Genomic DNA, 121,709 nt, shown 5'->3' with positions numbered 1-121,709 from the left:
CCAAGAGGCCATCAGAATCAGCTCTGGACAAAACGGTGGGCCTGTAAAAGCCCATGCCTGGGGACAAAGCACTGACAGATTTCATGGATCTTAAGAGAAGCAGAAGTCAGACATGATAGCCCATCCCAGCACAAGGAGATGGTGACCTGGAGGACCAGGGAAAGCATAGTCATCAATACCTCTCCTCATGATGGGGCACTTTGTAAATTAATCCCAGAGAAAAAGGAAGTAGGATCCAGTTGTTAGTAACCCAAGAGGGGCTGAGTATGAAAAGAAGGGGCTGGGTACCTGGGTGGCTCAGTCAGTTGAGCGATCAACTCTTGGTTTCAGCTCAGGTCATGATCTCAGGGTCCTGAGATCAAGCCCCAAGTCAGGCTGCGTGCTGGGCATGGAGCCTGCCTGGGATTCTCTCCCCCCCCCTCTCTCTCTCTCTCTTTCATAAATAAATAAAATGTTTTTTAAAAAATAAAAATAAAATGTTTTTGAAAAATAAATTAAAAATATAAACAAAAAAGGGCTCACTTTCAAATGGAAGAACTGTATTTGAGGGCTTAAGAGCCAAAATGAGTTCAATTATAAGACAATAGAGATAGCTATTTTCATGTCCCCCTGATTAATGACTGAGATTTAAAATTCACAACACAGGGAATCCCTGGGTGGCTCAGCGGTTTCGCGCCTGCCTTTGGCCCAGGGCATGATCCTGGAGTCCCGGGATCGAGTCCCACATTGGGCTCCCTGCACAGAATCTGCTTCTCTCTCTGTCTTTCATGAATAAATAAATAAAAGCTTTTAAAAAATAAAAAAATAAAATTCACAACACAATCATTATAACTTTTTTTTTTTAAGATTTATTTATGTATTCATTCAGAGAGAGAGAGAGGCAGGCAGAGACACAGGCAGAGGGAGAAGTGGGCTCCACGCAGGGAGCCCGACACAGGACTCGATCCGGTGTCTCCAGGATCACGCCCTGGGCTGCAGGCACCGCTAACCCGCTGTGCCACCGGGGCTGCCCTTTTATAACATTTTATTACAGATAATTCTAAACTTTTTCTGCGCATATACAAAAATAAATATAACGGGGGTTTTTTCTTTACATTCTATTTATCTATTCAAAAGAGAGAGGGGCTAAGGGAGAGAGCAGGCTCCCCTCTGAGCAGGGAGCCTGATGGGGGTGCTCAATCCACGACCCTGGAATCATGACCTGAGCTGAAGGCAGATGCTTGATTGAATCACCCAGGCGCCCTTAGATGTAACAGATTTATAAAAATGGAAACATCCTATACATGCTGCTTTGTAAATTGAACAACTGCTTTGTTCATTTAGAAATAATCTTCCCAAGGGTGCCTGGGTGGCTCAGCTGAGTGGCGGGCTATTGATTTCAACTCAGGTGGTGATCTCATGGGTTCTGGGATCAAGCCCCATCTCTCTGCACTCAGGGAGTCTGCTTCGGATTTCTTCTTTCCCTCTCCCTCTGCCCCTCACCCTGCTTGTCCTGCTTGCTGAAGGCAGATGCTTAACCAACTGAGCCACCCTGGCATCCTGAGAGGTATTATTTTTCTTACCAGTAAAAATACATTAGTTATATTCATTTCTTTACTGTCCTGTATATTGCAAAATTCACCGTCATATGTCTTTTACCTTTAGGTTGTGCTTTCCATGTATCTGTCTTTTCCTTTGTGATTTCTGGCTAAAAAAAAACATTAATTTCACTTCTTTTTCATGTGTGGGTCAGATCAGTCAAAGCCGAGCACTCCAAAAGCAGAAGCATATGCTGAGATCATAGCCATACCGACACATGACCCCAGTTCAGACAGCAGTGGTGGAAGCAAGCCACATGTCACCCACAAAGTTCCTGAAGCTTCTGCACACATGACAGGCAGCTCTGAGCAATGTACCCAACCGTTCAGGCAATAGTGTCTATTGTCAACATCTTGAGCATGTATAAAGAGACAAAATTGGGATGCCTTGGTGGCTCAGTCAGTTAAACATCTGTCTTCAGCTCAGGTCATGAACTAAGGGTCCTGGGATGGAGCCCCATGTCGGGCTCCCCTGCTTCTCCCACTCCCTCTGCTTCTCCCCTGCCCTTGCTCATGTTCTCTCTCTCAAATAAATAAAATCTTAAAAAAAAAAAAAGGGCAGACAAAAATCATGTGTGCAAAAGGACACAGAGAACACAGAGTTAGCACTATATCATTTGCTCAATGAGCATTAGCAACTGACTCTTAAGTGCCAAGCATTTCCCTAAGGTTAGGACCAAAACAAACAGTTTCTATCTGCCCTTTTGAAACTTATAGTTGGGAAGACAAGCATTAATCATAGAATCACAGGGGGGAAAAAAAGAATACCTCAGGTGTGGTACATGCTATCACTCAGAGACACACATGGTACTGAGGTATGAGAGGTCAGAGGGGTGAAAGAAGAGCAAGTTAAAGGGGAGAGAGCATCCCTAGCAGAGGAAGCAGATGGCACAAAGGCCTGCATCTTCGAGCAATGGAACGAAGGACAGTGGGCCTGGGATTGAGGACCAGTAGAAACTTCCCAGAATGTGAGGCTGAGAAGCTAAGGATTTCCATCTAAGAGCCAAGAAAGAGGGGATCCCTGGGTGGCACAGCGGTTTGGCGCCTGCCTTTGGCCCAGGGCGCAATCCTGGAGACCCGGGATCGAATCCCACGTCGGGCTCCCGGTGCATGGAGCCTGCTTCTCCCTCTGCCTATGTCTCTGCCTCTGTCTCTCCCTCTCTCTCTCTCTCTCTCTCTGTAACTATCATAAATAAATTTAAAAAAAAAAAAAATAAGAGCCAAGAAAGTGTCTTTAGTGGGAGACTGGGGTGTGAGGGAGAAATAACTTGGTTAGGTGTGTATTTTAATGGATTGGAGGAAAGAGTCAAGGGACAGGGAGAGGAGACCTGTCAGGAGACCACTAAACAGACCACTAAACTTTATCTGGCAGGGCCACTAAACAGAAATCAGCAACAGCTTAGACTAGAATGACAGTGGCAGAGGGTCTGTGCAGAAATCACATGGATTCTGGAGAACTTCAGACTATCATAAACTCAATCAGATGGTGACTCCAACTGAAGCTGTTGTCCCAGATGTAATGTCTTTACTGATAATAACAGCAAGGCCCTGGTCCTTGGCATGCAGCTTTAGCTTCTTTTTCTCCAAACCAATTGATACAAATCACCAGAAATAGTTTGCTTTTATCTGGCAGGGCCAACAGCACACTGTCACACTGTTGCCTCACGATGACATCAACTCTCCTCTGCCATAATACTGTTCACACATCTTGATCATCTTGACATTCCATTAAACATCACACTAGTCCTCTACACTGATGACATTATGATACTATCCAATGAGCAGGAAGTGACAAGTACTTTTTTTTTTTTTAAGATGTTATTTATTTGAGAGAGAGGAGAGAGTGTGTGAGCAAAGAGAGGAGCAGGAGGAAGGACAGGAACAAGCAGACTCCCTGAAGACCATGGAGCCTGATGTGGGGTTCTACCCCAGGTCCCCAAGATCACAACCCAAGCCCAAAGGTCAGATAGTCAACCGACTGAGCCACCCAGGCACTCTGTCACAAGTACTTTAGATGTCTTAGTAAGACAAACAAGAGGGTAGAATTTAACCCTAAAACAATTCAGGAGCCTGCCACCTTAGAAGTTTCTGGGGGTCTACAGTGTAGTCTACAGTTATGTCAAGATATCTGTGAAAAAACAAGCTGCTGTACCTCATATTACCTACCACCCCACCACCACCACCACCACCACCACCACCCTACCATCTGCCCCACCTGCTTGGGCAGGTCCAAAGAAAAAAGGCACAACATACAATAGGCTTTTTTGGCTTTGGAGACAACATATACCACATTTGAGTGTGCTGCTTTAACCCAACTAGCAACAGCTATAGAGCTACTACTTTCAAAGGGAGGCAAGGACAAGAAGTTTCCACAGATGTTTAAGCAGCAGAATAGATTACTCTTCCACTTGCACCTGATGATCCAGGATGGCCAAGATTTTGAAGTGTCCTTAGCAAATAGGAACACTGCATGGAACCTCTGGCAAGAACCAACAGGAGAATCACAGTGCAGAATTTCAGGATTCTGGAACAAGACGATGCCCTCATCTTCTTTTTTTTTTTTTTTTTTTTTTAATATTTATTTATTTATTCAGCAAGAGAGGGAGAGAGGCAGAGACACAGGCAGAGGGAGAAGCAGGCTCCATGCAGGGAGCCCAACGTGGGACTCGATCCTGAGTCTCCAAGATCACACCCCTGGGCTGTAGGCGGCGCTACACCGCTGCGCCACCGGGGCTGCCCTCATCTTCTGCAGATACCTATTCTTCTGAGAAATAGCTTCTGGTTGGCTAGTGGGCCATAGCAGACTGACCATCTAAACGTAAGCTATCCGGTGACTATGCAAACTGAATCTCCACTCATGAACCTGCTATTGTCTGACTCAACTAGCCATAAAGTTGGCCATGTGCAGCTGCAAGCTATCATTAAATGGGTAGTGTATTGAGCCAATCTCAGGTCTAAAAGGCACAATAAGTTACATGAGCAGGTGGCTCACATTCCTTGACACCAACTCCTGTTGTGTTGCTTCCTAGGGAGTTCCTTCAGACCAGTTGACCATGAAGACAAAACTCAGGCTGAGTTACAGATAGATTTGCATAAAATGTAGGTACACCCTGCAAGTGGACAGCTGTAGCACTTTATCCTCACTCAGAGTGACACTGAAGATAGTAGAAAAGGAAAATCCTCTAGTGGGCCTAACTGCAAACAGTCTATTGGGTTGTTTACTGTATTTGGAGTGTGAGATGGCCAGAAGTACAGATTTCAACTAATTCATGGGCAGTTGCCAATGGTTTGGCTGGATGGTCAGGGATTCAGAATGAATAGGATTGTAAAACTAGTGAAAAGGAAGTCTGGGCACGAGATATAAGGATAAACTCTAGAATGGAATGGAATGGAATGGAATGGAATGGAATGGAATAGAATAGAATAGAATAGAATAGAATAGAATAGAATAGAATAGAATAGAATAGAATAGAATAGAAAAGAAAGAAAGAATAGGAGAATAAATATAAATGTATATAATATACTACACTATATCCTACATATATACTACATATATCATAGAAATAAAATATATATACTATGAAAATAATTATTTTGCATATGAATGCCCCCCAAAAGTCATCTGCTGCAGAGGAGACTCTTAATAAGGTTTACACAAGTGACATGACCTATGGAATGTCAGCCAGTAGCCTCTTTCTCCAGTGCTTACTTAATGAGCTCATGAGCCATGGTGGCAGCAATCGAGGCTATGCATGCGCTCCACAACCCAGGCTTTGCCATCTTGATCTGCGTAGAACTTCTGCCAAATATCTAATTTACTGACAGCAGGAATTAACAGTTAGTCCCCACTACTCCTTGTGGGCAGCAGCCAGCTACCTGGTGCAGGCTGATTATATCTTCTATTACGGAGGCAGAGATCTGTCCTCAGAGGAATAGAAACACATTCTGGATATGCATTTGCCTTCCCTACCCATGTTTCTAGCAGCACCACCAACCATGGATTCTCAGAATGCCTTATCAACTATCATAGCATTCCATGCCACATTGCATCTGGTGAGGCAACACTTTTCACAGCAAAGGAAGTGCAGCAATGAGCTCATGCTCATAGATTTCACTGGTCTTAACACATAGACCATCACCTGGAAGGAGCTAGTCTCACTAAAAGGTAGAAAGGCTTACTGAAAACTCAGTTACAGTACCAGTTGGTGCTCATTTTATAGGCTACAGTATGCTCTGAATCGGAGAACATTATATGTGCTTTCTTTTTTTTTTTTTTTTTTTTGTGCTTTCTCTCCTATTAAAATACATGGGTCTAAAAAAACGAGTGGATATTGATGTGACTTTTATTACACTTAGTAACTTTGCAGAATTTTGACTTCTGTTCTAGCAACCTAAACCTTTGCTCGTTTAGAGGTCTTAGTTCCCAAGGGTGAAGGTTTCCACCCAGGAAACATGGTTCCACTCAATTAGACTACCACATGGACATTTTGGGCTCCTTATGCTACTAAATCAACAGAGGGCGGGAGGGGGGGGTAGTAGGGTATGGAGTGTCATCTACTTGACAGAGTAATGCTGATTATCAGCATTGAAATTGGGTCGCTGTTATAAATAAATGCAGGCAAAATGGACTATATCCAGTAGTAAAGGTTAATGGAAAACTATAGCAACACAAGGAGGGTGGGGAGTAGGATTAAGGAGTTAGGTCTTTAAGGACTGAAGATTAGGGTTACCCTACCAGGTATAGAACTGCAACTAGCTGAAGCTCTAGCTAAGGGCAGACTAAACCCAGAAGTGACAGCAGAAGAAGCACAGACATCAGTTGCAGCCTTTTGCCCTATCACAGAAATATGGATTGTATTCTCTACTTATTATATATAATGATAATTTGTGTATGTTAAGCATTTTTTCTCTCTTCTTCCTACTTTCACTTTATATAGAACTCGTTGGAAGTTCACTTTACAACTTAGTCTTTAGATGATAGAATGTTCAGTGGGACTAAGTGGATTTGAGAAGTAATCGACACAGCCATCAGTGGATACAGGACTCTTGGGACATGTCATTTTGGGAAAGGTTGAAAAGGTGTTCACTTGTAAGAAGAAGGGTAGCAAGCTTCTTGTTAGGCAGAAATACAGAGCTATTTTCTTTGTTGCTGTTGTATAGAATTCAAATGTGCAGAAGAGTGTCTATGGAAGCTGAGTCATCAAGGGATGGTCTGTGCCTCACAACTCCACAAATTATCCTTTCCACCTGCTCTGGGAAAATGGATTTGGGTCCTTTAGATTTTTTCTTGCCAGCTGCCATGGAGACTTTGTCCAAAGAGGGTGCTGGAGACACATTGCAGGAAGACAGGGCTTCTTCGCATCCAGTTCCCTGTGCTCACTTGAAAGAAACGTGCAGCTTTCTCTGGCGCCAGGCTCTTACAGGCCTCACAGATTCCCCGGTGCCTGGTTCCTGCAGAGCTTACAGATGCTCTGGGTGCTCCTCTCCTCCCCAGGCAGTTTGGAAGCAAAGATGAGTCCCCATAAACAGCGTTTCCTGACACATTAGAGACCATGGACGGGTTTCAGGGGTCAGACTTTCAGCGAGGTCTGGATCTCAGCCTTAGACACCATCTCAGCCCTAGGGGTGATAGCTGTTCCTTACACCTGCTGTTCCTACAATTCTTTCGAGTTCTTTTATACCAGTCAATCCCTTGTGACTCCAATCCTGTTATAGTTAATAATTCTTGAAATTAAGTTTTCCCTGATCAAATTACTGTATGGTTTCTCTCTTTTAACTGGACCCGGACTAGGCTGGCACTAGTTTAGCCTAGACAATTAGGCTAAACTAATTAAAGTATGGAGATTCAAGAGACACTTAAAATGTGAAATTGACAGGACTTGGTAATAGATTAGATGAGGGAAGTGGGGGTGGGGAAAGAAGGATTTTGGCATAAATTTCCAAATTATTAACAGGATGAAGGTAGAATCCTACACCTCTATAGAAACCACTGGAAAAGGGCCAAGTTTGAGAAGAAAATTCACAAGCTCAGTTTTGAACAATGTTGGGTTTGAACTGACTTTAAGACACCCAAAATATATTAAATAGGCAGCTGGTTCTAAAGTTCAAGAACGTAGAGAAGTCTAGGATCCAGACAGAAGCCATCTCCCTTAAGGGGACAGGTGAAGCCATGGACATATTTTAAATGGCCCAAGGAGGAAGCACACTGAGGAGAGGGCCTAGCAGTCCTGAGGAATCTCAAGCTTTAACAGCTGGAGAGGAAGAAGGGTCAGCAAAGGACATACTGAAGCTGTCAAAGAGGTAAAGGAAAATAGGGATGCCCCAGGGACAGCACTGACTCCCAGAAGTAAGGGTGGCAGCCACAGACATGCAGGGCTCCTACCTTTAGGAGAACTTGCTGTGGTTGACTGGTTGCCACCAGCCACTGTATCCAGATCTCTCACATTTTCAGCTCTGCCACAGTGCTTGGGCTGAGGTCATACTTTCTCCAGGCCGGTCTTAATATCAAGGACTGAACTTGAAAAAAGCCATTTCTGCTTGACTCTGCTGACTGGCAACCTTTGCTCTGGGCTCCCCGCTGGCCGGGCTGAGACTTTCTCAGAACTGTGCTGCAGTCAGATGTCCCTCCTGCTTATCTTCCCTCCCTTTACCCTCACAGAGTCCTGCACCTAAGGCTGAAATAGCCCATCTTCACACTTCTAGTTAAGCACAGGAATGTATTGCTTTAGTCAGATATTTTGTTACCAATAGAGACAAAATACATCCCAAATGACACACCACCCACATGCTGACAATAGCCTAAGGGAAGGATATAAAACAAGAGGCTGGTTTAAAAACAGGAAAACATTTAATCCATTCCAAAAAACACAGCAGGAAATGAAGAGAGCCACACCAAAAAATATCTATGATGGCAGAAGAATATTACTGGATTCCTAGAATCCTGAGGCTGTGATGTGCAGAAGACATTATCTTGTCCTTTGGATATTTCCAGATGCCCAGAAAAAAATTACACACACATGTAAAAGAGTTCTGGCCTGCTAAAACTAGAGGGGAGCTAGATACGAAGGAGAAGGGGGCATCAGTCTATAATCAACTGATCAAAGAACAGCTGGGGGACAGTGCAGACCCATCCCAGGCAGGTGAGCCCCTCTGATGTCCTGGTGTGAACCCAAATCCACAAAACAGCTGGCTCCAGGAATGTGCCAATCAGCCTATGTTCAGCTACAGCCTTGGTATTATTACATCTTCAGCCAAAGGCACTGGGAGCAAAGCCCTAAACTTTTCCTTCAAGCCCCCTGCTGGTTGGTTTCATCATTATCTCGCCTCTTCCAAATCTGTAAGAAACAAATACAACACGCAGGTAGGAGCTGGCATTCAATCCACACACATTATCAAATACCTCTTCCACCCTAGACCAGGGACAGCCTGTCACTCCACATACATATTTGCATGTCCTCCGAAACTAACTCAATCATCTTTCAGAAAATTCCCTTTTGCTTTTTATTTTTCTACCCATCCCCCTTCTCTTTACTTTCCATGCCAAACTCACTTTCTAAAAAAGAACTCATAGTTAAGCTTATTCTCATAGACAAAGTCACTAAAGAAAAAGCTATCTCGGGATGCCTGGTGGCTCAGCAGCTAAGTGTCTGCCGCTGGCTCAGGGCATGATCCCAGGATCGAGTCCCACACTGAGCTCCCTGCATGGAGCCTGCTTCTCCCTCTGCCTTTGTCTCTGACTCCCTCTCTCTGTGTCTCTCATGAATAAATAAATAAAATCTTAAAAAAAAAAAAGGAGATTTTATTTAATACATTAAGCAGGTGTAAAACAGAACATTTTTAAGAGCTGCTGTCTCTTTGAAAAATGGATCAAACTTAAATTCAACATATTCAGAATGTCTGTAAACAAACTTATTGCATGACAAGACAAAACAAAGCTATAGCTTTTTCTTAGTCTCTGTCTTCCTTCTTTGCCAGGTACCAGACAGTTATAAAAAGTAGAGATACTCTGTTCCATGAGCTCTCGATAGAGAAGATGTTAAAATAATAAGGTTGGTACTCTGGTAAAGACATGCAGAAAATGCTGTGGAGTCATAAAGAGTGCTAACTTGGCCTGGGATGCTGAGGAAAGCTTCAGAGTCGACTTTTAGCTAGGGTCCTGATAAGCCTAGACTCTTCCTCCTTGAAACCAGACCACATACCTCTGCAAAACTAACCTGGCCACACACATAACCTCCTCGCTCATCCACAAATCTTCCACGCTTCCCTGCCCTTCTCTTTTCTAACAATCACTCCTAGGTTCACAGGGCTATATAATCTGGCCTCCTCTTGCCAGATGCACTCCTCAGTGCATCCCAACAGGTACCCAGCCTAACCAAGGCTTTAACTCAATATCACGTCTTGCCTTCACTCACATCATTCCTCTCACTGGCCCCACACCCTATCTGTTCAGCACATAGCAAGTTCGTGGCCAACGCACCTGAATATAAGCCTCCGAGAGCGTGATCATCTGGGGAAGGATGTCAGTCACCTGCAAGTCTTGTAATTCATACCATTTGCCCGTCCCCTGCAAAAAGTATTAAGGGATAGGTTAGTCTCCTCCCTAAAACCAAAAGGTACAGAAGGAAAGGACTGCAGAAAAAAAGTGAGAAAAATCGGAATAGCCACTAGACCATCTCTCAGCAAGAATCATAATTAAGAGGGTGCATGACTTCTGCTTGGCATCATTCAATTTAAAGAGCTTTTGGAGTGCTGATCTTGGCAAACTCAACCCCTGCCGAGGATTCCTTGAAGTATAATGGAGTCTCCCAACACTTTTAAGAATTTAGGTAAGAGGTAGCCCTCTACTCCTCATCTAAGATAACTCCTTGCTGTTCAAAAATGACAGACTAGGGATGCCTGCAACTGCCTTCGGCTCCAGGCGTGATCCTGGGGTCCAGGGATTGAGTCCCACATCAGGCTCCCTGTGAGGAGCCTGCTTCTTTCTCCCTCTGCCTATGTCTCTACCTCTCTCTGTGTCTCTCATGAATAGATAAATGAAATCTTAAAAAAAAAAAAAAAAAAAAAACAGACAGACTACACACACTGAGCAGGTGCAGTGTTAACTACTGGGAAAGCCTAAAAGTAGACATCCCCACACCCCATCCCAGAGAACACAGCAAGAGCCAAGAAAAGTGTCCTTCATGGACACAGTTCAAAATACTAACCTGTTTCCTTTGGTCCATAAAATCAGTGCTGCAAATACAGCAAACCTACCTTACTTCATGCTGCCATACATAAGGGAGAAAAAGAGGCTTCTGGATTATGGCAGAGGCACTGCTGGAAGCTCACCTGCCTCATCCATCCAAACTTCAAAGAAATGCCAAAGACAGATACTACAGACTACAGATATCCCAGATAGTCCAAGAGTTCAGAATATAGGAAACATAAGAAATGCTCAGGATCACACAATCAAGCCCCTATTCCTGTATTGAGGACTGGTTAAGAACCTGGTGAAACCAAGGGCGCCTGGGTGGCTCAATCAGTGAAGTGGCCAACTCTTGATTTTGGCTCAGGTCATGATCTCAGGGTCCTGGGATCAAGCCCCATATTAGGCTCCACACTCATCAGGGAGCCTGCTTGAGGATTCTCTCTCTCCTCCCTCTGCCCTACTCCTGCTCACACATGCACTCTCCCTCTTTCTCTCTCTATAAAATAAATAAATAAATGTTAAAGGAAAAAAAAATAAGTATCAGGGTTCAAATCCCAAATCTACCAACTTCAGGTAAATTACTCAAACTCTGAAGCTAGGTTTCCTTGGTTGATTTAAAAAAAAAAAAAAGGTACTGGGGCCCCTGGGTGGCTCAATCAGTTCAATGTCCAACTCTTGATTTGGCTCAGGTCATGATCTTGTCCTGAGATTAGGTCCTGCATCGGGCTCCCTCTGCAGGGAGTCTGCTGGAGATTCTTTCTCCCTCTCCCTCCATCCCTCCCCTGACTTGTGGTTTTCTCTCCTGCTCTCAATTTTTAAAAAAAGGAAAAAAAAAGGTATTAATGCCTGTCTTAGAGGTTGTGTTAAAGATATAAGTCAGGGGCCCCTGGGTGTCACAGTCAGTTAATTATCCGACTCTTGGTTTCCACTCAGTTCATGTTCTCAGGGCTATGCAATCCAAACACAATCCAGCCCCATATGGGGCTCTGCACTTAGCACAGAGCCTGCTTAAGGGGCTCTGCACTTAGCACAGAGCCTGCTTAAGATTCTCTCTGCACTCCTCTCCCTCTCAAATAATACATTATTAAACACTCATACTTTCTAGCACACAGTAAAATCTTTGATAAACAGAGCTACTTATTTTCCCCCTATTCCCAGAAGGCTAATCAAACTAAAACAATCTATGCTAATCATCCATGTGATACCAAACATATCTTAAGTACATGTTTCATCCATTTTTAGCTTGAGACAAATTCAAAACAGTTTTTTTAGCTGAAAGAAACCTTTAAACCAGTGCTTCATAGACTATAATTACATACCAGAGAGTCTTGTCAAAATGCAGATTCTGACTCCGTAGGTTTGCATGGGGCCTAAGATTCTGCATTTCTAGCAAGTTCTCATATGGTGTCAGTGCTACCAGTTCAAGGATTCCACTTCAGAGGGTAAGGCTCTAGTCTAGGATAGTGGTGCTCAACCTTGGCTGCACAATGGGATCTCATGGATAATTTTAACACCATGACGCCTGGTTCCCACCTCCACATAATCTAATACAGTCTCTTAACTCTGACATTTCGAGCCAGATAATTCTTTGTTATGGGGGCTTCCTGTGCACTACAGCATATTTAGCAACAGCCCTGGCCTCTATTCCAGGTGAAAAAACAATTTGTTCTAATATAACTGGCTTTGAATGTCCCAGGCATCAATCAGGATTTTAAAATCTCCCCAGGTGAGTCCAACATGCAGCCACAACTGAGACCCACTGCCTGGAACTAACCACTGACAGCTCTATTAGTTGCAGAACACCAAGGCCAAGACAGGGCGAGGTAAAGAGAGCAGGCCACTGAAATGCCAAAGGAACAGCCACCATTTTTGCCACTCACGTGATGAAGCACGTGGATCCGGTAGGAGCCCTCCGAGGGCTTGCCGTCGTGTACAATGTTGGCAATGAGGTCATAGGTAGTATTCTTGTGCACTGCTTGTACTTCTTCAGACAAGTATTCTCTCAGATCCACATTTCTAGTGATGATGAAAATAAATCCAAGTATCAGACAAAGGCTATGGAGGTCAGGGAAACTGTCCTCCATCAACGGACTAGAGAGCTACTGACCCCTACTTTAGGGCCCTGGATCTAGGTATACTTGCAGAACCATGAAATCTAGCTTGCTGGAAATTCACATACTTTGCCACAAAAATGAGTCAAACGAGCAAGATGGGCTCTACGGGGAAAGCACACTGTAAAAGCAGGCCTCGCCATCAAAACTGCACAGCCTCGTGTCATTCACATTAGAATTGGAATGAGGGCTCTGCTACTTCAGAGGTATGTAGGCATTTGAGCAGGTTGAGCCTAAAGCTCTTCTCAGATATGAAAAGGAGCGGCCCCATCTCCTCGGAGATGGTGAGGGTTAAGGGAGACCACAGGAGTAACACATCACCCCCCTGCTCTCTCTGGGAATCCCACAGGTGCAGTGTTCCGTTGACAGCCTCTGGCTAGGGAAGGCCTGACCACATGATTCTGCGAGTCACCACTGTAGAGAATCATTTTAACAATTTCACTAAGGCTAACCAGGCAAACCAGTAGCTTCAACACAAAAGGGGAATTTATTCAAGGTAAAGCAGAAATGTTGCCAAAACTAGGACTTAAAGAAGAAGCAAAATCCAAGGGGGCCATTTGCCCTCTTTTCTGCTACTGACATCCGCTTTGTTCTTCTCCCTCCTTTGGCAGCCCGGCTTTCTCTTCTTTTTTTTTTTTTTTTTTTTCCGGCTTTCTCTTCTTTATGTACCCACCCTGGCTACTCCACAGCTTCCGAATTCCTCAGTTTTGGTTGCCAGAAGAAGCTGTCCCTTCAACTGAGACTTGGATATATCTATTTTATTTTGGGTGTCTGAATATTCACTTTCAAGTATAGAGAAGCATTCTTGAGTCTGGAATTAAATCTCCTTTTGCGTTTTATTTGTTGGATTCTAACCATCAGTTGAAGCATAAATGTATACACCAGTTATTGCAGTCAATGTTATGATAATTGTCAACTGTGAAGATGGGACAAAGACAATTGTGAAGAACTTCCCTATAAACAGGGAAACTGTGACCAGTAACATAAATAAGAGAGACTATATCATATTCCTAATCTCTATAGAACTGGCGTGCTGTCTGATGACATACTACCACTCAAAATATGAAATTCAGTAACATCATAAGTGAAGGATTCATGGAAAATGCTAACAGTGGTCATGTCTGTGGTCACTTCCAGATGTGTATCTGCCTCTGAATTATAGACTGTGTATATATTATCTGCCCAAAAATTTTTCTATGTAAACCATGTAGTAATAAACATGCAACTTTGTTCCAATAGCATTCTACATGTTAGTAACAGCTATCCTTTTCTATAGACTAATAGCGTACAGTGTAGATTGCAACATTTATTGTTGAAGATAATTTAGATATGAGTTGAAAGAAATCCATGAAAGCTCTAGAGAGCCAAAATGCCTGCTGGCTGCAAAGAGCTATCTTCTGGTGCTAGTGATCCTCAGCTTTAAAAACAGCTGTCCTGGGCAGCCACGGTGGCTCAGCGATTTAGCGCCGCCTTCAGCCCAGGGCATGATCCTAGAGACCCGGGATCAAGTCTGTGTTGGGCTCCCTGCATGGACCCTGCTTCTCCCTCTGCCTGTGTCTCTGCCTCTCTCTCTCTCTCTCTCTCTGTATCTCTCATGAAAAAATAAAATCTTAAAAAAAAAAAAAAAACATAAAAACAGCTGTCCAGACATGTCTGTCTTAAGAAATCCTAGAGAGGGGATCCCTGGGTGGCGCAGCGGTTTGGCGCCTGCCTTTGGCCCAGGGCGCGATCCTGGAGACCCGGGATCGAGTCCCACGTTGGGCTCCCGGTGCATGGAGCCTGCTTCTCCCTCTGCCTGTGTCTCTGCGCCTCTCTCTCTCTCTCTCTGTGACTATCATAAATAAATAAAAATTAAAAAAAAAAAAATTAAAAAAAAAGAAATCCTAGAGAATCTTCAGAAGTATAAATACTTCAGTTTTCATGACTGAATCAAAACTGTTAAGTGACAAAGGAATGAAAACATGTTAAATCATTTTGATTTGGGATGCCTGGGTGGCTCAGTGGTTGAGCATCTACTTTCAGGGTCCTGGGATCAAGTCTCACATCCAGCTTCCCAGAGGGAGCCTACACCTCCCTCTGCCTATGTCTCTACCTCTCCGTCTCTCTCATGAATAAATAAATAAAATCTTTTTTTTAAATCATTTTGTTTTAGAAAATAGCCAAAGGAGCCCACCACACTCCTCTCCTAATCAAAACAGCTCAATTCAGAGAACACCTAATTAGCTGGAAGTACAGCTTTAATCCTGTGCTCCAAAACCCTATCCCCAAACCAGCAGAGGGCACCTAATCATTGCAAATCCGCTCAATCTCTGGTAAAAAGATGTGTTATGAATAAAACACAGGAGAAAAATTAGGTATGAAAAGAGACTTTTGCAAAAGTAGAGACTTTAGGGGCACCTGGGTGGCTCAGTCAGTTAAATGTCTGACTCTTGGTTTTGGCTCAGCTCATGATCTCATGGATCATGAAACTGAACCCCACATTTAGCTCTTCCCTCAGCATGGAGTCTGCTTGGGATTCTTTCCTCTTCCTCTCCCTTCCCCTCTGCCCTTCCTGCCACTTGCACGAGCTTGCTCTCTTGCTCTTTCTCGGTCTTGTGTGTGTGTACACTCTCTCTCTAAAATAAATAATTCTTTAAAAAGAGTGTAGGCTTTAGCTAATCTAGAACCATATTACATCCTAAGTAATTATAGTGCATAATGCATTTAAAGTGCAGATTTCCAGAATTAGTCTCTGAAAGGCTGACTAGGTAAGAATTTATCTTTTTCTTGGGTGCCTGCACCCAGGCACTTAACTCAGTCAGTTAAGCGCCTGCCTTTGGCTCAGGTCATGATCCCAAGGTCCTGGGATAGAGCCCACATCAGGCTTCCTGCTCAGCGGGAAGTCTGTTTATCCCTCTCCTTCTGCCCCTCCCCTGTTCGTGCTCTCTCTCTCCAATAAATAAATAAAACCTAAAAGAAATAAAGGATTTAACTTTTTCTCAAATTCTCCAAAGTAAGCTTTTCAAGGACAAACTACTGAAGTCAGTTACCAAAAACCTAAATGCAGCTGGTAGCCAAAAAAATATAATCCAAGTGCAATGTAAAAGAAACCAACAGAGTAAGGACATTTCTGTGGTGACTGAGCAGGAACTATTATCAATACACAGTCCTCCTTCCTCTGGAACTGTCCTAGAGTCCAGAGCACTCCCTCCTACCAGGAACACACTGGTGACTGTGACAATTCACAAGAGTACAGTTCTGAAAGAAAACCTCACTACATGGACTTACAGAGAAAGGTTCTCTACTGTCTCACTCAAGATAGCAGAGAGCTGGCTTCCATATCCAATTTCACTCTATCTGTCACACAGACAAGATGCTAGTGAAGAACATGACAAAGAGTGTGGTTTTGAAAAGCGAAGAGATTTTCCTGTAATACTAACTAGGGGTTTTCTCTCCTCATCCCCGCAATTGTTCTCAGATTCCTGGTGATTGTGGAACTGGAAAAATAAAACGTTATTCTTGGAAGGATTCCTAGGGTTCACCTAGTCCAAGCTCTCATTTTATCCATGTATGAATAACTCCAATATATATGCAAATAACCTGCCCAAAGTCACACAGCTAGAATGGCACAGCACTGAAGCCTCTTCACTTTCAGGTACTACCGTCTTAAAAACACTACACAGAAGTAAGACCTAGGACCATTTTCAAAGGAGAAAATTGGCAGTCTTGGTGTAGTTTAGGCAACTGAGAAACTGAGAGGGCTGAGTGAAGTAAGTCAATCAGAGAAGGACAAACATTATATGTTCTCATTCATTTGGGAAATATAAATAATAGTGAAAGGGAATATAAGGGAAGGGAGAAGAAATGTGTGGGAAATACCAGAAAGGGAGACAGAACGTAAAGACTGCTAACTCTGGGAAACGAACTGGGGGTGGTAGAAGGGGAGGAGGGCGGGGGGTGGGAGTGAATGGGTGACGGGCACTGGGGGTTATTCTGTATGTTAGTAAATTGAACACCAATAAAAAATAAATTAAAAAAATAAAAAATTAAAAAAAAAAAAAAACTGAGAGGGATGGAGAGAGAAGGAAAGGAAGGAAGGGATGAGCATTTATAAATCACAGCTCCAAAACTACTCTATGAAGGTTTGGGGGGAAAAAAAAAACACAAAAAACATCCCTACTGAGCTAAACATCAAGTTAATTCTGTCATATATACACCCAAATCCTTTTTGACCAAAAACTACTTTAGGGCTCCATTCTTATCTTTTCTAAATGCCAGCAAAGAGACCCACACTTCCTCCTACCAGTCCTACCACCAGGTTTCTCCATGTTCTCAAAGATATTTTGTTCAGAGTATGAAAAACCACGTCTCCTGAGAATTGGAAACCAACTATCTACCTCCAAAAGGATCTTGCAGGAACTTTCTGAGTTAGAAAGTACAGCAAAATGAAAGCATCTTGTACAACTCCTCCCAATTTGCATTAAAATACTCAAATGGGCAGCCCGGGTGGCTCAGCGGTTTAGCGCCGCCTTCAGTCCAGGATGTGATCCTGGAGACCCGGGATCCAGTCCCATGTCGGGCTCCCTGCATGAAGTCTGCTTCTCCCCCTGCCTGTCTCTGCCTCTCTCTCTCTCTCTCTCTCTCTCTCTCTCTGTCTCTCACGAATAGATAAAATCTTTAAAAATAATAATAATAATAATAATATACTCATAAATGTTAGTAAAAAGACAACTGCATGATAAACTAAAAATAAGACCATATATCAAAATTTATCTTTCTTGCCACTAGGGAGAAATTAAACACAATCTAGATTTTACCTTCTGGGGAAAAAATTAAGACAGAAGGACCCAAAGATGACAAGACAAATGTGGAACCATCACCACTATCCATGCCTACCTACAATATGCAAGAAGATGCAATGACCACCAAGATAGTCAGACTCCAACTTCCCGAGAGCATCTTCATGGCCAGGCAGCATCCTACCTGTCCTGCCCTACTTTCATCAACTATTTTTTCCTACATTGAAAGACTACACACTTCCCAGCAAGCAAGAGGACAAGAGGAGAAAAGGTGAAAGGAAGACCGCCTCGAGGTAAACATCTATCTTTGAAGTCCCTGAAATATTTGTATCTTTCCAAAAAGAACCCTTAACTTACGCAGTGTCTGTAGGCTCTGTTCCCAGCAATCTCTAAGACAGTCCCAAATAAATGGTACAAAAATATGAAAAGAGATTCAGGCTCACTACCCCTAAGAGGAAGTGAAGCAGAATACTCACGTAATAGGGAAGTTGACAATAGTTGGATTCTTCTCCACAAAGAAATTGTTTTTAGTGAATCTCTTAATACAAAAGATGAGATATGGAGGGAGCTTGGTGAGCTGGAAGCGCTTTAGAAAGTTCTCCTTGTAGGTCTTATATTCCTAGACAGAGTAAGAGGGAAATTATCAAATCAGTGCTGGAATACTGGGGCAGGGAGTAAGTTTTGTTTTTGCTTGGCTTGTTAAAATCTTTTTTAAGATTTTCTTTATTTATTTATGAGAAACAGAGAGAGCGAGAGAGGCAGACATAGGTAGTGGGAGAAGCAGGCTCCCTGAGGGGAACCTGATGCAGGACTCAATCCCAGGACCTGAGATCACGACCAGACAGTTAACCACTGAGCCACCCAGGTCCCCTTGTTTGATTTTTAAATATAATCCTACCTTGCGCTTAAGAATTCAGAAGACACCTGATTCCAGAAGCCACATAAAGGGTCTGGGACAGCAATGCAGCTAAGGTTGCCTAAAATACAACTGCGGGCCATGTTTACACCAGCACATGAGCATGCTGCTGAACTCCACCCATGGCAATGTGGGTGTGTGTTTTTACAATGAAAGCAAAAATGTCAGATGAAAAACAAGATTTGTTAAAAGCTGCAGAATTAAAACGACAAAAGTCTCACTGAATTCAAAATAAAGAAGCACCTCCTGACCAGAGAGGCATACACCCACTGAACAAGTACTTTTGAAGCAGTGAAGGGCTGCTTATCATTGAGAGTATCCTAGCAGATCTAAGAACTAAAACCACAAAAGTCTTAGAAGAAAACATATCGGTAAATTTTCCAGGCCTGGGATTTAACAATGGATTCTTACATATGAAACCAAAAGCACACACTTCAAAAGAACACCTAGACAGAATTTCATCGAAACTTAAATCTTCTATGCTTCAAACAATACTATCAAGAGGGTGAAGATGCACTCTACAAAAGAGGAGAAAATGTCTGCAAAATCAGATATCTGATAAAGGACTGGAATCCAGATGATATAAAGCATTCCAACTCAATAATAAACAGATAACCCAATTAAAAAATATACAAAGGATCTAAAGAGACAGTTCTCCAAAGATGATACACAAAGGGCCCAGGACCACATGAAAAGACACTTTAACAGCATTAGTCATCACGGAAATACAACTCAAAACCATAATGAGCTACCACTTCACACCTATTAGGTAGGATGTTTCTAACTCAGAAGATGAACAATAACAACTGTTAGATGAAGGTGAAGATGTAGACAAACTGGAACACTCCTATACTACTGACAGAAATACAACACGGTGTAGCCACTTCAGGAAATAGTCTGGCAGCTCCTCAAATGGCTAAACAAGTTACCAGAAAGCCTAACAATTTCGCTTAATTACCACCCAAGAGAAATGAAAACACGTTCACAGGACAACTTGTAGACTAATATTTATGGCAGCATTATTGACAGTAGCCGAAAGGTAGAAACAATCCCAAATGTCCATTGACCGCTGTACGGATAAACGAGATATGGTATATTCACACAATGAGATATTATTTGGCCACAAAAAGGAATGAAGTAGTGACACATACTACAATATGGATGAACCTTGAAAACATTACACTAAGTGAAAGAAGCAAATCATAGAAGACCACATATTATAGAATTCTACTTACAAGAAATGTCCAGAATAGGCAAATCCAGAGAGAGAAAGTAGATTAGAAGTTGCCATCTGGGTGGCTCTATTGTTAAGCATCTGCCTTTGACTCAGGTCATGATCCCGGGGTCCTGGGATGGAGCCCCACATTGCATCGGGCTCCCTGCTTAGTGGGAAGCCACCCTCCCCCTTTGCCTGCCACTTCCCCTGCTTATCTCTGTCAAATAAATTTTTAAAAATCTTGAAAAAAAAAAAATAAAAAGGCTGCCCATAGCTAGGGGAAAGGAGAAGGTTGAGATGGTAACTGAAGGGTGATGAAAACACAAATGATGAAAATGTTCTAAAACTAACTGTGGTGGTAGCAAATCTGTGGATATAGTAAAAACCATTCAATTATAAACTTCATTTTTTTAAAGATTTTATTCATTTATTCACGTGAGACAGAGGGAGAAGCAGGTTCCCTAAGGAAGAAGGAGCCCAACAAAGGGCTTGATCCTAGGACCTCGAGATCATGAGCTGAGCCAAAGGGTGACACTTGACCAACTGAGCCACCCAGGTGCCCTCAGTTATAAACCTTAAATGGGTTCACTGTATGGTATGTGAATTATATCTCAATAAAGCTGTGTGTTGTTTTTTTTAAATCAAGTTCCCTGTCACATGATGAGTAACCTGAGAACACTGAAAAAATAAGCTTTCCATCTCTGGTACACACACCACAGGCACACTTCTGACAAATTTTTGATCATCTACAGATATAAACACTACTGGAAAAAATATCTTTTTGTTGGTATCAAGTAACTTCTGTGTGGTTGAAATAACATACTGTGTTAAAAGCCAAAAAAAAAAAAAAATTTAAAGTTTGGGGTTTTTTGTTTTTTTTTTTTTTTAATTTACTCATTTGAGAGAGAGACAGAGCACGCGTGCCTGTGTGAGAACAGAGTGAGCGAGAGCACAAGCAGGAGCGGGGGAGGGGAAAAGGTCTGAGGGAGAAGCAGACTCCCCGCTAAGCAGAGAGCCCAATACAGAGCTTAATCCCAAGACCCCAAGATCATGACCTGAGCTGAAGGCAGACACTACACCAACTGAGCCCCCCAGGTGCCCCAAAGGTTTTTAAGTAATGTCTACACCCAATGTGGGGCTTGAATTTACAACCCCAAGATCAAGAGTTACATGCTCCCCCGACTGAGCCAGCCAGGTGCCCCCCACCAAAAAAATTTTTTAATCAGGTAAATGCTAAGAGATTTCACTGTTATATCTAAATCTATGAACAAGTAGACATCAAGAAGCATTCTTTTTAATTATCTCAGACTAGGGAAAGATTTAACACCTAAATGATATCACAGCCTCAAAGTTTTCTCAGGAGTTCCTGAGAAAATGGTGGGGCAGGGGACTTCACCATGGACAGCAAACCACATTCATATAGCAAGGAATAATTTAGCTGTAACTACACATCATATTGTAATGTAATAGCACCATTAATCAATTTTATTAGTTTCAAAGTTTTGTCTGCATAACTTTTTTTTTTTTAAACATTTTACTTATTTATTCATGAGAGATACAGAGACAGAGAGGCAGAGACAAGGTAGGCTCTATGCAGGGGGCCCAATGTGGGACTTGATCCTGGGACTCCACGATCACACCCTGGGCCAAAGGCAGGCGCTAAACTGCTGAGCCACCCAGGGATCCCCCTCTGCATAACTTATAAACATGTTATAATTTCATGCTTGCTTAAAAGCTATAGGTATAATGAGCTTATACCAAAGTTTACATTTATACTAACAAGTATTATTATAGTAAAAATCAATTTAAATCGATACTGAGGGTTCATGGGAATCTCAAAATTACTTAAGTTTGAACAAACAGTGATAACAGGGACCAAGAGTGGCATGGCTGAAAAAGTCAGATGAAAAATCTGAGTTTAGATTCCCAGTTCTGTCACTTAAAATCATGAAATAAAGAAATTGAGCTACACAAACCCTAAAGTGTCTCTTTCACCTCCCCAAAATGAAACGAGTCTAAAACACAGGTTAGACATCTTAGGTATCATTTTTACCAATCTGTGTGTGTGTGTGTATGTGCGTGTATGTGAGAGACATGGGCAGCTGCCACTATACATGACATCAAGAGACTGTTTTGCTTACTAAACTTGCTAACAGTACCTGACAACGGACTTGGGCACTGGACAGAAACAGTGATGGAGGTCAGGGGAGGTATGTTTTGGAGTTCTGGGGTGCCTGTCAAGCTCACAATTCAGCCTTTTCAAGGAAAGGCCCCTAGTCACAGGGTCCTTGAATAGAATGGACATCTGATTCAAACAGGCCTTTCAACTCCGTCCAGGGAACCTGGAGCAGAGGCAGGGCCTTGGAGATAAGGTAATGGCAGCCTGTACAAGGGACAATCAACAGACCGCCACTTCTGACAACACCTGCACTCTCGTTTCATCCTTCCAAGTCCTGCTCAGTTCAAGTCTCCCTAAGATCCTAAAGAGATAGATGCCTTTCAATACAGTTTCTCTTTTAGTGAACTTTTTATGGGTATTTAATATCTGAAAAAAAAAGAACCTTAGCTAATGAAAAGGCAGAAACAGTAGGGAATGAGACATTAAGCTAAAAAAATTCTGGGACGCCTGGGTGGTTCAGTGGTTGAGCGTCTGCCTTCGGCTCAGGGTGTGATCCCGGAGTTCTGGGATCAAGTCCCACATCGGGCTTCCTGCATGGAGCCTGCTTCTCCCTCTGCCTGTGTCTCTGCCCCTCTCTCTGTGTCTCTCATGAATAAATAAATAAAATCTAAAAAAAAAAATTCTTCCAGTAAAGAACCAAAAGGATTAAATCTGTCTAGCATGAAAAAGGGAATTAAACCAAGAAACAGTTAATTCAATAGATAAGATACTTTTAACTTCATAAAAAGTAGTATCATAGAGGTGCCTAGCTGGTCCATCAGTTAAGCATTCAACTCTTGATTTTGACTCAGGTCATGATCTCAGGGCCCTGGGATTGATCCCTGCATTGCATCCGATCCCTGCATTGCATGCGGTCTGCACCCAGCAGGAAGTCTACTTCAGGATTCTCTCTCCCTCTGCTCCTCCCCTCCCCTGCTCATGCACATGTGCGCATGCTCTCTCTCTCAAGTCAATCTTAAAAAAAAAAAAAAAAAAAAAGTAATGTGACAGAATAAGTTATTTCACTTTATTTATATTTTGGCTGTTTTTTTCCACTTTAATATTGACACTACATTTTTTAAAAGATGGGAGTTTTTCCTACTTTTCTGAGCATCTACTGTCCTAAATATCCCCTCCTTTCTCCAACCTACCCAGAGGCAGATGGATTAAAGGAACATATGAGAAGTACAAGAAAGGGCACAGCAAATCAAGTTAAGAGTTGAGGTAATCCGCTAGAAACAGCATGGAGTCTGGGAACCTCAATACAGATAATATGTTTTACGATAAATGCATTCCACACACATGGTGACCTCAAAGTATAAAAAGAAACTGGGGGCAGCCTGGGTGGCTCATCGGTTTAGAGCTGCCTTCAGCCTAGGGCCTGATCCTAGAGACCTGGGATCGTGTCCCACATTGGGCTCCCAGCATGGAGCCTGCTTCTCCCTCTGCCTGTGTCTCTGCCTCTCTCTCTCTCATGAATAAATAAATAAAAATAATTTTTTAAATGTTTAAAAAATAAATAAAAAATAAAAAGAAACTGAAAAAAATCAACCGAGAAAGGGGCATCAGCAGGCAGCTGTGCAAATGGGCTACCTTCTCAGTGATACCGTTGAACTTGGCCAGGATGTTGAAGAGCGGCACCTGAGGGATAATGAGCTGCTCCTTCTCATCCTTGTAGAGGGGAGCAGTAGGGAGATCGAGTGTCAGGTACATGAAGGTGGACTCCACCATTGTCTCCTGGTATTCATCATTATGCAGCAGCTGCTCTTTTTCTTCTGCTGGCTAGAAATGAAGGAGAAGATAAAGGAGGGAAGGAGAATGAGCAGTAGAGACCATCACACGAAAAGAAAATGTTTTTGTTACGTTTACTTCCTTTTGTTTGTAAGTAAATGAAAAGGGTACCCAAGAGACTGCACATTTCATGGGCAGCACCACCTGGTTAGGGTAATGCAAAAACCGATGGATGTCCATCTCCAAAGACATTTAACTTAAATATCGGACTTTTTAAAATATTTCCAAATGGTTTAGAAAGCTCATCTGACCTTTCTGAAAAACCACGCCAGCACCACCCAGTGGCTAACTTCCAAACTTAATGAACACACCGGTGTGACAGGAATCTAAGGAACTGTCTGGGCAGGGTTGTACAGAACCTCATCCTGGGGCAACGGGCCTTGATAGCTCTCTAAGACTCTCTTTGTCAACCCTAAATCCTCTCAGGCAAAATAAATCAGGCCAAGAGTCAGGTTGAGGTTCAACTCACCAGATCAGGATGAGGAAGCTTTTTAGTGAAGATCCTCATAGACCCCTGGAAAACATCAGTCACAATAGCTGTACAAATGGAAATCAAAATGCAAATTCTGTCAGGTTGGAAAGCATTTCAAAAATATAGTCCTAACTTCTAAATTTCTGAAATAAACCAGCATCTTCTAGCATAAGACCTAAAGCTCTCACTAAACACAGAAGTACCTATGTAACATATACCACCATGGTACCTTACATTATTTGTGCAAGTAATTATTTTATGTCTGTCTTCTCCACAAGATGCCCCTTGACCCTCCAGCACAGGGTCTGGCCCATAAGAGAAAAATTAAGTGTGTTTGAAATGAATGAATGATTTATAAGGCCTAGAGACTTATCACAAAAAAATTCATAAGCAAAGTAAGACAGATCCAAAGAATTTCCCATAACCATACGCTGTATGCAAAGGAAGACAGGAATCCACCTTGCACTAGACATAAAAGAAATGCAGAGGGGATCCCTGGGTGGCTTAGCAGTTTAGCAACTGCCTTCGGCCCAGGGCATGGTCCTGGAGTCCCGGGATTGAGTCCCCCATCAGGCTCCCTGTGTGGAGCCTGCTTCTCCCTCTGCCTGTGTCTCTGCCTCTCTCTCTCTCAATGTCTCTCTCCTGAATAAATAAATAAAATCTTTAAAAAATAAATAAATAAAAGAAATGCAGACTAAGGGACAGGACAGAGAAGAGAACCAAAGCAATGAGAAAGAACAACAGGGTTCTAGAATCCTGATAGGACACAAGTTACAGAATTCATCAGAGGATGTGCACAGGCTGAAGACATCCAGCAGAGGTGGCACGGCAACCTAGTAGAAAGAACGCCAGCCCACAATTCCACATCAATATAAACATCAACACCAGCAGAACCGAAAAAAGGACAAGAAAAAAACTGCATTAGGTCTCCAAAATTATTCATCTAGCTCAGCAGTCTCTAAGCTAACGGTTAATTTTGGCATTCATGGAAACCGTCTAGTTGTAATGCCAACATGGATATTAAGGATAGAGGACTTGAAGACTGGGAATCTTTTTGGAAGACAGCCTCATTTCTCCAAGTACAGGCTCAGGGGGAGGAACTAGCTTTTACTCTGCTTCACCAATTTAGAAGCCACGCAAACAGCTCAGTGAGCCCTCCTCACATTAACTCTTGCACTACCAGACTACCAGTTGACAAAATGCTGCCAGCCCCTCAGCACAGAACTGGATCAGGATTTCTAGAGCGCAATTGTAACCATTTCCATGTATTAACTAAGCATGCCATCAGATAATAACCATATCCTAATTTTTTTAAATGGAGAGGAGCCTGTTCAGGAATAAAGCTTAGTTCACGTGTACATAGACACTACCCTGACACAAAAAAATAAACAGTTAAGAAAAGGATGGGAAGTTGCAAAGTGCCGTAAAAACAAGCAAACAGGGATCCCTGGGTGGCTCAGCGTTGAGCGTCTGCCTTTGACTCAGGGCATGATCCTGGGATCAAGTCCCGCATCAGGTTCCCTGCATGAAGACTACTTCTCCCTCTGCCTATGTCTCTGCCTCTCTGTGTTTCTCGTGAATAAATGAATAAAATCTAAAAAAAAAAAAAAAAAAGTAAACAGAAAAGAGCTCTTACAAAAGAAAATGACTTACTCTTCTTTTTCTTCTTTGTACCCCCCAGAGCTGAGTGCAGAGCATTCAGAAACCAGGACAGGAAGTCAACTCCATCCCCTGGAAAAGAAGGAAGGGTGGGACACGTCAAAGCTGGAAATTAGTATAACACAAACCATGCACTGGCTGGCATGATGTCACATTCCTGGTTTTCCTTTCCTTCTAGGCCTCACCATTCCTTCCCCTGGCTGCCTCTTTATTTGGTCAGTAAATGCTGGCACTCCTCAAGGTCAAGCCCTTAGTCTTCCAGTCTTCACTCTCTCCTTGGGCTCTCTGACCCAACTAGTACCTTTGATTATCATCTCTACTTCAAACTTGTATCTCACCAGCCACCAAAAGCCAGTATTAAATTTCCCCTCTAAATCACTCCTCAGCCTGAATCATGTTTTTAAAACTTAAGTCTGATGTCACATCTTGGCCTAAAGGCCTTCACTAACTCCCCACTGTTGTCAGGGTATAACCCAAGCTCCTCTTTGCAGCACCTAAACCGGATGATCTAGTCCCTCCCTCCCACCTCAGCTCTCACACTGTCCCCTGGACTCTAGGCACCTGGCTACTGGCAGCCTTCCATCTGTTCCGGGCATGTCCACGTTGTTGGAAGCATCCTCGCTACCTGGAATGCCCAGCCCTGACCTATCTCCACTGTGCCTAGAACTCAGCTAGCTCTTCCTCCACTCTGACCCTGGCCAACTTCCCAGGTGCCCAGCTGGGGTTCCTTGCTTTATGCCCCCTCCCAAAGCATACTTCACTTCATCTATCATAGCACTTATACCCTTGAGTCAGCTTTTTACACAACTACCTTCCCAACTAGAATAGGAGCTCCTGGAAGAAAAAAACTGTGCAGCTTATCCCTGTTGCTCTAAAACCTACTAGCAGCACGAAAGGATGGTGAATAAACAGACACGAGGCGAGAGGATGTTGTATGAGATCCAGGTGCTAAGAGCTACAGAGTGTCCTCTCTACTCACATGGCAATAACTAGTTGTACTTAGGAGGGATGAAGAGTCAAAATAGGTCATCGGAGTATCTAGTCTGCAGAATGACAAAATGAGAAGCAAACACGGCAAGTGCTTAAGAGCTGGTGCCTTTCTCAAAGCCTCCTCATCTTCCCCTCAGCCATACAGTTTAGTTTACCAAATAAGACAGACTTTCTATCCAGATGAAGTCACAGGATTCTGAGCAGGGCAGACTGATGAAAGGAATGAGGAACGCAATCATGCTATCAACTAGAAGCACACCCAGTTACAACAAGGTTCACTTCAAGTGCAAGTAAATTTGCTCATCAAACTGGTTTTGTTGCCCTACCATTAGAAAAGATGAAGGACTCATTTCTTACCTTGCTTGGTGATCTGAAAAGTCTTCTTGCTGCAAAGGACAACAGCCTGAAGCATCTCATGGGGAGAGACATGCGCCTTGAAATTTCGAGGGTTCCAGAGCTTTCTCATCAGCTCTCCAAAACGCTGGACCAACAAGAACATGATATCCCCCGGAGGACGCTTGATGTTCTTATAATTATCTTCTTCCAAGAAGTAGTTCCGTAGAGGAGGAACATTAGACAAAGCCTAGAAGTAGAACACTCCAATTAATCCAGAACCCCCATGCAGGGCCCCGCACACAACCTCAGAAACAAGCTCTTCTACTAGAATTGGGCCTGTGATGGCCCTCAAGAGGCAGAAGGAAATGCTCAGGTTTAAAGTTCATGTTATAGAAACAACTCTGTACTATTTCACATAAAGTCCAGTTCTGTAGACACTTAACTGACATAGACATAATGAAGAAGTTTTGTTACAATTTTAATTTTTTTTTAAGCAATGTCTATTCCCAAAATGGGGCTTGAACTCACAATCCCAAGTCAAGGGTCACATGCTCCACCAACTAAGCCAGCCAGGTGCCCCAAAGAAATTTAAAAAAAAAAAAAAAAAAAAAAAGTATTTAAGGCCCTATTCACTGACCAACTTTTTTTTTTTTTTAAGATTTTATTCTCAGATGCTTACTGGTTGAGCCACCCAGATGCCCCCACTGACCAGCTTTTTAAAATAATTTCCTTTATTTACTCTAATTAGGCCTGTGACTATCTTTGGATTCATAAGGAATTGAGAGCTAGAAACCTAAATACTCCATTTGGCTAGGGTACAGATTACTACCTGGAGGCCAAAGATCCCACATCTCTTCATTGTACATAAAAATAATATGGGGATGCCCATGTGGCTCAGTGGTTGAGCTGCCTTCAGCTCAGGGCATGATCCTGGAGTCCCAGGATTGAGTCCCACACTGGGCTCCCCAGAGGGAGCCTGCTTCTCCCTCTGCTTATGTCTCTGCCTTTCTCTGTCTCATGAATAAATAAAATCTTTTTAAAAAATAAAATAAAATGAAATAATATGTAAATTATCTTAAAATCCGGTGTTTTTCCCAAATGTGGTATTTACTGAGAGAGTGGTAATAAATATAAACAAAATGAAATAAAAATGAATTCTATGGAAACATGACACAAAATGAACATATACATAAAAGGGACTGATTCTGTTAGGATTGAAATGGTCAGGATCCCTGGGTGGCGCAGCGGTTTGGCGCCTGCCTTTGGCCCAGGGCGCGATACTGGAGACCCAGGATCGAGTCCCACGTCGGGCTCCCGGTGCATGGAGCCTGCTTCTCCCTCTGCCTATGTCTCTGCCTCTCTGTGTGTGTGTGTGACTATCATAAATAAATAAAGAATAAAAAAAAATAGGATTGAAATGGTCAAAAGATTTAGGAAAACAAAAATACATTTTACCTCATGAGGCAGAACGATCAATACTAGCCATGTGGGTTCAGGAAGAAATACATGTTCACTAGTATGAACTACAAAACTGGGAGGGAGACCACAGAAGAGACCTTAAATAGACACAGTCTCCCCACAGTCCCCTCCTAATTGGTTTGTGAATCCTTACCAGTACTGTGCTTACTATGGGCACAACTTTTTTGGCAAGGTAATCCATTTAGAAAGGAGGACAGGTTTCTGCTGGACACAATAAACCCAGGTGTCTTAGTGGAAGACAACTCAGGACAACTCCAGACACAGGGAGTACTGTAACAATAGACATGATCAGGAAAGCCCCTGCAAACTGAGCTCAGCTAAACAAGAACTTCATGCTTAGAGAATAATTACCAAAAAATGAGTTACTATCTAAAGGAAAGCAATCTGGATAAAGTTCGTCCTAGTTCTCAGTTCTCCAAGCTCTGGAGGAAGGCTGCTCAGGGGCTTCAGCAACAATACAAAAAGTAAGTGTCAGAGAGGAAACTATTCAGCCTCCAGATGGAGTATTTCATCATTCAATCCCATTCTAGCAGCAATAATATCACAAAGGGTTTGTTCATCTCCTTATTTTATAAATAAAAACTTCCCATGGGAACTAAAACCCATCACAAAGTCAAGGCTAATGCCAGGCTTCAAATCCTCTGTTCATCTTCCAAGTCTTCACAAAGCCATGAAAGACCATAAGAGAAGCAAAGTCTCTCTCTACCTAAGAATTTGACCTTTCCAGGGTCTAAAGCATGACATCAGTCACACACACCAAAACTAATAAAAACTTCATAATTTTTTACCCAAATTCTTTATGCAAAAATACCATAAGCAAAGTTTAAAGGCCTAAGAACTGGAAGGAAATGTTTATAACATATACAATAGGATGCCTGGGTGGCCCGCCGGTTGAGCATTTGTTTGCCTTCTGCTCAGGGCGTGATCTCAGAGTCCCGGGATCATGTCCCACATCGGGCTCTCTGCATGGAGCCTGCTTCTCCCTCTGCCTGTGTCTGTGTCTCTGCCCCTCTCTCTCTCTCTCTCTCTCTCTCTCTCTCTCGCTATCTCTCATGAATAAATAAAATCTTAAAAAAAATATATATATATATATGCTACCAAAAAAAACTAATATATATCTCTTAAAGCTCAGTGAAATAAACCACCAATAGAAAAATGAGTACATACATCCCAACATCACACTAAAAAATGTAAATAATCAATTTTAGAAGCTAATGAGGAAAGGTACATTAAATGTATCAAAATGGGGAGGAAAGTGTGACAATGCAAGATGAATCCTCTTTTGTGTTGTTGATGGGTATGGGAATTGCTACAAACATCCTATAGCCCAGTCTCCCCACTGTCCCCTCCTATGCCTTAAATACACTAACACAGAGGTGATGATTAAGCTTCAATTCATCCACAAAATGGATTAACATATAATTATTAAAGATGCTGCACAAGAATACGTACAAGCCTATTTCAGAAGTATCACAGGTTCGGTTTCAAACCATCACAATAAATAATACTACAATAAAGAGAGTCAAATGAACTTTTGGGGTTTCCCAATGCATCCTAAAGGTTATGTTTACACTACACTGTAATCTTTAAGTAGGCAATAGCTTCTATCTATAAAAACAACATACAAAAAATTAAAAAATTAAAAAATAAAAACAACATACATACCTTAATTTAAAAATACTTTATTGCTAAAATATGCTAACCATCCAGGCACCTGGGTGGCTCAGTGGGTTAACCATCCTACTCTTGATTTTGGCTCAGGTCATGACCTTATGATTGTGAGACTGAGCCCCATGTCAAGCTCCCCAAGGGGCATGGAGCCTGCTTAGGATTCTGTCTCTTCCCCACCCTCAGTCCCTCCTCTCACCCCACTCATGCTCACACTCTCTCTAACAAAAAAAATTGCTAACCATCACCTGAGCTTTCAGTGAGTCACTCTCTTTTTGCTGGTGGAAGGTCTTGCCTCCATGCTGATGGCTACTGACTGATCAGGTTGCTGAAGGCTAGGGTGACTGTGGCAGTTTATTAAAATAAGGTAACAACTGAATCTTCCTTTCATAAACAATTTCTCTATGGCATGTAATGCTGTTGGATAGCATCCTACCCACAGCACCACTTACAAAATTAGAGTCAATCCTTTACAACCTTGCTACTGCTTCATCAGCTAAGTTTATGTAATACTCCAAATCCTTTGTGGTCATTTCCACAATCCTCACAGCATCTTCACCAGTAGATTCCACCTCAAGAAACCACTTTCTTCACTCATCCGTAAGAAACAACTCCTCATTCACTAAAGTTTTATCATGAGATTGCAGCAATGCAAATATAATAAAAAACCTGAAGTACTGCAAGAATTCTCAAAATGTGAGAGTCAAGAAGCGAGCAAATGCTATTGGAAAATTGGTGTTGAAAGACTTCCTCCGGATGCTTGGGTGGCTCAGCAGCTGAGTGTCTGTCTGCCTTCGGCCCAGGGCATGATCCCGGAGTTCCTTGATCGAGTCCCGCATCAGGCTCCCTGCATGGACCCTGCTTCTCCCTCTGCCTGTGTCTCTGCCTCTCTCTCTGGGTCTCTCATGAACAAATAAAATCTTTAAAAAAAAAAGACTTCCTCAACACAGGGTTGCCACAAACCTTCAATTTGTAAAAAGAACAACCTCTGAGAGGTATAATAAAGCAAAGTGCAATAAAATGAAGTATCCCAGTAATGATTTCATAATATACCTTTTTCTTAATTTTTTCTTTATTTTAGAGGAAGGGAGGGAGGGAGGAAGGGAGGGAGGGAGGGTATGTGAGAGCACATGAGCAGGGGGAGGGACAGAGGAAGAGAGAATCTCAAGCACACTCAGCGCTGAGGAGGGAGCCGAAGGCAGGACTCAATTTCACAACCCTGAGATCATGATCTAAGCCAAAATCAAGAATCAGATGCTCAAACAATTGAACCACCCAGATGCCTCTTTCAAAATTTGCTTTTAAACCAGTCCATAATGGACTACTAGAGAAAGGGAAGAATGAAGACTTCACTTTAAACTTTCTATATCTTCTACCCCCAAAAAGATATTTGTTTTTTTAATTAATTTTGGTCAATTAAGCAAAATTATTAATTTTCTTGTGTTTATCAACATTTTCTAACCATCCTACAATGCATAATATTACTCAGTTTTTTTAAAAAAAACTTTTTTTGAAGAATTTATTTATTTATTTGACAGAGAATGGGAGAGCACAAGCAGCGGGAGTGGCAGGCAGAGGGAAAGGGAGAAACAGGCTCCTCACTGAGCAGGGAGACAGATGCAGGGCTCCATTCCAGGACCCAGGGATCATGACCTGAGCCAAAGGCAGATGTTTAACTTACTGAGCCACCCAGGCGCCTCTACATAAACAAACCTTAATTGCAAATAAGACAACTCTGGTTTTCTGCATTCCTCAGTTCAAGCCGTAAGCTTAAGAGCAGGATCAAGACATCAGACAACTAGCACAGGAACATCTGCACTATTTCACACACACACACACACACACCCCATCTTGCACATATGTTTCTTATTTGGTACTCCCAAGCCATACACACATTCTATCCTTCATTCCTTGAAAACTCCAGAGGCCACTGACTCCAGAGGCTAGAAGAGGCCTCACCATCTGGCAGCAGCCCTTTGAGCTGACACAGAAATGTTCTGTTTGATATAGAACACTCAAGTACAGGGGCGCCTCAGTGGCTCAGCTGGTTAAGCGTGGGCCTTCAGCTAAGGTCATGATCCCAGAGACCTGGGATCCAGTTCTGGTGTTAGGCTCCCTGCTCAGCCGAAAGTCTCCTTCTCCCTCTGCCCCTCCCTTCTCCCACTCATTCTTTCCCTCTCTCTCTCTAATAAATAAATAAAATCTTAAAAAAAAAAAATAGTCAAGTACAGTCCTCAGCAAGACTTGATGTCTTCAAGAACCAATGATCATAACAGAAAGGAGTCATTTCTTGGCTAAACTTCATGGTATTCCCAGGTTACCTCTCTCCCTCCCCCACTGTTCCCATCCTGATCCTACCTGAAGGACAGCGTTGGCGTAGTCGTTGGCCTTTATGTTATTCAGGCCCACAATACCTGGCAGGTAAGTAGTACCATCATATGCCCGGGAGAGTTTGGCTTGCTTGTCCAAGTTTGCAATCTGCTGCTTTGTGAAAGTGGGCTTCAACACATACTGCAAAGCAAAAGAAAATTCCAAGCTGTTGCAGGACTGCTACAGAGTTCACAAGATATATCTGAAATAGCAATTTCTGCCAGAAACAGGAAACACTTTGGTTGTGAATGCCTCACCACACACCCAAAGGGCTCCCAACAATAGGTATAAAGGCTGAGGTAATATGGAACAGGCCCTCTCCACATTATTAATGTAGAAAGGGATCTCTGTGTTTAACCCAAAATCACTGAATCCTAGGTCTTTCCTCAAGCCCCAGGTCTGGCCAACTCCATGATAAATTAAATGACTGTCAGAAGCTGGAGGACACTCAAGTTTCTGCAAGCAGCAGGAGGCAGAATCTCACATGGGACTTCACACAGAGCCAGTATAGGCCCAGCACAGAAGCAGTAATGCAAACCTGAGATCTCATGAATTCTCTGTGGTTAGAGGGGCAGGAACAGAACCTTCCCCAGTCCCAGAGTTACAAGGGTCATTATGTAAAGGGCTGAACAGAGGTCTTCTACTAATTCATTTTAAAACCTTGCATTTATTTGTTTCTCTTTCTCCAAGTATTAGAACTACTTTAACCTCAATTGTTAATAGGCCTATAAAACTTATAAAAGCAGCATAAATAATGTTTCAAAACTCTGAACACCAAGCTTTCCTTAAAAATGAACAGAGCAGTCAACATGTGTATGTAGACACTTGCTTAAAAGGAAAATTATAATCAACAGTTTCAACATTAATCAAACCCAAGAACACTTTCCATGCTCTCCACTTAAGTACAGTGACTCTTGGATGGCTCCATCCAGTGACCTGGATGGCTCAGTGGCTGAGGGTCTGCCTTTGGCCCAGGTTGTGATCCCAGGGTCCTGGGATTGAATCCTGTATCAGGCTCCCCGCAGGGAACCTGCTTCTCCCTCTGCCTAGGTGTCTGGCCCTGTCTCTGTGTCTCTCATGAGTAAGTAAATCTTAAAAATCTTTAAAAAGGAAAAAAAAAAAAAATACAGGGACTCTTGGCACAGATCACACACCAGAGCCCACATATGGGATACACTGGCCATTCTGGCCGCATCATATCAAAAGTAGCCAGGAGCTGGTATGCAACTTGATATCCACTGTCCTACACCAGGCCCAATTCACATCCCTATTCCAAAGTATAAAAGCTTAATATAGTTCACAAAGTAGCCATATTTCTTTAGTCCTAAAGTTAGAAAGTAGCCATATTTCTTTAGTCCTAATTCTCAACATTAAATGCAGAAATAACAGCTAGGCTACAGATCAGACCACATTTATGAATCCTGATCTTCTTACTAGAGTCTCCCTGGTTCCTCCCAAAGAAAAAGAAGCCTCTCCAAGCCCAAGGGATTGAGATTCTTCCGTAACCTCAGGTGGGGCAGATCCCCAGGAGCCCTGGGATGGCTCCCAAGAGAACTAGTTCCAAATCAACCCTCATGGACACATACTGTGATATCCTCCAGGGAAGAATCGATGATCTCATAGTTGTCTGGAAGGCAGTAAAACTTGAGAGTGTGGAGGTTGAGGAAGACATGATGGCTAAACTGGACACTGTGAATATAGGCATGAGACTTCAAACCTCGGCCTGTAAGGAAGGATGAAAGGCTGTAAGAGTAGGACAGATGCCAGAGAGACACAAATCAGATTTGATTTTCCTTTCATAACTTTGTACTGGAACACACTAATACCAGCAAAAACTAAGTACTATACCAATTGGTCAGTGAATCTCTTACATGAACTTGTCCCATCACAAAAAAGAGGAAAAAAGAATAGCACATTAGTACTTTATTCCCTGGATGGCATAAACCATTGGTTAGGGAAACTAATTTCATACACATAAATGTGAAATGTGTGTGTGCATGCAGTTGTGTATGAGCTAGTTCCACTTTATCTAAAAGTAAGACTACCTACGCATAGATTATATATAATACATGCACAGACATACATAGATATGCATATATACATGTAAAACTACAAATATCCATCATCATTCAGTCCTGCATTTCCAAACACCCACATTCAGGACAATCCTGTACCTATGTAACTTTGTTCAGAATGCCACTCTTTTCTAGAGTCTCTCTACCTTAACCCATTCAATCTTCTATGTCCTACCAGTTCAAGTCCCACATTGACCTCCTCCATGAATTAAACACAAATGCTCCAGCTAATATTGATCTCTACATATTTTAACTCCCAGAGTCCTTATCCATACTCACTGCCACACAGTCCAGCAGTAATCCTTATGATCTTATAGTTTGCTTATTGTTTTATGTGTTAACCTTGACTATGAGCTCTTTATAAGAGCAAGGAATGTAGTTTATGTTTCTTTTGAATCCTCCAGCATACTGTACATAGCATGTGCTTGGTCTGAATGAATTGACTAGTTCCAGAAAAGAATAGGATGAAAAAGCCCTCAGAGCAAAAGGATTTAAAAAAAAAAATAAAAAATAAAAAATAAGACATGAGTACAGAAAACATGAGAGATTCAAAAACCCACAGCCTTTAAGACCTCCTACAAAGCCTCAACTAGTTTTTCTTCCCTTTCATACATACACAGGTTCTGACCGAAGAACCTCCTATTGATTTCCTAGGATTATCCCAATTGCCTGGGAATAAAGATAGATATTCTCAGATGTGACTCCTGGTAGCAGCTTACCTTCTTTAAAAGAAAGTAAAAAACCTCTCTGGAGCAGACCTGTAGCTAGCACTGAAAACTTAGAAAGTTTATAATATACAACATTTACTTACCCTGAAAGTACTTGCCACACACCAGACAGGCATATGCATTGATATGTGAGAGGGAGATGGAACATAGTTTCTCAAAGTCAAAGTCCAGCACACTCCTAAAAGAGCCAAACAAAAGAAGAAAAAAAGAAAAAAAAAAAAACAATTAATAGGGAGAGATGTCTAGGAAAGCCCCCAAGTGAAGCAGCATTGGCTCCACATTCCACAACATCACATAGCATCCTTCAGAGATAGTTCAACGACCATATGTAAACTGTGAGGAACATTATTCCTCCCCTAGACATTTAATATAGCACCCCTACACACCAATTCCCAAAGCAATGTCAAGGTATCTCTACCAGACATACAATGCCAATGACCCTCTTTCTTTTTCAAATTTACAACCAGTAGAAAACCTTCTATTGCAGTTACTTTCTCTGGAGGAAAAGCTAAAAAGTAGGACTAAAGCAACAGGGCCCCAACAACATTCCAAATTAAAAGACTAGGGATGGGGCAGTCCCGCTTGCGCAGTGGCTTAGCACCGCCTGCAGCCTGAGGTGTGATCCTGGAGACCCGGGATGGAGTCCCATGTTGAGCTCCCTGCATGGAGCCTGCTTCTCCCTCTGCCTGTGTCTCTGCCTCTCTTTCTGTCTCTCTCATGAATAAATAAAATCTTTTTAAAAAGTAAATAAATACTAAATACATACATACATACATACATACATAAATAAAAGACTAGGGATGGGGGGCACCTGGTTGGCTCAGTCAGTTAAATGTCCCAACTCTTGATTTCACTCAGGTCATAATTCAGGGTTGTGAGATCTAACCCCACATAGGCTCTGTGCTGGGTGTGGAACCTGTTCAAGATTCTCTCCCTCTTCCTCTGCCCACCCCCTTCTCTAGGGAAAAAAAAAAGAGAGAGAGGCAGTGAAAAGACATCAAGAGTGAACAAATCCTTTTATAAAAGAAAAATCGATTTTTGTCCATAAAAATAAATGGGAAGCCTGAATATTAGAATACCTACAAATAGATGTACTTATTTAACTGCAAAGTAATGTTATATGAGTACAGGGCAGGTTAAGGGACAAAAAACATTTTTTTTGGGGGGGGGGGGGACAGAAAACTTTTACTTCCATTAAATCCACAGGTGACAAAGAAATTTCTCCTCAAACATTAACTCTAATTAATTGGTAATGGTCCCAGTAAAGCGGCACTGTCCATTAAAGGAGGCAATAGCCACAAGTTAATATTTACATTTAAATTTAAAATAATTAGGGACACCTGGGTGGCTTAGCGGTTGAGCATCTGCCTTTGGCTTAGGGCGTGATCCCCGATACGGAATTGAGTCCTGTATTGGGCTCCTTGCAGGAAGCCTGCTTCTCCCTCTGCCTATGTCTCTGCCCTTCTCTCTGTGTCTCTCTCACGAAAAAATAAATTTAAAATCTTTAAAAAAATAAATAGGGGACCCCTGGGTGGCTCAGCGGTTTGGTGCCTGCCTTTGGCCCAGGGCGCAATCCTGGAGTCCCAGGATCAAGTCCCGCGTCGGGCTCCCGGCATAGAGCCTGCTTCTCCCTCTGCCTGTGTTTCTGCCTCTGTCTATCATAAATAAATAAATAAATATTTTTTAAATAAATAAATAAATTTAAAATAATTAGAATTTGAAACTCGGTTCCTCAAGTCATGTTTCAAGTCCTCTCTAGCCATAAATGGCTTGCACCTGCCACAATAAATAGCCCTTATAGTCATTTCACTACGGAGAGAAGTTCTTATCTAATCTATATATTAAACAGTACTATCTTAAGGCATGAATTTAAAAACATCTTAAGATGCCATCTGGGATCAGAGAAATGAAACAAGGATAAAGTAACTACTTCTGCTTTAGGACATATTTTTATCTGTTTTCTCTACTAAATTCCAGCCATCTAAAGTAGTACTTAGCATGTAGTAAGTACTCAAAAAAATATTTAAATTTGCCACTGTCATTTTAAGGACACCATATATATTCCATCAAACAGATTCAAAATAAACTAAAAGCTTTTTATGTACATGCACCTCCTAAAAAAAGAAAATGCCCTCCGACACTTTATATTAAAAGGTAAGGATTGGGGACACCTGGGTGGCTCCGTAGTTGAGCATCTGCCTTCGGCTCAGGGCGTGATCCCAAGGTCCTGGGATGGAGTCCCACATCGGGTCGCCCACAGGGAGCCTGCTTCTCTATGTCTCTGCCTCTCTCTGTGTGTCTCTCATGAATAAATAAATAAAATCTTTTTAAATAAATAAATAAAAGGTAACGATTAATAAACATGGCAGGAGGCACAATTTTCTGGGCAGAAAGCTTTAAAAGGGATAAAATTTGTGAATGTGTTTTTGATGTACAGTTCGAAGAATTTTCTGCAGAGATTCCAATGTTTTTTGCTGCTTTCAGCATCCCAGTCCTACCAACCTGTTAATGGTATCCAAGTACGGGCAATGGCGGCTCCTCCGATCCTCAGAATCCACACGGCCATTCTTTGCTGAAAGGGAAATCATCACAGGCTGTGAAAATGGGAAACTCGTACTCAGGGTCAACTACAAGTACAAACCAAAAAATGAGAAAAACTAAACAGGATGAACCCATACACAGGTAACCCAGGAATACACCAAAAAGCCCACTAATGGAACAAGCACCAAACTGGGAGAATATATTTGAAACACATATAACCAACAAAGGACTCATTTGCAGATTACATAAAGAAATCTGGTGAAGCAATAAGAAAACGACAACCCAACAGAAAATGAGGAATATAACCCTTGTTAACAATCAAGAAAATGCCAATTTCCTTGTGCAATGATATACCACTTCACACCTACCAGAAAGGAAAAAATAAAATCAGAAAATTCCCAGTGTTGGCAAATACAGAGAGCAATAGAAATGCTCATGTACTGCTGGTGAAGTATAAACTGTTACAACCTCCTGGAAACAGTACAGCAAGATCAAGCTGAGAACCTTTGACCCAGCAATCTCTACTTATAAACCTGAGAGAAACTTTTGCATATGTACACCGGAAGTGCTTTACTAAAAATATTTATAGCAGCAGTATCTGAAAGGGCCCAAACTGGAAACAAATCAAATATCCACCACAAATAAAACAGATAAACATATTTTGGTATATCATCAATATAACACTATGTAGCCATAAACACCAATTTGGATGAACCTCAAAAATATGGCTAGTAAAAAAAGGCAAATCAGAAGACCACATATAGTATGATTCCATTTATATCAAATACAAAGTAAAACTAGTAGTATTTAGGGATATACAACTAAAAATAGAAATTATTAGAAAAAAATTCAGAACAGTCAATTCCTAAGCAAGTAAAGAAGGTACATACAATTGAGAAGGGGCATATGGGAGCTTCTAAGGTATTGGTTATGTACCACTTCTAATGGTGATAGCATTAGGAGACAATTGTCCATGGGTCTCTCATGTTTCTGTCCATATTGTGACCAGAGGCACTATCTGCCTTCAGACTACCTTGTTAAGGAGATGTGTAGTAAACAGCATTGGAAGACAGACACAGGGATCTCCCCACAGAGCAAATAGGAGGCAAGTTCACAAACCACTATAAAAAAACTCTGTAAGCCCAGAGTTCCACTGTGAGTATAAGTTCCCTTCAAGGGTAGCCCGGGTGGCTCAGCGGTTGAGCGTCTGCCTTCAGCCCAGGGCCTGTTCCTGGAGACACAGGATCGAGTCCCACGTCCGGCTCCCTCCATGGAGCCTGCTTCTCCCTCTGCCTGTGTCTCTGCCTCTCTCTCTCTATGTCTCTTATGAATAAATAAGTAAAATCTTAAAAAAAAAAACAAAAAACTGCACTGTGGAGAATGACACTACAAACTCCACGGCCTTCATTAGCATCCAGAAAACTGTGGCAGGCTACCTAGGCAGCTTGCAAATAAAATCTCAAATCCTTCACAGTTCTTGACAAATGGCAAATTTAAGGATGTATGTTTTCACTCTCCTTTAAACCATACTTGTGCATTATATTCGGTCCATCTTAGTGCCTGTGATCTACTTCATCATAAAAATAAAAAGGGAAAGACAAAACGAAAACAAAAAAGATAAACCAGAAGGACAAATGGGATTCTAGTGTGTCCCAGAAAAAACAATCTTATCACAACTATACAAAATACCTAAGAAACAACGTCTCTTCCAAAGAAAGGGAAACATGAAGCTGACAAGGCACTTCAAAAAAAAAAAAAAAATCAAAGAATATCCTGAAATTAATTATTCAACGAATATTTATCAAGCACTCTCTATGAGCAAGGTGCTATTCCGGACTCTATATGTAATACAAATATAGTTCAAACAGAGGATTTTTTTTTTAAGATTTTATTTATTTATTCATAGAGACACAGAGAGAAAGAGAGAGAGAGAGACAGAAGCAGGCTCCATGCAGGGAGCCCGACGTGGGACTGGATCCCGGGTCTCCAGGATCACGCCCTGGGCTAAAGACGGCGCTAAACCGGGGCGCCACCGGGGCTGCCCCAAAGGATTCTAAGCAAGAAGTTTAAGAGCTACTATTAAAGTATAACCATATACCGATATCCAGGACCGGAAGGCAAAATTACAGTCTTAGACAACTAGTACCGTCCTCCCCACAAGGCAGTCGAGTCCGGTCGCGGACACCAGGGAGTGTGAATTCCCCACTCACCCCCACCCCCAGGGAAGGTTGGAAATGGAAAAAGGAGAGAGCGAGAGTGGAGCCCGCGCCCAGCCGAGCCCCGCGCACCTCGCACCTCCCGCTCAGGCTCAGAGTCCTCGTCCACCTCGCGCTCCCGCTTCACCCGCACAGCCGGGACGACTGGCGTCGGGGCCTCGCGCGCGCTCACCGGCTCGACCTCCCGCTTCACACGCACTGGACTGCCCCGGGAGCTCGGCGCCTCGGCTTCCCGCTCCCGCTCCCGCTCCCGCTTGACGCGACCCGAGCTGCCCCGCGACTCGGACTCGCGCTTGCCGCGGGTAGAACCACGAGATTCACGCTTGGATCGCCCAGACATCTCCTCTACCGGCCCGGTCTCTCTGCGCAGGCTCCAGGCACGCTGTAGCGCGCGGCAGGGAGCCAATCAGAAGCCGCGCTGGTATCGTGCCCAGGGCTCTCTACGAGTCGCGGTGCAGGACACATCCTGCCGCGAGAAATCCTCTGGGAAGTACTGCGCCTCTTGTGGCGTCTGAGCTTCTGCGTGCGCCCCTGAGAAAAGCCTGCGGGCCTACTGCCGCCTTACCCATAATTTTCTGGATTTAAAAAAAAAAAAAAAAAAAAGAGGTCTCATTGGGCTCCGGATTTCTTCGAGCTTCTTTGTGCCCGGGAGGTGGTCTCCAGAGTCGCTGCTCACCAGAGAACTAGGCGACCTCCCTAAATCATCCCCTTCCTGCAGCAACCTAGCTACTCCAACTCCGCACTTGGAGGATTGTTCTCGGCGTCCCAGGAAAATGCAAACCACAGGCAGAGAGAGACGGCCTTGATCAAGCTAAGAAAGCTCAACTTTCAGGGCCTGTGGCCTTCACGATCCCCTCCACGGCCCTGATCGAGTGTGTCCAGCTTTACCGAGATGGAATGGGCATATGCAATCAAATGCATGCTTAAAGTGTGCCGTTTGCTAAATACTGATGGATGGGTGTATACACACTCTGAGACCATCACCACCATTAAGATAAGAAACCTACCCACCAGCTCCAAAATTGTCCTTCCCCAAACACCTGCTTTGTCACCACGGGGAGTAGCTTTATGTAAATGGAAGCCCAGGGCGTGCCCTCTCTTTGGCCGGGCCCTATTAGCTAGGAGAATTTATTTTGAGATTCCTCCACGCCTTTTCCTGTACCAACAGCTTGTTCCTTTTGATTGCTCAGTGGTGTTCTATGTGTGGATGTGCCAGTGTGTCGCTATGCTAATCACAAATTCCCAATTTTGTCCTTTTCTAAGTCATTCATGAGAGACAGAGAAGACAGGCAGAGCCCTAGGAGAGGGAGAAGCAGGCTCCCTGCCGGAAGCTCCAGGTGGGACTCGATGCCCGCACCCCGGGACCACGCCCGGAGCCGAAGGCGGAAGCTCAACCCGAGCCACCAGGTGCCCCCCTCCTTTCTTAGAGAGGGCTCCAAAACTATATGCAAATTTTGAACAGCGCCGGGTCCTCCGGCGGGGACAGTTAAGCCATACCCACCGGTGGACCCGGGCGCTGGGCGGGCTGGAGGGGCTGCGCGGCAGGCGTGCCGCTGGGTGACCCGCCTGAATACCCGCCTCCTCACAACCTCTTTTGGACGTACTTGCGCTGTGTTCTCGTTTACAAAGGAGGAAACCGAGGCTCGGCGGCGTTCAATAGTCAGCCGAGGTCAGGCAACCGGTGATGGGAGTTACACAGCATTTTGTCACCACAAAAAGGAAAGGAAGATTCCACACACCGATCGCTGAGTGGTGTAATGGGTGCTTTGTGTTTTTCTGAATGTTCTGATGTGTCAGCAGTCAGCCTAAGTCCTCTTTCGTATTGCTCATGTCACAAAGAAAATCCCCGAAGAGGAGCGGAAGCCGCGCATGCCCCGAGGCAGCACCCGCGCCGGGAACTCTGCGCGGGGCGACGCTCGGCCGGGCAGGCGCTTTCGGGGCGGGACCTCGGGGCGCGGGGCCGGAAGTCCGGCGAGGGGCGGCGCGGACCTCCCCCGGCGGGACCGCGGCCGTTGGGGCCGTGGAGTCGGCGGCGGCTCCGAGCGCAGGGCTCCAGATGGAAGCAGCTCCAGAGCCCGGACAGGGGGTCTGCTGCAAGCCTGGCGGGCGGCTGGACATGAGCCACGGCTTTGTGCACCACATCCGACGGAACCAGCTGGCCCGGTACCGCCCCGCCCCGCCGCCGCCCCCAGCCTAGCTCTGCCCGGCCGTCCCTGACTCCCGCTCGGCTCCCCGCAGGGACGACTATGACAAGAAGGTGAAGCAGGCGGCCAAGGAGAAGGCGAGGAGGCGGCACACGCCCGCGCCGACGCGGCCCCGCAAACCCGACCTGCAGGTGTACCTGCCGCGACACCGAGGTGAGGCCGCCCGCCCCGCCTGCCTACTCCAGCCCGCGCGCCCTTTCGGCCCCCAGCCCTCTGTCTCTTTGCGCTCTTTTCTCTACATGGAAAAAAACCCGCTTTTGAACCCGCAGGGCTCAGTTCATGTCGTCCCTTCCCGGAACCCTCACCTCGACGCTCCCCTTTCTCCACTCACATTCTCCCTGAGAACAGAGAAGGTTCGTGCCCCGCGCCCCTCCCCCCCCGCCCCGTGAAGCATCACGATTAACGGGAATTATCTGGGAACCAGCAAGTCGTCGTTTACTGGTTTGCCCACCATGCTGTCGTGCTTTAGGCCTGACAGAGTTTGGCACACCTGTAGTTGACCAGGACGTGGGTGTGGAATGAAACTCGAACTAAGTATTCTAAATGGCCTTTTCTCCAGCTTCCCCGGGACCTAGAGATCACAATAGCTAACTATTGTGGCACTGAATTTGTTTAGCGTTACCTAAAAGTGTTTTTACATCTTGGGTACGTTGATTCACTTAGGTTTCCCAAGATCGATTCACTTAGTTTTCCCAAGATCCCCTAGGATGGAAACGACTATCATTTCTGTCTCACAGTCAGGAGACAGGCGCAGAGAGATTAGCTTGCCCAAGGTCTCGCAGCTAATAAATGGCAGAGCCTGAATTTAAACCCACGTAGGACTCTAGCCATCTCTGCACTACCTTCCAACGCTATTCACTAGATGAAGATGCATTGTGATTGTGTACCTACTACGTGATAGAACTGTGCTGGCCCCAGAGCAGGGATACAAAGGTAAATGAAACTATCGATTGGCACCACACTTAACATATAACACACGCACAAAGTCCATAAGAAGATTGGGACTTCCTTTACAGTATGTTTTCATGTGTTATCCATGTGGGCAGGGGCTCCAGCAGCCTTCCCCTCTTCCCTCTCATTGTGATTCATCCTTCCAGATGGCTCTACCCACCCAAGCAACCCAGACTGTGAGGAGTCCGGTGAAAGCAGCAGTAGTGGCAGCTCCGAGCCAGAACCTTCTGGCCATCAGCTCTTCTGTTTAGAATACGAGGCAGACAGCGGAGAGGTCACCTCAGTTATTGTGTATCAGGTATGCCTCATGGAAACAGCTGCAGCCTGAAGGTCCTTGGCCATGCTAGAAATCAATGCCAGAGCCTGAGCCGCTATTTTCCTCGGGGCCAGTGGGAAGTGTCGGCTCCACATGGGAGCATAGACTGTTGGGCGATGCTTTTGAGCACAACTCACGCCTGCCACACAGTGATTCTCAGCAGGAACCAGGGAGGGCTTGTGGCCTCCAGCTGAAAATCACTATTACAGGGGCACCTGGGAAATGACAGGCACTGGCAAGAAGCTGTGAGTCAAATGAAGTTCTGTGAGAATGTTGTCTAGGGACAGGGCAGGTCGCCTTTTCAGAAGAGGCCAGGCCCTGAGCTTCCTGACTCTTCCTCCACGTAGGATGATGATCCAGGAAGGGTGAGTGAAGAGGTGTCAGCACACACGCCTCTGGATCCACCCATGCGAGAGGCCCTCAAGTTGCGCATCCAGGAGGAGATTGCAAAGCGCCAGAGCCGACATTGACCAGGCTGAAGGCTTTCTCACCAGGCTGGATTCACTGCCCAGGGAGCTCACTCCTAGTTTGGGGGTGCCAGGACCAGTCTGAGCTGATCTTGAGACACACACACACACACACACACACACACACACACACCCCTGAGCTCACACATACGCAGGAACAGTGTTGCAGGGACAAGCCTAATCATCTCCTTTGCAGCCATTCTTTCTTGTATGTTGGCCCATTTGACCAGCTTAGTATTCTGGGATTTGAGAATTTTGTTTGGCTAACTTGGTGTTCTAGAAGCAGAGACTCCAGGGACAGCTGAGGTGTATGAAACCTTATGCCAACATGCTGCTTTCTTACTGAAGTCCTATGCAATGGGACATCTAGTCACTGCTGCTCTACCCAGCTCAATGAACTGTGTTTGTTGTTCTATGGTTCCTTTGTTCCTTGCTTCTGCTCACTTCTGTCCATATTTTCTAGACCTTTCTTCCAGCCATTTCCTTGTTCTTTCCATTCCCTCATCTTTGTCTCAGAATCCATCAGTTCCACCCCACCTCCCAATGTGACTTCGCCTCCCAGCTGCTCAGGACTTTGAAGGTGGGGAGTTGGGGGGGGGGGGCTACCTTCCTGATAAGCTCTCCCAGTAATTCCAATACCAATAAAGTGGGAGATCTTCATTTTTGAGACTGACTTGCAAGCATGTATCCCACCCCTTCCATGGCTTTTGCAAGTTTCGCTTATACCGCACTGTTTGGCACTGTCTAGATAAAGAGACCTAGGAGGATGATGCCAGAACTCAACTGCAAGGATTTCTTGCAGCAAAACCTGCCTTGGTTAGAGCTATGGGATTCCAGTTTTCAGCCTCATCCCTGGCTGTGAACAGACCATCCTCTGCTCAGGCTAAGGGGGAATTATCAAAACAAGCTTGAAGCTGACTCTCCAAATGTGATTTAACAGTCCTGAATGTACATACAAAGGGAAATTCAACATGAGCAATAATTGTCTATTTGGACCCCTAGTTGCAAAAAAAAAAAAAAAAGGCCAAACAATGGCAGCGAAATGAGCCTCTCTCATCTGCCCTTCCCTTGCCCCATTCTTTCTCCTTTTGTATTTCCCAAGAGTATATAAACGGAGATCCTTAGGGTAAAGATCCTAGGAATATCACTGCTTTCACCTCAGTGAATGTTTTCCCTAACACAGGGTTAGGCTAAGGTCTGAGAAGTTCATAAGACATCCTATGCACTGCAGTTCCAAGCCACTTCAGATTTCCAGCAATTGACCTAACCTCAGTGACTGGAAGTACGGGGTTTAAGTGAGCCCATGAACACTAAGACTTCTTGAAACCAAAGTCCCCATGCCCCAGGGGTTTCTCTACATCAGGGTCTCAAGATCTGCCTGGCTGTTCCATCTCAGCAGCTTTTCTCTTAAAGGACACCTAAGGGCACTGTTGGTTTGTGCCCTACACCCCTGAAAATCTACCACCTCAGAAACGGGGCAAGGCAACTACTTAAACTAACTGCATCATTAGAATCCAGTAAGCCACAGCTTGCAGTGCCAGAGAAATTCTGGGAAGGTGAGTGAGGTAGATAAGTTAGATGGGCCTGGTTGTGAAGGGAGCCAGGGACCAGAGTGTTCCTGACCCACAGAGCTGGCCCAAGGTTAAATACCTTAAACTTGCCAGTCCTGGGCTCAGTTCTACTTTCAGGGGAGAAAATCTGCCTGCTGCTTATTCAGCCAGGCTAGAAGTGCCTTTTGACTTACAATGTTGACTACCCTCTAGAGCCTCTAAGTCAAGGAGGCCATGCCATACTCTATGCCCAATCTTCCCTGCAGCTCTGAGGACTGGGGATTTTAGTCTTCCAGCTTTTCAACTGATCTTCTGACTTGGAAATAGGATTTCACTGGAACTCTTAGGCTTCCTAGTCTGGAAATACTTCTTGGGTCTGTCTTCTCACAACTGGATGGCCTATTTCACGGATTTATTAAAGAATTTAGAAACAAGACCAGAAGAAGAAGCCAGAGGCATGGTACCTGAAATTCTAGCCTCCATTCCTGTTTGTGAGAAGGGAAGTGTGTACCTAATGTGACCTTTTTATGTGTCTGTCATGTAATCCTCACACTCTCAGGTAAGAGATTGATGAAAACTCCTTGTTTGTGAATTTATTTTCTTAAGGCATTTTGCGTATCAAGTTCATGTAGAATGTTTTCCACCCAAGAAAGCATCCTAATTCTTAATTTAAGCAGTAGGACTATAGAAAGCATTAAGCCTAGTACTTAAATGAGAGGTTGTCCTTTAAGGGAAGCCTGTTGGTAGTGATGCTGCCACTGCTCCAGGTATGCCTAAAGCACTTCTCTGGTGATAAAGCCCTCAGCCAGTTGACAGCTTTACCGCTCAGGCTCATTGCTTATTGCCACCCCTCAGTCTGGGTTCCAGGATGGTACTGGTACTATGCAGTTGATTCACCAGACTGGCCTCCAAATATCTTCTAGCTGTTTTCAAAAATCAGTGCTTTGCCATCAAGGAGCATGTTACAGAGCATTTCCCACAGGTTCTAGGGATGTCACAAAGAAGACTGCCCCATACTGTTTGGTACAGTGGCAACAGTGTCAGATTAACTGGAGCTCTTAGGCAGGCTGCTTCAGAATGAACACTCATTTGACTAGACACATTCTTGGCTGTCTTAAAAAAAAAAAAAAAAAAGTCTGGTAGCCTCTTTGATGTATCTCATGTATCTCATGATGTATCTCATGTCCATGAATGTTCTCCACTTAGGTCTTGGATTTTAAGGCTTTCTGTTTCCTGGGCCACCATGGATGATATAATAAATAGAAGGAATCTGGGGTTCTTAGGGGCTTTGGGCTGCATAAGAGTAAATACTAAAGTTTGAGTTCTAGCCAGTTGGCAAGCATATAAGTCTTTGAAGAATGTAACACAAGAAGGGAAAACAAGAATGTAAAGCTTTTTGTACTGAGAGTAGGAGTCTGGCACTTGGCCAGCCAGTAGGACCAATGTGGGCAATAACATGCTTCTCCCTATGTATGAGTCTCTGAAAGGGGCATTTCACCTCCATGGTCCACTCTGAAGGGCACTGCCAACTAGAGATTTAGCCCATGGGACTGGAAGAAAACACCTTGAGGTAGTGTGTATCCAACCTGCTATGCATTTGCCAGGATGCATGGATAGTAGGGTAGAGGATCCCCAGCTGGTTTACAAGTATACATGAGACCTTTGCATATAGAAAGAGGAATGGGGACAGATTATTTTCCTACCTCTTGGGAGAATCAGCAGAGATTGTTAACAATTTTCTGAAACATTTTAAGCTCCCTTGTTGAATTCCTATTATTTAGGACTCAGATGGTAAGAAACCATAGGCACCCACCCCAAATTTCTCCAGTAGTTAGAGTGACACTAAAAGTAAAAACCGTCTGAATATTTGGCTCCTTTTCCTTCTCAGAGCCTCCAGGATGAGGGGTTGGTTGCACTGGTCAAGTTGTGTTAAATGCGTAACAAGCCATATATTATTCTGTTTTCTCATTTCCAATGTTTCTGCTGTGTGAATGAAGTGTACAATTATTTGAAAATCTTGGAAGGAAGGTACTTTTCAAAAACAGTATTCTTTTTAAGCAATAAACTATTTTTACAGCACTGTTTTTGCCAAGAGTTTTGAAATCACTTGTGTACATAAGGGAAGTGAAGATTAAATGCCTGCCCTAAAGTCATTCAGCACCACAGAATCAGCACTTGAAATCTCATCTCTTGCTTTGCCTTGACTATTTTAAGAACTGCCCAGGTTGAAGCATAACAACAAGAGTCACGTAGCATTAGAGTTGGAAGGGACTATTAAAGATGTCTGGACCCACTTCTTGTATGATAAGTGACTCCACCCTACCAACTCTCCATGAAAAGCCCTTCTGTCAAGTCCCATCTTGGAGTAATTCTACTTTAGGGACTGCTGAGATTATCCTATTAGGCCAAAATTTGCTTCTTTGTCCCGGTTCTAGAGTGCTTGTCTTACTCCCATTGTATGTTAGAATAGCCAGTTTAGGACCTAAGTAGTTTTTTCAAGTCTTCCCCCATAACAGTTGGGACAGACACTCAAACCCAGGATTTATATATTAGCAGGATATAGTAAATGTTGACTAAGATTTGCAAAGCTTCCAATGAGGTAGGAAATGCTGAGGGTTCATTGGGCAGGTGAGGAAAAGGTGCCTGCTCCAATGGTAACACACTTGGGCAGGAAGACCGTGCTTCTCTGAATTAAGAAGCAACACCTCTGCGTCCTGGAGCACAACATGGCCAGCAAAAAGTGGACTGGATGTTAAACCCCACTGATCCATTCAGCCAGGTCTTGTACAGTGATCACTCTGCACAACCATACTTCTTGGGCCTTCCTTAACTACTTGTCCTGATGCAATTCAGAAAAGCACTCTCCCAACAGATTTCCTGTTTCCATTTTTACTTTCCATTGGGTCCAAAAAAGGTTGCTCCTTCAGGTCCTTGTCTAGTTTATTTTTCCCCCACAGTACAGGGCCCCGTTTCTGCACATTACCTTTGCCAGATCTAAGCTTCCCCTGCTCCTGGCAGCCCATGGTCTGTCAGCCCTAGTGTCTCACAGAGGTTCCAGCACATGCTGGGATTCTTAGTGTGTGAGACACACTTTTGGTATGTGAAAAGTATGTCCAAGAAGGCAACTTTGGCCTGTACATTTTGGTGAAACCGATGGTAATTTATTCCCACACTATCCTGTTCACTCTTCCCAAATTGCTCTGGGCCTCTAGTCTGCCTTATCTCTCTTGGTTACCAACACCTGGCCACGTGTGACCATGAATATCTGTGGCCTTGTTTCAAGTAAGTGTTCATCACCCAGGAAACCTGTTTTGGACACTGACTTCTTACAGTACTCTATACTTGGACCCTTGAAAATAAGTGATGAAAGTAGCCCTCAAGAGTTTGCTGAGCCGAGGGAAGCATAAGCCAAATCCAGGGCTCTTGAATTTAAGTAACAGCCAAGACTTCGTGCTCGCTTCTTCGCAGAGCGGCCTCGCCCAGGACAGAGGCAGGCGCGGGGCGCCTTGGTTAGAGACGCTTCCTCCAGCCTTGCGCGCAATGCCAATCACGGCTGTGCGGCCCCGGGAGCTTCCCGCCTCCCCAAGCTTCCAAAGCAGCCCCCGGGCACGCGGGACTGTGGGCATCTCCGAGTCGAAGCCTCTGCTCCAGTCCCACGCCACAGCCCTCGGCGCTCAGGCCCCCCGAAGGCGGGGCGCCGCCCACGCTTCCACCGCCAAGCGGGCGCGGGGGCTCGGGAGTTGTAGTCTCCCGGCGACAGCGGCCGCGGGGGCCGGGGCGGCGCGGACTCCACGTCCCGGCGGGCGGCGCGGCGCGGCCGGGGCGCCAGGGGCGGGGCCGCTCGGCCCTTTAAACCTTCCAGGGCTGCTCCGAGGGCCGCAGCCAGAGACGGCGCCACGCGGGGCCGAGCAGGGCGCGGCGCTCCGGGGAGGTGCGTACTGGGCCCCTTCATGTCCGCGGCCTCGGGGGACGTGCTGGGGAGACTCGCGTCCCCGGCTCCGGCGGGGGAGAGGAGGGCCCCGTGCCCCCACACGGGGGGGAGGGGCGGGCGAGGTGGGCTTCCTGCGCTAACCTGCCTCCCCCCTCGGGGCGCCAGCGGTCAGGTGGTTCCCTGCGCGCGGCCGCCGCTCGGCCCCGGCCCGCACCTGCCCGCAGGTTCTTGGCGCGGCCCCCTGGACAGCCCTAACTGCAGCCCCTCCCCCTGCCCGGTCCCTCGGGCGTGGGAGCGGGACTCCCTCCCCAGAAGTTAGAGCCCCGCCTGAGCTTCTGGGCGCACCGGTGGCATTGGGCTGGAATGCGGAGGCCCCCGGTGGAAGCCAGGTGTCCACGTTCTGGCGTGGGCTCAGCCCAAAACGTGGGCGTTGTGAATTGAGTGTTGACCACCTTCTCCGCCCACCGACTTCGGCCAGGCACTGGACCCTGGACTTTGACCTGTCTCTCTCCACCAGGCCTGGGCCGCTGATGGTTTTGGCGAAGTACCTTAAGGTAGCTGGGCCGGCCCCCTCTTTCCCACCTACCTCTTGTCCTTCCCCCCACATCACCACCACCCTGGCTCCCCTCCCTCATGACCGCCTGGATCCTCCTTCCTGTCAGCTTGTCAGCATTCTCCATCACTGGCCTATGGACTGTGTGAGTAAAGAGGGGGAGGGGGACGGCAACTACGGGACAAAATGGGCCCCAGCCTAGAAGGGATAGGGCCTCCCAGGACCCAACGGGAGCTCGATGGCACACACACAGCCCCTTGTCCTGCTGTAGGCTCCGGGGTAGTACCCAGGACCACTAGCTGTCTCCAAAACCTGGCCCTGTGCCTGGGCACACAGTCCCCTCGGACGTTGGCACCACTGCTGTCCAGTAGGGTGACCCAGACAGACCTACTTCTTGCCAGGGTTACTTCCACAGGTCCTCTTGTTTGGGGCCATGCTGTAGGTTCTCCTGTGGTGTCAAGCTTCAGGATCACCTCAACACGAGTCCCCAGCAAGGACAAAGGCTGACTGGGGCCAGAGTCAAGGCAGAAGAGTCAGCAGGGGAGAGCCGGGCTGGGAGGGTCGTGGGTGTGGGGTGACGGTTGTGTTCCCGCAGGTATGCCATGGCCGTGATGAACCGCCACGCATGCCCTGTGGAGAACTGGTATGGTGTACTCTGCAGACAGCCTCCCTCTAAAGCTCCCTTCATCTCTGTTCCCTCTTGGGTCGGGGCTGCTGCGAGCCAGATGGAGACTCTGAGCCTGACTGCTTTTATCTGACATTGGCAACGCCTGTCCCTCCCCAGGCATGGCTTCGTGCCCATCTACCTGTTTCCCACCATCCCTTCACCCCTTTGGCTTCTCTCAGGCCAGTTCTGGGAAGTGGGCTCTTCTGTCCCTGCCAAGGGAAGTCTGGGAGGGTGATCCCTGAGAGGCCTGAGACTATAGGCCGAGAACCTAGGGGAACCACTTTTCCCCAGACTACCCTCTGTCCTGCCTACCAGGTCCTACAACGAATCCTGCTCTCCTGACCCTGCTGAACAAGGGGGCCCCAAGACCTGCTGCACCCTGGATGATATCCCCCTCATCAGGTAAGGCCTGGAAACTGGGCAGGTCAGGGAAGACCCAAGCCCCTCAGACAAGGACCTGTCTTTCAGTCTCAGAAATAATGAGTGTATTAAGAGTACTTGATAACAATTTTCCATGCCAGTCACCATGTGCTGAATGCTCTACATGCATAGGGCCATTTAATCCCAGTACCAGCATTGGGGCAGCTACTGTTTTCACCGTCTTATAGGCAAGAAAACAGACTGAGGGATGTCATCTGTCCAGGTCACACAGCTAGTAAGTGGAGGCACCTGGACTTAAGTTCAAGCCCTCTGATTGCCCAGCCCCAGTTCTGGCACAAGGAAAGCCAGACTGGCTGCAGGCCTTGACAGCCACAGCGAGTCCAAGGAGTCTCAACCTCTGCCAAGCAATCCTGGGTACTCCCTTACCCATCACACACATGAGCTCTGCTTTGGGGGAGGGCCCAGCCTGGGGCGGGTTGTTTGTGATACACAACTGGCCCTTCTCATAAATCAGTGGCCTGCCTAAGGACAGGCACAGATAAAGCAAGAGACAGACGGGCCAGAATGGGGGTGCTAGTGCTCCTGCCCCTCTCTCATTCTGTCCTTGCCCCCCACCCCCAGCAAGTGTGGCACATATCCCCCAGAGAGCTGCCTCTTCAGCCTCATTGGCAACATGGGTGCTTTCATGGGTGAGTTGTGCCCTCAGCCCCACTAGCCAGCCCAGTCCAACCCATACCCCCACCCCCCTCCCAGAAAGGCCCAGGAAGCCCTTGCTTAGTGTAGCCCCCTCCCACCAAGGGCTAAAAAGCAAGAGGGGCTACTTCTCTCCTCTTCAACAAAGGCCAAAGTCTCCTGCACAGCCACCCTGCTGGCCAGAGCCTGAGGAAACCCAGTACACCACCTGCCCTTCTATTCCCTTTCAGCCTTCAGTGTCTGGATGGGGGTGGGGGTGTCGGTGGGCTGGCTGGGCTGGGCCAGTCTGGGAGGAGGACACCAGAGCTGGCCCTACCTGTGCTCTCTTCCTCCAGTGGTCCTGATTTGCCTGCTGCTCTATGGGCAGCTCCTGGAGCAGAGTCGTCATTCCTGGGTTAATACCACAACGCTCATCACAGGCTGTACCAATGCTGCGGGCCTGGTGGTAGTCGGCAACTTCCAGGTGGGCCCGCCTGCCTGCATGTTGAACTTTTTTAACTAATGGGTCCTGGCTGTCTGCAGGTGCCCTGTCCCCTGATGGCTGACCCAAGTTGCAGCCCTTCAAGGCTGAGGGAGGAGACAGAAGGGTCTGGGAGGGAAGGGAGATAGAGGTGGGGAAGAGGGGTGGTGGAGGTAGGGCTGCTTCACAGATCAGCCCTTCTCTCTGGGCCCAGGTGGATCATGCAAAGTCTCTGCACTACATCGGAACTGGTGTGGCCTTCCCTGCTGGCCTGCTCTTTGTCTGCCTGCACTGTGCTCTCTCCTACCATGGGGCCACTGCCCCCCAGGACCTGGCTATGGCCTACCTGCGGATTGTGCTGGCAGCCATCGCCTTTGTCACCCTAATCCTCAGTATCCTTCCAGGACAGGGCAGCCAGGAGAGCATCTTCAAGCCCAGCCTTTCCCCACCCAAGATGCTGGGGGGGGTAGGTGGTGGGGAGTGGGGGAGAGCTTGGCACACGTATATCCAGAAAATACTGCCCAGGGTGTTTTCCTTCTTCCCCTCCCAGGTGGGAGACCAGGCTCTTTGGCCCAGCTTAGTTATCTATCTGGGAAGGTAGGAGTGTCACCACATCCCACGTGTCCTACTGAACACTTCCTTAGCCCCATTCCAGGTGGTGTCTTCTTTATGCATGAGAGCTCTCAGCTGCAGCACGGGGCAGCCCTGTGCGAGTGGGTGTTTGTGATCGACATCCTCATTTTCTACGGCACCTTCAGCTATGAGTTTGGGGCAGTTTCCTCAGAGACACTGGTGGCTGCCCTGCAGCCTGCCTCTGGCCGGGCCTGCAAGTCCTCCGGAAGCAGTAGCACTTCCACTCACCTCAACTGTGCTCCGGAAAGCATCGCCATGATCTGAGGCCTGGGGAGGGTGGCTGGCCCAGCCTCAGCAGCTCCCCACCTCATAACTTTGCATTTATTTTGTACCAAAAACAATTTTGAGAAAGTATTTTGTTGGGATATGGGTTTCCTTGCTGCTGGAGGAACGGCCATCCCATACCCACCTGTGCTATAGAAGAGCAGGCCTGGCTGCTGCCTGGGCCACACGCAACCTACTGCTTGACTCTGCAGTGTTTTATGTTTAAAGGTCACATATCCTCACTCACCCAGCCAGCCCTTCAGGTGCCTTCTACTCCCCAGTGCCGAGGCAACACCACTGGGGTTTCCCGCTGCAGGAATTGGGGGCTGGAAACAGCAAGAGGGATAGAAGTCAGGGAATAGAAGGGGGAGCACTCCTTAGTCTGTGGGAAGGCCCACTTTTGGGCCCACTGAGCTGCACTGGGATTCTTCACTCGGCCCCTTACTTTCAGGCAAATAACATAGCAGAACCACGTGGGTATTTTAATACTTTTTTTTTTAATCTATTAAAAGAATTCTAATTTGCATGTTTGTAGTCTGTTCTAAACAATCAGGAGAGGGCCTGACCCAGGTCAGCTTTCCCTAGGCAAAGGGTGGGAGGAATCCCCTGCCCTCAGGGAGAGTGCCCACTGCTCTTTGAAAGCAGGGCTGCCAAGAATAAAGGATGCCTGGTGCTATCCAAATATCCTTCAAGAGCTTGAAACCCTTTCTAGGCATTAAAACAGTCTAAAGAACTGACCTGATCCTTCCCCAATTCCATGTGAAGTTTGCTTCTCTAGTAAGGGATATGGGGGCGGGGGAAGGAGGTCATCCAGAGAGCAACTTTGAAATGCTAGAAACGGTTTTCACAATGAAAAAAAGCCCGTGGGATTCCAAGGTTGACTAAAAATTGCAGGGGAGAGAGACAGAGGCTAGATTTTGTTTACCATCCGTAAGTAGCTATTGGATGCCAGACCCTGACACATTTTGCTTTCCAACGATGAACACCTAGGCCCAGTCACTGGCTGCTCCAGTGGCCAGGTTCTTGACCTGGGTTCCACTGCTCTCAGGCCAGTAGGCTTGGCAGGAAGGGACATGCAGCCCGGTACTTTCTGTGGTTCCCCCAACCACAGTAGGGACCTCATGGAGGATACAGAACCCCTGCCCAGGCCTGTGAGCAATGCAGTGCAGGGTGGGTAAAGAAATCTTTAATGAGGATTCAAGGTGCAGGAGGAAGATATTGTGGAGGACGAGTGCTCAACCCCAGGCACCTCATGTGTACATGGCTCCGTGGAGGTTCTCAAGCCGGTGCTTTTGCTGCTGCTTGCGAGCCTGAAGGAAAGAGGAAACACTGGGCATGGGTCATACCTGAAGCCCTGTGGGGGGAGCGATGGGACAGCTATCACTGTTTTCAGGCCCCAAGCATGTGCATCGCCAAGGCTCTTGTCCCTCACCAAAGTCACCAGGAAGACGACCAGAGTCAGTGACTCTGAGGCCTAACCAAGCCTGCTAAGGTAGGGAATGAGAACACTGAGGACAGCGACTAAGGGGTCCACATTACCACCCTCTTCACTTACCACCAGCCCTTACCTTATCTCGTCTGTGCTCCTCATAAGCGTCATCATCAGTGGGCAGCTCATGGCGGCACAGGGGGCAGGAATTTGTCTGAGAAAAGGAGGGCAGTGTTCCAGCCCAGGTCTGGTCTTTATAAGCTAACATCTGCCCCTTGCTCCCAGTTCCCACCCGTACCCTCTCCCTTCTCTGATCCCCTAACAGTCCATAAACAGAAAGAGGCTTGAGAATTGGGCCCAGGGCAGGGTAAGGGCTGAGAGAAAGGAAGCGGTACCTTGCTTAGCCAGGGTAGAATGCAGTTGGAATGGAAGAGGTGACGGCAAGGCATCTCAATGGCAGTCTCCTCCTCCTCAAATTCCAAAAGACACACGGGGCACTTGAGCTCTTGAGGAAGGAGTGCTGATCAGGAGAGCTGCTACAGGCCCTGCCTCCCGGCTCCCACTCCTGAAAGACATTCTTGCCCCAACCTGACCTGGAAAACTGAAGGGCTAGACCAGTCTAGCTTGGGAGCAGGTGCGTCTGGCAAACCTGCCCCAAACAGTAAGAATTTGTGTTCTCACCAGCCTGAGAGCTCCTGATGACTGTCCTGGGAAGGTTCTCAACCACAGCCTTGGCAGCAGGTGGAGGCAGATGATGATCCCAATCTACTACCAACCCCAAGTCTTCAAAGTCCATCCTATTGAAAAGTGACCTGGGAGGAACGATGCATGATCAGAACCGAAGAAAACCGTACTTTCTTTTTGCCCCCACAATCCAGTAGGCATTAACAGATAAATATTCTGTCGAGCCAGTACCAACAGCTAGCCCCCAAAAGTGTTCACTAGATAAAAAGCACAATGGAAAATGGTTTACAGTTGCTATAAGACAACCCCAAGCATGCAAGCTATTTTGTCCCATTTTATTATTTTTTAAAGATTGTATTTATTTATTCAGGAGAGAGACAGAGAGAGGCAGAGACACAGGAGGAGGGAGAAGCAGGCTCCATGCAGGGAGCCCAACGTCGGACTCGATCCCGAGTCTTCAAGATCACGCCCCGGACCGAAGGCGGCGCTAAACCGCTGAGCCACCGGGGCTGTCCTAGTCCCATTTTACACATGAGGCAACAGGCTCAGAGAAATTACTCAGGCCATGTAGACATGACCTGGTAAAGCCAGATTCCAAGTGGCAATGGTGGTTTCCGTGCTTGTTGTTCCTAACGAATGTACCTACTCACGCCCACACGGCCCCTCCCCTGCTAGAACCGACTGCCCTGCCGCCCCCCACTCTCCCCTATTCGCCAGCTCCCGTCTTTCCTACCATCCCCGGCCCGCCCACGGATGGTCCAAATTATCGATCTTCCTCGAATCTCGTCTCTGGACTAACTCTCCATCATAAGATTCATCCGTCCTCCCCAGACTCTCTGCCCTCTATAATCCGCCTTGTCCAGCCAGCCCCAGCCCAGATACCTGCTACCCGAGCCCCCACCCCCCAGCTCCGTGCACCCACCTTGCGAGCTCCAGCAACATACTGGTTCGGGCCTCCTGCTCGGAATCCAGCGGCTCGCAGTCGTGCTCATCGAAATAGGACGCCATGGCGGCGGGGCTGTCTGACACAGCCCTCGGAGGCCGCTGGACTGTGGCCCCACGGCGCTGGCCAATAAGTTGCGGGCCTGAGCGAGGAAGACCAATCAGAGCATCCGAAAGGCGGGCTCAGAGGCTCGTTAGGCGCATGAAAGCGGAAGTATTAATTCTGCTGCCTCTCGTTGGCTCGAACAAGTCAGGTGACCAAAGGCTACAGCCAATGGCAGGGGCTTGGGCCGGTCGGGAAAAACAGCTGTTTGGGGCTCCGACCCTGGGGGAGGGTATCTGCGAACGACGTGTGGGTCGGGGGCTCGGCGCCCTGAATAGCCAAGTGTCGGGGCTGTAGGGCCTTGGGTTCGCTCTGCGGCTCAGAGGGCCTAGGACGTGCAGGTGCTAGAGGCCCTCCAGAGAGTGAGGCGTGGCGCAGGGGGTCAGGGTCCTGCGAACCTGGAAGGACGACGTTCCCCGCTGCTCTGCCCGGTCCCCGCCCAGTGCTTCTGCACCTGCTGCACTCTGGGTAGTTCAGGGGTTGGCCCTTGATTACCCTCTCAACCCGCAAAACAAAAATGTCCTGATTATTTTTTGTTAGACACAATCAAGGGTGGGGTAAAAGTCCCCCAACGAGAGAGGAAAGATCCTTGCCAGGGAATCTAGGGCCTTACCCGCTCACAGAACTATGTGTGTGACCTTCAGCCCACTGCTCAGCCTCTCGGCTAGCTTCTGTAAAATTAGTGGCTTGATTTCAAGGAGTTTGCATCCCTGGCTACCCATGGCTATCCTGGAGATGGAACCAGGGGTTGCAGCTTTAGGGGGAAATAACCCTGCGTCAGATACTTCCCTCAAAGATTCTGATAGAACTGATCCAGGCCCTATAGGAAAGCTGTGTAGGCCAGCGGCTAATGTGTGTGTCCAGGCATCCTGCACACTTGGATTTAAATCTTAGCTCTGATACTAAGTAATCTAGGCCTGGGGGTGATAGTTTTAGAAGTTCTACAGGTGATTCTGATGTGAGGCAGGCTTGAGAACTGCACTAGATGAAATGGATGACAGCTACTTTTTATTTGGCATCTAGAACCATTACACTGATGGATATGTTACACACAATACAAATAATCCTCACAATTGTTCTGGGAGTTAAATATCCCTTTTTTCGTATGTAAACCCCAAGTCTCAAGTGACTTGCCCAAATCCACACGGCCTCTAAGTGGTGTTACCGACCAACTACACAGCCAAGCAGTTTTCTCCAGCTTTCCCAGAAAAAGATGGTAATGAGCCCAGTGGAAGCAACAAGCTCTGTGAGGGGTAAATCTCCACACAACTCTCAGGTTTGTTCTTGTTTCTCTGTCAGTAGCCCTCACTTCACCTAACAAGGAACTGCTTCTGTTACACACTTGACCTTGACCCTGAATTCCTCTTCCACACTTGAGTTTGCGATGCAGTCAAGTAGCCCAGGCAGAGACTGCCCAGCTTCCGTGACCCTAGTAGGGCTTTCTTTCCTTCTTCCATAGCCTTTACCCAATCATCTTTCCTGTGACCCTAAGGCCCTGCCAGCTTGGCCCTGTATGGCCTTGGAGCTTTGAAGAGGCTGAATTCTTTCCTACAGGACAAAGTCTAGGCCATCCTTTGTGACTGTCCATTACAGCACCAGAAAAGCCCTTCCCATTTTCTTTAAGGTTTTATTTATTGATTGAGAGAGAGAGAGAGAGAGAGAGAGAGGTGGAGACACAGGCAAAGGGAGAAGCAGGCTCCATGCAGGGAGCCCAACGTGGGACTCGATCCCAGGTCTCCAGGATCACATCCTGGGCTGAAGGCAGCGCTAAACCGCTGAGCACCCAGGGATCTCCCCATTTTCACTGCGATCTGCCTCATCTGTAATCAGATGTAAAGCTTGAGGAAGAACGCCCAGGAGAAAAATTGAGGAGGACAGGGTGTCCAGAGAGGAAAAAAAATCTATCAAAAAGTGAAAGCCTCGTGAGATAAAAGTCTTTGAGGTGCCTTCTTCTGGAGTCCAATTCTGAGCATCTTCAAGACATCAGAAAAAGGGGCGCCTGGGTGGCTCAGTGGTTGAGTATCTGCCTTTGGCTCAGGGCGTGATCCCGGGGTTCCAGGATCAAGTCCCACATTGGGCTCCCTGCATGGAGCCTGCTTCTCCTCCCCCTGCCTGTGTCTCTGCCTCTCTTTCTGGGTTTCTCATGAATAAATAAATAAAACCTTAATTAAAAAAAAAAGACATCAGAAAAAGAATATATTTCATTCTGACGTAAACAGGCTCAGAGGGCACTAGTTGAAGGTTCTGGTTTGGGAGCCACTCTCTCTTTGCACCTGCACCCCAGAAGTTTCTGTCCAGGTAGGATTGGATCACATACAAGGAAGGAAGAATATAGGGGCCACCTCCCAAGGGTGAAGTCCTTCTACCAACTTTCTAAACAACCCCAGGAGTGGAGGCCAAGAAGGATGAGCCAACTTGGAGGACTTCACACATACATACAAACACCAGCTTTTAACCAAACAGCAGCTTTTACTGAGCTCCAGGTAGGGCTGGCCTGGCACAGCTAGTGCAGCAGGCTGCCCTCAAGGGCCAGTCTGTGGCGCGATAGGAGATGCAAAGGTGCACACATCAGAGTTGCTCTTCAGTGCTCAGTTGGGTGGCTCAGATGGGAGCAAACGCCAGGGTTCTCTGGAGACCAGAACCAGCCAGTGCGGCCCCTCGGCCTATCCTCAAGGCCCAGCTGGGTCAGCCCCCAGGCCCTGAGGCAGCGCCGGCGTCCTGGGCATGTGGAGCACTGCTGTCCCCACTGCTCCACGGGAGAAAGATGACCAGTAGCACAATCAGGATGATGAGCAGGCCAATGCCCACCACCAGCCCCAAGTAGATCCGGCAACGGACATTCTCCCAGCGCTTCTTCTGGGCCAGGTTTTTGGTTGTCTTGCTGAAGGCTGAGCTCTGTGGACATCCCCAGACACAGGTTGGGAGTTAGTGGTTCCCCCCAAGCCCCAGGGCCAGGTTCTCCCAACCACCCCCTCACGCCCCTCACAAGACCTAACCTCCTCCTGCATCTTCCCAACCTGTCTGCTCCCCTTCTCCACAGAGCCTCCCCTGGGACCCTCCCAACCTGACTGCTGGTCTGACACTGATGGAGCCCTTGACTCGCACTCCTCCAAGGCTCACACCCAGTAACAATAACAGCCCTCAACCTGTAGGAGGGTCCACAGCTTCAAACCAAGGACTTGTTATTTCATGAGGCCTACCTGGAGCTTATTGAGGCTATAGGCACCTCCACAAACCCACAGGCCCCCCGGGCGCTCAGGCAAGCCTCAGGCCCCCCAGAGCCTGGAGACCCTGAGCACAACCTGAGGACTCCTCCTGGCCTCCCTCCCCCGTCCCTGCTCCCCCATGCCTCACACCATGTCCAGCAGTTGGTCTGAACGCAGCTCCAGCTCGGCCAGTTTCCCATCGCGCTCCAGGACCTTGTCGAAGTTGTTGAGCATGATTTCTGTCACCTCATCCGCCTGCCGCTGGCATCGTTCCAACTCTTTCCCTGCCTGGGCACCAAGCCCAAGGTCAGAACTGCATGAGGCCCCCACCCGGCCCTCATCTGATCCTGAGACCTAGTGGCCTCCTTGCCCCACCCCCCACCCCGTGTGTGTGTTGTGTGTTGGGGGGGGGGTGTACAGGTAGGGGAAATAGCATCTTTCATGTGAGGGTATGGCATGTACAGAGTGAAGGACTGGTCTCCTGAATGTGTATGACCTGCCTCTGACCTCACAGGTTCCTCTCCTTGCCCATCAAGGCAGATCCTAGGTCAGCCTTGGCTACAGCATCTCAGCTTCCTCCAAGATGCCTCAGGATGGAAACTTCCCAGCATCTCACTCTCCCACAGAGCAGATACTTTGCTCACCTGCCCTAGGATGGCCTCTACCCAATGTGCACCTGCCCTGTGGCTTCCTATTGGCCTAAAGCAGCAGTAAAGAAGAGGGAACCAAGCTACATGGCTAGAAGCCAGACAGAGCAGATACCGACCCCATAGGACTAGAAAGGTAATTGTGGACCACCACACATCATAACCTTTGCCTAACCCCACAGACACACAGACAGAAACAAACTGAGATCAGACCTCCCTCTGACTGGCCAGGCCAGTTCTGCCTCCCACATCAGTGCTCAAAATTGATTCTCTGTCTGCCTGGAAACCTCACCAACCCTGGCCTCTGGCCTCAGCCTTCCAGCTACCCAAGAATCTTCACTGAGGTCCAACTCACAGAGAAAAGACCAACTCTTTGACTTCTCGGCTTGAGCAGCAACCACACCTGACAAAAGAACCCAGCTCATTTCAGAGGACTAAGAAGGGAGGGGCAGGGACCAAGTGTGGCGGGGTGGGGAGTGCTGAGAGAACAGGGGAGAGGAAGAGAGAGTGTGCATCACAAGCAAGAAAGAGATCAGGCTTTGGACACATGCAACTGAGACAGACCTAGGGCAAAGGCCCCCACCCCTACCCCCACCCCCGTAAGAGCTGGAAATTCAGGAGCAGGTCCAGGGATGCATCAGGGAGCTCAATCCCAGCATATCCACAAACCACAGAAGCTCCATCCTCCCCGCCTAGTCCCCCACAGCCCATCCTTGTTCTCATCTCCTCCCCACAGGGCCCTGGCCAAGCTCCCTTTCCTGCCAGACCACATTGCCCATTGTCTACAGCAGACATTTTGGCACTTGACTGAATTCCACTTAAAACCAGAGAAAGGGGAAGGATCTGGTGGTCAGAGGGCCACTCCTACTCAGGCAAGAATCCACATTCAGGATCCTTGCAGCTGCCTTGTACACAGCCTCCAAGCATTCCCAGTTTATGAGTCCTATCTCCCCAAGTGGACCACAAGCCCCAGAGGGAGAGGCTACGTTTGTCTGCTCCCATCCTGGTGGCCCCAAGGGGGCCAATGTAGTGCTGACCATTATAAGGACTCAGTGAGTGGGTCAATCACATTGCAGTCTCTCCAAAAGCAACTCTTATTTTCAAGAGATGTTATCCCAGTATGTTTATCCAGCCCAGCAGGAGTTTCAAGGGGCAGGCATCTGAAACCCAAGTAGGTCAATATTTACCCATGAGCTAGAAAAGCAACCTACTTGGAGAGGGGACAGGCAAACCATGCCAGAGGGGTGCACTCCCAGGCTGGGGGAGCAGTGACTGGGGAGCAAGGAGCAATAATGCAGAGCGCAGGGAAGCTGCACTCATCTGGTCAACCGTCATCACCGCTATTGTTACTACATTGGTAGTCAACAAATTCACACAGCCTACCTTCACAGAGTCCAAGGCAACCCCACTTCCTAATAGCCTAAGGCAAAAACTTGAGAAGGAACAAAGATTGAAAATAACAATCATCGCTAGAGGTTGGTGGGATGCTGAATATTGGTTTTTCCGCTATGAAAACCATAGCTGTTGTTCTTGGATTCTCCAATGTGGGGTGACATTGGGTCCCATTCTCCAGGAGAGCTGGCTGTGCTTCCCACTGCCAGCTGCAGCCTCCTCCCCACACTGCGAAGCCAGGCCTATCCGGGGGCCAGGGTGGGACCAGGCCTAAATGAACACATTCGCTCCAGGGTACAGAGAGGCCTCAGGCTTAACCCCCGGGGCCCTTCTTGGCCCTCCCTGCACCAGAGGGAAAAGGATCCTATAGGCCCAGGTCTCCACTGGCACAGGGAGAAATAAAGCACTACAGGATGTGGAAGGAGGTAAGGGACCAGAGGACGGGGCCACGCTCCCTCTCCTGCCACAGTGAACCCAGGATAGTGCCTGGCACACAGTGGACAAGGGAAAAACATCTCTGAATGCCTATTTGTAAGACGCTCACTATAGGCTGGGAGAAAGAGACATGCATGGCACAAGTAGAGAAGAGTGAAGGGTTGCGCTGTGAAGGACAAACACTAAGTGCTGGAGCCACCCTCAGAGAGTGGATTCCTGTGAACAGAGACAGCCCCGGGTGGATGAGCCCTTGCAGGATGGGGTGGAGCTGGGGTTCCGGCGAGGCAGACCAGGCAGAGGGCAAGGGCGGAGGGGCAGGGTGGAGCGCACGAATGCAGAGTAAAAGTCCAAATAGAGGACATTCACTTGCAGAGAGGGCTGAGCAAGACCTAGTGTGGTCTTGTGAGCCAAGGAGGACACTGGAGAGAGGCTTCAGAATAATTTCTCTATTCGTGGTAGACTGGCCTAGATGGCAGTGACAAAATTTTGGGCAGGGAAGCCATCCAGAAGGAGTGGAAAAGTGCCCCCAGCAAGGCTGTGAGGAGTTGCCAAGTTCATGGGGAGCAGAGAGTGTAGAGGGAAAGTGTGGGTGACTGGGTCATTTCCCAGCCCTGCCCGATGTCTGCAGGGCCAAGAGTGGGCCGTGGAGTGGGGAGCAGCAGCACGGATGGCAGACAGGGGGTGGCAGTTACACAGGAAATGTTCTCAACAGACCGTTACCCTCTGTACAGAATATCTGCTTTCAACCCTCAAATATCTCAGGTTTTTCCAAGCCAAATAGCCTTGGTTCTTCATTCCTTTTTTTTTTTTTTTAAAGATTTTATTTATTTATTCATGAGAGACAGAGAGAGAGAGAGGCAGAGACATAGGCAGAGGGAGAAGCTGGCTCCCCACAGGGAGCCTGATGCTAGACTCAATTCCAGGACCCCGGGGTCACAACAACATGAGCCAAAGGCAGATGCTCATCCACTGAGCCACCCAGGCACCCCACCCTTGGTTCTTCTGAAAACAAAGCTCTCCAAACCTCTCTGCCCTAACTCTCCTGTCTCCCTTCTCTCTGGGAGACAAACCCTATTCCAGCTGTCACCACTGTCCTAGTCAAAGAACTGGGGATGGGGCGGGGGGGGGGGGGTTGCTGTGTGTGCAGCGGGCAGGCAGTGAAGGGGTGTATCAGTTCCTTGCTAGGTCAGCATTCACCTGAGCTCAGAGCCAAGGGCCAGGGCTCTGCACTGCAGCCCCGGGTTCCCTCAAATCTTGCCTCTGCCACTTACCCACTATGCAAACTTTCTGACCCTCCACTTCCTCATCTGTAAAGTGGTGACAAGAATGATACCTACATGATGTTAACTAAGGCATATGACTGTCACGAACAAAGTGCTTATCACAATACCTGACAATACTGAATGCTCAATGAGTAAGAGCTATTATTATAGACAGAGCCCAAGCTCCCTGGCTGATTACTTTTTAAGCAGTCAGATCTCAAGAATTATACCATACAAATGGTCAATAAAACCTCTTAGATAATTTTACAAAACACACAGCCAAGCAAGCTCTCCTTATTGCAAACTCGTGCACTTAATTGTCTCTAACCTAAACACAGAACGTCACCTGGGCCTTTGATAACTGGCATAGAGTTTATTTCCATCAAGCACTGCAGGCTGTTGAGAAGGTTTTAAGTCTTGAAGGTGATAACAGCCACCATTCAATGGGCACGTACTCTAAGCTAAGCACCATGCTGCCGGCTGTTTGTTCACCTGATCTGATTTAATCCTCACAACAATCCATTGAAGGCATGTTATCATCCCAATTTTATAAGAAACTGAGACTCAGAGGGGTTAAATCATCAAGGTTGTACAGTCAGTAAGCAGGCGATCCAGGAGTGGAACCAATAGACTCCAAGAATCACATTCTTCACCACGGTGCTAAAATGAATGCAGGTGCGGGGGGGGGGGGGCAAATACTTTAGCTGGCTGCTAAAGACTCCCCAGACCTTTTAATGCTGCCAAGCCAACCCTTGTGCATATGAGGGAAGCCTGTAGCTCAAAACTCACATTCACTGGACACTGCACGAGAGAAGACCACCTATAGGATGAATGAATTCAAGCCCTTACCCATCACTATTTGTTCCTGTTCTATCCCCATACCTGTCACCACATCCGGCACGGAGGAAATGCCCAAGAAATGTTTGTTGATTGAATGAATCAGAGGAGAGGACAAGGAAGAAAGACCAGGTAGGGAAGGGAGTGGGGAGAAGGAAGGGAAAGAGTTGGGGCCAGGGACAGGGGCAGGTGTGAAACAGAGAGATGGGACTAGGAGATGGGAAGGGAGAAAGATCAGTGTACCCTCCCCAGGCTCTGATCCACTGCTGGCCTCAGATGAACCTGTGAGAGTGTCAGAGTTTTCCAGTATCCACCAATAAATTATCCTGGCCTCAGCCTTCACTTAGGAGTTTCCTCTTCTCCCCCACGTGCTCAAGGCCAACTGGAAGCCCACCCCTAGCCCTGCCAGATCCCTTGCCCTGTATGCTGGGAAGTGGGCTCAGAGCTTTGTCCCATTCTTGGAGCCTCCCTTGGTTTCCTGGCGTGGCCTTAGAGCTCAGTACAACCTTCCTGTCCCGCTTCCTCTTCCTGCCTCTGGTTCCCTAGAGATGAGGCCATCCAGGCATCCCGACCCCCAGCCAGGCCACATCTATCACACCTCTGTCAGCTCCTCCAGGGCAGAAGCTTAACGTACCAAGCCTGCTTCCTGCCCAGCCCATCTTCCCAGGAGTCCGGAGGATGGAGGAAAGCTACTGCCACCACCTGTTTGCGGCTGACACCTTTGTCTTAGAGATGGCAAGTGGGGACACAGGCCAGAGTTTGCAGCAGGAGTAAGGGATGACTCACCTCAAGAATGTGTCCCTGGGTAGAGGTTAGGAGACAGGCCTGTGCCATAGTCTGATAACTTCAATGGAACTTGTATAGTTAACATGTACCTTTATCTTTACCTAGGGTCAGAAGAATGCCCTCCAACACCCCGCCATGGCTGGCTACCACCCCATCTGCTCGGGTTTCCAACTCCGGGCCACACTGCTCTGTCTTCTCACAGCTCCAGGAAGGGCCGAAGAGGTCACCACACTACCTACACTGCTCAGGAGCTCCAGGCGGGGCTCTGCCAACTGCATCTCCCTTAACCTCCCAAGTACCCAGTAAGGCAGGTAATGCTGACCCCACTTCATAGATGCGGAAAGAAAGTTCAAGAAGGTTAAGTGACTTGCTCCGGGTCACAGCGCCGGTAAGTGGCCACCACCAGGATCTCAGCCCGGAGTCCGACTGGAAGCCTGACTCCGAAGTCCCGAAACCCGAAGCCACTGCGTGTAACCCCTTGGCTCGGGGAAGGGGGAAGCCAGAGCCTTGCTCCCTGCGCACGGGCGGCCGAACTGTCCCCTCGCCGGCCTGCGCGCCCCCGCTGGAGGAGGCTCTGGCCCAGCCGGCTCCGGGCGGCCGCCACTCTCGGGGGGCCCGGAGAAGGCCCCCACCTCGGGCTTCAGACTCCGGCCTCGCACCCGTCCGGCGCCCTCCGCCCCCGGCCCGCCGGCCCCGCTCCACTCCGCCCCGCCCGGCCCTCACCATAGCTGCAGCCGCCGCCTCGCCAGCCAGCCGGGGCTCCTGTGTCGCCGCGCGGCCGCGGTGCCAGATCCCCGGGAGGAAGCGGAGGGGCGGGGCCCGCGGGGGCGGGGGCGGGGGCGGGGGGGCGCCTGCCCGGGAGCCCGGACCTAGGGAGGCAAAGCGAAAGCTGCCGGCTCCCGCCCGGCTTCGCACGGTGCCCCAGCCTCCGGGGCCGGGCCCTCCCGCCTGGGCAGCCCCGGGCTCGCTCGGCCCGCGGCCACACGTCGGGGCCCGTCGGCGACCCAGTCTCTGAAGCGGGCAGCGTGGAGCGGGCCCTGGGGCCGAGGTCTGCCACCGCCACCGTCCGGCCCTGGGCTAGCGACGCCTGGAACAGCTAGCGCGTGTGAAGTGCAGTCGCTGGTAACCAGACTCCGCGAAAAGTTTCAAAACGAAAGAAACTTTATTCACCATCAGCATTGTGAATGCACCACCTGCCGCTGAATTGTGAATTTCAGAATGGTACCACTGAGTGGTACGATTGTGTGTCCACAATGTAGGTTGTGTGAATTTCACCTCAATAAAGAAAACAGACCCCCCGGGGAGAAGTTACTAGTTCTAGCTTTTCGGTATTTCCCTCTTCACCACAAGGGCAGCTGCAGCCCTGCCCTCATATAACCCTGCTCCTCCAGAGCTTGCCTCCATGCCCATCTCCCCTCGTGGCTGTGGCCACCCCCACCCCCTGCCTCCCCCACCACCTCAACTGTGGCTCCTCTTGGGGAAGGGGGTTGAGGGCTTCCGTCCTAGCATTGAGCCTGCCTGAGCACGGCCCACATTCCTACCCTGGGCAGTCTGGGTCCCAAGGAAGTGGTTTCACCCCAGTTCTGTGGACTTTGAGTCCAGGAATGACAGACGTGAGGAGAGAGGATGACCATGGTCTGAGATAGGAGGACACAGGAGGACAAAGATTGGCCTGAGGGCTTTTCTATGCTTTTTTTTTTTTTTTTCCCCTCCCTGGTTCTCCGAATATGATTCCAGAACCTGACTTGCCAGGAGGAGTCCCAAATCCTGTCTTCCAACCCTGTCCCTTCCACACTCCCCCCCACCCCCAAAACAGATTGTTTTCAATACCGGAAAGCCCATGGGAGAAACAGGGACAGAGATGGCAAGAACCCTTTCCCCAAACCAAGACAGGAAAGAGTGACAATGAGGTGGAACCTGGCAGGGAGAAGGGAAGACCGAAGACAAAGAAGCCCATTGTACATGGAGGGGAAGGAGGGCCATAGGCCCTGTCCTGTGACACTGACTGAGCCCAGCCACAAGATATGGTGAGAGATGCTCACCCTCTCAGCTGAGACCCGGAGGCCCTGCTAAGTCCCAAAAGGGCAGACAAAAGACAAATAGAACTTTGAGAACCAGGGGTGCCTGGCTGGCTCAGTCAGAAGAGCATGTGACTCTTGAATTCAGGGTCATGAGTTCGAGCCCCATATTGGGTAGAGAGATTACTTAAATTAAAAAAATAAACAAAAGAACTTTGCAGAACCAAAAAGAAGGAAAAGTGGCCCAGTTCCTCTAGCACCTTGCTCTAGACTGCACCAGGGCCATAGAAAAGAGATGAAAGGAGGTCCTCAGCCTGTCTTGGCTAACACTTCTAGTAGAAAAGTAATAAAGGCACGTGGCAAGGCTCAAGCCCTTAGGAGTCTTGTGTACCACCCTAAAATGGTTTTGAATTTTCCATATGTGGAAACCCTCAGAAAACTCTGGTTCTTGAGACCTGTCACAATGAATGGAAAATAGAGAAGAATGGGGAGACTCCATCTTTCTTCTCCAAACATACACTTTCTACCCCTCCAACAATGGGGCCTCAAATAGGAGAATCTCAGCCAGAAGCTGTCCCCAGGGAGAATAGAAATAGAAGGACCAAAGGCAAAAATGGAAGGGGACAAATTACCTCACATGTGAAGGGATACTGAAAGGTCTTTATTGCCCACCGGCCACCATCAGTGTCCTAGCCCCATGCTGGGCCTTCTGGATATCTCTCCAACCAACTCTGAGGGCCCATGAAACAGCCACAGTCCAACTCTCTCCTTCCGGGGGACCAAGGTGCCTGGGGCAGACAGTGTGGCAGAGGGGCCTCAGAATGAGGGGCAGGAGGACGCAGCAGCACTTCCTGCAGACAAGGATGGAAGAGAGGGCCCTTCTTGGCACCTGCTATGGAGGGTTGCCCTAAAGAAGAGGGTGGGTGGGGGGAGGGGCTCCCTATGTGGGGATGGCATGGGTGGCGAAAAGCACGATGAAGAGGATGATGATAAAAACAATCACACAGATGAGGACAATCATCTTCACGTTCTTCCACCAGAACTTCCGAGCCACCTTCTGTGATGTGGTCTTGAAGTGCTCCGACTGTTGAGGACAAGGCAGAGTGAACCAGTGCCTCCTCCCACCAGAACAAGAAGACAGAGGCCCACATGCTATACATGTAAATGTTGAAGTGAGCAGTTGAGGGAACAGACCGTTACACAAAAAATGTTCTGTCCTCCTACCCTGACAAATATACCTTCATGACAATCTGATGGGCCAGATTCAAATTTAGAATTCTAAATTCTTGCCTCCCCTCTTCTTCTTACCCATGCACCGTCATGTACACTGAGGGGCCTTTTACATATGCTCACACCCAGAAGTGCAACACTGTCTGCACAATCCGCCCTTGGGAGAGCACACACTGGGGCGAACGGGTGCAAGCTCCAAGTGGGCACATCTCCCTGGGACTCTGACTCCGTGCCCTATGGGGACCTCTGAGGCTAGAGGACAGACCAGGGCAGTACAGACGTCAGAGGTAAGAGAAACTGCTCTTCCTCCTCAACTGGAATTGTAGAAATTAACTTTCCCTGGGCCATGCTCCTCAGATTAGGCTGCGGAAAGAAACACTAAGTCCCAGGGAAACTAGACCCAAGCTTATGCACAAGACTTGGAAAGCCACAGCCAGTCTCTCCCTGTGGACAAAGAACCTTAGGCCCCAACCTTTGCTGGAGTATTTTGTTAGAGTTACTCCATCCCTGAGCAGCTGGCTTCAGCCCATGGCTGGAGAGAGAAAGGAATGAGGTCTAGCAAGATGTGTGGGAGATATTATTCTAGCCTTCAGCTAGCAGAGGACCCCCTGATCAAAGAATTTCACTGCTTTTCCCAGCTTCTTTTTAAAGCAGACTCAGCAAAACTCTAGCAGTTTTCCACCCCCTGCCTAGTGACTCCTCAAGAAGGCCAAAGGCCCTAGGAGTATTTTCCGGAGCCAATATTTTTGGCTTAGGGAGGTCAGGTCCAAATGATTGTCAAGGGCAATCTTCAAAGGGAAACATCAGTTTCATGGGAGGGAAGCCTAAGAATGTGAGGGCTGACTGGGCCATCTACCTTTCTGTCTCAGACAAGGCCTCCAAGAATCAGCCCCACCCACCCACCCACCCACCCAGTCACTGGAGCCATTTCCTGGACCCCAGTACCAAATAGTGGAGTAGAGCAGAATCAAAACAGGGGGCTCACTTGTCAATTCCCAAAACAAGTGAAAAGGCAGACTTCCCTCCTATTCATTTTGCCCCCAGCACCACCAATTCCCCGAGCCCCAGCAATTCACCCTCCCTCTCTTCCTCTACTGCCCAGCTCCCAGCCGCCCTGCTCCCAACCTCTGTGGGTTCCCCATCTCACTGTGGCTTCCAGATCCTCTGTCTTGTTGCGGAGATGGTCCAGGTTTTCTCCTCGGGCCAAGATCCGCTCCACATTCTGGGTCATAATATTCTTGACTCCCTCCACCTCACTCTGCAGGTTCCGCACACGATCATTTCCAACACCTCCACTGGCCTCCTCCTGGGCAGCAACGCAGGGGTTAATTAGGCGAAGTGGTGGAGGAACTGAGACTCAGCCTCAGAGGCCAGGGGAGGGGAAGGCCTAAGGTGGACTTTAGCTTTTTTTTAATGCTTGAACTGTTTACAAAGAATGTTTTCATGTATTACTCATGTGATCAAAAACAAATGCACTTTTAAGCCCCAGAAGGTGAGTGCTGATGCTAGACAGACTAGATCCAGTTTCTTTTCAGGTTCTCAGGGCCCCTGAGGAGGAAAAGAAACACAGACCCTAAATCCCACTCCACTGTTGCCTTGTTCCTCAGATGGGGGCAGAGAACTGCTGAGCTGGCATCTCACAAGGGGGAAACCCACCACTATTAACCCAAGGATCCTCATTGAAAATATCTGTGCTGGCCAGCAGAACACCCTCAGCTGCCACAACACCCCCCTCACTGCTGGACAGCAGCTGGAGAGCTGCTCCCGCCCCAGACTTCCCCAGACCTCCGGAGCTGCCTAATTGCTGTGACCCAGAGCAACAGCCACCGGGTTCCAAGGCCCTGGCCAGGCCCCAAGAGGGAGAGCCATTGCGCCATAAACTTCTGCTTTCCCCCAACACACTGCCCCATGTGCCGGCACCAACCAAGCTGCCACTGCCTCCTTAAGCAGATATTAAATAAAAACAGCAGACTGGCTGTTGAGGGAAATGGAGGGCAAGTCCTCCCTGGCTGATAAAGTTTTTGAACAGGGAGGGCAAACCATTACTAGGCTCCTCCCTCCCTGACCCCCTAGACCTCCGAAACAGGCCAGGAGCCGGTCCAAACTAGACGGATTGTCACAGAGAACCAACTTCTGGTTCTTTTACAAACCCTTCGCCTTCTTCTCCGTGTTTAAAGAGAGGGGCCCGATTCCTTAGGCCGGGCAGAGAGAGACGGATTCTTGGAGTTTCTCGACAGGATAAAGGGAAGGGCCGACGGGGAGGGCTCCCGCCGCTGGGCTGGAATCCGCCCTGGGAACTTCGGAGGCGCTGCCCAAGGGGGGTCACCGGGCTCGGCGCCCGGCGGGCCGGAGGAGGCCAGGAAGGGCCTCTCAGCGGCTCCCGGCCTGGAATTCGGAGCCTCCACCCCCACCGGAGCCCCGCTCCGGGCCAGCTCCGAGGGCAGGGGAGGGAGAAGGCGCGGGGGCAGCCGCCCGGGCAGCCAAGTTGTCAAAGGAGAGCGGCCACCGGCTGCACCGGGCCAGCCCTCCGACTTGGCCAGCGGCCCTGCGACCCCCGCCCCCAGCCCCCCGCCCCCAGCCCCCGCTCGCCTTTCGCTCAGCCCCTCGCGAGCTCCCAGCGCGCTCACCATGTCTCCAAGCGGCTCGGGCCTGGCGGCGGCGAGACTCCCTCGTCTGTTTCCTCCCGGGCGGCCCTCGCTTCACTTCCTGCTCGCTCCAACTTCGAGCCTGCCCCCGCCCGCCGGCATCCCGAGCGGCTCCAGCCTCACCTAGCGCGGGCCGGCAGGTAGGCGGGCGCCCTCCGCTGCCCTCCCAGTCTCCTCCCAAACCTGGGCTCGGGCTTAAAGCAACAGGGCTCGATCACCAGAGATCTTCTAACGCATCAGAACCAGAAAAAAAAAAAAAGAAAAAGAAAAAGAAGATCAAGCAGCCCTCCTAGGTTTCCTGAGGCTGGACCTCCTGATATAGATAGGGAAGCTGGCTCCCCCCCCCCCTTTTTTTTTAATGTCCTGAATATCTGACTCCAAATCTTAAAGACTGAAGTCAACTCTAAGTACACCACCAGGGGTAGTTCACATGGAAACAGAACACAGATATGAAAGTTTCTTGCTGGCAACCCCTGTTCCCATGTTCAGGGGTGGACAGAAAGTATTAAAATCCCCCCAAGTCTGGAGTGCTGTAATCCTAGGCTGTGGTGTCAGAAAGCTCCGGATTACTAGTGTGACCCTGAGTGAAATTCTTCACCTCTCTGGTTTTGGCAGGTGCTAATGCTGACCTCAGAGGATGGTGGGGACGTATAACAGGATAGCACACTCAGTGTGCCTGCCACAGTTTCTGAAAGGAAGACCTGTCCACTGTTGGGACGAGGGAATGATGGCTTACCAATCCCTTCTTCCCTTCCAGAGTTCAACATTTCCTTCAGAAGCCGCTTTGAGGGGTTGGTGAGCCTACTCAGAAATGGTCAGAGGCCTGCCCTATGGACAAGAGAAGGGCCCCAGGCAAAGGATTTTTCCACCACCTGGTTCCAGGCCACAGAATATCTAGTCTTCCCAGATGGTATTTATCAAGACAGAACAAAAACAGGGACAGGCAAAAGAGAACAAACATTCCTGTCCCATCCCAGAAGTATTATTAGTTCTTTTTTTTTTTTTTTTTTTTTTTTTTAGTATTATTAGTTCTAAGAGAGAAATGTCAGTTTCTCTAACACATATTTTGTTAAAGGAAATGACAATTTCTGGACCTCTGTTTTGAGATACTTTATTCTACTTTATAATGAAATCTTATCTCCAATTAAATAAGATTATTATATTTTGCAAATCTGAAATTTGATGGACAGTACCAGCCTACTTTCACAGAGAATGTGGCTGTCTCACTTCTCATCATCCTTAGAAAATCTATAAAGAAGAAAAAAAAAAAAGAAAATCTATAAAGAGGTCAAGTGGAGATGGGTCAGAATCCTTGATCTGTACTTATGCCGTCCATTACCATAGCCACTGACCATATGTGGCTGCTGAGCACTTAAACTGTGGCTAGTCTGAATTGAGAAGTGATGTAAGAGTACACACAGTATTTCTTTTTTTAAAAGATTTATCTATTTATTCATTTGAGAGAGAGAGCACAGGCACACATACATCAGGAGGGGAAGGGCAGAGGCAGAAGGAGAGAGAATCTCAAGTAGACTGCTCTCTGAGTATGGAACCCTGCACTGGGCTCAGTCTCAAAACCCTGAGATCAGTGATCTGAGCTGAAATCAAGAGTGGGATGCTCAACCCACTGAGCCATCCAGGCACCCCAAGTATTTCAAAGACTTTTTTTTTTTAATTTACTTACTTGAGAGAAAGAGCATGAGGCAGGGGAAAGGGCAGAGGGAAAGGGAGAAGCCGGGAGCACAATCCAGGCTCAATCCCAGGACCCCAGGATCATGCCCTGAGCTGAAGGCAGACACTTAACTGATACTGATAACATGTTGAAATGATGTTGTGGATTTATTGAGTTAAATTTTAAAAATTGTTAATGCTCATTTCACCTGTTTCTTTTAATTTGATGAGTAGAAAATTAAAAATTACAAATGTGGCTCAAATTATATTTCCATTATAAGACACACTGATCTATGCATTAATATTCATGTGACCTTGGACAGACTGATGTGACATCTATAAACCTCAGTTACCTCACCATCTATGCCTGGCACTGAAACAACCCTCAGTAAATGGTGGCTATTATGATTACTATTATTAATGATTCCAGATGCTAAGTGCAGTGGTGGGTAGGGACATAGGATAGGTGCCAAGAAACAAAGTAGGATGTCTGAGGAGAGCATAAAGACATGGAGGAGGATTTCCAGAATAGAAATTAGGGTTACAGGAATGCCTGGGTGGCTCAGCGGTTGAGCGTCTGCCCTCAGCTGAGGGTGTGATCCTGGGCTCTGGAATCAAGTTCCACATTGGGCTCCCTGCAGGAAGTCTGCTTCTCCCTCTGCCTATTTTTCTGCCTCTCTCTCTGTATTTCTCATGGATAAATAAATAACATCTTGAAAAGAAAAAAAAGAAAGAAAGAAATCAGGGTTACAAGATTTGAGGAGTGACCAGGCTCTAGCATGCTGCTGGCAGCTTTGGACATACATTGGTGTCCCTGGGGGAGCTGACCCTTGGCCTAGGCCCAGAAACCACTGGGGAGATTTTCCAGCACCCACAGTTGGGACTGCAACGTGCTCCCCCTCCTCTTCACCATGCAGAGCCCCTGCAGTCTTGGCCTCTCCTGTAGGAACATCACAATTCTATCCTTTGTCAAAAGACCATCTTGCTAATGCCCTCAGAAGATGAGACATTCAGTAAAGTACCAAACAATGAACTGTGAGCAGAAATGGTACTATGGGGGGTGCATGGCTGGCTCAGTTAGAAGAGCATGTAACTCTTGATCTTGGTGTGGTGAATTAAAGCCATGTTTGGCCTAGAACTTACTTTAAAAAAAAGAAAGAGGGGATCCCTGAGTGGCTCAGTGGTTTAGCATCTGCCTTTGGCCCAGAGCACGATCCTGGAGTCCCGGGATCGAGTCCTGCGTCAGGCTCCCAGTATGGAGCCTGCTTCTCCCTCCTGTGTCTCTGCCTCTCTCTCTCTCTCTATGTCTATCATAAACCAATCAATCAATCAATCTGAAAGAAAGAAAAGAAAGAAAGAAAGAAAGAAAGAAAGAAAGAAAGAAAGAAAGAAAGAAAGAAAGAAAGAAAGAAATGGTACTATGGGCAGGGTACGAGAAGAGAAATAAGTCATCGATTCTTTTGCAGTCAAGGAAGGCTCTATCCCAGGAGAAATGGAGTAGCAGTCACTTTGCAAAGAAAAATGCTAGATGGTAAGAGTTGTACTAAAGAAGCAATCATGATGTGATGAAGAGTGTTCTCTTCATCAAGTGCCTGTGTGATCAGAAGATTTGGGTATCAGCTCCACTATTCCCTGGCTATATAGACTTGGGCAGGCCACTTCCCTCTAGGAGCACCAGTATTCTCATCTGCAAAATGGGAAGAAGAATGAAAGCTGCTTTGCAGGGTTATTATTAGGGTTAAATAATACAGATATATATTTCTATATTCCTGCTAAAGCACTTTACAAGTGAAAAAGGAGACTGATAGAGAAAATAAGATTAGACAATAGTGGAAGAGGAATATTAACAGCCTGCAAAGCAACCAGGCAAACTTTGAGAGTGCATTGACCTCGATGCTAGTCTTCTTATTTATGGCATAAATGGGGAGTTTGCTTCTATAGCTCTCTGGGGAAAGGCTGGAAAACAAGGAAAAGGAGCATTCAGGAGGCACACCTGGAATTGCTCCCTGAAGGATCAGAAAGTTCTCACCACTGCCAAGGCCTCTTTTGCCTCCAAACCCCTTTGTTAACTGTTATACTGCTGGTTATCCCATCTGGGACAGTCACACTCCACCCCCCCACCCCCAATCATTCCCGATGTCTCATTCTCTTTCTGACTGTGCTTTTAGAACCAGAAGCTTCTACTTGTGACCATCTTCACTTTAGACTCTGCACTCTCCCAGAGCAACAGTCTTCTATGAGGCTGATTTTGCCCTCCAAGGGACATTTGACAACAGAGACGTTTTCGGTTGCCACAACTTGGCAGGGGGGGGGTGTGCTCCTGGAATCCAGTAGGTAGAAGCCGAGGATGCTAAGTTTCCTACGTGCAAAAGACAGCCCTCTCACAACAAAGTATTATACAGACCAAATGTTAATAATGCTGAGGTTGAAACCCTGATCTCCCTAGGGAAGTGCAACGCTTTATGGTTTCAGCAGCCATTTATGGGTGATCCCCAAATCTGTATCTCCAGCCCTGACCTTGTTCTCAGTTGCCATCGCTGCCTCTCCAGTGCCCTCTCCACAGGCACCTCCAAAAGCCAAACCAAACCCTTTATGTTTTCTCCATGTTCCTCCTGCAGGGTGGTACTCCCATTCTACCAGTTTCCCAAGCTAGCTTATCCCTAAACACATTTTATCTTTTTTTTAAAGATTTTATTTATTTATTCATGAGAGACACACACAGAGAGGGAGAGACAGAGGCAGAAGGAGAAGCAGGCTCTATGCAGAGAGCCCAATGCGGGACTCGATCCCGGGACTCCAGGACCACACGCTGGGCTGAAGGTAGGTGCCAAATTGCTGAGCCACCCAGGGATCCCACATTTTATCTTTTATAGAATCCATAATATACTTTGCCATTTGCGGCATACGCATTTGACACCTCCGAGACTCTAACTTTTGTGAAGTCGGAGGCTATGTCTTTATTTTGGTACCCCTTGTTGAAAATAACATACATCATGCAAGAGTAGTCACTCAGTAAATGTTTCAGGTATTGAACCAAAAGATCTGACAGAGAGCTTCTTTTTTTGCAGTGCAGGTAAAAATACAATTTTTATTAGAAAAGACCCATGCATGGGGGCATGGGGCACCTGAGTGGTTTGATTGGTTGAGTTGTGTCTGTCTTTGGCTCAGGTCATAATCTCAGGGTCCTGGTATAGAGCCCCACATCAGGCTCCACACTCAGTGGGGAATCTGCTTCTCCCTCCCCCTCTGGCCCTCACCCCCTGCCCCCCACATGCACTCTCTTTCTCTCAAATAAATAAATAAATAATTTTTAAAAAGAAGGAGGAAAGAAGAAGAAGAAGAAAAAGAAGAAGAAGGAGGAGGAGGAGGAGGAGGAGAAACATGAAGAAATCTCTTTCCTAAATTTTGGACCATTTTATGAATAAATGAATACTAAATGGCATGAGTCTGTACACTGATCCTGAAAGGATAAACTGGATACCCCCCAACAAAAAACAAGTCATGGGGTAGAGAGGTACTGAGTTATCACAGCTGTACTTCTCTTACCCAGAATGCTCTCTGGTCACCCAAGAACATACTAAGAACTTTTGAATTCCTTCTCTCCTCTTAAAATGATACTCATCCTTCAAAGCCCAGCTCCAAGTTTTCAGAAAACTTTCCCGAGTTCTCTAGTCGTAATTCATTTCCTCCGCAGTACTCCCGCAGCACTTTGAACCTCATGTAATACTTAGGATTTTGTACATTCTATTGTCATTATTCTATTATTTCTTTTATTTCCTTATCCTTTAACTCCTATAGGACAAAGGCCACAGCTTAATAATCTGTTTCTTTCTCTGTAACTAGTCCAGTTCTTGGAACATAACAGAATATAAATGCTGAGTTTGATGGAACCATCTAATTTTGAATGGTCTTAGAAGAGCTAGCCCAGACTTTCTGACACACACTGAATTCATTTGAACTGGGGTTTTACAGCAGATCAAGAGATTCATCCCCTAAATAGATCTATGGCTTCCAAGGTGACTTGTCTGTTAGGATGACCTGGAAGTGGGCCAGACCCTCCCCAGCAGGAACACTGTTAGCCCCATGATTCTACCTGCCAAACTCATCTGTCCCTAGTAATCTCTACTTTTACATATACTCCAGATGTTCCTTTCCTTTAGGATAGTGGTTCTCAACACATGGTCCAAGAACCCCTGGACTCTTCAAAGACAAAACTACTTCTATATTAATACTGATACGTTATTTGTCCTTTTAACTATGTTGCCATTTGTGCTGATGATACAAAAGCAATTGGGAGTTAATGAAACTGTTGGCAACTTAGCAGGAAAGAGCCAGTGGCACCAAATTGTAGTAGTATTCAATGCATTTATTCCCCCTTAAACAGTTGCATTTTCAAAAAACGCCATTTTCAATGTCTCTAATGAAGCAGTACGAATTATTTATTTTATTAATTTTTGACACTGGAGCACACATCCTTAACTATTTTGTGTGAAGAAATGCGAAATACACAACACTTTGCATACCCAAGTATGATGGCTGTCTTCACAGTTGTTCCTAGAAAAAGCACTTGTGTCAGTAAGCTGTGAGCTGAAGTAATGTTTTTTTTTTTTTAATTTTTATTTATTTATGATAGTCACAGAGAGAGAGAGAGGCAGAGACACAGGCAGAGGGAGAAGCAGGCTCCATGCACCGGGAGCCCGACGTGGGATTCGATCCCGGGTCTCCAGGATCGCGCCCTGGGCCAAAGGCAGGCGCCAAACCGCTGCGCCACCCAGGGATCCCTGAAGTAATGTTTTTAAATTAACAGTTTTTTTTTTTTTTTTTTTGAGTAGCATAGACAGTTCCCACACACCCCTTAGCCCTCTCCCATTTTTCTCTCATTAGTAACATCTTGCACTAGTATGGTATATTTGCTTTACAATTGATGAGCTAATATTGATAGATGATTATCAAGAGAATCCATAGTTTATGTTAGGGTTCACATTCCATGGGTTTTGGCAATGTATGCCCCATTTCCTGGCAACCACTGATCTTTTGCATTAAAACCAGTTTTGCCATTTCCAGTATATCAGTTTGGATTATACGTACAGTATGTAACCTTTCCAGATTGGTTTCTTTCACTTAGGGATTTGAATTTAAGGGTCCACCTCATCCTTTTGTGTTTTGATAGCTCATTTCATTTTACCACTGAATATTCCACTGTATGAATTTGCTGGTTTGTTTATCCATTCACCTATTGAAGGACATCTTGGTTGCTTCTGAGCTTGGGCAATTATGAATAATGCTGCTATGCATTTGTGTACAGCTTTTGTGTGGGCATAATTTTTCAAATCATTTGGGTAAATACCAAGGAGCACAATTGCTGGATCATATGGTAAAAGCATGTTTACTTTTATAAGAAACTGCCAAACTTTTTTCCAAAGTGGTTGTACCATTTTGTATTCCTACCAACAATGAAGTAAAGTTCCTGTTGCTCCACATCTTCACCAGCATTTGTTATCGATGATGCTTTGGATTGCAACCGAATTGCTGTATGAGTTCTAGCAATCTTGGGGTGGAGACTTTTGGGTTTTCTATGTAGAGTATCATGTCATTGGCGAAAAGGGAGAGTTTGACTTCTTCTTTGCCAATTTGAATGCCTTTAATGTCTTTTTGTTGTCTGATTGCTGAGGCTAGGACTTCCAGTACTATGTTGAATAGCAGTGGTGAGAGTGAACATCCCTGTCTTGTTCCTGATCTTAGGGGAAAGGCTCCCAGTGCTTCCCCATTGAGAATGATATTTGCTGTGGGCTTTTCGTAGATGGCTTTTAAGATGTTGAGGAATGTTCCCTCTATCCCTACACTCTGAAGAGTTTTGATCAGAAATGGATGCTGTATTCTGTCAAATGCTTTCTCTGCATCTAATGAGAGGATCATATGGTTCTTGGTTTTTCTCTTGCTGATATGATGAATCACATTGATTGTTTTACGGGTGTTGAACCAGCCTTGCGTCCCGGGGATAAATCCTACTTGGTCATGGTGAATAATTTTCTTAATGTATTGTTGGATCCAATTGGCCAGTATCTTGTTGAGAATTTTTGCATCCATGTTCATCAGGGATATTGGTCTGTAATTCTCCTTTTTGGTGGGGTCTTTGTCTGGTTTTGGAATTAAGGTGATGCTGGCCTCATAGAACGAATTTGGAAGTACTCCATCTCTTTCTATCTTTCCAAACAGCTTTAGGAGAATAGGTATGGTTTCTTCTTTAAACGTTTGATAAAATTCCCCTGGGAAGCCATCTGGCCCTGGACTCTTGTGTCTTGGGAGGTTTTTGATGACTGCTTCAATTTCCTCCCTGATTATTGGCCTGTTAAGGTTTTCTATTTCTTCCTGTTCCAGTTTTGGTAGTTTGTGGCTTTCCAGGAATGCGTCCATTTCGTCTAGATTGCCTAATTTATTGCCATATAGCTGTTCATAATATGTTTTTAAAATCGTTTGTATTTCCTTGGTGTTGGTAGTGATCTCTCCTTTCTCATTCATGATTTTATTAATTTGAGTCTTCTCTCTCTTCTTTTTAATAAGGCTGGCTAATGGTTTATCTATTTTATTAATTCTTTCAAAGAACCAACTCCTGGTTCTGTTGATCTGTTCCACAGTTCTTCTGGTCTTGATTTCGTTGAGTTCTGCTCGAATCTTTATTAACTCCCTTCTTCTCCTGGGTGCAGGATCTATTTGCTGTTTTTCCTCTAGCTCCTTTATGTGTAAGGTTAGCTTTTGTATTTGAGTTCTTTCCAGTTTTTGAATGGATGCTTGTATTGCGATGTATTTCCCCCTTAGGACTGCTTTTGCTGCATCCCAAAGATTTTGAACGGTTGTATCTTCATTCTCATTAGTTTCCATGAATCTTTTTAATTCTTCCTTAATTTCCTGATTGACCCTTTCATCCTTTAGCAGGATGGTCCTTAACCTCCACGTGTTTGAGGTCCTTCCAAACTTCTTGTTGTGATTTAGTTCTAATTTCAAGGCATTATGGTCTGAGAATATGCAGGGGACGATCCCAATCTTTTGGTATCGGTTCAGACCCGATTTGTGACCCAATATGTGGTCTATTCTGGAGAAAGTTCCATGTGCACTTGAGAAGAATGTGTATTCAGTTGAGTTTGGACGTAAAGTTCTGTAGATATCTGTGAAATCCATCTGGTCCAGTGTATCATTTAAAGCTCTCATTTCTTTGGAGATGTTGTGCTTAGAAGACCTATCGAGTATAGAAAGAGCTAGATTGAAGTCACCAAGTATAAGTGTATTATTATCTAAGTATTTCTTCACTTTGGTTAATAATTGATTTATATATTTGGCAGCTCCCACATTCGGGGCATATATATTGAGGGTTGTTAAGTCCTCTTGTTGGATAGATCCTTTAAGTATGAGATAGTGTCCCTCTTCATCTCTCACTACAGTCTTCGGGGTAAATTTTAGTTTATCTGATATAAGGATGGCTACCCCTGCTTTCTTTTGAGGACCATTCGAATGGTAAATGGTTCTCCAACCTTTTATTTTCAGGCTGTAGGTGTCCTTCTGTCTAAAATGAGTCTCTTGTAGACAGCAAATAGATGGGTCCTGCTTTTTTATCCAGTCTGAAACCCTGCGCCTTTTGATGGGGTCATTAAGCCCGTTCACATTCAGAGTTACTATTGAGAGATATGAGTTTAGTGTCATCGATTGCAACCATTTTATTTTATTTTTTTTTTAATTTATTTATGATAGGCACACAGTGAGAGAGAGAGAGGCAGAGACACAGGCAGAGGGAGAAGCAGGCTCCATGCACCGGGAGCCCGATGTGGGATTCGATCCCGGGTCTCCAGGATCGCGCCCTGGGCCAAAGGCAGGCGCCAAACCGCTGCGCCACCCAGGGATCCCAATTGCAACCATTTTAATGATTATCTCATTGTTGTTTTAATTTGCAATTCCCTAATAAAAGACGTTGAGTACCTTTGTTGTTTTTTCTTTTTTTTTAAAAAAATGAAACATCATTTTACTTGTGGATATTAGACAAACTATGGTCATTCAAATTGGCACATTTGGCAGATATTTTTTCAAAAAATGAAAGGCGGTTCCTTCAGGGAAAACAATAGACAGTATTTGTTGCCAATGATAAAATTTGAGCTTTCAAATAAAAATTTGAATTTTGGAAAACCTGTTATCTGCCACTGTGAGCCTGGTAGCTTCCTAACACAGTTAAGAGACTCCGCATTTGGCAGCCCGGGAGGCTCAGCGGTTTAGCGCCACCTTCAGCCCAGGGCGTGATCCTGGGGATCCCGGCCCACGTCAGGCTCTCTGCATGGAGCCTGCTTCTCCCTCTGCCTGTCTGTGCCTCTCTCTGTGTGTGTTTCTCATGAATAAATAAATAAATAAAAATCTTTAATAAATTAAAAAAAAAGAGAGAGCGACTCCGCATTTGGAAGAGCAGCGTAACTCAGTGAACCGATGTTTTCCAAATAACAATTGTATGATTTTGTAAAAGGTTCGTTCAAAGTGCAAGATATACCGATGATTTTAATGTGACAGAGCATAAGGTTCATTGATATGGTTTCAGATTCCATATCCAACTGAAAAACTACCACTTTTTATAAAGTTTAGGTGTGGTATCAGAGGATACCCGCAATTACCTAAAAAGGTCATTAAAATACCTTTCCTTTTTCCAAATAAGTATCTGTGAGGCCAGATTTCCTTCATGTACTTTAATGAACAGCAGATCAAATGCAGAAGCAGATAGGAGAATCCAGCTGTTCCAATTAAGCCAGACATTAGCTTTTTAGAAAAGATTTTATTTATTTATTTGAGAGAGAGTACAAGCAGGAAGAGCAGCAGAGGGAGAGGGAGAAGCAGGCTCTCCGCTGAGTAGGGAGCCAGATGAAAGGCTCGATCCCAGGACCCCAGGATCATGACCTGAGTAGAAGGCAGCCGCTTAACGGAGGGAACCACGTAGGCGCCCCCAGACATTAGCTATGCATGTAAAACAATATAGTACTACTTGTGCAATTTTTGTGGAAAATATACCTTTTCCACAAAAGTTATTTATGTATACATGTAATGGGTTCATTACTGTTTTTAAGTATATCAATACATATCTTTTTTTTTTAGATTTTATTTATTTATTCATGAGAGACAGAGACAGAGAGAGAGAGCGAGACATAGGCAGAAGCAGGCTCCATGCACGGAGCCCGACGTGGGACTCGATCCCAGGTCTCCAGGATCACGCCCTGGGCTGAAGGCGGCGCTGAACCGCTGAGCCACCTGGGCTGCCCTCTAATCAACACATATCTTAAACATTTCTCAGTGTAAATTTCCAATATGGTAAACGCGGAAAAATATAACCCACATAAATAAAAGCTCTTTAGGGTTCTCAATAATGTGTAGCAGCGTAAAAGTGTCCTTGACACCAAGAAAATGTGAGAACCGCTATTCTAGGATGCCTTCCTGTGATCCTGCTGGCCAGTTCCAGGGCAGAGAATTAGATACGGCAGTGCTGCTCAAGCCTCACCTCTAGGAACCTCCCCGATCGACGACACACTCTGCGCTCTGCCCCTATTCTACATCCCCTCTGCAGGGGCGTCCCGGTTTCCCCAGCTGATTTCAAACCCCTGGTTCCCGGCTGGTACTGGAGGAGAGAATAAAGGAGAACTCGCACCCTCTCCCTACGCCAGGACAGCGCTTGCAGCTGCGTCCTCAACTCGGAGGTCAGCCTGTCTGAAGAAGAGCTGGACATTTACACCCGCTTCGCTCACGTCTGTGGGCACTCACTGCAGGGACACAATTTGGAGGAGACCTCATGGGGCGGGAGGGGCCCAGGGAAATGGTCAGAACTGACTTTTTAGGGCTGAAAGCGTCAGGCTTTGGGACGCTTCGGGGTAAGACTGATCTGACTGCTGAAGACACGCGGGTCAGGGAGTATCCTCCCTCCTCCCGGGTCACCTCGTGAGGCGACAGCAGCCCGCGCCCCTGGGCTCCCCCTCGCTCCGCCCCCTGCCGCCAAGCAGGGAGCGGGCGCCGCCGGCGAGAGCCCTTCACGACAGTCCCGGCACTTTCCGGCCGGCCGCGCGCGGGCTGATGTGTCGGGGAGGCGGGGCTTAGGGCAGCGATTCCTCGCGACGCGACGCGACGCGACGCGACGCGACGGTCCCTGCTTGGGCGCTCGTGCGGTGGCCGTCTTCCCTCCGCGGACCCATGGCGGCGTCGGCCCGGTCCGCGCGGGGCCCGCCGGACTCACGTAGGCTCAAGAGTCCTCCCGTGCGACGGAGAGAGGGGCGCTGACTCAAAGGGGCGGGGGCGGTAGGATGCCCTGTGGGGCCCCGGGAAGGGGGTTGTGGAGCAAGCTTGCAGTCCCACTCGGGGAGCTTTGCGGTGAGGGGACTGTGGTCTGAGAGGGGTTCTGGGAACTGGGAGATCCAGGAGAGGCTGCACGGCAAGGGTGTTTCCAGTAGTCAGAAATCAGTGGGAGAACCCTGGTAGGCAGAAACCCTGGGGCTGTTGGGGCCGTATTTTCTGTGATTTGGGGCGGAGCCGATTTTATTTATTTTTTTTAAAGATTTTTATTTATTTATTCATGAGAGACATACAGAGAGAAAGAGAGAGAGGCAGAGACACAGGCAGGGGGAGAAGCAGGCTCCATGCAGGGAGCCCAAGGTGGGACTGGATCCCGGGTCCCCAGGATCACGCCCTGGGCTGAAGGCAGGCCCTAAACCGCTGAGGCACCCAGGTGTCCCCCATGGGGCGGAGCCAGTTTTAAAGCACTTCCATCCCCACAGTTGCACACACACTTTGTTTGTTGCCTGCAGATAAAGTACAGAAAGACAAGGCTGGACAGTCTAAAGGGCCCAGTCAGGGCAGCGGAATGGGGAAGCTCTTGGGGTTTGAGTGGACAGATGTTTCCAGCTGGGGAAGACTGGTAACTCTGCTGAATCGACCAACGGATCCTGCCAGCCTGGCCGTCTTCCGTTTTCTCTTTGGTAAATCGAGTTTCTGGGAGGGGCCAGTGTGGTGGTGGGTGGGAGAATAACCATCCTCCCTTGTGCGTTTCTGGGTTACTTACTTAGTGACTTGCCTCCCTTTTCCCCAGACCTGAAGATATCCTGGAAGAGATCTTTGTGGAGTTTAGGATCAAATCCAGCATTGTCGCCCCTGATTAGGGTTTGGAGGCTACAAATGCCTTGATCTGAGGCCATAGGGAATACAGAGGCAGAGGAACAGAGACCCATCTTGCTTGTAGCCTGAAGTTGCCCAGTAACTACTCAGGACTAGGCCTCAGAGAAATAGCAGGTGTGACAGGGCAGACATTTTGGCTGTGACAACTTAATCCAGAGTTTCCTAACTCGGGCCACAGCATGTATGCTTGGAATTGGTTACAGATGTGGTGAGATCTTAGTCCCCGTAGCTCAACTGGTGGGCAGTTTTGCTCTCCAGGGGACATTTAGCAATATTTGTAGACATTTTTATTTGTCACAGATTGGGGGAAGGGAAATTGGCTACTGTTATCTGCTAAGGATCCAGGGATGTTGCTAAGTGACCTGCAATGCACAGGATAGTCCCTCCTGGCAAATAATTAACCAGCCCAAAATGTGAGTAGTCCTGAGGTTGAGAAACCCTGCCTTAACTGGAACTGGCTTCTTGACCTGAGTAGCCCCTTCTGTTTGCTCTAGTGTGGTAAGCCAAATACTGTTTTCTGGGTGTGCTGGGAAGTGGAGAAGGTTGAAATACACCACCTTAGAACACTTTTTCTGGGCTGGTAGGACAGACCTTAAATTATCAAATCCTAAAAAAAAAAAAAAAAAAAAATCAAATCCTGAACAGCTTTTTTAGCATTCTGTGCACTTTTCTCACTTAATTATCCTGGTAACCCTGTAGAATATTATGAGTCCCTTTCTCACATAGGGAATGAGGAATTGGCTCAGTGAGGTACAGTGGCCATCTGAGGTCACAAAACTGGCATAATGCCTAGCACAGAGTAGGCACTCAGTAATTATTATAAATTGAATGAATAAATGGCAGAGCCAGGGTTAGGTAAAAAGTCTGACCCTGGAGTTGAGTGCATCCAGCTATATTCCAGTATACTCTACTGCTTCCTTTGCTGAGGCCTAACAGCCCCTCCCTAACTGCCTTCTCAGGGCTGATGATGGTGTTGGACATTCCCCAAGAGCGGGGACTTAGTTCCCTGGACCGAAGATACCTGGACGGGCTGGATGTGTGCCGCTTCCCCTTGCTGAATGCCCTGCAACCACTACCACTTGACTGGATGTATCTTGTCTATACCATCATGTTTCTGGGTGAGGGAAAGTATGGGAGAGATGGGAGAATTGACTGGCCTCCCTAAAGCCCAGAAATACAAAGCATGCTGGTGAATGACCAAAGTCTTGGGTTCATTATTTCCCTTCTGCTGTGACTCATAATTTCATCCTACTGACCTGTGTGTCATCTGAGTTGTGACCTCATAAGTCTTTTTTAAAGTATTAAAATAACATTTGATTTTTATTTGGTTTAACAATTATAAAATGTCCAGTGATTTTTCTTAATCCCACCCACAGCCTGTCCTGGGGGAGCTGGGCCTGTGGTGACCCTTTGACCTCTTAATCCTCTCCCTCACAAATCCCAGGGGCACTGGGCATGATGCTGGGCCTGTGCTACCGGATAAGCTGTGTGTTATTCCTGCTGCCATACTGGTATGTGTTTCTCCTGGACAAGACGTCATGGAACAACCACTCCTATCTGTATGGTTTGTTGGCCTTTCAGCTGACATTCATGGATGCAAACCACTACTGGTATGAATCTAGGGGAAAGGGGGAGGGGTTGGCTGGGTCAGGATGGTGACCAGTGGTAGGAGCCCGGTGAGGTCCTAGAATATGCCCCAGCAAGCATATTTTCAACCATGCTTTGTAAAGTGTGGTTACAGGGTCACACTTTGGATGAATTCGGGAGGGGGAAGGGTCAGTTAGGTTGGGGCACGTGGGATGACAAAAAACAAAATGGCTCCATTCCCACCCCCTCTACTCTTTCCATATCTCCCTAGGTGCCCTGATCTATCCACTTCCTGTAACCCATTTAGAAGAAGAGAAGACTAAAGCCAGACATAGATGTTTTCAGATACTTCAAGGGTGGTCATGTGGAAGAGGGAGCAGACTTCCTCTGTGTGAGCCCAGAGGGGCAGAGTTAGAGCCAAGAGTAGAAGTTGCTGTGAGGCAGAGTCATGTCAGAAGGAGAGGGCCCACCAGGGCTGCTCAGCAGTGCTGTCCTGGGAGGAGGTAACCCTCCCCAACCTCTGGCTTAGGTGACCATCTCTCAGGGGAGGTAGTGAAGTTATTTGGAGATAGGGTGGCAGAGCAGATGACCTCTAGGGATTCTTCCTATTAAGTGAAAAACAAATATGCAAATATGACATGTTAGTAAGATGAGTATAGGAGAAAAATCTCAAACGTTGACTTTGTTAGTGATTTATCAGTCATTAATTATGCCTATAGATACCCCTTTTGTAGACGTTTGTTTGTTTGTTTATTTAGATTTTATTTATTTATTCATGAGAAACACGCAGAGAGAGAGGCAGAGACAGGCAGAGGGAGAAGCAGGCTCCAGGCAGGGGGCCCGACACGGGACTTGATCCTGGATCACACCCTGGGCTGAAGGTGGCACTAGACCACTGAGCCACCCGAGCTGCCTTTTTGTAAACCTTTAAACTTGTTCAGAATGCCCAGCTCTGATAATATAAAATTAAGAGACAATTTTGACAGAATACTTCTGAAAAATTTCGTTTTTATAATTTTTCCACAATTTGAAAAAATACTTTTCCCTTACTGAGGGCTTTCCATTTGGTGAGGCACTAGACTAAACACTTAAAATTTTTCCTCATTACAATGCCATGAGGCCCATAGTGCTGCTCTATTTATAGAAGTGGAAGCTTAGGCCTAGGAAAGTACAGGATTTGCTTAAGGTCACCTATGAGGGTAAGAGACACAAGTGAGAATCCAGGTCTCCTTGACCATAGATTCCAGGTCTCTTAACCATAAGTGTAAGCTGCTCCTTCGCCAACTTCTCTGCTCAATCATTGTCTTCTTCAAACCTGCTTTGCTTCTGCCTCCCCAGAATGTGTCTAGTCTTAGTATCTTAGGCTTATCAGTTCTCTCTCAAGGTAAGCTGTTAGCAGGTACTTTCCAGCACTAGATCCTGGCATCTAGGTCTATAAAAAGTTTGCCTTAGATAATTTTTTTTTCTTAAATGCACTATGTATTTCCATACACCTTTACCTTTTTAAATACTCCCTCAAATTGATTATTTTTCAAATTCAATCATATTCTAGCATATTCTAGTAATCCTTTTCCTGATTTGTTACATGAAGACAAATTAATTTACTAACTAATGGTAAACATGGAACTGTTTGTTGTTATAACTCACTAGTAATCTTTCTGTTACAACTTAAAATGATCACTGTTAAATTTGCTCATATGATTCTCAAGAGCCTCAGAATAGCCCAGAGGTCGAGACAGGATATGGGAGATATCCCGGGATAGAAAATTACACTTAAAAACGAAAAGTAGAAATGTACTGGGCTAAGAAGTTCTCCTTAATCTTTATTTCCCTTGGTGCAGGTCTGTGGACGGCCTGCTGAATGCTCGTAAGCGGAATGCCCATGTGCCCCTTTGGAACTATGCCATGCTACGTGGCCAGGTATGGAATTTTAGGAAAGAGGGGAGTGTTCTTTGACAGCCACTGTCAGCATGGCCCTCCTGGTACTGTACTCCGCCTCCCTGGATCTTCCCTTTCTTCCCCTTTGCTGGAAAGCAAGGCTGACTGTTTCCAGTCCCCTAGTCTGTGGGTTCTCTCATTGCGTCATGGAAGGAGAGAACTTTTTCCCTGCTAGATTAGCATCATTATGAGAGATCCAGGCTTCATGACTTTCCCTGGTACCTAATACTGTGCCTGGCATTGATAGAATGTCAATAAATACTTGTTGGATGAGTGAATTGAATGAATCTAATCTTCCATAGGCCCTGAACTCTGATCAGAACGCATGTTATTTTTGATACTCTTAGAAAACAAGGTTCTTTTTGGTTTGAACGTTCATTTTACATTTTGCGATGGCAGATCTTCATTGTGTACTTCATTGCGGGTGTGAAAAAGCTGGACGCAGACTGGGTTGAAGGCTATTCTATGGAGTATCTGTCCCGGCACTGGCTCTTCAGTCCCTTCAAGTGAGTGGCAGTCAGGGCGGAGTTCTCACTGGGGCACAGGTGCACAGTGGGGGCCTCGCCTCCCTCGGGTCTGTCGTAATGGCTGCTGTTCCTGCTTTACCGGGATTTGCCACAGGCTTTCCTCTGTCCATTCATCTATCTATTCAGCAGAAGGCATAGTCAGTGATACCAAAACATCTAGGTCCTCCCAGCCCCTGGGAGATGTACGGTATGGGCAAGAACGAAGGGAAAAAAAACTAAAAGAGGAAAGGAAAATCAGAATAAGGTGACTTGGTGAATGAGTTGGTGTTCTCAGCAGCCACCAAGGGTGGTGCCGTGCCTTGTGTGGCCACCCTAGCCTCTTGCCAGGATACCTTGGCCAGTGTACTGTCCATCTTCTAAGGCAGGCAGGGCACCTGGGTGGCTCAAGGGTTGAGTGCCTTTGGCTCAGGTTGTGATCTTGAGGTCCTGGGATTGAGTTCCATATCGGGCTCCTTACAAGGAACCTGCTTCACCCTCTGCCTGTGTCTCCTCCTCTTTCTGTGTCTCTCATGAATAAATAAATAATATCTTATTTAAAAAAAAGAAAAGGACGGTCAGCATCCTAGTCCTGACAAACCCATTGTTGCCAACTCTTTAAAAAACAGAGGTTTGCCTCTCGATTTCTGCCTTCCTCCCATTTTTTCATTCCTCATATTTTACTTTCTTTTTTCCTCTTCCCTGTTATTTTCCAGTTCCAAACATTTGACTTTACTATGTTAATTAGACATTTACCTTTTAAAGTTTCTTCTTTTATAACCTCCGTGAAGAATTGAAGAATCCACGCCCCACCCCCAAACACTCATTCTCAGTCAGATTTGCCCTAGGAAATCTGTCCTTGGTTATCACATATGGTATATTGAAAAAAATCGAACACCTAAAGTGTGTGGAAATGAAAGGTTCTTGGAAACTCTCCCATAGGTGTCTTCATGTGGAGTTCCTCTATCTGCCTACTGGGGTACTTCCTCTGGTGAGGACAGGGTGGCAGAGGTACCTTTGCTGTGAATGTGCTGGAAATGCTGGGTTCCCCAGTGGGCTGGTGCCTGACCTTTGATCTTTGTATCTGGTGTCTGCAGACTAGTATTGTCCGAGGAGATGACCAGTCTACTAGTGGTACACTGGTGCGGATTGCTGCTTGACCTCTCAGCTGGTTTCCTGCTCTTTTTTGATGCCTCGAGGTCCATTGGTCTCCTCTTCGTGTCCTACTTCCACTGCATGAATTCCCAGCTTTTTAGCATCGGTCAGTACCTGTGGTCTGGTAGGAGGTGGGAAGCCACAGGTGTGCAGGTGCGGACAGTGGGACACGGGGATGCAGTCCCTGAAATGGCAATAAACAGGCGGTGAGAACCAGGGCCTCTGGGCTCAGCTAGAATGTTGCCAAGTAAGGAATCTCGGGGAACTCCGACTACTCTAGCTAATAGCTTCTTTCATCACAAGTGGAATACTTGGGAGAGGTTTCTCAAAGGAGAGGGGGTTGAGGGGACTACCCATGTTCACCCCGCTGAACCCAGCATCTGAAACACTTATTTTCTCCCTGCTCTTTCCTAGGCATGTTCCCCTACGTCATGCTGGCCAGCAGCCCTCTCTTCTGCTCCCCTGAGTGGCCCCGGAAGCTAGTATCTCGATTCCCCGAAAGGCTGCAGGAGCTGCTGCCCCTCAAAGCTGCCCCTCAGCCCAGTATGTCCTGCGTGTATAAGAGGAGCCGGGCCAAAGGTGGCCAGAAGCCAGGGCTGCGCCATCGGCTCAGTGCTGCCTTCACCCTGCTCTACCTCCTGGAGCAGCTCTTCCTGCCCTATTCCCATTTCCTCACCCAGGTATGTGTGGGCTGGGGGTTAGCTGGGGAAGTGGCGGAGGGCAGAGCAGTAGGGGAAGTGTGGGGGCTGGTTTGCAAGCGCTGCGTTGGTTGAGGATGGAGTTAAATAGGAGAACTGTCGGGCTGATTGCTGCTGCCCTACCTTCTCAGGGCTATAACAACTGGACAAATGGGCTGTATGGCTATTCCTGGGACATGATGGTGCACTCGCGCTCCCACCAGCACGTGAAGATCACCTACCGGGACGGCCGCACTGGCGAGCTGGGCTACCTTAACCCTGGGGTAAGATGTGTGGTGCTGACCACTTAAGTTCCTCAGAGCTCCCTGGAGTGTCGGGGTCTGATTCCCTCCGAAACGTAATGATAAAACACATTTGGGTCCACTCCGCCCTTTCTCAGGAGCCAGGTTGACCGACCCTTCTTTTGTAGAAGTTGAAATACGGCAGTGCCGTTCATTTCCTTTGAATTGAAATTAGATTTAGGAAAGGTAAGTATAAAAAGCCTAGTAGTGAAAAATTCTTCCCCAAAGACGTTTAGGGGGGCTGGGGTGCATTTGTGTGTGTGTGTTTCCTGCTCAAAACAGGCACCAGGCAGGGATCTCTTAGTGCTGTTGGCAGTGCATTGCATGACCTATCCGAGAGGTGGATAATGATGAGGTGGGACTAATGTGGGGGTTTGGGGCAGGTATTCACGCAGAGCCGGCGATGGAAGGATCATGCAGACATGCTGAAGCAATATGCCACTTGCCTGAGCCACCTGCTTCCCAAGTACAATGTCACTGAGCCCCAGATCTACTTTGATATTTGGGTCTCCATCAATGACCGCTTCCAGCAGAGGTGGGCAAGGGGGACAGAGAAGGGGGAAATGGAAGTCCCACTCCTTTTGCCGAGACGAATAGCCCATGCTCCCCAGTGCTGTCTTGCTTGAAAGGCTGTCCTCTGGTGCATGTCCCTGTTCGCCTGGTTGTGGGCATAGCTGATTGCTTCCAGCAGGGGGCACCATCAACCAGAAGGAAAGGTAACTGACCTTTTTTTTTTTTTTTTAAGCTGTTAACACAATTCTCAGGTGGCCACTAACTTTCATTCTTCCCTATGCTCCAGAATCTCTTTCTTCTTTCTCTGCCCTCAGACATGGTGACATAAGCCATTTCTTCTATCTGGAAACCCTGTTCCCTCTGTGTGGGAATAGTGATGAAAGGAACAAAACCAGAAATTCTGGTGAGTAGGTGGCTGTGGTCTCCTTAGAACATGGTTTTCTTTCCTAAGGATTTTTGACCCTCGTGTGGACATTGTGCAGGCCGCCTGGTCCCCCTTCCAGCGTACACCTTGGCTGCAGCCACTGTTGATGGACCTGTCTCCCTGGAGGACCAAGTTACAGGAAATCAAGAGTAGCCTGGACAACCACACAGAGGTGGTCTTCATTGCAGATTTCCCTGGTATGGAGGAAAGCAAAGAAAGCTTTGCTGCCTTTCTTTGTGGCTTCCTTGGCTGAGGACACTGCATGTGGCGAGGGGGATAGGGCATTCCTGGTGGGAGGAAGGTTCTTAAAACCTGACTGGTGGCAGCAGTAAAGGTGTGATGTCTCCATTCTGGCTGGGGGTGATTTTGTCTTCCATAAGATGGGATAGGGAACTTTGTTGCCCCTGGCAGGGCTGCACCTGGAGAATTTTGTGAGTGAAGACCTAGGCAACACTAGTATTCAGCTGCTGCAAGGGGAGGTGACTGTAGAGCTGGTGGCAGAACAGAAGAATCAGACTCTTCACGAGGGAGAAAAAATGCAGGTATTTCGCTGCAGTTAACAATGGCAGAAAAATTTAGATAAATGGAGTTAATTTATTATAGGCTTAAAAGGGAGATCAAAATGCAAGGGTCCTTGGGGCTGTGAACCTCTTTATCCAGGATTCCAGAAGTCAGTTCCTTTGGACTCTAAAACACAGAAGAAAGATGCCTTGGCGGGGCAGGGTGGGAGTGGATTGGGGTACGGTGGGTATTGTAGGAAGCCCGTAGGCTGCCGAGGGAAAGATCAGAGAGTGAAATATATCCATTTCTTCCCGTTTGTCAGCTGCCTGCTGGAGAGTACCATAAGGTGTATACGATATCACCCGGTCCTTCCTGCTACATGTACATCTACGTCAATACTACAGAGCTTGCACTGGAGCAAGACCTGGCATATCTGCAAGAATTAAAAGAGAAGGTGGAGAATGGAACTGGTGAGTATATAAAGAGTTGGGCTGGGAAAGCTCCTGGTTATGAGAAATCGGGGTTGTGATTGAGGATCTAGCCATCAGAGAATGAACTTGAAGCTTCTGGCTGGTGAAAGGAGAATTCTAAAACAGAATGATCTCAGTGATTACTCTTTTTGCCATCTTCTGTGCAGAAACGGGGCCTTTACCTCCAGAGCTGCAGCCTCTGCTGGAAGGGGAAGTGCAAGGGGGCCCTGAGCCAACACCTCTGGTTCAGACCTTTCTTAGACGCCAGCGAAGGCTCCAAGAGCTTGAACGCCGGAGAAATACCCCATTCCATGAGCGGCTCTCCCGCTTCTTGCTGCGGAAGCTCTATATCTTTCGCCGCAGGTAAGTTTTACCCACAGCAGTACTGGTCATTATCATCAAGATGTTGGTAAGTTGGGTAACTTTTCTCTGGTAAAGGTAATGGGGCCAGGGGTAGGAGGATGGGACAGGACACACACTCCCAGGAAAGGACAGTCTTTTCATTGGGGAAAATCTTTTTCCCCCTCTCCAGTTTCCTTTCCCTGGTTTAATGGAAAGAGTAAATGACCTTTGTCTGATGGCCTGCTGTCTTGTTTTGCCTCATCCTGTCACCAATAATAGGATTATTCCTATTCCACTGTTGAATCCTTTACCAGACCATATAAAGAGTGGGATGCCCTTCCAGCTGGGATGGGTGGGTCACTGTGGGGATATTTTCACTTATGCCTAAATGAGAGGACGTAGGACCAGGGAATCCTAAGGGCTTTGGCAGGAATTCCTACATAGAAGCAGGAGTTTGGACTGTGTGGCCTTTTTCCTCTTTTTCAGCTTCCTGATGACTTGTATCTCACTTCGAAATCTGGCATTAGGTCGCCCTTCCCTGGAGCAGCTGGCCCAAGAGGTGACTTATGCAAACTTGCGACCCTTTGAGCCAGTTGGAGAGTCGGGTCATTCAAACACAGATTCTTCAAATTCTAATCCTTCTGAGCTGAATTCTGACCCTGTCCACTCAGAGTTCTGACTGGGGCAGATGTTGGATACAGATGTGGGAGCAACCAGTCATAGGACCATTAACCTATGCAGTGGAAATGTGAAGAAATGGTTATTTTAGACATTTTTCCTCCTTGTTTATAGTTCTTTTAAATTCAGAGAAGATATCTTAGAGGAGCCAAGGAAGTGAAGCAAGGATAAGATTTATCACATCAAGGTTGAGGGGTTAGGAGGGGTTTAAAATCAATATGAAAATGCCCTTCTAGGATAAGAAGGGGTAAGAGTCAGGTTTAAAGTGACTGGCCCCTTAGCGAAAAAGATTTAATGTACCATGATGACAATAGTGCCTGTTCTCAAGTTATTTGTTATATGCTAGACACTGTGTGACGCATTTTGCCTGTGTTACTGCATTTAGTCCTTACTGGCCATTAGCCCTATTTTACAGTTGGAAGAAGTGAGGCTCAGAGATAAATTTGCTCAAAGACAACACCTAATAAGAGATGTATTGATGGTTTGAATTTTGTCTGTTTGACTTAGGGTCGCATACCCTGCCTCTTGCAATTTGCAGAATCACTGACAATAATTATGAAATAGTGTAGACTAAAATTTGTCTTAGTTACAGGTAAGATTAAGATGGTGATTAAGTTCTGAATGCAGAGAGTAATTTTCTCTTCTCTCCTTCATTGTGCTTATTATGGGGACAGCCAGTTTTTCACTAGCAGCAATGAGAATAGGACAAAGATAAACTAATAAGGAAATTTAGATGATTGGTAGTAGTAGCTCTCTCAAGCTTAGTGTTAATTTAGCATTATTCTAGCCTTTGGTGAGAAGAAAGTGGTAAGTGATGATGTAAGAATTAACCAAACTTGGTGATGGATTAGAACATGTTTGAAGTTATTTTGTAGGTTTGGATGCACAGGGTGTGATTGAGGAAGCACCTCAATTCCTTGGGCATTGGGCTAGCAAGTGAGAAATGCATAGAGAAAAAAGGAAAACCCAAAGGCTTCTATTTTGGGTGCTCATGGCCTCATAGCAAAGACTAGCAGTAAATTGGCAGTCCCAGTAATTTTGATAAAGAATTGCATCTCTTGTTTTCAGGTTTCTCTTCCCATGCCCCACCCCACGCCCACCTCTTCAGATAGTGGTTCTTTACTAGGCAGCTGCCTTCTCCCTATACACACTTCAGGATGATTATGCTGCTGCTTAGCTTGCTTCCTTGTGCCATATACCTATAGACCTAACTAGCTCCACTTGGGGATCTCACAAAGCTTTCACTCTGTCCTAGACAGAACTTCTGTTCATCCCCAACTCAGACCTGCATCTCCTTTACTAGTGAATGGCAACTGCATCTTTTTCTTTTTTCTTTTTTTTGTCATCTGAATCTTCAGCCTTGATTCATCCTTTTTTATCACCTTTCTTAAATTCCAAGTTGTATCAATTCTACCTCTTCAATCTATTCATCTCTACTACCTCTGTGTTCTTTCAGCCTTTATATTGGAATTCAGTTAAAAGGCCAGATCAGATGCAATTGTGCAGGTTGGGCCTGACCGGATTCCTACAAGGCATTTTGTGGGTTAGCTAGCCAGTAGCTGTGCCACAGGTTGGTAAGAGCAATGTGAGGGAAAGTGTTTTTTTAAGTTTTGTTGATCTCAGTGACAATATACTTTGGCACAATGTCCTTTGCCAGGGAGTTCAGCTCTATTTTGTTCCCCTGCGCTTGACCCCCAACTCTCCCACCCATTCATTACTTGACTGGTATGAAAAGTAGTTCATTAGGGAAAGGGACTCCTACCAAACTAGTTTTAATATAGGCAAGGATGCTATCCCAAAACCGTTAGTATGCCACCTTTTCTCCAATGAAAGTGTTGGGGTGAGATGCAGCAGAAAGGTGGTTATCTTGATACATTTAAGAAAAGCTCAAAGGAATAAATGAGTTCATTTCAGGAGGAATCTGGTCCTGTGCAGCAATTCTAGGAATGGGCTATCAACGTCCTTTTAGCCAGGCTTTAGTATTCCATTTCATTCTACTCCACTCCCAGCATTTGGATCTTTTATCCCTTGTCAAGTCATCCCTTCAAAACTTCATAGGTCATATTTCCTTCTAACCCAGACAGTTTAGGTTTATTCCATAACGTTGCATACTTTTGATATTCAACCATTTGCAGTCACCATCACCTTGACACCTTGGTTGCTCTTCTTGGGGCTGGTTACTATTTATTCAACCTTAATTTTTTTGTTACACAGAAGACAGGCCTTTACAAAGATCCTTCTTAGTTTAGAGCTTCTCAAGGTACGGCATCTTCCTAGCAAATATTGAACCTAACCTTAATTTCTCTGGTGCTATCCCACCAGCCAATGGGCAGCCAGCTCATCCCCAATTCCGTTTGGCCAGCCATGTTGCTATTTGACAGCAACACATTGTTCTCTAAAAAAATTGAGACTTTCACTCAAGATTGGTTTGCCTCTTCTCCCAACATAGTTTAAGCCTCCAAATAAGTGTAATCAAGCATTGAGTCATTACAGGTCAATTAAAAAGGTTGAACCACCACTTACTTCATACATGCCAGTGTAAACATGTGCCAAGCGGCTGCTGTACTTTAGCTCCTAGGCTTAAAAAGGGATGGTTCAAGGTCTTGTGTAGTAAACCTCTACAAGAATAAAGGCTTTAGAAACGTACAGCATCTTCACTAATTTGATGTTCAAATTTCCACTTTAACATAAAATGGATGTTTTGTAAGCCCCTTACCACTCTTCAAAAATTTTGCCAACTGTGCGTCACCTGCCGCCTTTAACATGTGTTTATAATAAAGGGATTAATACTTAAGGCACAAAAACTCATTGTTTTTCCACATTGAAAAGCTAAAAAGGAATGGGTTTAAGATTGAACATTCCCATTCCATGTTTTAGGTCCTTAATCAGGCAATTTTAAGACATTGGCAGCTCAGTGGCTGCTGCAATAAGCACATATGGATTTTGACCATTGCATCAGCCAAAATGGCAATGATGGATGAACACCTCAAATTTTGGGCATTTTTCTTAGTGCTAGGTATGAATTTACAAACCTGTTAAAATGTTTGCAGTAATGGATGAAAGGAGTTGAGGTAATTTCCCTGAACCAGGCAAAAGATTACAATTATTCAGGGATAAAGAATATGTTCTCAGAGCATATGCATACCAAAACACTTTTAAAGAATAATGGACACAGTTAAGGTAGAACCTAGCATTTTATTTAGATCTTCATTAAACTGTTGGAATTGAGAACCAGACATACGTAATAAACCTCCAAAAATAGATCCTGAAAGGCACTTTCTGCTTAGGGCAAGCAGTCATGGAATAAGCATGTAAACAAGCTGGCTTCTCTGTACCACACCAGCCAAGTCAGCTTTCTCCATGGCCAGCCGCACCAGCTCTGCCCTCCCTTCTGTTAACACCAGCCAGACCCCCTGTAGGTCTAACCCAAGGTTTTTCTGTAGGACACCTTGGCCTACCTGGGAATGCTGGAAAACATGTTGTTAAAGGAATCATGGTGTTGAGGAAAAAAAAAAAATCTTTTAAAAGCTGCCATCTGAGGTGATGGCTTCTCTGTACTTACGCCATACCCCAGAATACAATAAATAAGCAATTAGAAAATGTTCAAGTATGAAGGGATTTCCTCCTCCCCGCCAAAAGCACTGCTCTCTGAAGGAAGCTGGTTTCTCTGTAGCTACACCAGCTGTTCAGAAAGCTCATTGGACCTGGTTTTGAAAATAAAACAAAGTTAAAACCCTGGGAGGAATTATTGTGCAGTGTGGAGTACTCAGTCTTTCTTATAAAGAAAAAAAAAAAGTTATCTGGTACCAAAGTGTGCAACCTACAGACCCTCAGGTACTGCCCTGTGACTTCTCTGTATGACATCACAAGGGTGCCAAGTGCCTGTTTTTCTAGAGCTAGGAGTTGGTGGTTTGGCTAGTGCTGAAACCATGCATAGGATTGGTTTACTAAGTAAAAACCTTATTACGTACGTCCTCCAAAAGACAGCTGGAAAGTGGAGAGATTTTGATTTGGTGCTATTTAAGAGATGGCAATTAAGAGCATAAGCACCAGGGAGATGGTTTAATGGTAACTGCCTTTTTTTTTTTTTTTTTAATGTCAGGCTAGAGCTCCAACTGGAACTTGCGTTACATGCAAGAATGATTGGATAGGGAACACTCCCTGACAAAGAGCTACATAATTAGAAATGGATCAAGTTATAGGGAGGATAAGGGAAGGCTTCACATTCATAATAGAGCTCAAGACATTACAAATTCATGCTGACAGGGCTATGGCATTGCCAGACAGAGGCTATAATGGAACTACAAGTACTTTACGTGCACATTACAGGACATTTTCAGCATTTGGTGGGGAAGTCAATGCAATTAGGATTTTAGAAGGTTGGGTGATAGGGCACAAAGGTTCAATTTCAAAAAGCATTATTTACTACAGTGTTGTTGGTTTGTTTCTAGGCAGTTACATGGATCACCTATGCTCACTAAATTCATTATAATGGTGAACAAAACACCTAGGGACAGAATAGCAAGCCCAACTTACAGTCCCCCACACAAGCTAAAATTCATGTCATTGACTAGAGTGACTGCAACTGATCAGGAGCTGAAAGAGGACAGGAAAATTTAGGAAGAAGGGCCCTTTCCCTCAGAGCTTGAAGGCTTCTCTGTAGCCTACGCCAACAAGTCTGGGGAAAAAAGGCTAACACTTTCAATATTTAAGCTTTTTGGGTACTTCCCATGGGAAGCTGTCCCTACCAAAGTGGCCATAGGCTGCAGTCCTCTGATAAATTGGCTTCTTCAGATCCAGATCCCTGGAATATACAAGTCCGTAACTTAATATGTAGCATTCAATTAAAATAAAGCAAAACAATCAGCAAGACTCATTTTCAAGAGTTCTGGCAAATGAGTTCAGTTCTCTGGGGTTTGCTAGGAAAAAAGTTTGTGGCAGAAGTGTTTGTTACTTCCCTGGTGTCCAAACTCCTCGCACAGTCCTTATTAGTAACTATAGTTCTTGTTTTTCCATCCTTGGCTCAACAAATATGAAAACTTGTCATTATTCTGAGAAATTCCAAGTATCAAAAGCTCATCTGAGATTATGGCATACTTACCAAGGTCCCATGCCCACACCCTGTTTATTTTTATAGCAGCCTTGATATCCCACTTAACTGTACACTAATTTCTTTTAGGTAAAATACACATCCTTAAATAACACAAGCACAAATCCCCGTATCAAATGTGGAAGACTTTCTTTTTAGGGTGGTTAGTCTAAGCCATGGAACACTGTTAATTTTAGATTTTTCTTAATATAAGCCTTTACTAAAGGCAATTTAAAGATAACATCAACAGTTCCAGGAATTAAAACATTTCCCCACTTGAGTCTTCACACCTTCACCTTCTCGGATTTGAATATATCTCCTATATACACACGCACCCACACCCTCATTTTTCACTAGCAATAGGCTTTACCATCTTTACCTGACAATGACCCCAGGGCGGAGGTCAAAATTCTTCTTCACAATCTCTAATAACTCTCTCTCACTCTTCTGAGAGGTGCCATAATGGAAAATGGAGATAGACAATGGATGAGAAACTCCAATAGCATAAGAGACCTAAAAGGATTCAAATGTCATAAGAGTCAGTGATTAAAAGACCCACACAGTTATGTAACATGCTGGCATTTAAAAAAGAAATACTACGCTAAATGCCCTCCCACTTGCATGCCTTTCTAGTTACTCCCAGTTATATAAAAGAGTATATACCTGAACAAGAACCCTTCTGCACAGACCTCCTTTAACAAGGGATTTTGCCACCCAACGAGCAGCGTAAGCAGCTGAACGGTCCACCTTGGTATAATCCTTTCCTGAAAAGGCACCACCTCCATGAGCTCCCCAACCGCCGTAAGTGTCCACAATGATCTTCCGGCCAGTCAAACCAGCATCACCCTGAAATTACAGGATTTAAGTCACTTTATACCTAGTGCTTTCCAATAAATGGTTCTAGGTCGGGTTTGTTAAACACCTATTCTCTGTCACTCAAATATCCTCAGAAGATTCACATGCAGACTTATAAAAATCCAGAAAAAGGTGGTAGTAGCCAAATCTGCAAGTAACCGTTACAGAACTCAAAAAAAGTAAATGGAATTGTATTATAAAGCCTTACCTGAGGCCCACCAATAACAAATCTGCCACTTGGCTGTAGATGATAGATTGTATCCTCATCAAGGTATTTTGCAGGTACAACAGCTTTGATGACTTTTTCCTTTAGGGCATCCCTCATCTCATCAAGACAAACCTCTTCATCATGCTGAACAGATATAACAATTGTATGGACTCTGATGGGAAGCACAGCACCTCGATCCTGCATGTACTGCACAGTCACCTTGAAGGCAAAGCACATGACCAGAACATCAATTTATTAGACAGGACAGAGAACCAAGACAAAGCTAAGTTATAATACAAAGGATAAATACTGTTTTTTCTCAGCTTTAAACAACTTTACTGACGTTCTGGGCCAATGCAATCCAGGTTTATAATCATCACTTACTTGAGTTTTAGAATCTGGGCGTAACCAAGGCAAAGTACCATTGCGGCGTAGTTCAGCCAGTTTTGCATTAAGCTTGTGTGCTAAGACAATAGTTAAAGGCATACATTCCTCAGTTTCATCAGTGGCATAACCAAACATCAAACCCTAAAAAAGGAAAAAGTCACCAATGTGATCAGTCCAAGCTTCAGAATTTAATGATAGAAGAGATGCAGACAGACTCTATACCAAGGTACCTGGTCCCCTGCACCAATGTCTTCCTCGTTCCGGTCAAGATGAACACCTTGAGCAATATCTGGTGACTGTTGCTCCAAGGCTACCAGCACATTACAGGTCTTGTAGTCAAACCCTAAAAACAAAACAATACCTTAAAAAGAAAAAAAAAGGAGCCATGGCAATACCTATGCCTTCTATTTACAAGTATCTGGAATTTTAACTACTACTAAAGAAATCAAATCCAGATACCCCCCTCCCCCCACACACACTTTTCAATAGTGTTTCACTCATTTTAACAAAAAGACCTACACTAGTACTTGTTTTCATTAACTGAAAAAAAAAATATGCAGGATTTTTGCTTTTATGAAAAAACTATGTACTAACAACGTATGTCTATTGTAAAAGTGAAGCCTTGCTTTGCATTGTTTCGGCCTACAAATTTCTTAAGAAATGTCCTATTTTTGGATGAGGGGAAACCTGTAGCAACACTTAGAACTTTCAGAGAACAGGGCTGGAACAAAAGGGATAATAACACTGTACAACTGGAATTACAGGTTAGCAGGAACTAAGAGCTAAAGAGGGTTGAAAATATTTGGGAAAATGAGCTTAGAAAAGCCAACTCCTTAAAACACACCTTTGGAAGAATCATCATATCCAATGTGTTTAATGGCTTCACGAACCACTTTCTGGTAGTCAACAGCAGCTCTGGACGTAATTTCCCCAGCAAGAAGGATCATTCCAGTTTTAGCAACAGTTTCTAATAAAAGATAAGTTCACACTCAGATGTCACTCTTACAAAGTAGTTTTCTTGATGTTACCTTGATAAGCAGTGTTTAGAACCTACCACAAGCCACTTTGGCATCAGGGTCCTGCTGAAGGTGGGCATCAAGGACAGCATCACTGATCTGGTCACAAATCTTATCTGGGGGAAAAAGAAATTCCTGGCTCAATCTCTTTATCTTATCAATGGAAGTAGGTCATGCAGCCTTATAATTACTGCTGTACAGATCTTTGGGAGAGCTTTTAAAAATTGTGGTAAAACCTACAGAATGTAAGATTTACCAATTTAACCATTTTCAATCATACAATTCAATGGTATTTCAAGTACGGAGATCTTAACCGCTGTCTAATCAAAGCAGAGCTTTACCAGAAACCATGTGCCTGAAGAATAAACGCTGGATATAATGCTGCATATTACTTGAAAACTTGACACCAGTCTTAATATAGATGAACCACAAGCTCACCGACTCAGATTAGCCAGAATGCCCAACACGTTTAATACACTTAACCTGTGATACATGCACCTTAACCTTTGAAGGACTTCATCCCATCTCTAAAGTATTTCAAACATTTTGAAAAATTAAGTTCCCAGGCAATACAATTTCCACTGTTAACTAAGTACAGGCACATAATTGAAATTAATCAAATTAAAGCAGAATAGTTTATATTCAAATCCCAAAGCAAAGCTGGGAAACATTTCACTCTACAGTGTTATTCTTCAAGGACAATCATACTTACATTTTATCCCCCAAATTTAAAGTCTTCATTATAAATCTAACCAACCAGAAAGTTGGAACTTTTTTTTCCTTGTTATCAATTTCTCCCTGATCCTAAGGAACACTAATCAGAGCAACAAAAGATAATGTCAATTGAAGAGTCAAAAACAATGAAAGGACACTTTACAAACAGAAGGAATAAAATATTTATTTTGCCAGAGGTGTAGTCCAGGAACATGAGCTGAACAAACTGAAAAATATCCAAATGTATTTTGAATCCTTCTTTCCCCACTGTATTGCCATCTATTAAAAAGTGAGAGAACAGAAATACCTCCCCCTGAGCTACCACTTTCCTGAATTTTCTACAACCATCCGTAACTAAAGCAAAATGTATATCGCAGTCAAGTGGGAAGGTCAAGGCTTATTTTATGAACTGCTATAAATGCCTGTGACTTAAGTGATTATATTAATAAAAGGTGGGTCAAATATGTGTGAAGTTCTTAACACTGAGGGAAGGTGGGTAACCCACACCAGAACACCTGACCTTCCCTAATCAGGATCTTGATGTCTGTCCTCTCCTACACCACTAGGCTGATGCTTGTGGGATTTCATCAGAGGCACAGTAGACTTAGTATACAGAAATGGATCCTTAAAACCATTCGACTAGATAACTATGTCATCCTGGTTATCCTAAGAAAAGGCAGAACCAATAGAGCTAAATAGTGATCTTCATCAGATGATGTTTTCAGGCTGAGATTCAGAGTTCCTTGAAATAGCTTCACTCGTTCACGTGTAAATTGATCTCCATAATGGCGGACTAGTGGACAAAGCCCGGAGAAGGAACTGTTCGGTAAAACCTTGCCTGACGGTAAAGCACCAAAGACTTTAAAGGGAAATCCAACGCAATGACAGCTTACGCTTAATTCATGCTTCCTATCCTTTTCAAACGCCATCCAAATAAGGAAAGGCCTTCCCCAACCTGCGCTATATTTAGTTGGAGGCTGTCACCTTGACGGCAAGGCCATATATTGCCGAAGGGCACGGCCAACGTCTTCTGGGAGCCGTAATGGCCCAAAACAAGGAATTAACGGAAACGGGAGCCATCCGGTGGCCTGGGCCCCCTCGTCCGCACACCCGAGCGCGCCGGTAGCCAGACGGCTCCCCCTAGCCCAGATGCCACATGCGGCAAACACGTGGTTGCGGCTGCAATGCGGGGCGCGCGCTCCCGAGGCCCGGACGCGAGCGCTCGGGGCCGGCGGCCCACTCGAGGACTTTCAGACGGCGGGGCGGAGATGAGGAAATAGTGCCCTCCCCGAGTGGAGCACAGCTGCCCCGGCCCCCGCCCTTCTCGTTTTCTGGAATCTTCCGCATGCCGAGGCGCGCGGCCGGATGGGAGGAGAGGAGAGGAGGGAAGGGGGAGGGGAGCGGCGGCCACGCGCTCGGCACCGGCGGCGCCACGAGGAAAGCGCGCGGCCGCCGCTCTTCCCACCGCCCGCCGGGCGAGGGCAACCAGCGTGGGCACTGCCACCTGCGGGGCCCGGCCGGCCCGGCCCGGCCCACGCCCCGCCCCTCACTTCGCTCCAGGGCCCGTCACCTCACCTGGGTGGCCTTCCCCCACAGACTCTGAAGTGAAGAGGAATGTGCCCTCCTCGATGAACGCCTCGTGAAAGCCGTTGAGCTGCCCGTTCATGTTGGTGTTCGTAGCGGTGAGCGTTAAGTGGCGTTGAGAAAAAAGGGAGCGGCGAGGCGACGACTGCGAAATGCACAAGCAGAAGACAGCGTCCTACCGAGCTCGGGCGGGCGGCGCGGAGCAAACGAGGCGGCGGGCGATGCGGCCCCGTATTTATACACAGCGCCCGCGCGCGCCCGGCCCGGACCCCGCCCCCCGGCGCCGCGCGCCAATGCGCCACTCGCGCGGGGGTAGGCAGAGGGGCGGGGCGCGGCAGGGGAGCCCGGGCTGAACCACCCTGCGGGGCAGGGGGAGCGAGCGGAGGCGACGCGACCCTCCTGCGGGTGTTTAGTTACCCTGAGCACTTCTAACAAGGGGCTCGGTGGACAGGCGAGTGGGTGGGGCCCCTGTACCCTTCCGATCCGAAGTGGGAGGCAAAGCGCGGAGGACTTAGTGCGCCCGTTCCCCTTGCGGGGACATGGCACCTCCCTTCCGACCGTTGATCGGGCTATCTGTCCGCGAGGCCGCGTCCCCCGGCGGCGGCGGCGAGAATCGGCCGAGGTTTTGTCCTCAGGCTCGGCCGGGAGGGTCTTTCCGGGCGCCCCCCCCCCCCCCGCCCGCCTTTAGATGTCCTGGCGGCGGGGAGCCTGGGGCCCTCGGCCCTGAGACAGTGGCCATCTTGGCTGGTCAGCGCGCGTCACTTCGCACGGCCCCACTCCTGCTGGCGGCTGGAGGTCCTGAGGGTTGCTACGGATTTCGTGCTTAAGGCCTCGATGGTGAAAAATGGCCGAAAAGCAGAATAACCAGAGTTCTGCCATCGATGTAAACCATTGCCCTCGTACTTCCACGCCAGCGCTAAAGTTTCCGAGAGAGGCCCTTGCCCTTTGTGGCTCGTGCAGCGAGGCCCGCGCTCCGGCCCCTTCAGCCCCCGCCTTCTCGGCCCAAGAAGGGAGGCCCTTTGCGAGGCTGACCTTGCACTTGCAGACTTTCCTGTGTCTGTCAGCGGGTAGTGATCCATGTGGAGGGTGTCCTTTCAATCCTCTGTTGAGGAGACTGTTGGACTTTTTACTTGAGGGGAAAAGCCTTGTGTTAGCCTTTGTAAGTGAGTAAGCAAATGTCCTGCTAAGGTGAAATGGTGCCTTTCGTGAAGCTTTCACTTTAAAATATCCGCCTGCGTCTGTCCCAGTTCTGCCCATGAAGGGAATTAGAGGGAGAGAAGAAGAAGAAAAGAAAAAAAGAACACAACAAAACTTGAGCCCACAAGGAGTAGGGAGTCAGGAAGGGATTCCATGGAGTCTGCGTGTGGAAGGAGCCACAAGGGGAAAGGAGGGCAGGTGTCACCTGCTCTGGGCCAGGGGCTGACAGGGGCTGCTGTTCTAGTGGTCCCGAGTGCATCGACATCGACTTGAATGATATTAGGGAAGGATCTGCTGCCCTGATTGGATGCACGGTACCCTGGGGAGATGAATGAGACCCTGACACACACACACACACACACACACACACACACACACACACACACATCCTTGGAGCAGCTTCCAGCAGCTTTAACGCTCAGAGAATTAGCTAAATTCTGAAGAACAATCCTGTCGGCAGTGGGAGGAAAGGTGGGAGTTTGCCATTGGGAAACAATGGCAGCACTTGGGCTGTGCTAGGGGCTTTGACAAAGACGGTTAAGAGAGGGCTCACGAGCTCTCGACTTTCGGGCCACATCCGTGGTCACTCAAAGCAGGCAGCAAGGTTAAATCTCAAAAGAGACAACATGTAAGCTTTTATTTGTTGTTGTTTCTTAAAATAACCACGGAAAAGCAACTGTATAAGACTATTTCATAATTTTTCTTGTTTTAATGTATTTCACCTTTTTTTTTTTTAAGCAGAATGCAAATTTATCAACTCACAATGAGTAATAAAATTGCCAACCGGAACAAATTGCATGTGTAGGCTGGTCAGTGCATTATCTCCCAGCAGAAAAATCTATATGGGAAGCCAGAATATAATTAGAAGGTTATTTGGTTAATATAGAGTCAGAACAAGGGGATTAGTTAAATTTAATGATTAGCTAATTAAACCCTGATACCCCTATGCTACCAACTCCACAGCGGGGCTGTTTCTGCCAAGGAGATTAGAATCAGCTGTTCATACTTGCTTACCTACGTCTTTCTTGCTCGTAGCATGTGTAATATAGTGGTTACGAATAAGGGGTTTTGGAGTCAAGCCTCTGCCACTTCTTAACAGTGTTGAGCAAACAGCCTCTGCATTTCAGTGTCCTCAGTCTATAATATTAGCATATTAATAGTACTATCATAGGATTACTTCGAGGATTTAATGAAATCATGCAAATAGTCTTTAGCTTTAGAACGTAATAGATTTTTTTTTTAAAAAAACATCAGTTGTAAAAAATAGCCCTTCAGTGACTTCTAATTGCTGTTAAGATATAGACTAAAATACCTACGTATCTTGAGTGTGATTTGGCTGCTCATCTTATGTCACTTTCTCCTGTTTTTTTGTTTTTTTTAGTTTGGATTTCTCTTGATTAGTAACAGTTGCATTATTAATTGATTCATTTCAAAGTAAAGCAGACACATTTTCATTGATTGTATGTTTTTCGCATTGTTTCTTACTCCCACAAATATTTATGAGCACTCCTGGTAGGCAGACCTGGGGACTGGTGCTATGATAGTCCTGGTCTCTGCCCACCCCGGAGCTCTAAATGGGAGGAGATGCCTGGCTAACTCCTCCTCATCCTTCCACTCCAGCTCAGCTGCCACTTCCTGGATGAAGCCTTCACCTACACTGATTTCTCACAGGGTCCTGTGTTTCCTACTAAGTGCTGTTTGTGTTCTGTTTTGCTCAAGCTTTGTTAGTGTCTGATACACAGAAGCTGATTAGGAATGTTTGAGGAGAGGAGGAGAGAAGAGCAAAACAAAAAATAGGAAACATAAAGAAGGAATAAATATTGGGAATGGCAGAAGAAAATAGGGAAATGAGAAATCCTGGGGATCATGTAAAATCCTTGGGATCAATGAAAAGAGCTACAATTTTGTTTTAATTGCAAGCATCATAAAATTGAGGACCTTTTACTAACAGGGAAGTTCATTGCCATCCTTGCCTGAGAAGAGATTTCTGATTCCATACATTAGTGCCTTTAAGGGTAAAATAAACCAGGAGAAATTATTGGTTTATTTCATATTTAATATTAATGAGATTTGTTGAATGTGAAATGTTGTAAAGCACAAATAAAAAATCTAATCACTGCCTAAAGGATTCAGATTTCTCAACACGAAGAATATTAATATGTCAGTAGTCTATGAAAGTGGCAAGGTTGGGATTGGATAAACTAGTGTTTGTGACTCACATAGCAAATATAATAACTCCAGGTCTTATCAGTTTGCTGGTGAAGAAAAGAGTTCCAGTAACTAAGAGAAAGCATTTACCATGCAAAGAGTTGTTGATGGGGCTGGAGAAAAGAGGAAGATAACAGTAGGTATTTCAAAGAGCAATAGAGAAGGTGTGGAGATATGAGAAGAAAGCTGCTAGGCTGTGAATCTTAAGAGTATCTTCTATGTGATGACAGGCCAAGAAGAAGGAAATCTAGACCAGATGTCTACAAAATTGGTCTAGTCCTTTAGGGCCAAAGCTCAGACATCTCAGATGGCCTCAGATACAAGCTAGCTCTAGTGGGATCTGAAACATATACAATGTGAATTCCCTTATTTTTAGGCTTCTTGAAATTTGTTTTTGTTTCTTTTTTTCCCCCCCTAATTCTTTTTTTTTTTTTTTTTTTTTTTTTTTTTTATGATAGTCATAGAGAGAAAGAGAGAGGCAGAGACACAGGCAGAGGGAGAAGCAGGCTCCATGCACCGGGAGCCCGACTTGGGATTCCATCCTGGGTCTCCAGGATCCCGCCCTGGGCCAAAGGCAGGCGCTAAACTGCTGCGCCACCCAGGGATCCCTCCCCCCTAATTCTTAATCAAACCTTTTGACAATCCCAATAAAACTCATGAGGGAGAGAAGAATGGATAGAGTATAATGAAAACACCAAAAGAGGCAATAATATGATGACAATATAATTTATTGTGGCCGTCACTGTTCTAATATCTATGCCCCACGACAGTTCTAACAGAGCAGTTACTACCTCTTTTCCTGCCTTACAAATGAAGATGCTATCACGTGAGTCATCCAGCTCAAACATCAATTCGGTAGTGGAGCTGGGACTTGAACTTAGGTCTGAGCTCTAAATTCATGCTATTTCTTACAAGTCAAGTAATAAATACTTCACACTACCCGAGATAACTAATGATTTTAGTTTATATCTGGGGTGCGCGGCTGGCTCAGTCAGTGGAGCATGCAACTCTTGATCTCAGGGTTGTGAATTTGAACCCCATGTTGGGTATAGAGATTACATTAAACAAGTAAAATTTTTACCAAAAAAATTTAGTTTGGGGACGCCTGGGTCGCTCAGCGGTTGAGCGTCTGCCTTTGACTCAGGGTGTGATCCCGGAATTCTGGGATCCAGTCCCACATTGGGCTCCCAGTGTGGAGCCTACTTCTCCCTCTGCCTGTGTCTCTGGTCTCTGCCTCTCTCTCTGCATCTCTCATGAATAAAAAAAAAAAAATTTAGTTTGTATCCTTTCATACCTTTTTCTATTAACATGCACACACACAAATACACACTTTACATGAAACTTTGATTTTTCTCTTAAAATTTTTCATGGCCATTTCTCCGGGACACTGGAAATAAGTCATTCATTTTTTTTTCTTTTTCTTATTGTAGTAAAATAAACATAATATAATTTTAACCAAATATAATTTTAACCACTTTTAAGTGCACAATCTGTGGCGTTAAGTTCCGCAAAATCATTCTGTTAATAACAGTAGAATATACTGTATAGTTTGACTCTGCCATACAATTCATTCAGTTTATGCCTTACTGGTTGACATTCAAGTTGTTTCCCATTTTTGCCCTATACACAATGCTGATGAACCTATTTGTTCATTTGTTTTACAATTTTTCCCCAGATTTTATTTATTTATTAGAAAGAGAGAGAGAGAGCACAAGCAGGGTGAGGGGCAGGCAGAGGGAGAGGGAGAAGCACACTCCCCTCTGAGTGGGGAGCCCAATTTGGGGCTGAATCCCAGGACTCTGGGATCATGACCTGAGCTGAAGGCAGATGCCCAACCAACTGAGCCACCCAAGCACCCCAAAGCTAACATATTTCACTTTTGTGAACCAGTTTTTTTATTTTTGTAGAAAAGATGTCCCAAAGTGGGATTGCTAAAATAAAGGAAATGTACATTTTTACATGTCATTAGTTATAGCCAGATTACTTTCCAAATGGCTGTCAAAATTCACATTCCTTACTAGTAGGGTATGACAATACCATTTCCCAACTCTCCCACCAATGCTGAGTTGTTATCATTTTTAAATTTTTGTTAGTATGACAAATGAAAAATGTTGAGAATATTTTTATACCCTTGGGAGACCTTTTCAAGAAAGACAGAATATCCAAAAGTCACAAAGGAAAAGATTGAGAACTTAACTACATTAAAAATGAAAAATTACTGTATCAGTAAACTCCAACAATAGGAGTAAACATTTGCAATGCATATTACAAAGGGTTAGTACCAATTGATAAGAAAATGACAAACAGCCCAATGAAACCAAGGAAAAACAATGCAATTCATCAAGGAGGAAATGCAAATTGTCTATAAATGTGAAAAGATACTCAACCTCACTGATAGGTAAATGAGTTCATAAATTGAGTTTGGGAAAAAGAAGGTACAGAGAGGAAGGAAGAGCAGAAGGAGGAATCTAAATACTAGGATCTTCAGTCTTTAGCTCCCCTATTAGTTTGGCCTCTGGTGAAGATTTCATGATTTTGATGATGCTTTCCAGAATTTCTAATGGTGCCATTCATGGAGGTGCACAGGAACCAAGCACTAGAATTCAAATCTCTCTCTCACCCAAATATGGATGGGGTTCTCAGGATTATCCCAGTCTACCTGCTGCCAAAGGCTATACAGCTCATCAATCAGGGACTCCTGTAAGGATTTATTCTCACCATTTCTGTTGCTGCTTAGCCCAGCCACTTGGCTGTTGTCTACAGTGATGTCTACTTGACTCATCAGTATCTTTATTGGGACAGATTGAGATTGTTTTCAATACCTTGTAGATGTATCATTGGCCATCCTCAGCTTTTCTCTGAAAGTCAATGCTGTTTCCCATAGACAAGGTATTATTTGGGGACTTACTCTTTAGACCCTACCCCAACGCTTCAGGAAGGTGCATACTCATCTCTTGGGACTGGTCCTAGTTTAGACTTGCTTGCCCTGAATTCAGGGCCAAGTGAGCCCCTGGATGAATGCCAACTTTGTCCTATTCATACACCTACTTGCTTTTGCTTCTAGCTTTGTTTGCTTGCTAATACCTGGGCCTCCCTGATCTGCCTTCTCATCTCTTTATCCCTCTACTTTTTTTGTTTGTTTGTTTGTTTGTTTGTTTGTTTTTTGCTTATTGTTTTTGACTTGACCTCCCACTAATTGATATCTCATTTGGGCTCAGGGTCCTTCCATTGTAAACTGCCTCCACAGGCAGCCAAAGGAAGAATCTGCCCCATGCCCCTGGATAACTAAGGATGTTGAGGGTAGAAGTAGGAAGGAACTCCTGTATCCTCTGTCACCCAGCTCTGTTCTTTGGGAGGACACAGCTACCCCCAGGACTGAGAAGGCAGGTGTGGCAGGGCAACTGGGAGCACTTGGTCCTGTCCTCAGTGGTGTTGCCTTCACAATTCACAGAGACTTTATACACTTGCTGAGGTTTTTGCCATCCTTTGATAACTTTTCAGTCCTTCAAGCTACCCAGTTCTCTAGGAAGCCTGAATAGTTGACGTTCTCACAATCCCATTTAAGGGAAAAAGGCAATCCACAAACGAGAAATGTAAAAAGACTTTTGTTAAACTGTATTCTGTGATTAAAGGCCTGACAGAGAAAGAGAGTACAAAGCAGGCCATGGTCAGGATCAATGAGGTTGAGATCTTCCTAGATGCTAGGAAGCAGAGTTCTGGTCTTTGCCCCCAGATGTTATCTTTGCCCCAGAGTGATGTGACCCTTTATATACACTCTCAGAGAGTTCATGGCACCTATCACAAGGGAGATGGTCTGGCAGAGTGATCATCCTGTGCATTCTGCTGGGATGGTGCTTTCCTCTGTAAAGGTTCTCCGTATCTTGCTTCCAGGCTTCCAGCTGGAAGACATCAACCCAACAGTCATGGATTAGGTTATATGCAGATTAGAACTAGCAGGATCTGTTTCTGGAGTCCTTTGGCAACTGCAACAGCTGGGATTCAGAATAATGGGCAACATTTCTCAAATAGATAATTTAAAGAAACAGTGTTGTGGTTTCAGCCCTGGCTACACTTTAGTATCAACTGGAACACTTTAAATCAAGTGATGCCTAGACCTGTAGATTATTAAATCAGAGTCTCTTGACCTGGGACAGGGCACAGGTGGGTTTTTAAAACAAAAGATGATTCTAGTTAACAATCAGGCTTGAAAATTATTGGGCTAGCCAATTGTTGGTTGAATCAATGGTAATGACCTTACATCTTCAAGAAGCCTGCAAGATCCATATTATATATATGATAAAAGTGTTATTCTTCAGGACCACAGACACCTTTGTGGGAAGCCGTGGGTTCTCAAACTTTAATGTGCATACATATCACCTGTTAAAATACTCATTTTAGCAAGATGCTACATTTCTACAAGCTCCTAAGGTGGTGCTGATCCTGCTGGACCGTGAACCACAATGAATAGCGAGAATCTAGACCAGCAGTCTGCAAATGGGGATAGGGTCCCCCCGAGACTACATGAAGCTTCCCAAGGTCTATCTAGACACTGATAGTTTTTTTAAAAATTTATTTATTTATTCATGTTAAACACAGAGGCAGAGGGAGAAGCAGGCTCCCTGCAGGGAGCCTGATGCAGGACTGGATCCCAGGACCCTGGGATCATGACCTGGACCAAACACAGATCCTCAACCACTGAGCCACCCAGGCATCCAAAAACTGTTAGTTTTAATTGATGAATTTCCAGATCCCTAACTTCCATCTCAGCTATTTTCTAAAACTGATCTGCCGGAGAACAAAGTTTTTGTTTTGTTTTTAATTTTAGATAGAGCAAGAGAACAAGAGAGCATGGAGACGTAGAAGGGGAGGGAGAGGGAGGATGAATCTGAAGCAGACTCTGAGCTGACTGCAGAGCCTGACCTCACAACTGAGAGATCATGACTGAAAGATCACAACCAGAGCTGAAACCAAGAGTTGGACGCTTAACCAGCAGAGCTGCCCAGGCACCCCTGATTTGCCAGAGAATAGACCTGAGATGAAAGAGTGGGTTCCCATCTCCTAAGTCCCCTTTCACAGCTGCCCTTCTATTAAGTGCTTTAAAAAAATGAGGCCTCTCACTCAGCTGAGTCCCATGCTGGGGTGCTAAACAAGGGAACACACTGAAATATTGGTGGAGAAATATTGGTATTGAGAAAATGAGTGATTCTGAGTACTAGCAAATCTTTTTGCAGATTAAATCTTATTTAATCCTTGTTTTCTACACAATTGGATGACTTAATGGCATTGTTAGCTAATAGGTATTACACACAATTTTGGATGATAGATCATTATATGGTTTTGTTTGGATTTGGGGTGTTTTTTTTTTTTTTTTTTTTTGGCATTTAGAAGGAATTAAAAACATTTAGTATAATTGCCCTAACAAAACTATTTATGTGAACAAGGGTCCTTAGTGCTTATATCTTAATGAAAAATAGGATTTGAATCAATAATTAGCCCTGTCTCTTTCTAGCAATAGTAATATTCTTCTATAGACTTTGAACTAATTGAGGGAGAAAAAAACCCATCCACTTCATCACACACATCCACACTTATGTATTTTTCCTCTTTTGATTGATGATTATAAAAGATTATAAAAAATAAAAAAAGATTATAAACATTTGTGATTTTGATGAATTGTATACTTATTATATTGATAAGTCAAGCCAAAGGAAATTTGACAAATGCTCAGACTTACAATGAACATTTTCTAATATATTTCAATTTATATGCATATTTTGGAACAGAATAGGTGATAGGGCAACCAATAAAAGGCTTTGAAGATAAAATATAAAATAAGTACAAAATTCTGTTGGGAAGGTAGATTGGGGTTCACAAAGAAAGAGGAATAATACAAATTTTTGCACTTTTAAAGAAGAATTTGTTCATATATTTTAATTTTTATTTATTATCTTTTGTTCATGTAGTTTTTATTTATTTTTTTTTTGTTCATGTAGTTTTTAAAATGAATGATGGTGGATATTAACTCTATGGGATTTAGATTCCACTGGACATATTTAAGAGTAAGGGTTTATTATATTTTGAATGCCAATATTTACAATATGCTGAAAGTTACAGCCTTTCTAATATACTTATGATGGAAAACTTTCAGATATCTACTTAAAAATATACTGGTAGCAGGGGTGCCTGGTTGGCTCAATCAGTTGAGCATCTGACTCTTGGTTTTGGCTTAGGTCATGATCTCAGGCTCCTGGGATCAAGCAGAGCTCACTATTGGGCTCTGCACTCAGCATGGAGTCTACTTGTCCCTCTCCCTCCCCCTCTGCTCCTTCTCACCTCAAATAAGCAAATAAAATCTTTTTTAAAAAATATGCTGGTAGCATATACTTTTAAAGCATTATTTTGGAGTTAAAAAGCCACAAAAATTGGAAGAGTATCTAGGATACTCCAAGAATTGAACCTCCAAGAATTGTTCAGAGCTTATGTAAAAGTAATTGTAAAAGAAACAACTCAGGATGGTCCAGGAAGAAACTTTTTGTGAGCCAGATCCAAGTAGCATGCAGAAATATTAGTAAAAGGGGGATCCCTGGGTGGCGCAGCGGTTTGGCGCCTGCCTTTGGCCCAGGGCGCGATCCTGGAGACCCGGGATCGAATCCCACGTCGGGCTCCCAGTGCATGAAGCCTGCTTCTCCCTCTGCCTATGTCTCTGCCTCTCTCTCTCTCTCTCTGTGACTATCATAAATAAATTAAAAATTAAAAAAAAAAGATTCGTGAAAAAAGTAAAAAAAAAAAAAAAAAAGAAATATTAGTAAAAGTGTGATCACCCTCTGGTCCAAAATAGTATGCAGGTGCTTTGAATCAGATATTTTGCAGGGTTTCTCCAAATTTTGCAGTATTGACATTTTGTGCTGGATAATTCTTTGTTATGAAGAACTATTCTGTGCATTACAGAATATGTAGCATATCCCTGGCCTCTACCCATTAGATGCCAGTAGCACCTGCCCCCCACCCAAGTTGTGACAACTGAAAATGTGCTCCCCAGTTAAGAACTACTGAGCTACAGCCTTTAGAAACGACAAATACCCACCATTTGCTTCGACGTGGATGGAACTGGAGGGTATTATGCTGAGTGAAATAAGTCAATCGGAGAAGGAACATTATATGGTCTCATTCATTTGGGGAATATAAAAAATAGTGAAAGGGAATAAAGGGGAAAGGAGAAAAAATGAGTGGGAAATATCAGAAAGGGAGACAGAACATAAGAGACTCCTAACTCTGGGAAACAAACTAGGGGTGGTAGAAAGGGAGGTGGGCGAGGGGTGGGGGTGACTGGGTGACGGGCACTGAGGGGGGCACTTGATGGGATGAGCACTGGGTGTTATTCTATATGTTGGCAAATTGAACACCAATAAAAAATAAATTTATATATATATAAAAAAAGAACTACTGAGCTATTAGAAACATTGAAAGGTTATTGATAATGCTAGAGTTCACAAGTCAGGGTCCAAATTCTTTGTACCCTGTCTGGAAGTCAGCCTTGCTTTCATTCTCTTTGAGGATTGGAATGAAATTTTAAGTCCCTAAGAGTCATACTTGATGGAGCCCACTGGCTAGAAGGCCCTGTCTGTGGACTACTATAGATTTAAATCTCTGACTCTGACAGGGAATAGTCTCACTTGGCTGGGTTTATGGATACTGGGCGTGGGAGCAACATGGGCAAAGAGGGGTGGTGAAGCAGACTGAGGCTGGCTACAGACCTCAATGTCCAGAGGTAAGGTAGAGGCAGTGTGGAGATGGCTTCCCAATCTGGGAGCCAAGAACTCCAGTTGACCACGTATACTGGGCCCTGTAAAGAATGAAGGCACATGATTGTGTGTCTGTGATGCCTCACTTTTACTTCTCTAGGGGCAAAACATACTAGCGAATGTACTATCTACTCTCCTTGCAGGTGGTTTTGGACTTGAACAGCAAGTGACCTGACCCTTGCTGAACAAGTATTTATTTGAGAAAATTACTCAAGACCTACAAATTTCACTACTCATGGTCCAGAGCCACAGGGAAATGCCAACTCCCTGTGGCTCAGTGGTATCTCTATCTCAGAAATACTGCCCTAGTTATTCCTTTGGGTTGAAAATTTTACTTGGAAACTGGACTACATTCATGGTGTCTGAACTCTGGCAGGGTCCTGAGAATCATCTTTCACAAAGTACCCTTTGGATAGCACTTGTAGGTGTGGCCTGACACATGGAGAATCTGCCCTCTCTCCTTGGACTCTTGCCCATGCCCAGGTCCACTGCTGCCACCAGTGAGCTGCTAGGCTCTGACCCCCTCCCCTTGGACTCCTGCCATGCTTCTATCCTGAAGTTCCTTCAGATACACTTGGCAGCACATGAAGTGGGGGAAGTGGGTGTTGAAGAAGACTTGTACCACACTCAATTTTTGCTCTTGTTCTAAGCAACCACATCCCCAAAGATAATTTTTAGTAGTAAATGGATCCCATGTAGGTTTTCCTCTTGGGAACTAAACAATGAATATAGATATCCCTTCCTCTTTACAGTTATTTGTTTAGGCTTATTTTAAGTGTATATATAAAAGTAATAAAACACATTAAAGAAAGTTTGGAGGAATTGGATTGAGAATTCAGAAATGAACGCAAGGTGCCAATACCATTCAATGGAGGAAAGAATAGTCTTTTCCACAAATGGTGCTAGAACAACTGGATGGCCAAATGCACTATCCACTATCTACAAAAATTAAAATAAATTAAAGATCTAAATGTGAGAGCTAAAACTATACAACTTGTAGAGGAAAATGTAGGAGTATCTCTTCATGATCTTGGACTAGACAATAGTTTCTTGTATATGACACCAAAAGTATAAACAACTAAATTAAAAATATATAAATTGGACTTCCTCAAAATTAAAAACTTTTCTGTATTAAGGGAAACTATCAACAAAATGAAAATACAACCCACAGAATGGAGAAAATATTTATAAATCATATATCTGGCAAAGATCTAGTATCTAGAATATATAAATAACTCTTACAACTCAACAATAAAAAGACAAGAAATAGAACTTTAAAATGGGCAAAGGATTTGAATACATTCTCTGAAGAAGATATACAAATGTCCAAATTGGTCCAAATGTCCAATAAGCACATGAAAAGATGCTCATATCATTAATCATTGGAGAAATGCAAATCAAAACCATATGAGATACCACTTCACACCCACTATCATGGCTATAATAGAAAATATAATAACAAGTGTTGGGAAGAAGGTGGAGAAACTGGAACACTGATAAATTGCTGGTGGAAATGGAAAATAGAAAACAGTTTGGTAATTTCTCACAGAGTTAAATATAGAGTTACTATATGACCTAAGAATTTTACTCCTAAGGATAGGTCCAAGAGAGTTGAAACATATTCACACAAAAACGTGTACATAAATGTTCATAGCAGTTTTTTCATGATAGCCAAAATGTGGAAACAAACTGAATGTCCATCAACAGACAGATAGATAGACAATATGTGGCATGGCCATACAATGGAATATTATTTGGCCATAATGAAATTCTGATATGTACTACAACATGGGTGAACGTTCAAAGCATTATGCTAAGTGAAAGAACCCAGTCACAAAGGATTATGATATCCATTTATATGAAATGTCCAGGGCAGGCAAATGTACAGGGACAGAAATTAGATTAGTACTGGCCAGGGACTGAGAGGAAAAGGGAATGGAGAGTGATTGCTAATGAGTATGGGTTTTCTTTTTGGGACAATGGTTGTACAAGGAGTAGGGTGTGGTCAGCTGATTGGGCCAAGCATCAGTCGACAGAAAGCTCCAGGAAAATCCCTTATTTGAACTTTCAGGGGCCACTCAATCCTCTGTTGCTTGAGGCTCATACTTGGGCAAAAGTAAAATTCATGAAATTCTATCAGTATATTAACTTTCTGGGGAGACTAGACAATGGGTCAAATACCCAGACTCACAAACTAACTACCAAACAGGCAGAGGTTATGAACAGTCTACAAGATACATCTGAAACTAAGTATGTAAAAGGTAAAAAAATAAATTAAAAAAAAAGAAACACAAATGGCTAGTAGATACATGAAAAGTATTCAACCTCTCTCATAGCTTAAAAAAAAGTATCACAAAACAACGAGATTCCATTTGTCTTCTATCAACTCAGCAAACAAAAGTTTAATAATGCCCAATGTTCACAAGATTATGGGGAAATAGGTGCCCTTATATACTGTTCCTTGGAGTGTAAACAGATTCAACTCTCCTGGAGGGCAATTTAGCAATGTCTGTCAACATTTTGAACGCTCATTCTCATTGACTCAGCAATTCTACCCCTAGGAATTTGCCCTAGGGATAAACTGGCAAAATTATGCCAAAATCATGTGCAAAATCATGTTCACTGCAACATTGTTTATAATAACAAAAAAACTGTGGAACATTTAGACATCCATCAGCAGGGGACCAGCTAAACACAGCCATGTAATGGAAAAGTATGCAATCATTAAAACATGAGGTAGAACATGGAAAGGTCTTCTAAATGTGTTCTGCTTTTTAAACAAAACAGTGTGTGCAGCAATATGATCTTATTTGTGTTCAATTATAAAATACATACAGGTAGCTGCAGACTTTTTTTCAGGAAGGATAGATAAGAGGTGTTGGTAACTTTTGGAGAGTGGTACCAGGGGGTTGGAAGCAGGAAAAAAATAACTTTGGCTTTATAATTAATGCTTTTCTATAATATTTGATTTGTTTATACCATATGAATGTAAGACTTTTCTTAAAATAAATATTTTAAAAGCAGGGGAGGAACATGGATAAGGAAGAGTTAGAAGAGGGATCCCTTAGGTAGGAAACTGTGGCTTGTCCTGACACAGGACTGCCTTGTTTTAGCTGCATTGTGACCAGATCATTGGAGGTTTGGGAAGACCACCAGGGCAGCAGCTTGAAGGATGGAAGGGAGATGTGAGACTAGAGTTAGGGCGACTGGTCAGAGGTCTTTGCTACAGAGCAGGGCTCAAATTTAGGAGTGATGGTAGGGGTGGAAAATGCCTCAAATAGAATTATTAAAAAGGACAACGGACAGCCATGGTGCCTGATTGGATGAGGAGGCCCAGCCTTCTGCTTCCGGCAGCTGAGTGGGTGGGTGGCAATGCTGCCCAAGGAAACACACAAAAGGAAGGAGAGGAATAGAGACCAGAAGAAGCTGGGGAAGAAAATAATGAGATCAATTCTGTTCAATGAAAACATTGAATTTGATTATGTTGAGTAGAAGCAGAAGTATGGAGCTCAGCAAATTCTGAGTTGGAGATAGAACACATCAGATCCAGTAGCAGTGGAAACGGGATATAAAGAAGTTGTGTGACCAAAAAAACAAAAAAACAAAAACCCAAAGAACAAAAAACCCAGGCCTGGTTCAAGGTGGCACTCTTCAGATCACCCATTTTTGAGTGTTAGATTCGGGGAAGAAGACCCAGGGTGAGGCTGAGTGAGGAGTGTGGAATCAGAGCTGTGCGAGGAATAGGAGGGCTTGGGGTCATAGGGGACCATTCCCTGCTCCTGGCTGGACACTGGCTGAGTTTTTAAGCGACTCCCTCACCAGAACCAACTGCCTTTCTTTTGTCATATCCCAACCCTGGATTTTCTGGGTTTGCTCCTGAGAAAGACTACCTAACCAGTGAGAATGACCCCGCTCCCAAGTGTATGGTTTATACCTCTGCTTGGGCTCTCTCTCTGCCACCTGTGCACTTATTTTTACTCACCTTTGGTTGGCTCTGGCTCTCGTTCCCCTTATTCTAAATTAGCATCATGTTCCCTTCTCACACCTTACTTCTACTCTCATCTTTGTGAACTCTCTTGTCTTCTTACTTCAGGGAACAAACAAAGGCCTTCAGGATGAGTGTCTGTATGTCTCAGCCTTCTCTCTGGAAATATATCTAAAACAACATTTGCCTTCTTTTCCAAGTACTCAGCCTCCAAGGATGAGGTTCAGTTCCTGTTCAGTGCCAGGATCCCTCAAGGCAGCCTCACTGACCCTGTTCCATCCCTGAGCCTTTACTATCTCTCCTTCTTGTGTCTAGATCGCTGTATCACACATTCTACATTTTTCTTCATGGATCTGCCCTGCTGCACTAAAGTTACCTCACCGTCTCCTCCAATTACCTTGATCCTATACATATTTTTCCTCTTCACTTCTTATGGATAAAACAACATCTGAGCAGAAAAATGCACACATTGTAAATGTGTGGCTCACAGAATTTTCACCAACTAAACATGATCATGCAGTCAACACCCAGATGAAGAAACCAAGTATTACAGCACCCTCAGGCCCTCCATGTGCTCTCTTACACTCTCTTTCCCTCCGCAAGGTAACCACTATCTAGTCTTTCAAAAACATAGATTAATTTTGGTTGTTTTTGCAAATTAAAAAAAAAGAAAAAACCAGCCCAAAATGTTATGTACTGTTGTGAGTCTGGCTTTTAATCAATATCATGTTTTTGAGTCACCCATATTGTTGCGTGCATAGTTCATTTCCATTGCCCTATAATATTCCATGGTGTGAACGGGCCACGATTCATTGATCCATCCAGGTATGATGATAAGTAGCCCTGTTTGGGACTATTGCAACTAGCAGGCACTATGTTTTATTCATCTTCATATCTCCAGGCTTCCACACATGCCTGCATAATTGTGCATTAACAGGTGAGAAAATTCAAGGAGTACTTTTCCACTGTATTCTTGGATGATAAGATGATACCTGAAATTTTAGATTCAATCCTTAGTACCATGATTAAAGTGTTTCAAAAGGGCCATTTATAACCTGAATTGTCATTAGAGGGCAACGATGGTGCTGTATCTAGAAGCTGTGTGGTATCAGGTATGCTGGAAAATACTAAAAATGTTTATTATAGAAATGGAAACAGAGAAGATCCGGCATGGACTAAGTTGCTTTAGAAGAGAACACTGGGCCTGGGCCAATGTCTACATATTTGGGGGAGGCAGCTTTCTGCTCGATAATACTCATGATACTGGCTTGTATTTAGAGAGCACTTAATCATAGACCAGGCCCTGAAGTGTGCTTAAGGCTTGGTGTCCATTAATTCAATATGACAATGCCTTTTTTAATGACTGAGACTTGAACATGAGCTGCCTGGTGAAACTATGATCAATCACTTCATGGCTGCAGACACTGGTGACTACAAGCCCCGGGAAGTGACATTAATAGGCTCATGGTTTGTCTGAAAAGCCTTCCTCTGACTGGCTCCCTATGCCCCTCCCCTCCTAGTAGAACTGCCCTCTTGCCTGAGAGCAGCCTCCTGCAGCACCTCCCTGGATCCCTTCCACAGCAAGCAAAGTATAAAGTGTTTCTGTCAGGAGCTTCCTTCCGCTCTGGGCCTATCCGTCCTGGCTGGGACAGTCTCCTCTCTACTCCAGGACACCTGTCCAGAGCTGCTCTCTCTTTCCAGTGACTGAAAAAACATTCACCTGCCAAAATGTTGGATGAAGAGTCCGACTGGGTTTGTGGCCACAGCAGACTTGACTCTTCAGGTAGCCAAGGGTGGTTTGGGTTATCCTAGAATTTGTTTGTTTGTTTGACAGAAAAAGTGAAACTTAGCAAGTGCCTGGAAAAAAAAAAAAAATAAAGCTGGAGAAATCCTTCTCTAGATGTATCTATCCAGCATAGGCCTCAGAAAGAAGAAAAGCCCAGACAAATACATCTGGGTTTCTGCATGCAAAAGGCATTTGTTAGAAGCAGCAGAAATGCTGTCATCCTCACAGGATACGCTGTGCTGCTGGCCCCGGGACAAGATGCTTTATCTTGCCACTGGCGCCTGAAGCCAAGGCCTGGCGGCTGCAGAACCACCAAAAAAACAGTGGCCTGAGTTAGACAAGCAGGCGTTGTGAAGTGCTGGCAGCCTGCGTCCCCACCCCTGTCTGTCCTCCCTCTTACTTTCTCTATTCCATTCCCTGCCCCAGACCCTGCTCTCACTTCACTCTTGTTTCTCCTGAATGCTTTGATATTTTTTTCTTTTGGAAGGGACCAAAGAGAGTCCAAGATTTAGGAAGCTGGACAGCAGATGGGCAGATCCCAGAAGCCTCGTTCTCCCCACCCACAGCAGCCCCAGTTAACATCCTCTCTTTCTTCTCTTCTGCCAGACAAAGCCCAACACACACTAACAGTGTTAACACGATAAATATCAGCAGTCCTGACCTTTGTCTGTGGGTCCTGGAGTCACCCTGACTCCCAAGCTCTGACTTGCCTGTGCTTAAAGTGGATTAGCACTTACAGTAGGCTGTGGGGCCCTGTGCTGGGGCTTGGTGGGAATCAAAATAGAGATTACCTAATTTGACTTAAAAAAAAAATTTCCACTTGAAAGATAGAATCCCCCAGAGAAATATACTGGGGCTTACACATACACAACTTTAAATTGGATTTTAAAAATAGTTTGCCAGCTGTTTGCTAGGTCGTGCCTTAGGTTCTTGTCCTTGATTGATGTTGGGTCCATTTGGGAAATGAGGCCAAGAGGGGACAGAAGGACTGCCAAAGTCACAGGGTCCTAGATGCCTGGGGATTTTCCCAGGAGCCCTGGCAGTTGTTGCCATGGGCCTTTAGAAACCCTTGGAGACCTGGCACCAGGGTCTGTGTTTTGCCCAGAGCTTGAACCACTTCCCCCAGACCTCACCTCATCCCTACATTGCTTCTTCTAGGCCAAGATTGGAAAGAGAGAAGAGGGGGCAGAGAGAGAGAGAAAGAAAGAAAGAAAGAAGAAAGAAAGAAAGAAAGAAAGAAAGAAAGAAAGAAAGAAAGAAAGAAAGAAAGAAAGAAAGAAAGGAAAGAAAGAAAGAAAGAAAGAAAGAAAGAAAGAAAGAAAGAAAGAAAGAAAGAAAGAAAGAAAGAAAAAAGACTGTTCTCAGTTGGATGGCTCTTTCACATTTTTTGTGGTTAAATATTTATTTTAGCTCCTTGTAACACCTTCAAGTGATGCATACACGGGCCCTCTGCCCAGAACCCCTGTTGCCCTCTTCTGTACTGGCCTCTGTACTGGCCCTCCCATCTCTCAGGTCTCAGCTAGAATACCACTTTCTTAGGGAAGCATGAGAGGCAGCAGAGTGCAGTGCTTAAGAACACCAGGATGCCTGGGGTTTGAGTCCTGGCTCAGCACTTCCTAGCTGTGTGACCCTGGGCTAGTCACTCAAGCCCTCTGTGCTTCAGTTTCCTCAGCTGTAAAATGAGGATAATGATAGCACCTACCTCATTAGTGTTGTTGTGAAGATTCAGTGAGTTACTGTACAGTGTGCAGAATATGTAAAGCGCTTAGAACATGGCCTGACACACAGTAAGCCTGTCTTATAACTCTCTAAAGTACATCTCCCCAGGCTCGGTGGTCAGCAGCTGCCCTGTGCTCCCCTAGCTGCCTGTACTTCTGTGCACCACCTGTCCTCATTTATCTGTAATGCTTAATTATCTGCCTTCTTCTTAGGGGCAGGAACCAATGTCGTCTTGCTCTCCACTATCCCATTCTCACAACTTC

The 121,709-nt window shown here is 45.7% G+C and overlaps 8 protein-coding genes and 1 non-coding gene across 14 annotated transcripts; 4 read left to right on the top strand and 5 right to left on the bottom strand.

The window, feature by feature from the left end:
• Positions 1–8,405: 8,405 nt before the first annotated feature.
• USP39 (ubiquitin specific peptidase 39) lies at positions 8,406–40,642 on the bottom strand. Its single transcript, XM_072770047.1, has 13 exons — positions 40,341–40,642; positions 38,014–38,083; positions 35,595–35,689; positions 34,295–34,431; positions 32,697–32,849; positions 27,213–27,438; positions 25,860–25,937; positions 24,204–24,271; positions 23,537–23,725; positions 18,130–18,272; positions 12,645–12,780; positions 10,054–10,140; positions 8,406–8,911 (listed from the first exon to the last, which is right to left on the bottom strand). The coding sequence occupies exons 1-13, from the start codon at positions 40,606–40,608 to the stop codon at positions 8,864–8,866; spliced, it is 1,698 nt and encodes a 565-aa protein (XP_072626148.1). The 5' UTR covers positions 40,609–40,642; the 3' UTR covers positions 8,406–8,863.
• Positions 32,820–32,947, top strand: LOC140601997 (small nucleolar RNA SNORA35). Its single transcript, XR_012005051.1, has one exon. It is a non-coding gene; the product is annotated as a small nucleolar RNA SNORA35 (small nucleolar RNA).
• A 179-nt stretch (positions 40,643–40,821) lies between the features above and the next one.
• C12H2orf68 (chromosome 12 C2orf68 homolog) lies at positions 40,822–47,835 on the top strand. 3 transcript variants are annotated; one of them, XM_072770058.1, is made up of 5 exons: positions 42,216–42,431; positions 42,507–42,625; positions 42,742–42,825; positions 43,570–43,721; positions 44,087–47,835. In XM_072770058.1, the coding sequence occupies exons 1-5, from the start codon at positions 42,325–42,327 to the stop codon at positions 44,207–44,209; spliced, it is 585 nt and encodes a 194-aa protein (XP_072626159.1). In that variant the 5' UTR covers positions 42,216–42,324; the 3' UTR covers positions 44,210–47,835. The 3 variants fall into 3 exon arrangements, with proteins under 3 accessions (XP_072626161.1, XP_072626159.1, XP_072626160.1); XM_072770060.1 differs by having other exon boundaries at positions 40,822–42,431; positions 43,570–47,835; XM_072770059.1 differs by lacking the exon at positions 42,742–42,825 and having other exon boundaries at positions 42,219–42,431.
• Positions 47,836–49,555: 1,720 nt separating this feature from the next.
• TMEM150A (transmembrane protein 150A) lies at positions 49,556–53,864 on the top strand. Of its 2 annotated transcripts, XM_072770056.1 has the most exons (8): positions 49,556–49,687; positions 50,205–50,385; positions 50,836–50,883; positions 51,223–51,309; positions 51,910–51,977; positions 52,317–52,444; positions 52,656–52,833; positions 53,097–53,864. In XM_072770056.1, exons 2-8 carry the CDS (start codon positions 50,321–50,323, stop codon positions 53,336–53,338), a joined length of 816 nt encoding a protein of 271 aa, XP_072626157.1. In that variant the 5' UTR covers positions 49,556–49,687; positions 50,205–50,320; the 3' UTR covers positions 53,339–53,864. The 2 variants fall into 2 exon arrangements, with proteins under 2 accessions (XP_072626157.1, XP_072626158.1); XM_072770057.1 differs by lacking the exon at positions 50,836–50,883.
• Positions 53,817–56,530, bottom strand: RNF181 (ring finger protein 181). Its single transcript, XM_072770063.1, has 5 exons — positions 56,374–56,530; positions 55,449–55,579; positions 55,163–55,272; positions 54,907–54,981; positions 53,817–54,648 (listed from the first exon to the last, which is right to left on the bottom strand). Exons 1-5 carry the CDS (start codon positions 56,457–56,459, stop codon positions 54,589–54,591), a joined length of 462 nt encoding a protein of 153 aa, XP_072626164.1. The 5' UTR covers positions 56,460–56,530; the 3' UTR covers positions 53,817–54,588.
• Positions 56,531–58,945: 2,415 nt separating this feature from the next.
• On the bottom strand, positions 58,946–65,895 carry VAMP5 (vesicle associated membrane protein 5). Its single transcript, XM_072770065.1, has 3 exons — positions 65,785–65,895; positions 59,853–59,990; positions 58,946–59,391 (listed from the first exon to the last, which is right to left on the bottom strand). The coding sequence occupies exons 1-3, from the start codon at positions 65,785–65,787 to the stop codon at positions 59,182–59,184; spliced, it is 351 nt and encodes a 116-aa protein (XP_072626166.1). The 5' UTR covers positions 65,788–65,895; the 3' UTR covers positions 58,946–59,181.
• Positions 65,896–67,719: 1,824 nt separating this feature from the next.
• Positions 67,720–71,273, bottom strand: VAMP8 (vesicle associated membrane protein 8). Its single transcript, XM_072770066.1, has 3 exons — positions 70,937–71,273; positions 69,457–69,615; positions 67,720–68,163 (listed from the first exon to the last, which is right to left on the bottom strand). The coding sequence occupies exons 1-3, from the start codon at positions 70,937–70,939 to the stop codon at positions 68,020–68,022; spliced, it is 306 nt and encodes a 101-aa protein (XP_072626167.1). The 5' UTR covers positions 70,940–71,273; the 3' UTR covers positions 67,720–68,019.
• An 11,434-nt stretch (positions 71,274–82,707) lies between these two features.
• On the top strand, positions 82,708–95,690 carry GGCX (gamma-glutamyl carboxylase). Of its 3 annotated transcripts, none has more exons than XM_072770043.1 (15): positions 82,708–82,871; positions 83,440–83,610; positions 84,766–84,924; positions 85,251–85,416; positions 87,235–87,313; positions 87,731–87,837; positions 88,932–89,095; positions 89,404–89,669; positions 89,819–89,950; positions 90,352–90,503; positions 90,933–91,102; positions 91,317–91,447; positions 91,729–91,876; positions 92,044–92,239; positions 92,705–95,690. In XM_072770043.1, the coding sequence occupies exons 1-15, from the start codon at positions 82,829–82,831 to the stop codon at positions 92,895–92,897; spliced, it is 2,277 nt and encodes a 758-aa protein (XP_072626144.1). In that variant the 5' UTR covers positions 82,708–82,828; the 3' UTR covers positions 92,898–95,690. The 3 variants fall into 3 exon arrangements, with proteins under 3 accessions (XP_072626144.1, XP_072626145.1, XP_072626146.1); XM_072770044.1 differs by having other exon boundaries at positions 82,784–82,933; XM_072770045.1 differs by lacking the exons at positions 82,708–82,871; positions 83,440–83,610; positions 84,766–84,924 and adding an exon at positions 85,665–85,896 and having other exon boundaries at positions 85,259–85,416.
• Positions 95,691–96,071: 381 nt separating this feature from the next.
• On the bottom strand, positions 96,072–102,956 carry MAT2A (methionine adenosyltransferase 2A). Its single transcript, XM_072770046.1, has 9 exons — positions 102,741–102,956; positions 100,490–100,567; positions 100,280–100,402; positions 99,666–99,778; positions 99,433–99,576; positions 99,049–99,267; positions 98,649–98,831; positions 98,365–98,498; positions 96,072–97,700 (listed from the first exon to the last, which is right to left on the bottom strand). Exons 1-9 carry the CDS (start codon positions 102,829–102,831, stop codon positions 97,598–97,600), a joined length of 1,188 nt encoding a protein of 395 aa, XP_072626147.1. The 5' UTR covers positions 102,832–102,956; the 3' UTR covers positions 96,072–97,597.
• Positions 102,957–121,709: the final 18,753 nt, after the last annotated feature.

The sequence above is a fragment of the Canis lupus genome, chromosome 12 (assembly GCF_048164855.1).
Source record: "Canis lupus baileyi chromosome 12, mCanLup2.hap1, whole genome shotgun sequence".
NCBI lineage: Eukaryota > Metazoa > Chordata > Mammalia > Carnivora > Canidae > Canis > Canis lupus.
The sequence above is the reverse complement of the archived record's forward strand: the minus strand, read 5'-3'. Positions and strand labels throughout refer to the sequence as shown.

What these genes read in the sequence shown, in the direction of transcription:
- MAT2A (XM_072770046.1), bottom strand. Translation starts at nt 102,831, where the DNA reads ATGAACGGGCAGCTCAACGGCTTTCACGAGGCGTTCATCGAGGAGGGC. An exon ending in TGTGGGGGAAGGCCACCCAG is followed by an intron (nt 100,568 to 102,740) that starts GTGAGGTGACGG and finishes TTTTTCCCCCAG; the next exon opens with ATAAGATTTGTGACCAGATC. An exon ending in TTGTTATTGGTGGGCCTCAG is followed by an intron (nt 98,832 to 99,048) that starts GTAAGGCTTTAT and finishes CTGTAATTTCAG; the next exon opens with GGTGATGCTGGTTTGACTGG.
- C12H2orf68 (XM_072770060.1), top strand. Translation starts at nt 42,097, where the DNA reads ATGTCACAAAGAAAATCCCCGAAGAGGAGCGGAAGCCGCGCATGCCCC. An exon ending in GTACCTGCCGCGACACCGAG is followed by an intron (nt 42,626 to 42,741) that starts GTGAGGCCGCCC and finishes TTGAACCCGCAG; the next exon opens with GGCTCAGTTCATGTCGTCCC. An exon ending in TCTCCCTGAGAACAGAGAAG is followed by an intron (nt 42,826 to 43,569) that starts GTTCGTGCCCCG and finishes TCATCCTTCCAG; the next exon opens with ATGGCTCTACCCACCCAAGC.
- TMEM150A (XM_072770056.1), top strand. Translation starts at nt 50,321, where the DNA reads ATGACCGCCTGGATCCTCCTTCCTGTCAGCTTGTCAGCATTCTCCATC. An exon ending in TGGTAGTCGGCAACTTCCAG is followed by an intron (nt 52,445 to 52,655) that starts GTGGGCCCGCCT and finishes CTCTGGGCCCAG; the next exon opens with GTGGATCATGCAAAGTCTCT. An exon ending in CTTTGTCACCCTAATCCTCA is followed by an intron (nt 52,834 to 53,096) that starts GTATCCTTCCAG and finishes GCCCCATTCCAG; the next exon opens with GTGGTGTCTTCTTTATGCAT.
- USP39 (XM_072770047.1), bottom strand. Translation starts at nt 40,608, where the DNA reads ATGTCTGGGCGATCCAAGCGTGAATCTCGTGGTTCTACCCGCGGCAAG. An exon ending in GCCTGAGCGGGAGGTGCGAG is followed by an intron (nt 38,084 to 40,340) that starts GTGCGCGGGGCT and finishes TTTCCCTTTCAG; the next exon opens with CAAAGAATGGCCGTGTGGAT. An exon ending in TACTTGGATACCATTAACAG is followed by an intron (nt 35,690 to 38,013) that starts GTTGGTAGGACT and finishes TGGCTCTTTTAG; the next exon opens with GAGTGTGCTGGACTTTGACT.
- VAMP5 (XM_072770065.1), bottom strand. An exon ending in CAGACCAACTGCTGGACATG is followed by an intron (nt 59,392 to 59,852) that starts GTGTGAGGCATG and finishes GGATGTCCACAG; the next exon opens with AGCTCAGCCTTCAGCAAGAC.
- RNF181 (XM_072770063.1), bottom strand. Translation starts at nt 56,459, where the DNA reads ATGGCGTCCTATTTCGATGAGCACGACTGCGAGCCGCTGGATTCCGAG. An exon ending in ATGTTGCTGGAGCTCGCAAG is followed by an intron (nt 55,580 to 56,373) that starts GTGGGTGCACGG and finishes CGTTCCTCCCAG; the next exon opens with GTCACTTTTCAATAGGATGG. An exon ending in AGGAGCACAGACGAGATAAG is followed by an intron (nt 54,649 to 54,906) that starts GTAAGGGCTGGT and finishes TCTTTCCTTCAG; the next exon opens with GCTCGCAAGCAGCAGCAAAA.
- VAMP8 (XM_072770066.1), bottom strand. An exon ending in CAGAGGATCTGGAAGCCACA is followed by an intron (nt 68,164 to 69,456) that starts GTGAGATGGGGA and finishes TGTCCTCAACAG; the next exon opens with TCGGAGCACTTCAAGACCAC.
- GGCX (XM_072770043.1), top strand. Translation starts at nt 82,829, where the DNA reads ATGGCGGCGTCGGCCCGGTCCGCGCGGGGCCCGCCGGACTCAC. An exon ending in TGGCTCTTCAGTCCCTTCAA is followed by an intron (nt 87,838 to 88,931) that starts GTGAGTGGCAGT and finishes TGGTGTCTGCAG; the next exon opens with ACTAGTATTGTCCGAGGAGA. An exon ending in TGGGCTACCTTAACCCTGGG is followed by an intron (nt 89,951 to 90,351) that starts GTAAGATGTGTG and finishes GGTTTGGGGCAG; the next exon opens with GTATTCACGCAGAGCCGGCG.